The 144,179-nt window shown below is 39.5% G+C and overlaps 3 protein-coding genes and 1 pseudogene across 11 annotated transcripts; all 4 read right to left on the bottom strand.

Moving 5' to 3' along the window:
- Positions 1–2,882: 2,882 nt before the first annotated feature.
- On the bottom strand, positions 2,883–7,223 carry CD1E (CD1e molecule). Of its 6 annotated transcripts, none has more exons than XM_023554145.2 (6): positions 6,508–7,222; positions 5,913–6,209; positions 4,876–5,154; positions 4,492–4,635; positions 3,881–3,974; positions 2,883–3,778 (listed from the first exon to the last, which is right to left on the bottom strand). In XM_023554145.2, the coding sequence occupies exons 1-6, from the start codon at positions 6,566–6,568 to the stop codon at positions 3,634–3,636; spliced, it is 1,020 nt and encodes a 339-aa protein (XP_023409913.2). In that variant the 5' UTR covers positions 6,569–7,222; the 3' UTR covers positions 2,883–3,633. The 6 variants fall into 6 exon arrangements, with proteins under 6 accessions (XP_023409913.2, XP_023409912.2, XP_023409911.2 ...); XM_023554144.2 differs by having other exon boundaries at positions 2,887–3,747; positions 6,508–7,221; XM_023554143.2 differs by having other exon boundaries at positions 2,888–3,778; positions 4,357–4,635; positions 6,508–7,219.
- Positions 7,224–25,291: 18,068 nt separating this feature from the next.
- LOC100676438 (T-cell surface glycoprotein CD1b-like) lies at positions 25,292–28,641 on the bottom strand. 2 transcript variants are annotated; one of them, XM_023554142.2, is made up of 6 exons: positions 28,393–28,641; positions 27,869–28,149; positions 26,942–27,220; positions 26,446–26,724; positions 25,644–25,737; positions 25,292–25,436 (listed from the first exon to the last, which is right to left on the bottom strand). In XM_023554142.2, the coding sequence occupies exons 2-6, from the start codon at positions 28,038–28,040 to the stop codon at positions 25,415–25,417; spliced, it is 846 nt and encodes a 281-aa protein (XP_023409910.1). In that variant the 5' UTR covers positions 28,041–28,149; positions 28,393–28,641; the 3' UTR covers positions 25,292–25,414. The 2 variants fall into 2 exon arrangements, with proteins under 2 accessions (XP_023409910.1, XP_003415004.1); XM_003414956.3 differs by having other exon boundaries at positions 27,869–28,132.
- Positions 28,642–55,649: 27,008 nt separating this feature from the next.
- On the bottom strand, positions 55,650–61,448 carry LOC100670061 (T-cell surface glycoprotein CD1c-like). 3 transcript variants are annotated; one of them, XM_023554139.2, is made up of 6 exons: positions 60,842–61,448; positions 60,344–60,610; positions 58,624–58,719; positions 57,904–58,182; positions 57,451–57,541; positions 55,651–57,313 (listed from the first exon to the last, which is right to left on the bottom strand). In XM_023554139.2, exons 1-6 carry the CDS (start codon positions 60,900–60,902, stop codon positions 57,292–57,294), a joined length of 816 nt encoding a protein of 271 aa, XP_023409907.2. In that variant the 5' UTR covers positions 60,903–61,448; the 3' UTR covers positions 55,651–57,291. The 3 variants fall into 3 exon arrangements, with proteins under 3 accessions (XP_023409908.2, XP_023409907.2, XP_003415217.2); XM_003415169.3 differs by having other exon boundaries at positions 55,652–57,313; positions 58,624–58,902; XM_023554140.2 differs by lacking the exon at positions 58,624–58,719 and having other exon boundaries at positions 55,650–57,313; positions 60,842–61,447.
- A 6,824-nt stretch (positions 61,449–68,272) lies between these two features.
- Positions 68,273–133,244, bottom strand: LOC100676156 (T-cell surface glycoprotein CD1b-like; annotated as a pseudogene).
- Between the last annotated feature and the right edge of the window lie 10,935 nt (positions 133,245–144,179).

Below are 144,179 nucleotides of genomic sequence, written 5' to 3'. Positions count from 1 at the left end.
GAAGAGTGTCTGGCTTACAGTAGGATCTATTTAAATGTTTTATATTATTCAATTAGGAGCCTTGGGTGGCACAAACAGTGAAGCACTTGACTGCTAACCCAAAGTCTGGCAGTTCAAATCCACCAGAGGTGTCTGAGAAGAAAGGCCTGGCCATTTCATTCCAAAAGGTCACAGCCTTGAAAACCCTATGGAGTGTGGCTCTACTCTACAACACATGGGGTCACCATGAGTAGGAATTGGCTTGATGGCAACTGGTTTGGTTTTGGATTATTAAATCAGCTTTCACTTAAAATAGATTCTTCTGTTATTTGCTATAATAACTGAGCATCACATTGCTTTGTGTTACTTTTTTGGCAATGGCATTCACACTTGGACCAGGGTCATGGAAGTGTAAATGGGATGTAAGAGAACTTATAACAAAATATTTAGTGACTGGCTACTCAGGAAGAAATGATGAAGCAAGGAGAAATGAGATTTTAATCTTGAGAGGCTATGAAATGATGGGGTCATCATTTCATCATTCAGAAGAAAGTCAGAATGGGAGAATGGTTTAGAAGGAAAGATTATGAACTAGTTTTAATTCTTTAAGGGCAAAGTCTAAGTCCCAAAGACCTATAGAAACCTTCTTTGGTAGCCTGAAGAAGAAGCCCTGTGCCTTTCTTAAGATCTCTCCCCCTGAACACAGGCTCCAGAGTAAGGGCTATATAAACATCCTTTTTTATCTGCAGGATGGACTTGGGGACCTGAAATTTTGTTTTGGTTTATCTTGCACCCCTAAATCAGGTCTTTCACCTCTTCATCTTACTTCATTCATTAGATAGAAAATACCAGACAGACATACACTAAGGCCATGGTTTATCAAGAGCATATGCCTACTGTGCTGTTCTGAGCTTTGGTCCCAGCATATTCTGGTGCCAACAGTCCTAATGCAGTCTCCCTATAGCAATTAATACCATTTCTAGAGAAATGTAAACCAGCAACCAAGACTATCCCCTTCATCTCTTTCTCTAACCACATCTACTATCGTTTCTACTGTATCTGTGTTCACAACAGAAAACAGTAAGCTCCAGTTTTGTACTGTCAGCAAAGGAGATTTCCTTCCTTTTTTATACCAGGCAGGAATGGGAAGTATTACCCTTTATTTAAAATACCACCCTGTCCCTCTAGAGGAAACCCTGGTGGCATAGTGGTTAAGTGCTATGGCTGCTAACCAAGAGTTCAGCAGTTTGAATTCACCAGGTGCTCCTTGGAAACTCTATGGGGGTAGTTCTACTCTGTTCTATAAGGTCACTATGAGTCAGAATCGACTCAACAGCAGTGGGTTTGGTTTTGGTTTGGTCCCTCTAGAAGCAGTAAGTCCCACGTCCCAGGGTTGCAGTTTGTATAACATGGTTAGAAGTACTAGGTGAAACCTGTGTCCTGGGGCAGATTCAGTGACACACTTGGCTCTTAGGTATCAGATCCTGAGCCAGAAGCTCTGATGAAATTACCTAGTCCTAAGGTCTACACTAGGAGCCCTGATGGTGCTCAGCTGCTAACCAAAAGGTCAGCTGTTCAAACCCACCAGCTGCTCTGTGGGAGAAAGATGTGGCAGTCTGCTTCTGTGAAGATTACAGCCTTGGAAACCCTATGGGGCAGTTCTACTCTGCCCTATAGGTTCTCTATGAGTCAGAGGTGACTCAACAGCCATGAGTTTTTTCAACAGGTTTAAGGTCTACACTACAGCAATGACATAAAACGTTTCTGGCTATCTTGTGCTTCAATATTTAAAACTTCCTGAAATTCTGTTAAGCTGGTATTTCTAGCAACTTGATCATATTTCCTCAGGGCTTTTTTGGAGTCTCTATATGAAAATTGTATGAGAAGAGAACCAGTGCATGTGCAGGCAGCCCAGAGCCACTTCTCCCTGGGGACATGTGCCTCACTGAAATATATGCCCATATCTTAACTGTGGTACCTTATCAGTACTTTATTCTTATCAGGTACTTAAAACTATAATACCTTATACTACCTAAATAGAATTAGGATAGCATTAAGGTATTGTGTTTAGGAAGATATAATTTTCTAAAAATCACTGTAGACACGTGGAGTATGCTACTTTAGCTAAACCAGTCAGGAAAGTTATCTCTATAGAAGTGGCCCTCAAGCTAAGAGCTGAAAGGTGTCAAGAAATGAACCACGGGACATCTGTGGGTAGAGTTTCAGGCAGCAGGAAAGTAAACATAATGGTCCTGAGGTGGAAAGAAGCTTGGCAGAAGTCCAGTGCCAGAAAGCATAGTGTAGAGTGGGGAAAAGATTGGGAATGAGACCAGAGAAGTTAACTTGAACTCAGTTCAAGTTAAGAATTATGATGATCAAAAAAATAGAGCCATGGGGAAAAAATCCATTCAAAGGGGGAACATTGGAAATATACTTGTAATACACACCTGTGCCAGAAACTGAAAGAACCTTACTGAGGCCATATGGCCTTATCCATGTGATGGAACTTTGGCTTTCATCACTTATTGCTCCAAACAACCCCTTGAAATTCTCCCTTCCTCCCTGGACTCTAGTGTCATACCTCTAGATAGACCATCTGAACATGTCCTGCAGAAGGTAGTGGACTCTCAACAGTGAAAGGGTAAGGGTACAGTGGATAAGTGATCACAGGACCCCATCTATTAACTTGAAAATGCCTTATAAGGAGTTATAAATGTCCACTAAGAAATCTACACAATTGGCTTCATTACTCATCCTAGGGTGGTGTTGACAGGACATAGTATGAGCTCTGCAACTTACCAGCTCCCTGCTCTCTGATAGTACCAATCAAATGTACCTTAATTAAAGGAATTGGATAATTTAATAATCCATTAAAAAAAAAAAACTAAGAGGAAATCAAACATTATCATCATCCAAAATAACAGAAAAGTAAACACATAGTTTAGATGCTATCTGATCACTCGTGTCCTTCATTGTCTTTTCCTCCAACAAAACTCACCATCAACACCCATGTCCTCTTTCTAACTGCTCAAAATATGAATCCCTCCCCTGCTTATGCACATTCACAGGTACACGTGACTCACAGAATCTCAGGAAAACAAGAATGCCAGTCCAACCCCATCCTCACTTTGATAGGAAACATTTCACGTGATATTATTTTCTCTAGCTACCTCTAAAGATGACAAACACCTGAATCACTGTGGATCTGAGGTACCCACCTGCCTCCTTCACCTTTAGTGGGAGGCAAAGGGGAAGAAGAAGGGTTTTCATAAGAGCATAGTCAAACGATGCAGAAATGTCAAAGACAGAATGAATCAAAGCAACATCACTTTCCCTATTGACAAATTTATTTCAGCCAGGATTGATTAGGAAATATTGCATTAGGCAGAATCAGCAAAGTAATTTGTGGGACCAGGAAAAAGTGAAAATGAGGGGCCTCTTGTTTCGATACTATTGGGAATTTCAAGACAGCAACAGCAGAGCATTAAACCAAACAGGAGGTCCTTCTAATCAAGGGGCCCTGTGCTACTGCACAGGTCACATGCCCATGAAGCCAGCCCTGAATGGGTCATGGACATAGATGTAAATAGAAGAACAAACTAACATCACTAGAGTTGGCTCAGTCTTGTTTTCCACTTCTTCAAAAACCTGTATTTAGCCCATGATTCCAGGGCTGAGCAGAGTTGATGTCCTGAACCCCTGGCGTCCTGGGTGTTGGCTCCTATGGCAGGGTCGGGCACATGGCGAGAAAGGGAGTTGCAACTTGAGCTGTGGGAACAAAGGCGAAGAGGGCCTTAACCTAAAAGAAGGAAAATCAGAGAGAGTGAGAGAAGGAAAAAAAGAAGATAGAGGAGAGAATGAGTTAAGAAGTTGAAGAAGCAAAGAACAAAAAAAGTCTCACCTCTGCTTTTTAAACCAAAACTCAAGGACAATCAGCATGACCAGTATGACTGTGACAGTCAAACCGATCAGTATCAAGAGCCTGGAGTATCCATCTGGTTGGGGGAAAGTTGGAATGTCAATCTATAATACTTTCTATTTCTCTGCAGTTAATGCTTCTCATTTCACAGGAGTGGGAGCTTCCCAGCATTTTCATCTGTAGTTTCTGGAGCCCACATTTCAATTCCTCCTAAGTCTTTATCACTGATCCCCTTGTCAAACCTCTAGGTCCTTCTGCCTTCTTTCCTTAGTACTTCTAATCCCCTACTTTCATTTTCTTGAAATTTAGCTCACATCATTCTCCACCTTTAGTTATCTGGATTCTCCAACTCTTATTTTTCTTGTGCCTAACAGTCCTACTCATTTCCCTAACTCTTCACTCAAAAGCCTAAGGACTTTCTTCCATCCTGTCCCTGCTAGGCCCCAGTTCTTTCTCACCCCAGTGGATGATTATATCATGGCCTCCTAGACTGCTGTGCTTCACTCGGCAGTATAGACCAGCTGCTTCCCCAGTTGCCACGTCCAAGGTTACTTGGAGATACCAGGTCCCATCAGCATTGGGCAAGACATCACCTTGCCGAGTTCCCAGCTGCATCTGCTCCCCCCGCATCCACATCACCCCCACGGTCTTGGGATGGAAGCCAGAAACATGGCACACCAGCATCAGACGGCCAGGACCAGGAGTAGGACCTTTGGAAACCCAAGCTTCTGGCTTCACTGGAGAGAGATAGGGAGAAACGAAATTCAAGCAGGGACACCAGGCCATAGCTCAGGGACTCAGGGTGCCTTAGCAGTTTGTGTAATCACTTCTCTCCCTTGTCTAGGACCCAGTTCTAAACCCACATATCCCATCCTCTGGATTCTCATTATAAATTTTACAAGGATGATAAGGAATGGAAAAAACAAACAGAAGAGTTAAAGCACTAGGAATAGGAGGAAAGAGAGAGCTGGGCTCACCTTGTCTTTCCAGTTCTGCCTTTCCGGCTTCAGGGATGCTTGCCAGGAATCGAGGGCAAGTGCCACTGAGAAGGCCCTGCACTATTTCTTTAATATCTCTGTAACGATTGAGCACCCTGCAGACATTCTGGGCCCGACTCCCCGCTCCTGGAGATGGCTGCCAGGAATTCCCTTGGAAACTCAGGAAATCTGTTCCTTGATATGCCCCTTTTAAGAAGCCTTCCGAGGCCTCCCCATCACTCATTCTACACCCCGATGATATCTGAAGCTCGAAGGGATCTGGAGGGAAGGGAGGGAAGGGAGAACCAGTGTGGAAATAATTACAGGGAAGGGAGGTAAACAATCTAGAGAAGAAAGAGATCCAAGGGGAGGGAAATTTGCTGGGGAATCATAATTGGAGACTAGAGTTGGGGTGGAAATGGGGGAGGAAATTCGTGGGAAAATAATTTGAGGTTAAGAAAGGTATTTTGAGATAATTTATGGGAAAGGGGTAGATGGGAATGTTGTTAGGAAGATAGGAGACTGGTCTACAAGAGAACTCACTCAGGAGTGATTAGACCCAGGCCCAGTCCTGTGACCACTAGGGCAAGAGAGAACCAAAAAAAAACCAAACCGATTATGTCAATTCTAACTCATAGCAACCCTATATGACAGAGTAACATTGTTCCATACGGTTTTCAAGGAGGGCCTGGTGGTTTCAAACTGCCGATGTTTTGGTTAGCAACCGTAGCTCTTAACCACTACGCCACCAGGTTTTCCTGGGCGAGGGAGAAGGGGGGGTAGAAACCGGCCAAGAGTCTGAGGCCAGGAATAACCTTTCCAAGGAGCCTCATTTGAGAGTATGTTCAGGGATGTGAAATGATATGTGCACGTAGGCCCTTCCGTGTATATAGGGGGGGTGGAAAAAGACAGAGAGACACAGGTAACAGGGTATAAGATCAGGAAGATTGGGTGATAGTGTCCCTATACCATCTTTTCCCTCTGGAAGATGGTCAGGGCCTTCAGAAACAACAATGAACTGGGAACAATAAACTCACATTCAAACTGAAACTGGCTGGCAAAGGCTTGCACTTCATGGGTGAAACCATGAAAGTACAACTGGAATAACGCCTGGAGATTCTTCAGCTCCTCTTTGCTGAAGTTCCCCTGGGACCAAGGCCGCAGAAATCGGATGGCGCCCAAGACGCTGTCCCATCCATGCGTCTGCAGCTCACCCAGCCAGCCTGAGGCCTGGTTCTGCACCCAGCTGTGGTTGGCAAAGGAGGAGATCTGGAGCAGACGGAAGGTGAGGGGCTCTTCTGCTGCTAGATGAGGGGGTCCTAGGGCCTGGGGATCTAAGAGAGAAATGATAAATGGAGAGAGTATGAGTGGATGAGAGGAGATATGAGAGACAGAACTAGACAGGTTGAGGATATTCTAATACTCATTTCCGCCAGGCCAGCTTCTCCCCAAAATCAGAGAAAGAAACTGAGACTGGGATAAGGATTCATGTCTGGAACTAGCCTGAAATACAACTCCGAGGGCTTTCTGCAGAATATTGCTCCCTCCCCCACCACCCCAACCTCCCCAGAGCTTCCTCTCTGCCCACCTGTGCCCCAAGCACAGGTGTTTTTCCACCTGAGCTCTTCTTACCAGCTGTTCTTTCCTCAGGGCAGAGGAGTCCCTGGAAGAGCAGGAGCAGGACGAGCAGCATTGAGACTCTGTGAGGTGAAGGACACCTAGTAGGACAAGCTACCCTCACAACTCACATATCAGCTCCCCTCACCTCTCCCTCTCGCTCCCCCATCTGACTTCCCTTGCTGCAGAGACAACCTCTCCTGCCCACTTCCCTGTCAGAGAAACTCCACTACCACCCTCAGCCACAGGCCTCCCACAGCGTCTCTCATTTCCCCTCCAGCTCTCCTTTATGCTACCTGCCTGTCCCCACCCCCAACTATCTGGCTTCCAGATTTTCTCCCTGTGCTTGTGTGCACCCTCCTGATCTCCGCTATTGTACCTGCTGCTGTGGAAGGAGTCCTGGTTAAGAACTAAATCTGCAGCCTGTGGCCTGACTGGAAAAGTTAGTAGCTTTGGGCCTTAGAGAAATGAAGTCTACCCTTGGGTTTTCAATGTCTTCATCTGTGAACAGAAGTGATGGAAGGTACCCATTGGTACCCAGTGACCCTCCCAACAGTCTTCCCACTGCTTGTATCTCTGTGGTCTTCTCTTCTTCTTCCTTGATGTCCAACTTCCCTCTGTCCCTCTTCTTTGTCTTCCCTGCCTTTCTCTACTTACCCATTACTTCTGCCCCCAGAATCTGCTCTCGTTCTACTCTTCCATCCTTCCCATTCTCCCTGCGCCCTCACCCTCCTCTCTGTCTCTTCAGTCTGCTCTTCTCAAAATCATTTTCAGAAGACAGTAGGTATCCTTGGTATAGCTGTATAATCCACATGCCAATCTTCATTATTGTAGGAAAAAGTAACAGCAATGACAGCGCAGATGATCAGATAATCTAAAGAAAACACTGTATTTCTCATTTTCCCAGGTCCTACCAATGCCAGTGTTGGAAGGTCTATGAACAGGCTTAACCTGGAATTGGTGAGCTACCTGGCAGGTAGATTTTCATCTACATGGTATGGGTGGATGTGGAGTGAGTAGGCAGGGTCCTTGGACCTCCAACCCTGCCCCAGGTAAGATGTGTGTATCTAGAGGACTGAGGACAAGCTTCACCCTGGGGATGAGGAGAGGGCAGGGGCAGGTAGGGGACCTCCTGTCAAAATTGATGGCCTGGAAGCACTGACGCCCCCTCAATGGTGTCTGGTTAGAAAGCAGCTTCGTTGGAAGCAGGGAAGTGGTTCTAGGGGACTGGAGTGTTTACAGAAGAATTAATTACTGTGTTGAGCCTTTATTTTTGTTCCTTTTATGTTTGTCATTGCAGCCTGAGGGCAGTTAAAATGTCATTCCTTAGTTTGGTTTTTATGTAGTCATTCAACTGGCATTTACTCAGAGCCCAGCTGGCACCAAGAAATGTGCCAGGCATTAAGATTTCAGAGATAGAAGTCCTTTGGAGAAAACAAAACAAAATCCAAACCAAAACCTCCACTTTTCTGTGAAGAGGGCTCATAGAATACTGGTAAGAATTATTAAAGAAGGTCCAGGCTCAGTCCCATCTGGTGTTATTTCTGAATTCCAAAGGGAATTTTTTTTTTTTTAAGTTTCAAACAGAAAATCTTGGCCACTTATAAAGAAGGGATGCCTTCATCTTACAGATGTCTCATGGGCAAAACAGTGGGGAAATACTTCAGAATTTTGAAAGAAAGGCAGTGATCCTAGAATTCTTTATTCAGACATATTATAATTATCCTGGAAGGAAAAAATTAATCTATAGTTAACTCCTCAGGAATTTGAAGAATATACCACATGTTATGAGACAAATTACCTAAGCAAAACCAAAACTTAACCTAAACAAGGAAATGGTACAAGAGAAACTGGTATAAAACTGTTAAAAAAATTATAGTTAGCTCTGAATAATTGTTTAAAATGAACCTGTAAAATTTACCACACCTATTATTTTTTTTTATTATTATTTACTCCAGAAGGAGGAAAAAAAAGGTAAGAATGATCAAGAAATTAAATCCCATATGATTTCAACAAAACCTGAGGAGGGAGATGAGAGAGAAGGAAAGAAATAAGGCCTATATGAAATCATGTCTTTTTGGTCATAGGAGCACAATAGAAAATGGGGGCAGTTAGAAAAGTTGTTTAAATTATGATGTTTAAATAAGACTAAATCAAAATGGCAAAGAGCACAAACATTTTGCTCATATCTCCCGAATATTTAAAATGTGTATTTAAAAAAATGAATATCCATTATCATGCTGGAAAACAACGAAAAAAAATCCAACTGCTGAAGAGAAATTTTAAAGTAGTCCTTCAAAAAGGAAATCAGATGAGATGGATTTAAATCCACAGCCCAAAACATATTCAGAAGAAAAATAATAAAAAAGCAGTCTGAAAATACTGTACACTTGAAAAATGAATAAATATAAAACATGAGGGTAATTAATTAGGGAAATCTCTGGGTGCTTCAAATAGTTAACGTGCTTGGCTGCTAACTAAAGGGTTGGAGGTTCAAATCCACTCAAAGTCACCTTGGAAGAAAGGCCTGGCAATCTACTTCTGAAAAATCAGCCATTAAAAATCCTTTGGAGCTCAGTTCTACTCTGACACACTTGGGGATGCCACAAGTCAAAACTGAAGCAATGGCAACAAGGCTGATTAATTAATTAGAGAATTAATTGGTAACACTGGCTTTACTGAGTTTCAGTCTTCAAGAGCATTTGCGCCTATGATGGTAACCCAAATTTTCTTTATATTTGCCTGGGGAAAGGCTCCAGGCTGAAAACAGGCTCTATACTTAGAAGAGAAGCAGAGCAAGGACTAAGGAAACTAGACCCCTAACTTCAGCACCTCCTTTCTTCCTGCTAGAAATTAAAAGATAAATGCATAACTTGCACAAAAAGGTTAGAGGTTATTTTGAGTGGCAGCTTCCTATTGCTTCAGAAAGTTCAGGTATATTTAACAAATTTATTTTGAATTTTATCTAAAAAAATAAAATCAGAAGATGCTGTGTATTTTTGAAGTAGATGCTTCCCTTACCACATAGTAAAACATACTGGAAAGTTAATCTTAAAACAGGTGCAGGATTAGACCTATGAAGTAGCATTATAAAAATGTATTATACATGACACAAGCATGTGCTGGCACTTAGGGACCAAAGGAAAGAAATAGTCAAGAGAGGAGAATGATAATATGCCCTGATTATGAAGGGTTATGTGTGCCAAGCTGAGGAAGTGTCCTTTGTTTTTCAAGCAAGTAAATTTTAAGAATAAGAGTGATATGGTTAAATTGGCATTTAGGAAAAGTCCCCAAAAACCCATGGGATTCACCAGGGAATGTATCAGAGAATGAAGAGACCAAGAAGACAAATGAATTTCTCGGCCTGAACAAAGGCATGTGATAACCCTACAAACTTAGTCCAGGCAAGTCAGTAAACAAACAAATAGAGATCACCAACATCTCTGGGGGATATGAATCAATATATTATCTATAATTTCCACTTTTAAACAACAAAGACATAAGGCATGAAAAGAAACAGGAAAGTATGATGATACAGGAAAAAAGAGAAGTCAAAAGAAACAGCCCTTGACATTGCTTAAATGTTAGATTTAGCAGAAACAGGCTTCAAAAAAAAAAAAAAAAAAAAAAGCACCTATTAAATATGTTCAAAGAATTAAAGGAAAATATGACAACAGTGTCCCTGGGTGGTACAACGGTTAATGTGCACAACTGCTAACAGCAAGGTTTGGCAATCTACTTCCAAAAAATCACCCACTGAAAACGCTATGGAGCACAGTTCTACTCTGACACACGTGGAGCAGCCATGAGTCAGAACCAACTGGCAGCAACTGTTTTTTTATGACAACAATGAACCATCGAATACAGAATAGTGATAAAGAAATAGGATTTATATTTAAAAATAAAAACATCTATACAATAATTCTGGAGTTGAAAAGAGCAATAACTGAGATTAAAAATTCTGAGCAGTATAAAAGATTTGTTGTTGTTAGTTACCTTTAAGTCAGTTCTGACTCATGGTAAGCCCACAGGTGCAGAGTAAAACTGCTAAGTACACTTAGTCCTTACTTATGGACTATCTCATTATCTGACATTTCACATTTACAGCAATAATAAAAAATCTACTCTCCAACTATTTTACATATTAACAACATATATTCAGCAATAAGGAACGCTGGGGTGCAAGGCAAGGGGGACACTGGCTGTGATGGTTAAGGTCATATGTTAATATGGCTGGGCCATGATTCTCAGTGGTTTGGCAGTTGTGTAATGATGTAATTTGGCAGTTATGTAATGATATAGTCATCCTCCATTCTGTGATCTGATGTGGTCATCCTCCATTTTCACATAACACTGATTTTCACATAACGACCTGGTTTTTCACACTGAACCATGTCAGTAAGTAAGGAGTGGGTGTATACTGAAATCAATTATATTTCTGTATAAACCAAAAACCAAACCCATTACCACTGAGTTGATTCCAACTCATAGTGACCCTATAAAAAAAAAAATCCATAGGACAGTAAAACTGCATCAGAGTGTTTCCAAGGAGTGACTGGTGAATTCAAACTTCCAACCTTTTGGTTATCAGGCAAGCTCTCAACCACTGTGCCACCAGGTCACTATATTTCTATATACTAACAATAAATAATTCAAATATAAAATTAGGAAAACACTTCTATTCACAAAATCCTCAAATGAATAAAATATATAAGAACAAATTTAATTTAAAAAGTACAAGAGGTAGACACTGAAAACTGCAAAACATTGCTGAGAGAAATTAAAGGTCTAAATGAATGAGGAAACATTTTATGCATTCACAATAATATCAAAAAGAAAAATATGTAGGAATAAAAATGACAAAAGAGATGTAATGCTTGTATACATTTTACATATGTTATGAACAACTCAAGTTGTTTTTTTGCTGCCAATAAATGCCTTTTTGTTGTTTGGGGTTTTTTTGTTTGTTTGTTTTGGAGCTGATTATCATTTGGGTCAACTGAGGCTAATTGAGAATTCTTTGCTATGGTGTTTGTTGTAGACTGAATTGTGACCCCAAAAAAATGTGTGTCAACTTCGCTAGGCCACGATTTCCAGTACTGTGTGATTGTCCACCATTTTGTCATCTGTTGTGATTTTCCTATGTGTTATAAATCCTACTTCTATGATGTTAATGAGGCAGGATTAGAGGCAGTGTGTTGATCAGGCAGGACTCGATCTACAAGTTTAGGTTGTATCTTGAGTTAATTTCTTTTGCAATATAAAAGACAGAAGCAAACAGAGACACAGGGGAACTTCCTATGACCGAGAATGAAAAACCATGAGAGGGGTGTGTCCTTTGGACCCGGGGCCCCTACACTAAGAAGCTCCTAGACCAGGAGAAGGTTGATGACAATGACCTTCCCCCATAGCCAACAGAGAGAGAAAGCATTCCCCTGGAGTCAGCACCCTGAATTCAGACTTCTAGATTCCTAAATTTTGAGAGAATAAAATCTCTCTTTATTAAAGCTATCCACTTGTGGTATTTCAGTTATAGCAGCACTAGATAACCAAGACAGTGTTATATATTTATTTTATCATGTTGACTTTTTTATTCAGCTAAACTGCTAAATCCTTTTCTTTTTAAGTTAATTTCTCTATTGTTTAATTTTTCTGCATATATGGAAATCACATCATCTGAAAATGATATTTTCTTTCATCTTTAATAAACTTCAATTTTATTTACTAATTGGATTAGATGATACCACTTCAGTACCACTTTGAATAACAATGGCAGTATCAGACACCATTGTTCTGCTCCTAATCTTAATGTTAAATCATCTAAATTTTTGTAATTAAGTATGTTTACTATAGATTGATTGTAATTACAATAAGCCATATGAAGGCAGCCTCCTTTTATTCCAAGGTTGAAAAGTTTTTTTTTCATCAATGTATGTTTAATTTTATCAACAGTTTTATCATCATTTAGTGAACTTACCACATGGTTCATTTTTTTTTGTTGGTGTAATCTGTTAATATAGGCAATTACATTAATAGATTTTCTAAAGTTCAAATATTCTTACATCCCTGGTAAAAACACTACATGGTATACCTAGATTTGATTTATTTAAATTCACAAGTGAGATTGAGTGATATTTATTGAGCGTTTGGCTTATTTGCTTCGTTTTTATTTGCTTTGTTTATCTTTAAGTATTCATGTTGGGTTCTGAGTTTTTGTGTTTGGGTTTTCTGTGATAATTTTAGCCTTATAAAATGACTTCAACTGTTTTACATCTTTTTTAATATTCTGCAACACTATACATCCCGTAAGGATTTTCTGTTTCCTATATTCTAAGCCTAGGACATTTTGGGTTAGTTATAACTTTGATTTCAGGTTCAATTTTTGTGGTAATTAGAATATTTAGAATGTCTTCTTCCTTTGGGGCTTATTTTAGTCATTTATAATTTTCAATAAATTTTTCTATTTCATTTTGACTTAAAATCATCTGACATAAAGTTTTACATAATCTTCTTTTATGAATTTTAATCTTTACTGCATCCATAATCATCTACCTTCCAAATCCTAATGTTGTTTGTTTGTACACTGTATTAATTATCAATCCTTCTAGAGCTTACTTTTCTATTTTTTTAAATAGATTTTGATTCATTAGACAATTTCCATTATAAGGTTTGTTTTATTTTTTCTTTTGATAATATAGCCTTTATATTGATTTTCTTTTTTCTACATTTTTTTATTCATTCTATGGTTCTTTTACTTGCTTCCTGAATCAAATATGGCTTATTTTCAATGTTTCTTCTTTTACATAAATATACTTAACATTTTAAATTTCTATGTAAATTCACTGTGGTTTCATAATACTATTATGGACCTGTAGACAAGGATTATGTTCAAGAGAGTACATACTAATCTACAAAAAACATAGAACCCAGTAAGAAGATTGGAGAGATACATTTATTCCAAATAGAAATGCTGCAAGTAACTGTACTAATAAGAAAATTTTTAGAATAATTTACAAAATAAAAGCAGAAAAGAAAACTATCACTCCACAAGAAATTCTACTGTTAGTTGAGTGGAGATAACCACAATACAGTTTTAAATTTTGACACTACTAAATCCTCAGTCACCACAAAGAACTGAGCAAAGTAGAAACAAATAAGTTCTGATACCCATCCAACAAATCTTATTAACAAAATAGTTAATAAGTTTCCTTCTAAATGAACATCATCCAGTAATTAAATTCCAAGGAAAAAAGCATCTAACATTAATTCTGATTTTTTGGTACATGGTATGGCACGGTACAATTATTTCCTCCTTGTTTGACGAAATTCCACTAGTGCTTAACCTCCGTTTTGGCTAAAAATATTTATTGTTTGTGGCCAGGTCTCTATTAAGAATTCCCCCCTCCTATGCGTTTGCCTGGGGCAGTCCCATCACACTCATAGATCCTCTTTTATTACCCTTCTTGCCAAAACCGGAAAATTCACTGGATACATACTGCACCAGGTGGCTCTGTGCAAATCATTCTTCCTTTATTGTGAACAAGAAAACAATGGGGGTGGAGGTGGAGTGAGAGAATCACCTAAAATTGATTTCAAATAATATTTTCAGTACATTTGAACAAATGTAAGAATACATTCAACCTGCTACAATTGAAAACTACCTGTAATCATCTGATGAGGTTCCTGTATTTCTTGCAAAGTCTGATTGACAACTTTAATGATTTTAGAATAAACCACACCAATTTAATAACATGTTAATTTGTTGCCATCAAGTTGATTTTTGACTCATATTGGCCCCACGTGACAGAGTATAACTGCCCCATAAGGTTTTCCTTGGCTGTAATCTTTATAGAAGCAGGTAGCCAGGTCTTTCTCCCATAGAACCAATGGGTGGGTTCAAACCACCCACTTTTTGGTTAGTAGCCAAGCACTTAACAACTGAGCCACCAAAAAAAACAAACAAACAAACCCACTGCCGTCAAGTCAATTCCGACTCATAGAGGCCCTATAGGACAGAGTAGAACTGCACCATAGAGTTTCCAAGGAGTGCGTGGCAGATTTGAACTTCCAACCTCTTGGTTAGCAGCCATAGCGCTTAACCACTATGCCACCAGGGTTTCCATTGTGCCACCGGAGCTGCTAAAATGTTAATAGCAGGTATAAAATAACATCTACTCCTATCATATCTACAAACATTGAATAGTCAACCAAAATTTTATATAATAAAATCTTGTCTTTCAAATCGGACCTGTTACTTTTTCATAAGTGGAAGGAAAAGGTGAAGGGGGTGGAAGCCCAGCCTGTCCTATACGATCACACAACAGAGCCTTTTCTGAACCTCATTCATTCACTCAGCAGTTCTTCTGTCTTATAATTCTGCCAGCACAGCCATCTCCTTCCTGTGGTTAATTTCCAGGTTTATATATTGGAGCCCTTTTACTTCCAAGTCCAATTTTAAAACTCACTGAAATTTTCTCTCTGAGGTCTCATTCGGTTTTTGAGGAGATTTCTCTTAAGATAAAAAATGTCATTCCGTGAATTTATGAAGTCAATGTCATCCCAGTGAACGGGTACAAAGAAGTCTCCTTAGCAGCATCAATTGATCCACATTGCTCTAATTGTTGCCCTCACCTGGTGTTGCCTTACCTCCAGGTCTCCCAAAGCCTTAAATGGTTATTTCCAGGAGCCCTTATGAGTCGGAATCTTTTTTTTTTTTTTGTCCTATTTTGTCCACAAACTCACTAATGAGTGCTTTTAGCTCCGTCTCGAAAACCTGTGAGCAAGTTCTTCTGCCCTGTTTCCCATGCTTTCAGTCACCTTCCGTCATACACCAGTATTACAGGAAAAAAGTTGCAGTCAAATTGATTCTGACTCATGGCGACTCTATGTGTATCAGAGCAGAACTGTGCTCCACAGGGCTTTCTACAGCTGATTTTTCAGAGGCAGATCACCGGGCCTTTTTCCCAAGGTGCTTCTGGGTGTTTTAGTTATCTAGTGCTGCTAGAACAGAAATACCACAAGTGGACTGCTCTAACAAAACAAATTTCCTCTCACATTTTACTATAAGTGGCAAGGAGGAACCATGCAACCCCTTTAAGATCTTGCTTAGAAATCTCATCAGATATCCAAGTTCATCACTTACAAGTTCTCCCTTCCACCAGACATTTGAACATAATTCAGACAAGTTCTTTGCCACTACATAAAAAGCATCACCCTTCCTCCATTGTCTAATCACGTGTTCTTCATTTCTTTTTAAAGCCTCGCCAGAAGCACATTTAATGTCCACATTTCTAGCAACATCTTCTTGCTGATGCCATATATGTTTTCTTAAGATGACAGAGACTTTCTCTACAGCTCTCCTCACTTCCTTCTGTGCCCTCATCAGAATCACCTTTGACATCCATAATTCTACCAACAGTTTCTTCAAGGCAATCTAGGCTTTTACTATTAGGCACCTTGAAACTCTTTCAGCCTCTACCCATTACCCAATTCCAAAGCCACGTCCACATTTTAGGTGTTTGTTAGAGCAGCATCCCACTCTGTCAGTACCAAATTCTGTCTTACTGATCTAGTGCTGCTATGACACAAATACCACAAGTGGATGGCTTTAACAAACAGAAATTTATTTTCTCATAGTTGAGGAGGCTAGAAGACAGAATTCAGGGTGCTGGCTCTAGGGGAAGCCTTTCTGTCTGTGTCAGCTCTGGAGCGCGGTCCTTGTCTCTTCTGAGCTTCTGCTCCTGGGCAATCTTCCTGTGGCTTGGCATCTCTCTTCCCCATCTCGCTTCTTTGCTTGCTTGTTTAATCTCTTTTATTTCTCAAAAGAGATTGACTCAAGACACGCCCTACACTTATCCTGTCTCATTGACATAACAAAGATAATCCATTCCCAAATGGGATTATAACCACAGGCACAGAGGTTAGGATTTACAACACATATTTGGGGGAGGGGGGCACAATTCAGTCCATAACACAGTCTTTTGGTTAGTAGCAGAACATATAACCAGTTGTACCACTTGGGGCCTCCTACACTAGTATAATCATGGCTATTGACATGAACTGAGTCCCCATGCTCCAAAGTAGCATAGTATGCTCTAAGGCCCTCAAAATGCTAAACCCAAATCGAAATCCCGATCTTTCTCCTCATTTTGAATTATATATTTGTTACATGGTCAAAGGAGATTTAGGGAAAAGAAATGGCAATCTGCTTCTGTAAAGATTACAGCCTAGGAAACCCTGTGGGCTTTTCTACTCTGTCCTACAAGGCTGCTATGAGTCAGAAATGACTTGTTGGCAACACAAAAACAATAATTATCTTGAGTAGTACTGTCCAGCAGTACTATCTACAATAGTGGAAATATTCTTCTCTGTGCGGTCTAATGTAACACTTTAATTAATTTTAATTGAAAGTTATAAAATGAAAACAGGGTTTAAACTGGAAATAATAACTTCCAGTTTTTATTGACATCCTTATGACTTTCTATGATTTGTACGTGTCCAGCTCAAAAGTATGCCAGATCTTTTACTATTATCAGAATCCTGGAGACAGACACTGCTAAGACCAAGTGGGAACACCTGGTAGACTTGTCTGGTGACTGCAGTGTTTCATTCAGGGAGTCTGGAGAGGACAAGCATCATCATAAGAGCCTACCCTTTTCCACCCACACTACCCAGTCCATTATATTTTATATTCTCTGGATTCAGATTTTTATTCCTTTATTTCTAGCACTATTAACAAAATATAGCAGAGGTTGGGGTGACCGTTGCATAAAGCTGGTTTTTTATTACCATGGGTGCCTCTTTTCTGATCTAAATAGGTTCATGAAGATTCCCAATGCCAAAATATTTGAATGACAGGTTTAGTGCTGAATTTCAGTCTCAATTTTTTTTATTCCTAATAACAGAACATTATTCATCTCCTTCTAATTTAAATCTTTCTTTCCACTGCTCCCTACTTTGGAAAAAAAAAATTTGAGAAGTTCTTAGTTTATATCACAGGATTCGTGCCCTCAGAGTAAGTCTGATTTCACTTGGCACATATTTGTATAGATCTTCTTATCAGCTGATATACTTTGGTAACTCTGGAACTCCTTTGGGTTTTGTTAGATTTTACTAGGAATTTTTTTTAATTAACTTTTTATTTCGGAATAATTTGACATTTACAGAAAAGGTGCAAAGATGGTACAGAGGATTTCCATATATCTTTTACCCAGTTTCACTTATTGATAACATCTTATGTAATCCTGGTACTTTTGTCAAAACTAAGAAAATGACATTTGTACACTAGTATTAACTAAAGTGTAGACTTTATTTGTATTTCACCAGTTTTCCACTAATGTCCTTTTTCCATTCAGTATTCAATCCAGAACACCACAATACATTTAGTTTTGTCTCCTTAGTCTGCTCTGGTCTGAGACGGTCTCTCAATCTTTTGTTTTCTTGACTTGGACAGTTTTTAAGAGTGCTGATCAGGTATTTTGTACAATATCTTTCGATTTGGTTTGACTGATATTTTTTCTCATAACTAGATGGGGCCTATGTGTTTTGGGTAAGAAGACCACAGAGGCAACATTGTCTTCACATCATATCATATTACAAACACATGATATCAACATGACTTATTACTGGAAATGTTAATCTTGATCACTTTGTTAAGGCTGTGCCTACCAGGTTTCTTCACTATAAAATTCCTATTTTTCTTTTCCTTACTCTAGTCTTTGGAAGTAACCCACCCTCAAGGGGAGGGGAATTAAGCTCCATCTCCTGAAAAGAGAAGTATCTACATATTTTATTAAGAATTCTTCTTGTGTAGGTATAGACGGGTGACATGAAACTTGTCTTCAAAAACAGAAGGTGCCGAGAGACCAAAGAGAGGGTTAGGCAGCTCCAGAGTGGTGGCAAAAGAGTTTATTAGGGAGACTTATAGACAAGGCCAAGTCCTGGAAGGCAGCAGGACCAAGGAAGATCTCTGCACCTCAAAGGGGAGGGCAGAGATTTTATAGTGGTGGTGAACAATAGTGGCTATGAGTCAGGGGCTTACATAAGAACGACTCAGCAAATGGTGGTGAACTAGAAGACCACACTAGGGCACTCATGTTTGGCCTTGCAAAGCCTGTCCACCCCTGGAGGCTAGCTCTTACAATCTGGCATGTCTCTCCTCTTGTGCCATAGCTGGAGAGACCCCATTTCCTCCCTTCTAGGAACAGATATAGAAGTGGGGTTAGCCAGATGCCATATGGTGCCCACACATGTGCAAAAGACAGAGACTGTTACTGTGTGCCCAGAACAGGGGGAAGACTTCTCTGATAAGGAGAAGGAACTGGGAGAAAGAAGGCAACCCAATTCCCAGACTCCTTATCAGAGAATGTTCTAGGCCCAAGGCCTTTACTTAGGCAGCCTAGATGGGAGGCATAGAGGTAGACCATTCCCCCCAACACTTCTGTAAGAACGAATTGTTCCTCTTCCATCATTTGTAGATTTATTCAACCATTTATTTACATTAATGTGGATGCAAGTATATTTACTTTATGTTTTGGATTTTGCTAGAATTTTTAAGATCTTCTATCACCTCCTCTTCCAGACATGTTAGTGAGCACTCTTGCCCTGCTTACCCATGTCTCTAGCTTTTATTTGTAAACTGGCATCCCAAGTTGAGGCCCACATTCAGGTTCTAAAGGCATCCCTCTCCCTGCTTTATATAGGGATAGAGATGAAAAATATTATAAGTTCTTTTTTTTCCCTCCAAAAATAACTGAAAAGACATAAGCTGAATCAAGAATGTTTATTGGGCTAGCTTGTTGTGTGAGGATATATCTTTTTTTTTTTTAATTTTTATTGTGCTTTAAGTGAAAGTTTACAAATAAGTTGGACTCTCATACAAAAATTTATAAACGCCTTGCTATATACTCCTAATTGCTCTCCCCCTAGTGAGACAACACACTCCTTCCCTCCTCTATTTCTTTTCAAGTCCATTCAGCCAGCTTCTGACCCTCTCTACCCTCTCATTTTTCTTCAGACAGGAGATGCCAACATAGTCTCATGTGTCTACTTGAATGAGGATATATCTTGAATTAAGTTCACAATTCTATAAATCATTGCTCTCATATTTATGAAACGTGAACAATTATATTATCTCTCATGGGGTTATTGTGAAGATTAAATGAGAAAATGTTTAAAAAAGCACATTAGAAAATATATTGAACTGACTAAGGTAATACAGCAATTAAGGCAATATAGCATATCAAACTTTGGGATATGCAGCTAATCCTTAAAGTAAATTTTTACCCTTAAAAGCAAAAAAAGGCATATATGGGAAAATAATGGGTTAAAGTAAATTGATTAAGCATCCACATCAAGAAATGAGAAATATAACAATTAAACCCAAAGAAAGTAGGAGGAAGGAAATAATAAAGAAAATGATATGATCATAACCCAAAACAAAACCAAACCCACTGCCGTCAAGTCAATTCCAACTCATAGCAACCCTATAGGACAGAGTAGAACTGCCCCATAGAGCTTCCAAGGAGCATCTGGTGGATTCAAACTGCTGACCTATTGGTTAGCAACCATAACACTTAACCACTAAGCCACCAGGGTTTCTCATATAATCATAGAACCAATAAAATCAAAAGTTCTTTGGAAAACTTATAAAATTGTTAAGCCCTGTCAAGATGAAAGGGAGAAAAAAAACAAATGAGAGATAACACATTTCCAAGAAGAGTTAGAAGTGTGCATAACTACAAATACTACAGACAATAATATAATAAGAAGATATTATAAAAAAAAAAACAAAACACTGGCAATAACTTGGACAATTTGGATAACTTGGACAAAATCCTTGAAAAGTAAAACTTACCAAAGTATACTCAAAAGGAAATAGACAACATGAATAGAATTATATATTTTTTTAAAGTTAGCTGTGAAATGTAAAACTGTCCCGCTCCCCCCAAAACAATTTTCAAACACTTCCTTAGGCTTCATTTGTGATTTCTACCATATATTTAAGGAGAAAAATAATAAACCCACTCTGAGAATAGAACCAGAGGAAACATTTCTCAGCTCCTTTTGTGAGTCCAACAAAACATTAATACCAATTCCTGACAAGGTTATTACAAGAATAAGATAAATGTAAATGCAAACCACTAAATAAAACATACATACATTATGGACAAGACAAATAAATTGCAGGAATACAACTTTGTTTTAACATTTAAAAATCAGTAAGTGTGATTCACGACGTTAATGGAATAAAAGATACAAAACACTTTATCTCAAGATATACAGAATAAGCACATGATAAGATACAACAGCTGTCCATAATAATAATAAAAAAAATTAGCACATGAAAACAAGTTCTTAATCTGATAAAAGGTATCCACAAACATCTACAGTAAATGTCATAACTAATGTCAACTCCTAAAAATTCTTATATATAAGTAACAAGATAAAAATACTAGCTATGAATCATGGTTATACTAGAAGTCCTAGCCAGTGCAATTGGGTAAGAAAAAGCAATAAAAGGTTGGAAAGAAACAAATGGAAATTTCATACTTGGAGATACCATGAGTGTACATACAAATCCAAAATCATCTACAGATAAAATATCAAGCTTAATAAGTTAGTTTAACATGAATACTGGAAGCAGAGCCAAAGTATTTTTCTATATTTTGGCAAAAACACACAAACATACACACATGCACATATAATCTGACACAAAAATAGTTGCAAAGCCCTTATATTTTGAGGCTGAAGGTGTATTTCTGAAAGTCACTCATTCAGAGGTCATAGTTACAGTACGGGTAATTTCAGGTTTTACAAGGTAAGCTCACTTAGACGAAAAAGCATAAGCTCAAGAAACTAGCTGTGAGGAATGATGATTTTGGAGGGAGGAGAAAATAAGAGAAGGAGTAGAAGAAAGCTGTAAGAATGATATGAAAAAACTGGTGCAAGACATCAGAGATCACAGTAATATGAGAATTTTCAAGCAACTAAAAATTTAAACTCAATTAGTTTAAAAGAAAAAGTGAAAAGAATTGGGTTCACACAGCCAAAGTGCTCAGAGGTAGGTCAAGTTTCAGGTATAGTTTGATCTGGTTTCTGATCCTCCTATCCCATCTGCAGGGCGATGGTTTCTCATATATATGGCCTTTCTGGCCTTGGGTATATAATTTTGCCAAAAATGGTTGGGCCACAGCCTACCCTGTAATTGACCTATTTTATGTACCTTGCAGAGATTGAACAGTTCATTATACAAATTGCAAATAAGGTAGGTAAAACCCCTGCAGAGGTTGGTCAATTGTTATGCAAATTAAGTGACTGTAACCTACCAAGGGGATTGGTCAGCTCATGGTCCTGGTAGGAGGAGTAGATTTATAAAGGGGCTAATTCCGCAGAGGTTAAAGGGAACCTCACTACCATCAAGAAGAACCTAGAGAAGAGTGTTTCATTTGGACCTGGGGACCTGCTAGACACAGGAAAGAAAAAGCTGTAATGCTGAAGACAGTAAAGATGCATGAGATGGCCGCAGCAGTGGCGCAAGCAGGAGGAAACAGTAGACCAGCACAAAGTGACTACAGTGGGTCACAGGCTTGCTGGCAGAGAGGGGTGACTCTGGGCACTTGTCAGTGGACCTAAAGAGGTATAACATTTCTCCAAACAGGGCAGAAACCAGGCCTATCAGAATCCAATAGCAGAAGGCCTGAGAGAGGGGCCTGCCTTCGAGCTAGGTCCAGAAGAAGCTGGGAGTTTTCTTGGTTGGGAGCTGTCCTGGTTGAAGAACTGTAGCCTGTCTCCTGAGCTGTATCCTGTTACTTCCAAGGTGATCCTGATCCTGAGTTGTAGCCCATTTCTCCCCTAATGAACCACATAACTGTGAGTAGGGTCTGTGAGTTCTGTGTGGCCATTGCAATGAATTATCAAACCCAGCAGAGAAGTAGTGAGTGCCGTGGGGAGAGAGAATGGCTGGTGTCAGAATTAGTAGAAATGTTGGAGAGTGGAGGTATGCCTGACCTCTGTCTCATTAAAAAAAAAAATCCTTTGCTTTCAAGTTGATTCCGACTCATAATGACCCTATAAGACAGAGTAGAACTGCTCCATAGGGTTTCCAAGAAGCAGCTGGTGGATTTGAACTGCCTTTTTTTTTCTTTTCTTTGTACTGTAGATGAAGGTTTACAGAACCAACTAGCCTCTTATTAAACAGTTAGTACACGTATTGTTTTGTGACGTTGGTTAACAACCCCACAACATGTCAACACTCTCCCTTCTCGACCTTGGGTTTCCTATTACCAGTTTTCCTGTCCCCTCCTGCCTTCTAGTCCTTGCTCTAGGGCTGGTGTGCCCCTTTAGTCCCATTTTATGGGCTTGTCTAATCTTTGGCTGAAGGCTGAACCTCAAGGTGACTTCATTTCTGAGATAAAAGAGTGTCAGGCGCCATGCTCTCGGGGTTTCTCCAGTCTCTGACAGGCCAGTAAATCTGGTCCTTTTTTGTGAGTTAGAATTTTCTTCTACAATTTTCTCCAGCTCTGCCTGGGATCCTCTATTGTGATCTGTGTCAGAGCAGTCAGTGGTGGTAGCTGAGCACCATCTCGTTGTACTGGACTCTGTCTGGTGCAGGCCGTGGTAGTTGTGGTCCATTAGTCCTTTGGACTAATATTTCCCTTGTATCTTTAGTTTTCTTCATTCTCTCTTGCCCCTGAAGGGGTGAGACCAGTGGAGTATCCTAAATGGCCGCTCACAGGCTTTTAAGACCCCAGACTCTACTCACCTAAGTAGAATGTAGAACATTTTCCTTATTAACTATGTTACACCAATTGAGCTAGATGTTCCCCAAGACCACGGTCCCCACAGCTCTCAGCTCAGCAATTCAGTACCTCAGGGAATTTGGATGTGTCTATGGAGCTTCCATGACCTTGCCTTTTACAAGCTGTGCTGGCTGCCCCGGTATTATGTACTGTTCTACCCTCCACCAAAGTTACCACTTATCTATTGTCTATTTAGTACTTTTCCATCCCCACCCTTCCCTTCCCTCATAACCATCAAAGATTGTTTCTTTTTGTGTGTAAACCTTTTCATGAATTTTTGTAGTAGTGGTCTTACACGATATTTGTCCTTTTGTGATTATTTCACTAAGCATGATGCCCTCCAGATTCATCCATGTTCTGAGATGCTTCCCAGATTCACCAGTGTTCTTTAGCATTGCATAGTAAGCCATTGTGTGTATGTACCCTGGCTTGTTTATCCATTCATCTGTTGACGGGCATCTAGGCTATTTCCACCTTTTTGCTATTGTGAACAACGCCGCAGTGAACATGAGTGTGCATACCTCTATCCTTGTGACAAATCTTATTTCTCTGGGATATATTCCTAGGAGTGGGATTACTGGATCATATGGTATTTCTATTTCTAGCTTTCTAATTAAGCACCACATTGTTTTCCAAAATGGGTGTATCACTTTGCATTCCCACCAGCATGATCTGCTGACCTTTTTGGCTAGCGGCCATTTCTTAACTACTGTGCCACCAGGGCTCCAGCTAGGAATCAAGATGAGGTAGTTGGATACATCCTAGAGAAGCAGCCAGTAATGCTAACAAAGAGGAGAGAAAGCCGTATTTTCCATCATTTCCTACTCTTTTCAAGTGTTTTGCCTTTTCTTCAGAAACCCTGATACACCATATTAAAATTTCCCAGGTTGGAGAATTGCTTCCCCTGACTTATCCAAAACTTATGTGTTCCCTATCCCCCCCTTTGTAAGCCATCTACGAAAGTAAACTCAAATTCCCCCCAACACACCATCTTAATCAAAGTGAATCTGAATTTTTTTTTAATGAGGCTTTTTGGAAAGCTATGAAATACATGAAAAAAAAATGCATAAAAATAAAGTTGAATTGGACAGCATAGATCTCAAGGTCCCTGAGGACAAGAACAAACTTCTTGATTCTTTTTCTCGAACAGTTAACACCACTTGCAATTTACTCTTTACACACACTGTCTCTCACTTATTCTGACTGGAAAATGAGGAAAGGGAGTCCCAATATAGTGATTCTTTGTAGGTAGACTACAGTTGTGGTCAGGGCAAAGATTGTTTTCTCCAGAGGGCTCCAGTGCAGAAATAAGGAAATCAGGAAAGCATAGGGTTTTTTGACTAAGTGCGAAATATTTTAGTAAGAATAGGAAGATCTATAGTGTCAACTGATGAGGAAAAGAGAAGGAAGGAGGAGACTTAAAAAAAAAAAAAAAAAGACCATTAACTTAGCAGTTATATCAACTTAGTTGATTTTTACAGAGTAAATACACATGTAGGTAAGAGAGCTTGCCAGGGATCCACATATGGAGAACATTGCCCTCAGGAACTTACAAAGTAGAAGGGGAAGAAAAACAAAAATAACTGCAATGCCATGGATACAGAGTAAAGTGGTTCTCTCCAGACCAGACAGGGTTGCTACCACTGTGGCACTAGGGAAGGCTTCTTGGAGGAAGGATCATCTCGGTTGGGCCTTGAGGGTTACAAGGTCATCCAGAAACAGAAAAATTACATTTGAAAAGCTCAGCATCTCTGCAAATACAATTATTCCTGCACAATTATATTTAGCCTATTTTTTGACCAATGACACTTAAGCAGCAGAAGAAGAAAAAAATTTTTTAAACAAGAAGACAAAGAGATGTTAAGTTGTATATATCACATTTCATTTATTCTGATAAGCAGTCTTTCTCACATTTTAACATCTGTAAAATTTGGGTGGATCTTACCGTCAATACTATCTTATAATAAATTCCGTTTTACAATTATTGTTCTCCTGTTATATAGATTATGATTCATCATACAAGCGGATGGAACTCTGATTTAATGAAATATGATAACACATTTTGACCCTGGCCGACATCTTGAGCTCTTTTTTTCTAATGGAAGAGGAGACGTGATGAGTGCTCACTGGATATTCTGATATGACCTGTTGAGTAAAAACACACACACACAAAAATAAGGAGATGGGAGTTCAGCAGAACTGTTGAACTATTTTGCTGAACTCCATTAAGGAGTTTGGAGTTCAGCACAAAGTAGAAAGGGTATGATGGGAAGACTAAGGTTAAATAGAAGTAAATAGATTTTAAAAATAGTGAGAAGGGTGGACAGAAAAATTAGATTAAAAAAAACTCACCAGCGCCTCATAAACCATAATGCAAGCCCTATCAAAAGGATCAAGAAGGGCACTATTACTGCCAAACAGATCCAGCCATTGGAGATGGGGTGTCCTGGTAATTGAGAGAGGACACAGAGATGTCACTTCAAATCCCGTTCTGATTTTCCAGGCCTTTCTTCGCCCACCTGAGTGTCAGCAGCACCATCTACCTGCTTCCAATGTATGGTGACATTCCAACTCCCTCACTTATATCCATGACACCTCATATCTGTCCCTTTTCTCTCCTTCAGTCCCATCCTACCCAATATACAGGTCCTTCATTCTTACGTATTCTGTAGTTTGGATTACCTGTTTTATTCCAGTTGAAATTCCAAAAAAAAAAAAAAAAAAAAGCCAAATCTGCTGTCAATGAGTCAATTCTGACTCATTGTGATTTTATAGAGACCCTATAGGACACAGTAGAACTGCCCCATAGGATTTCCAAGGCTGTAATCTTTACAGGCACAGGCTGCCACATCTTTCTCCCATGGTGCAGATGGTGGGTTCAAACCACCAACCTTTCCCTTAGAAGCTTAACCACTGCTCCTTCTGTGCTCCTTCTGTTGGGATTAGGGCATGAAAAATCCATCAATCAGTCATTCTCCCTCTCTCTGTCTGTCTCCCTCCCTCCCTCTCTCTCTCGTCTCTCTCTGTGTATTTGTGTGTCCCTTTTCCTCTGAACTATCAAGCCCCAGCCACCCTTTGCCCAGCCCATCCCTTTATGTTTGAGGAACAGGTCCTTCCATCTTTGGTGGGCACCAGTTCTTTCTCACTTTCTCACCCCAGTAGAGGATGATGTCCTGGCCACCTAGACTGCTGTGCTTCACTCGGCAAGACAGGCCAGGCACCTCCCCAGCTGCCACATCCAGGGTGACTCGGAGATACCATGTCCCATCAGCATTGGGCAGGACATCACCTCGCTGAGTGCCGTGCTGCTCCTGCTCCCCCTGCATCCACATTGTCCACACAGATTTTGGGTAAAATCCTGAAACATGGCACACCAGCAGCAGACGGCCAGGACCAGGAGAGGGGCCGCTGGACAGCCAGGCCTCAGGTTTCTCTGGGGCAGGGAGAGTATTCAGATTAGGACTCCAGTCCAGAGCATAGAGACTTGGACCCCTATAAGTTTGGACAGTGAACCCCTTCTACTCCTCTGGGAACTAAAACTAAATATATTATTCATTAGGCCCCTTTCCCTCTGTTTATCTTCCTATGCTTAAGTTTAAGGACATTGGTGGAAGTGCATAGAAAAGTCTTGGGGACAGAGTGGAACTAACCTTGCCTCTGCAGATCTGCCTTCCCTGCACTGAGAACACTCAAGAGAAATCGAGGGCAGGATTCTAAGAGGAGCTTCTCCACAGTATCATAGATCCCTTGGTACTGGCTGAGTAGTGCACAGAACCTCTCTGCTCTGCTGCCACCCTCTGGGGCAGGTACACATGAGTAATTCTTGACGCTCAGGAAATCCAGTCCTCCTAAAGCTCCCCTCAGGAAGCTTACAGTGATCTCCCCAGAACGCAGCTCACAGCCTGCTATGCCCTGGATCTCAAAAGGGTCTGGGTAGAGGGGAAACACAGAAAAACTTATTAAACAGTAAACAAAAAAGTAAGAAATTGGAAATGACCAAGTATTTTCGGTGAGTAGAAAGTTCTGGAATATGAAATGATGAACCCAAAACCAATTAGAGCATTTAGAGAGTTTCAGAGGGTAGAGCACTGGTAGGGGTGTACATCTAATGAATGAGGAGGGGTTATAAAGACATATGGTTTGTAACAGGTCAGAGAGGGAGAGTAGGATTCCAGGATTCCAAGGTGAATGGGGAGATGATATTGAGAGGTGGGCTGGGAAGGAGACGCTTGAGGAGATGGATTGGAGGAGGAGGTCACCCTTTAGGTCACTCAGGCACAGGGTAGGAAAAATGAGCATTTCTTGCTTTATGTCTGAGAGAGGATCAAGTGTCACAGAAGACAAACCAATGAATGGTTACAAAAAGTGAGATTCCATAAATCAGAGAGGAGGACAGGAGGCCATGAGACTCTTGAATAGTTTGTGGAAGTGTGGACTCAGAGCAGGAAACTACTCTAATAAAGTGTATTCATGTAATTGGATATAATAGGGAGGAGAGAATGATCAGAAGGAGTAGCAGCTCAAACCAAGAGAGAGAAAAAAAGTCAATGAGAATCCCCCTAAGTCAGGGAACTCACATTCCATCTGGAAATCACTGGCTCGGGCCTGTACTTCCCGAGTAAATCCAATGAGGTAGACTCGAAATATCTCCTGCAGCTCTGTTACTTCCTCATCGCTGAAGTTACCCTTGGACCAGGGCTTCAGGAAAATAGCCATACCGGAGTCACTATCCCAGCCATGAATCTGCATATCATCCAACCAGCCTGAGCCTCGATTTTGTGCCCAGGTGCTGTTGGCAAAGGACGAGATCTGGATGAGGTAGAAGGTTGGTCCCTGGGAACCTGTGGGTGATGGAAGGCTAAAAATAATGAGCAGAAAGGGAGAAGAAGGAGGGAATGAGAGAGAATGGAAATGGAAACAGGCAAAAGAGAATGAACCCGGAATTTGAAGAACACAGGGGCCTGAGACATTTGCCTACATCAAAGTCTTAGGCTCCAGTCTCAACCTCCAGGATGGTCTCCAAATGCACTAGGGCCACTGCAGCATGCTTTTACCCAGACCCTCTCACACCCTTGCTGAGAGCTGTCAGAATTACTCTTACCGTCCTCATTATCACCACCTGGAAAGAGAACTACCAGCAATAGAACTGGCAGAAGCAGCATTTCACTGGAGACAGAATTTCTGACTCAGTCTAGGTGTTTGATCTCCAATTTCAGCAAACCTGAATTCCTGTCTTCCAACTGACAATCTCTCCCTCAGAGAATTTATATCAGAGAAAAGTTGTGCTTCCCAAAGCACTGGTCCTCCCACTCAGCTTTTCATTTCCCCTCCAGCCCTCACTTCTTTCTGCTTTCTCTACCTTTCTGGCTTCCAACTGTTGTCCTGGTCACCAGCCTCCTTACTACCCAGGAAAATTCCCCATATGATTCTGAAAAGGTCACTTCACCTGCCCAAGCCTGTATTTTCACATCTGTAAAATAATTGCCCAGCTTCGACTGGCTTTAATCTACAATCGGTTTATCCACTCAACTCTGCCTTCTCCCACTGCCCTCTTCGCTCTGGAACTCTACCATTACCCTTCCCAGTGTTCTCAGTGTCTCCTCTTCCTTATCTCACCCCTTTGACTGGTCTCCCTAATACGGCATTCTCATTTCTGTCTTTACACTGATGCATTTCTGAAATGTTGAGTTCTACTTTATCAAACTATTCTAGAATTTCTCATTTAACAATTTAATGTCAGCCAATTTACCAGTATCCTTTTTGGGGGGGAAGAAACAGCTGCTATCATGCAGACAAGTGGGCCAGACAGTTGAAAATATGAAGAACAATGTCTCTGCTATATGGCTTTACTTTATTTACCCACCAAACAGAATATAGAGCAATTAACAGTGCAATCACTTAACTCAAGTAGTTTTTAGTTCAGCAAAATAAACAGATGCTAAAATCACCCATTACAATACAATCAGATGAAGGTATGGTTTTTGTTTGCTTTATCTTTGTAAGGCTGAGCAATTCAGTGGTTGGGTAGATTCTTTTCACTATATATCCATTTTGATATATCCTCAACACATAGACCATTGCTTGGCAAGTAGATAATGCACAATAAACATTTGAGTAAGGAGAGAATGAAGAAAGAAAGAGAGTGAAAACGAAAGACTCAAGGGAGTAATTAGTTCAAAGGACTAATTGTAATTAATTAGTATTAATTAATTAATTAGTTAATTAGTAATTAAAAGTAATTCGTTCAAATGGACCACATGAACCACAGACTACATGACCCTGAGACCAGAAGAACTAGATGGTGCCTGGCCACCACTACCGACTGCTCTGACTGGGATCACAACAGAGAGTCCTGGACAGAGCAGGAGAAAAATTGTAGAACAAAAAATCAAATTCATAAAAAAGAGTCAGACTTACTGGTCTGACAGAGACTGGAAGAACCCCCAAGACTATGTCCCTAAGACCTTTTGAACTGGCACTGAAGCCATTCCCGAAGACCGCCCTTCAGCCAAACCATAGACAGGCCCATAAAATAAATAACACCCGAGAGGAACATGTTCCTTAGAACAATCAAAAGGGCTACATTTGCCCAAAAGCAAAGATGAGAAATCAGGAAAGGGTACAGAATCAGGATGAAACGTAACAAAGAAACTAGGATAGAAATGAGGAGAGTGCTGACATATTGTGGGGAATGAAAACAATGTTGTGAAATACTTATGTACATACTATTGAATGGGAAAATAATTTACTCTGTAAACTTCCACCTAATGCACAATAAAAAAAATTTTTTTTTAAAAGAAAGAGAATAACGGAAGGAGGAGGGATAGAAGGGAGAAATAAAATAATTCAGCCCAGCTTTCAGGCTATAACTAATATATGAAGGAGATTTGTAATTTAGAACTTTTTGAAAACATCAGAGAGTATTACCTGGTAGGAAAAGAGAATCATATACATCTATTTATATTAATAAGCATAAAGAAATACATCTGAAAAGGATACATAGAGGGTTCTTATATAAACTCCTTATGCCTACTTATAATGAAACTAGGGAGACCTTGGCTCATATGAGTAAATGCTACTAGAATATTGTATTTTTAAACAAATAACATGCCCATTGTGTTTTTATTTTTGCTAACCATGCAACTCCCTTGTGCATTATTTTCCTTGGCACACTATGCGTGCTGTATGTGTAAGCACGTTATTTACATGGGTGCGTTATCAGCAAAAAAATTGGTACCTTGTCCTTATCTGCACTAGATCCTGTCTTCTTCCAGATTCTCTTTGTATATTCCTGTCTCAAGCCAATCTCTGCTAGACAAGCCCTCATTCTATTTTCAGACCACTTATGTATAGAAAACTTCCATTAGCTTTTATGTATTTGATCCAAGTGTCATTTATGTAAAAGTTTTGTAATTGTCTTGTTCCCTGTTTGATAGTTGCAAGCTGATTAAAGAGGAATGAAAGAGGAATGCATTGCATTGGATTAGACTGGATTGGATTGGATTGGATTGGATTGGATTGGATTGGATTGGATTGGATTGGGTTGGGTTGGGTTGGGTTGGGTTGGGTTGGGTTGGGTTGGGTTGGGTTAGATTGGATTGGACTGGACTGGACTGGACTGGACTGGACTGGATTGCATTGCATTGCGTTGGGTTGCATTGCTTTCAGTTGCTTTGCGTTGCTTTGCATTGGATTGGATTGGATTGGATTGGACTGGACTGGACTGGACTGGACTGGACTGGACTGGACTGGACTGGACTGGACTGGACTGGACTGGATTGGACTGGACTGGACTGGACTGGACTGGACTGGACTGGACTGGATTGGATTGGATTGGATTGGATTGGATTGGATTGGATTGGATTGGATTGGATTGGATTGGATTGGATTGGATTGGATTGGATTGGATTGGATTGGATTGGATTGGATTGGATTGGGTGGCGTGGGGTGGGGTTGGGTTGGGTGGGGTTGGGTTGGGTTGGGTTGGGTTGGATTGCATTGGATTGGGTTGGGTTGGCTTGGGTTGGCTTGGGTTGGGTTGGGTTGGGTTGGACTGGACTGGATTGGGCTGTGTTGGACTGGATTGGGCTGAGTTGGACTGGGTTGGGCTGGGTTGGACTGGGTTGGGCTGGGTTGGATTGGGTTGGATTGGACTGCCCTGGAGAGATACGGGGTTATTTAAGGGACATTTTCCCCAGAGATCAGTAGATTCTCCCTCATGCCAAGAGCCAAATTGCGGAAGAGGTTCATTTCACCATCGAGAAAAGAGGTGAGAACTCTAAGGAACAGATATAAAACCCAAGGTTTTTTGCAAAAAAATTCATTGATTTCTACTTATTATAACGCTAAGGAACAGTAAATATTCCCCGTGCTGGTTTACCAGTCCTCTATTGGTAAGTCTGAGCAGAGATTAAAGGACTGTGCATGAGTTAACATAAATTCTAGGGCCTTACTGACTAATCCCAATACAATCACTATGGGGCTGCTATGAGACCTTCAAAATGAAGCCCAGAAAGAGTTGTTAAGTGACAAATATACCTACAGCAATAATCATAGCAACATAACAAGTTTTTATATTTCAGTCAATGTTTTCAGTATCTACAGAAATGAAAGCCAAGTCTAAATTGTTTCTGGTCACTTACTCATAGAGTAGTTCAGACATGTGATAAAATCACTCCTCTTTTTGCCAGAAAGCACGAGGAGATGGGGAAGTTGCTGTTGGCTGCTGGTCAGGCAGCCAAGAGAGTTTGAGCTTGAGTTTGTGGCTTTCAAAGTTATTAACATCTTGCTAAAGGAAACTAAGGGATTATTGGGGCTTAGTGGGTGAAACCGTAGGCAAGAAAAAGATTGTGTAAGAGGCTGCAACATGTTCTTGTTCTTCATTTTGCTAAAGCATCACCTCAATACATCCTTGGTCTCATAATGAAAGTTGCTCCCAAATTAACAATAGCTTATTTACTAACAGAGCCAGGTCCCTAGGTAGTGTGAGTGGCTTGTAAGAGGCTGCAAACATAAAGATTGGCAGTTTGAACCCACCCAGTAGAACCGAGGAAGAAAGGACTGGTGATCTGCTTCCAAAAAGATTATAGCCAAGAAAACCCTGTGGAGAAGTTCTACTCTGTAACACAGGAATAGGAATAGACTCGATGGTAATGGGTTTTTTACTAATAGAGGGCAACGGTCACGGTGGATATATCATTTCCAAATTCCATGGTGTGTCTGCAAGTGACTGAGAGAAAGACAGAGAGAGAGAGGGAAGGAGAGATGATATTCACCTGCCTGAATGCCCAACATTTAAAATGTCTTCTGTACTATATAGCACTACAGCCCCAAACCCAGAATCAAATATGATAAATGCTGAAGATTATAATCAAAGCCAAATTATTTTACATTACAACTTTTTTAGGGGAAAAAACAGCATTTGCCACTGGTACCACAACCTTCTTTTCAGGAGGTCTTGACCTTTGGAATGCTGAGTAACAAATAAACACGGGACAAGCAGGACTGTCAAACATAACATTTTAAATGGAGAAGTTTACATAAGCCACAGAACCCTGTTCTCCTTTTTCAAAAATACAGAGAAGGACATTTGGACTTAGAAAATCCTAGGACACACTTGGCTTCTTTGAGGAATTATGAACAATGTGACACTGACTTGTAGCACTGACTATTGCTGTGGAGAGGACTGATACCTCCCTGGGGTTTTCCCTTAGAAGCAACTTAATATTTTTGCATTGACACTCCAAAGATCTTTCTTTATATTTTAAGCCCAATTAGTCTAATGGTATATGTATTGAGGAAACCCTGGTGGCATAGTGGTAAAGTGCTACGGCTGCTAATCGAAGGGTCTGCAATTCGAATCCACCAGGCACTCCTTGGAAACTCTATGGGGCAGTTCTACTCTGTCCCGTAGGTTCGCTAAGAGTCAGAATTTACTCAACGGCACTGGGTTTGGTTTTTTGGTTTTGGATATGTATTGATGTTTACTCTTATATACCAGCCTATTATTTAATATATCTTATTTCTCCTGTGCCTTTTCTTAAGATTTCTAACCCCTAAAGGCACAAAGGAAACCTTGGCAGAATAGTGATTAAGTGCTAGGGCTGCTAACCAAAAGGTCAGCAGTTGGAACCCACAAGGCACTCCTTGGAAACTCTATGGGGCAGTTCTACTCTGTCCTACAGGGTCACTATGAGTCAGAATCGAAGCGACAGCAACAGGTTTAATGGGTTTAAAGGCACAAAAGTATTTGTGTCTTTACATACAAAAATTTTATTCTTGAAATTCACCCAGTATTCCCCTGCATTAAAAAATTTACCTTCATTTAGTATAAAATCTCTAATTTTTCCCTGAAATATAAGGTCGTGCCCAGAGTCTGTAATTTCCAAGTAGAAAGCCAGTTGGAGACCACATGGTGGGGAGTGACTAATTTTTCAACTTTTTAAATGAAAAAATTTTACATACACAAAAAGAGGGAGAACACTATAAAGAACCACCATCTGCCAACTACATGAATGCAAAAAAATTATCAACTTATGGCCAATCTTTGTCATCTACACCCTTATCTTCACTGCTTCCCCCAGATTATTTTCAGATAAATTTCAGGCAACATTTTATTTCATCCATGAATGTTCCAGCATGTATCTCTAAAATAAAAGAATTATTTTCTTAAATACAACACAGTCACATTACTGCATCTAAAAGTTAACAATTCCTTAATATCATTAAATATCTACTTGACATTCAAACTTCCTAAACTGTCTCAGGAATTGTTTTATAGTTTATTAATCAAATCAGAATAAAAATAAGGTCCATGCATTGAAATTAGTAGATAATTCTCATGAATCTCTTTTAATCTATAAATTACTCCTTCTCACCTTTTTATCCTCTGATTTTTTCAACAACTGGGTCATTTATCTTATAAAATTGCCCAGAGTCTGGATTTTGCTGATTACATAGCCATGAAGTCATTTAACATGCCCTTTTGTGCCCATATTTACTGTACATTGGATAGTTAGATTTAGATTTATGATCAGATTCAGGTCTGATTATACTGTATAAATCCCTCAAGCATGTCTGGTGGTCTCATGCATTGCCTATATCCACAGCTCCAAACATTTTGGTCTCAAAATCACTTTATAGAGGCGGGGCCAAGATGGCGGACTAGGTAGATGCTACCTCGGATCCCTCTTGCAACAAAGACTCAGAAAACCAAGTGAATCGATCACATACATAACAATCTACAAACCCTGAACAACAAACACAGATTTAGAGGCGGAGAATGAACAAATACAGGGAAGCAGCGACTGTTTTCGGAGCCTGGAGCCAGCGTCCCAGTCAGGTAATCTTGGTGCCGGCCTTAGGTCTGGGCCCAGGGGAGCTGAACTCAAAAGTCTTGTGACAGCACAAACAAGGGGAACAGCTCTACCCCCCTGAACTCACCCCGGGAGGGGGCCCAGCCAGTCCACGCAGGCAGCGTGGCGACGCAGCTGGTGGGAAAAGTCCCCGGGAGGCAGTGGCTGATTTTGGAGCTGGGAGTGCAGCGTCCCAGCCGGAGAACCTTGGCACTGATCATTGGACTCGGCACTGTCACGGCACAAGCACAGGGTGCAGCTCTACTCCCCTGAACTAACCCCGGGAGGGGGCCCAGCTGGTCCGCAGGGACGGCGCGACCATGCGGCTGGCAGGACGAGAAGTCCCCGGGAGGCAGCAACTGATTTTGGAGCCGGGAGTGCAGCGTCCCAGCAGGGGAACATTGACGCTGGGCTTTGGACTGGCAGCAGAGGATCTGACCGTGGCTTCAGCGGGCCAGACCCTCGGGGGCAATCTCCACACAGCCAGCACACATAGGAGACACGCCCCTCAGGAATCTCAGATAAAATAGTCATTCCAAGCAAGACAAGCAACTGTGGCTATATTCCGAGGTGCTACTCTCCTATTTCTCTGAACCCTTCCCCAACCTCCCCAGGCAGCTTCATTAACATTGGAATTTCCTGAGCCAGAGGGAGAACGGCTCCGGCTCTGCGGCGGCTTTGCTTTTCCCTTTTTTTTTTTTTTTTTTTTTGGTCTTTTCCTAACCCATTCTTCTGGCCTGAGAGAAGGAACCACAAAAAACCCAGGGACCAAAAATCCATCCCTAATTGGACTAAAAACACAGAACCAGCTACAGCCAAGCATATATGATCCAAATCTCGGACATTCATCCTTACAGGGAACTAGATGGCAGTTATAATCCAAAGGCAGTTCTGATAGGGATCTGACTGCATTTTTTTCTAGCGGATTTTCTGGAAAAACAAGTTTCCCAGGTCTGATATCTCTGCTTATTCAACAGAGCCCTCACTGACCCACAACAGGGAACTCAGCGCTGAAGCTCCCCCCAGACCACCTAGCCTCTTGCCTTAGGGGTCTAAGGAGGGTGACATCTACAAATCAGTAGAGGTACTTACATTGGGGGCCTAAGGTACAGCTGCAGTGCCCTCCCACCAAGGTGCTATAGGAATAGATACACACCTACCTCACTGACACTTGGGGAAAGCCTGTCAACATCCTGCCCTCCCTGGAGTGTGAACCCCAGCTGCTAATAGAATCTGGTGCACACAGCTATCACCACTACTTCTCAAGGTGGATAGGTGTTAGGGTGCAGCACACACTTGATGACCCAAAATCAGATTCTACTCAAGAATAGTGAATAGACTCAGGCATATATATCTGGCAACAGACCAAACCAGCTGGTAATAGGTCATAAGTAAGTCAAGGGCTACAATAAACAAGACAGCACAATCTAGTAGCCCATCCACGTATATTGAAAGAAAACAATACAAGATAAGACTCAGTGAGCAATTATAGAATAAACCACTACTGTATCTTAGTGATGGCTCAGAGACAGCAGTCGATACCAAACCACATAAAGAAGCAGACCATGACAGCTTCAACAACCCCCCAAACAAAAGAATCAAAATCTTTCCCAAATGAAGATACAATCCTGGAATTATCAGATACAGAATATAAAAAACTAATTTACAGAATGCTTAAAGACATCAGAAACGAAATAAGGCAAACTGCAGAAAAAGCCAAGGAACACACTGATAAAACAGTTAAAACTCAGAAAGATTATTCAAGAACATAGTGGAAAAATTAGTAAGTTGCAAGAATTCATAGACAGAAAGCATTCAGAAATCCAAAAGATTAACAATAAAATTACAGAATTAGACAATGCAATAGGAAGTCAGAGGAGCAGACTCGAGCAATTAGAATGCAGACCGGGAAATCTGGAGGACCAGGGAATTAACACCAACATAGCTGAAAAAGAATCAGATAAAAGAATTAAAAAAAATGAAGAAACCCTAAGAATCATGTGGGACTCGATCAAGAAGGATAACTTGCGTGTGATTGGAGTTCCAGAACAGGGAGGGGGGACAGAAAACACAGAGAAAATAGTTGAAGATCTGCTGACAGAAAACTTCCCTGACATCATGAAAGACGAAAGGATATCTATCCAAGATGCTCATCGAACCCCATTTAAGATTGATCCAAAAAGAAAAACACCAAGACATATTCTCATCAAACTTGCCAAAACCAAAGATAAACAGAAAATTTTAAAAGCAGCCAGGGAGAAAAGAAAGGTCTCCTTCAAGGGAGAATCAATAAGTTCAGATTACTCAGCAGAAACCATGCAGACAAGAAGGCAATGGGATAACACATACAGAGCACTGAAGGAGAAAAACTGCCAGCCAAGGATCATATATCCAGCAAAACTCTCTCTGAAATATGAAGGCGAAATTAAGATATTTACAGATAAACACAAGCTTACAGAATTTGCAAAAACCAAACCAAAGCTACAAGAAATACTAAAGGATATTGTTGGGTCAGAAAACCAATAATATCAGATACCAGCACAATACAAGGTCACAAAACAGAACATCCTGATATCAACTCAAATAGGGAAATCACAAAAACAAATTAAGATTAATTTAAAAAAAATGCTCATAACAGGGAATCATTGAAGTCAATATGTAAAAGATCACAATAATCAAAAAGAGGGACTAAATACAGGTGGCATAGAACTGCCATATGGAGAGTGATACAAGGCGATATATAACAATACAAGTTAGGTTTTTACTTAGAAAAATAGGGGTAAATATTAAGGTAACCACAAAGAGGTATAACAACTTCAAAACTCAAGATAAAAACCAAGAAAAATGTAACGACTCGGCAAACATAAAGTCAAATACTACGAAAATGAGGAACACAGGATTTACAAAGAAAAACGTCTTAGCACAAAAAAGTAAGTGGAAAAATGAAATTGTCAACAACACACATAAAAAGGCATCAAAATGACAACACTAAACACATACTTATCTATAATTACACTGAATGTAAATGGACTAAATGCACCAATAAAGAGACAGTCTCAGACTGGATAAAGAAACACGATCCGTCTATATGCTGCCTACAAGAGACACACCTTAGACTTAGAGACACAAACAAACTAAAACTCAAAGAATGGAAAAAAATAAGCAAACAATAAGCAAAAAAGAAGAGGAGTAGCAATATTAATTTCTGACAAAATAGACTTTAGACTTAAATTCTCCACAAAGGATAAAGAAGGACACTACATAATGATAAAAGGGACAATTGATCAGGAAGACATAACCATATTAAATATTTATGCACCCAATGACAGGGCTGCAAGACACATAAATCAAATTTTAACAGAACTGAAAAGTGAGACAGACACCTCCACAATTATAGTAGGAGACTTCAACACACCACTTTCGGAGAAGGACAGGACATCCAGTAAGAAGCTCAATAGAGACACGGAAGACCTAATTACAACAATCAACCAACTTGACCTCATTGACTTATACAGAACTCTCCACCCAACTGCTGCAAAGTATACTTTTTTTCCTAGCGTACATGGAACAGTCTCTAGAATAGACCACATATTAGGTCATAAAACAAACTTTTGCAGAATCCAAAACATCAAAATATTACAAAGAATCTTCTCAGACCACAAGGCAATAAAACTAGAAATCAATAACAGAAAAACTAGGGAAAAGAAATCAAATACTTGGAAACTGAACAATACCCTCCTGAAAAAAGACTGGGTTATAGAAGACATCAAGGAGGGAATAAGGAAATTCTTAGAAAGCAACGAGAATGAAAATACTTCCTATCAAAACCTCTGGGACACAGCAAAAGCAGTGCTCAGAGGCCAATTTATATCGATAAATGCACACATACAAAAAGAAGAAAGAGCCAAAACCAGAGAACTATCCCTACAACTTGAACAAATAGAAAGTGAGCAACAAAAGAATCCATCAGGCACCCGAAGAAAACAAATAATAAAAATTAGAGCTGAACTAAATGAATTAGAGAACAGAAAAACAATTGAAAGAACTAACAAAGCCAAAAGCTGGTTCTTTGAAAAAATTAACAAAATTGATAAACCATTGGCTAGACTGACTAAAGAAATACAGGAAAGGAAACAAATAACCCGAATAAGAAACAAGAAGGGCCACATCACAACAGACCCAACTGAAATTAAAAGAATCATATCAGATTATTAGGAAAAATTGTACTCTAACAAATTTGCAAACCTAGAAGAAATGGATGAATTCCTGGAAAAACACTACCTACCTAAACTAACACAATCAGAAGTAGAACAAGTAAATAGACCCATAACAAAAAAAGAGATTGAAACGGTAATCAAAAAACTCCCAACAGCCGGGGCCAAGATGGCGGACTAGGTGGACGCTACCGCGGATCCCTCTTGCAACAAAGACTCGGAAAAACAAGGGAATCGATCACATACATAACAATCTACGAACTCTGAACAACAAGCACAGACTCAGAGACGGAAAACGAACAAATACGCGCAGACAGCGACTGTTTTCAGAACTAGGAGCCAGCGCACCAGGCAGGTGACCTTTGGAGCTCGATCTGGGGCAGAGCCCAGGGGGACAGACGGCACAGAAAGGGGGCCCACCCCTTCCCCCCCGAACCCATCCCGGGAGGAAGTCTAGCAGGTTGACGTGGGCGGCGTAGGGGCGCAGCCGGAGGGAGAAGCACCCGGGAGGCAGTGACTGATCTGGGAGGGGGAAGAACAGCGTCCCAGCTGGGGTGCTGTCCCGCCGGGAGTTAGGCGAGAAGCCGAAGGGGCGCGAGCGGGGGGGGGGTCAACTATATTTCCCTAAAGTGACCCCAGGGCGGGGCCCACACGTTCGTGCGGGAGGACGCACACCCAGTCTGCGCGTGTGGCGCGGCACACCGGAGGGAGAAATCCCCGGAAGTGTCTGGTCTCAAAGCAGGGAAAGCAGCATCCCAGACAGGGAGCCATTCCGCTGGGCTCTGGGCGCGCGCGCGCGCATGGGCGGGGCATGAGCGCGGGGTCCATTTTTATTACCCTGAATTGACCCAGGGGGCGGGACCACCTGGTCGTGCGAGTGACGCCCTCCCAGTTTGCGCGAGAGGTGTGGCACACCGGAAGGAGAAGTCCCCGGGAGGAAGTGACTGGTTCCGGAACGGGGAAAGCAGCGTCTCAACCCGGAAGTCATCCCGCTGGGATTTGGGCGCACGCACGGGCGGGGCGTGAGTGCGGGGTCCATTTTTATTACCCTGAATTGACCCAGGGGGCGGGCCCACCTGGCCGTGCAGGTGACGCCAACCCAGTTCGCGCGAGAGTTGTGGCGCTCCGGAAGGAGAAGTCCCCGGGAGGAAGTGACTGGTTCTGGAAAGGGGAAAGCAGCGTCTCAACCCGGAAGTCATCCCGCTGGGATTTGGGCGCGCGCACAGGCGGGGCGTGACCGCGGGACCCAATTTTAATCGCCTGAATAGACCCTGGGGGCGGGCCCACCCGTTCGTGCGGGAAATGCCCACCCAGTGCCCACAAGCGGTGCCGCGCACCGGAGGAAGTCCCCAGGAGGAAGTGACTGGTTTCCGAGCAAGGAAAGCAGTGTCCTAGCCAGAGACCCGTCCAGCCCGGATTTTGGCGAATGGGGGCAGAGCGTGAAAGTGGTGTTCAGCTCTATATTCTGTGGTGCTACACTCCTAGCTCTCAGATCCCTCCCCCACCCTCCCCAGGCGACCCCATTAACATCCGAATACCCGGAGCCAGAGAGAGAATTCAGATAGGGATCTGACTGCATTTTTTTTTTAGCTGACTACTTGGAAAATCTAGTTTCCCAGTGATGGCTCGGAGACAGCAGTCCATATCAAACCACATAAAGAAACAGACCATGACAGCTTCTCCAACCCCCCAAACAAAAGAATCAAAATCTTTCCCAAATGAAGATACAATCCTGGAATTATCAGATACAGAATATAAAAAACTAATTTACAGAATGCTTAAAGATATCACAAATGAAATTAGGATAAATGCAGAAAAAGCCAAGGAACACACTGATAAAACTGTTGAAGAACTCAAAAAGATTATTCAAGAACATAGTGGAAAAATTAATAAGTTGCAAGAATCCATAGAGAGACAGCATGTAGAAATCCAAAAGATTAACAATAAAATTACAGAATTTGACAACGCAATAGAAAGTCAGAGGAGCAGACTCGAGCAATTAGAATGTAGACTGGGACTTCTGGAGGACCAGGGAAACAACACCAACATAGCTGAAAAAAAATCAGATAAAAGAATTTAAAAAAATGAAGAAACCCTAAGAATCATGTGGGACTCTATCAAGAAGGATAACTTGCGAGTGATTGGAGCCCCAGAACAGGGAGGGGGGACAGAAAACACAGAGAAAATAGTTGAAGAACTCCTGACACAAAACTTCCCTGACATCATGAAAGACGAAAGGATATCTATCCAAGATGCTCATCGAACCCCATTTAAGATTGATCCAAAAAGAAAAACACCAAGACATATCATCATCAAACTTGCCAAAACCAAAGACAAACAGAAAATTTTAAAAGCAGCCAGGGAGAAAAGAAAGGTTTCCTTCAAGGGAGAATCAATAAGAATAAGTTCAGACTACTCAGCAGAAACCATGCAGGCAAGAAGGGAATGGGACGACATATACAGAGCACTGAACGAGAAAAACTGCCAACCAAGGATCATATATCCAGCAAAACTCTCTCTGAAATATGAAGGAGAAATTAAGATATTTACAGATAAACACAAGTTTAGAGAATTTGCAAAAACTAAACCAAGACTGCAAGAAATGCTAAAGGAGATTGTTTGGCCGGATGACCAATAATATCAGGTACCAGCACAATACAAGGTCACAAAACAGAACGTCCTGATATCAACGCAACTCAAACAGGGAAAGCACAAAAACAAACAAATTAAGACTAATTCTAAAAAATAAATAAATAAACAAAATCATACACACAACAGGAAATCATGGAAATCAATAGATAAACGATCAAAATAATCAAAAAGAGGGACTAAATATAGGAGGCATTGAACTGCCAGATGGAGAGTGATACAAGGCGAAATAGAAGGATACAAGTTAGGTTTTTACTTAGAAAAATAGGGGTAAACAAAAAGGTAACCACAAAAAGGAACATCAATTCCATAACTCAAGAAAAAAGCCAAGAAAAACGTAACGACTCAATAAACACAACGTTAAACGTTATGAAAATGAGGATCTCACAAGTTACTAAGAAAAACGTCTCAGCACAAAAAAGCATGTGGAAAAATGAAATGGCCAACAAGACACATGAAAAGGCATCAAAATGACAGCACTAAAAACTTATTTATCTATAATTACGCTGAATGTAAATGGACTAAATGCACCAATAAAGAGACAGAGAGTCACGGACTGGATAAAAAAACACGATCCATCTATATGCTGCCTACAAGAGACACACCTTAGACTTAGAGACACAAACAAACTAAAACTCAAAGGATGGAAAAAAATATATCAAGCAAACAATAAGCAAAAAAGAAGAGGAGTAGCAATATTAATTTCTGACAAAATAGACTTTAGACTTAAATTCTCCACAAAGGATAAAGAAGGACACTATATAATGATAAAAGGGACAATTGATCAGGAAGACATAAACATATTAAATATTTACACACCTAATGACAGGGCTGCAAGATACATAAATCAAATTTTAACAGAATTGAAAAGTGAGATAGACACCTCCACATATATAGCAGGAGACTTCAACACACCACTTTCGGAGAAGGACAGGACATCCAGTAAGAAGCTCAATAGAGACACGGAAGACCTAATTACAACAATCAACCAACTTGACCTCATTGACTTATACAGAACTCTCCACCCAACTGCTGCAAAATATACTTTTTTTTTCTAGCGCACATGGAACATTCTCTAGAATAGACCACATATTAGGGCATAAAACAAATCTTTCCAGAATCCAAAACATCGAAATATTACAAAGCATCTTCTCAGACCACAAGGCAATGAAGCTAGAAATCAATAACAGAAAAACTAGGGAAAAGAAATCAAATACTTGGAAAATGAACAATACCCTCCTGAAAAAAGACTGGGTAATAGAAGACATCAAGGAGGGAATAAGGAAATTCTTAGAAAGCAACGAGAATGAAAATACTTCCTATCAAAACCTCTGGGACACAGCAAAAGCAGTGCTCAGAGGCCAATTTATATCGATAAATGCACACATACAAAAAGAAGAAAGAGCCAAAATCAGAGAACTGTCCCTACAACTTGAACAAATAGAAAGTGAGCAACAAAAGAATCCATCAGGCACCCGAAGAAAACAAATAATAAAAATTAGAGCTGAACTAAATGAATTAGAGAACAGAAAAACAATTGAAAGAATTAACAAAGCCAAAAGCTGGTTCTTTGAAAAAATTAACAAAATTGATAAACCATTGGCTAGACTGACTAAAGAAAAACAGGAAAGGAAACTAATAACCCGAATAAGAAACGAGAAGAACCACATCACAACAGAACCAAATGAAATCAAAAGAATCATATCAGATTACTGCATAAAATTGTACTCTAACAAATTTGAAAACCTAGAAGAAATGGATAAATTCTTGGAACAATACTACTTACCTAAACTAACACATTCAGAAGTAGAACAACTAAATAGACCCATAACAAAAAAAGAGATTGAAACGGTAATCAAAAAACTCCCAACAAAAAAAAGTCCTGGCCCAGATGGCTTCACTGCAGAGTTCTACCAAACCTTCAGAGAAGACTTAACACCATTACTATTGAAGGTATTTCAAAGTATAGAAAAAGACGGAATACTACCCAACTCATTCTATGATGCTACCATCTCCCTGATACCAAAACCAGGTAAAGACATTACAAAAAAAGAAAATTTTAGACCTATATCCCTCATGAACATAGATGCAAAAATCCTTAACAAAATTCTAGCCAATAGAATCCAACAACACATCAAAAAAATAATACACCCTGATCAAGTGGGATTTATACCAGGTATGCAAGGCTGGTTTAATATCAGAAAAACCATTAATGTAATCCATCACATAAATAAAACAAAAGATAAAAACCACATGATCTTATCAATAGATGCAGAAAAGGCATTTGACAAAGTTCAACACCCATTTATGATAAAAACTCTAACCAAAATAGGAATTGAAGGAAAATTCGTCAGCATAATAAAGGGCATATATGCAAAGCCAACGGCCAATATCACTCTAAATGGAGAGAACCTGAAAGCATTTCCCTTGAGAACGGGAACCAGACAAGGATGCCCTTTATCACCGCTCTTATTCAACATCGTACTTGAAGTCCTAGCCAGGGCAATTAGGCTAGACAAAGAAATAAAGGGTATCCAGATTGGTAAGGAGGAAGTAAAGCTATCACTATTTGCAGATGACATGATCGTATACATGGAAAACCCTAAGAAATCCTCCAGAAAACTACTGAAACTAATAGAAGAGTTTGGAAGAGTCTCAGGATATAAAATAAACATACAAAAATCACTTTGATTCCTCTACATCAACAAAAAGAACACCGAAGAGGAAATAACCAAATCAATACCATTCACAGTAGCCCCCAAGAAGATAAAATACGTAGGAATAAATCTTACCAAGGATGTAAAAGACCTATACAAAGAAAACTATAAAACTCTGCTACAAGAAATTCAAAAGGACACACTTAAATGGAAAAACATACCCTGCTCATGGATAGGAAGACTTAACATAGTAAAAATGTCTATTCTACCAAAAGCCATTTATACATACAATGCACTTCCAATCCAAATACCAATGTCATACTTTAAGGGAATAGAGAAACAAATCACTAATTTCATATGGAAAGGAAAGAACCCCCGGATAAGCAAAATATTACTGAAAAAGAAGAAGAAAGTGGGAGGCCTCACCCTACCTGATTTCAGAACCTATTATATAGCTACACTAGTCAAAACAGCCTGGTACTGGTACAACAACAGGCACATAGACCAATGGAACAGAATTCAGAATCCAGATATAAATCCATCCATTTATGAGCAGCTGATATTTGACAAAGGACCAGTGTCAGTCAATTGGGGAAATAATAGTCTTTTTAACAAATGGTGCTGGCATACCTGGATATCCATTTGCAAAAGAATGAATCAGGACCCATACCTCACACCATGCACAAAAACTAACTCCAAGTGGATCAAAGACCTAAACATAAAGACTAAAACGATAAAAATCATGGAAGAAAAAATAGGATCTACCCTAGGAGCCCTAATACAGGGCATAAACAGAATACAAAACATTACCAAAAATGATGAAGAGAAACCAGATAACTGGGAGCTCCTAAAAATCAAACACCTATGCTCATCTAAAGACTTCACCAAAAGAGTAAAAAGACCACCTACAGACTGGGAAAGAATATTCAGCTATGACATCTCAGACCAGCGCCTGATCTCTAAAATCTACATGACTCTGTCAAAACTCAACCACAAAAAGACAAACAACCCAATCAAGAAGTGGGCAAAGGACATGAACACACATTTCACTAAGGAAGATATTCAGGCAGCCAACAGATACATGAGAAAATGCTCTCGATCATTAGCCATTAGAGAAATGCAAATCAAAACTACGATGAGATTCCATCTGACACCAACTAGACTGGCATTAATTCAAAAAACACAAAATAATAAATGTTGGAGAGGCTGCGGAGAGACTGGAACTCTCATACACTGCTGGTGGGAATGTAAAATGGTACAACCACTTTGGAAATCCATCTGGCGTTATCTTAAACAGTTAGAAATAGAACTACCATACAACCCAGAAATCCCACTCCTCGGAATATACCCTAAAGATACAAGACCCTTCACACAAACAGATATATGCACACCCATGTTTATTGCAGCTCTGTTTACAATAGCAAAAAGCTGGAAGCAACCAAGATGTCCATCAACGGACGAATGGGTAAATAAATTGTGGTATATTCACACAATGGAATACTACGCATCGATAAAGAACAGTGACGAATCTCTGAAACATTTCATAACATGGAGGAATCTGGAAGGCATTATGCTGAGCGAAATGAGTCAGTTGCAAAAGGACAAATATTGTATAAGACCACTATTATAAGATCTTGAGAAATAGAAAAAACGGAAAAGAACACATACTTTTGTGGTTACAAAGGGGGGAGGGAGGGAGAGAGGGAGAGGGCTTTTTATTGATCAGTCTGTAGATGGGAACTGCTTTGGGTGAAGGGAAAGACAACACTCAAAACAAGGAAGGTCAGCCTAATTGGACTGGATTAAAAGTAAAGAGGTTTCCGAGATAAAATGAAAGCTTCAAAGGTTAGCGAAGCAGGGGCTGGGGTCTGGGGAACTTGGTTTGAGGGGACTTCTAAGTCAATGGGCAAAACAATTCTATTATGAAAACACTCTGCATCCCACTTTGAATAGTGGCACCTGGGGTCCTAAATGCCAACAAGCAGCCATCTAAAATACATTAATTGGTCTCAACCCACCGGGAGCAAAGGCAAAGGAAGAACACCAAGGTCACACGACAACTAAGAACCCAAGAGACAGAAAGGGCCACTTGAACCAGAGACCTACATTATCCTGAGACCAGAAGAACTAGTTGGTGCCCGGCCACAATCGATGTCTGCCCTGTCAGGGAACACAACAGACAACTCCTGAGGGAGCAGGAGACCAATGGGATGCAGACCCCAAATTCTCATTAAAAGACCACACCTAATGGTATGATTGCGACTAGAGGAATCCCAGAGACAATGCTCCCCAGAACTTCTGATGGCACAGGACAGGAACCATCCCCGAAGACAAATCATCAGGCATGAAAAGGACTGGTCAGTGGGGGGGAGAGAGATACTGATGAAGAGTGAGCTAATTAAATCAGGTGGACACAGGAGAGTGTGTTGGCAACTCTTGACTGGAGGGGGGATGGGAAGATAGAGAGAGAGGGAAGATGGTAAAATTGGCACGAAACGAGAGACTGTAAGGGCTGACTCAATAGGGGGAGAGCAAGTGGGAGAAGGGAGTAAGATGTATGTAAACGTACATGTGACAGACTGATTGGAATGGTAAATGTTCACTTGAAGCTTAATAAAAATTTAAAAAAAAAAAAAAAAGATGAAAAAAGCAAATAGTAACAACAATAAAACTTGCCTGATCAAAGATTCTATAGAAGAGTCCTGATTAAAACGGAGAAGATACAGAACAGAATTTTGAATTCTCATGGAATCCAGGAATTTCTGGAGCCATGGAGGCTGGATAAACCCTGGAAACTATTATCCTGGGATAATCTTTCAATCTTAAACCTTAAACCAAAATATTCTCTGAAGTCTTAAAACCAAACAGTATTTAGCTTAACTAGTGAGCACTGCCTGCCTTAAGCATTGTGCTCTTTTAAAATCTATCTATATGGAATCAAATTGACAACAGCAACTAGAAAGATTGATAGGAAACTTAGAAGATAGTGAGTTTATGTTAACGGGGGAGGAACAACTCAGAAAATGAGGGAGAATGGTTGCACAACTTGAAAAATATAATCGATGTCACTGAATTGTACATGTAAAAATTGTTGTACTGATGTATGCTGTGCTGTGTATATTCTCAATAACTAAAACAAATCGTTAAAAAAAAAAAAAAAAAAAACTCCCAACAAAAAAAAAACCCTGGCCCGGACGGCTTCACTGCAGAGTTCTACCAAACTTTCAGAGAAGAGTTAACACCACTACTACTAAAGGTATGTCAAAGCATAGAAAATGATGGAATACTACCCAACTCATTTTATGAAGCCACCATCTCCTGGATACCAAAACCAGGTAAAGACATTACAAAAAAAGAAAATTACAGACCTATATCCCTCATGAACATAGATGCAAAAATCCTCAACAAAATTCTAGCCAATAGCATGCAACAACATATTAAAAAAATAATTCACCCCGAACAAGTGGGATTTATACCAGCTATGCAAGGCTGGTTTAATATTAGAAAAACTGTTAATGTAATCCACCACATAAATAAAACAAAAGACAAAAACCACATGATCTTATCAATTGATGCAGAAAAGGCATTTGACAAAGTCCAACACCCATTTATGATAAAAACTCTCACCAAAATAGGAATTGAAGGAAAATTCCTCAACATAATGAAGGGCATCTACGCAAAGCCAACAGCTAACATCACTCTAAATGGAGAGAACCTGAAAGCATTTCCCTTGAGAACGGGAACCAGACAAGGATGCCCTTTATCACTGCTCTTATTCAACATTGTGCTAGAGGTCCTAGCCAGAGCAATTAGGCTAGACAAAGAAATAAAGGGCATCCGGATTGGCAAGGAGGAAGTAAAATTATCTCTATTTGCAGATGACATGATCTTATACACAGAAAACCCTAAGGAATCCTCCAGAAAACTACTGAAACTAATAGAAGAGTTTGGCAGAGTCTCAGGTTATAAGATAAACATACAAAAATCAGTTGGATTCCTCTACATCAACAAAAAGAACATCGAAGAGGAAATCACCAGATCAATACCATTCACAGTAGCCCCCAAGAAGATAAAATACGTAGGAATAAATCTTACCAAGGATGTAAAAGACCTATACAAAGAAAACTACAAAGCTCTACTACAAGAAATTCAAAAGGACATACTCAAATGGAAAAACATACCTTGCTCATGGATAGGAAGACTTAACATAGTAAAAATGTCTATCCTACCAAAAGCCATCTATACATACAATGCACTTCCGATCCAAATTCCAATGTTATTTTTTAAGGTGATAGAGAAACAAATCACCAACCTCATATGGAAGGGAAAGAAGCCTCGGATAAGCAAAGCATTACTGAAAAAGAAGAAGAAAGTGGAAGGTCTCACTCTACCTGATTTCAGAACCTATTATACAGCCACAGTAGTCAAAACAGCCTGGTATTGGTACAACAACAGGCACATAGACCAGTGGAACAGAATTGAGAACCCAGATATAAATCCATCCACATATGAGCAGCTGATATTTGACAAAGGCCCAGTGTCAGTTAATTGGGGAAAAGATAGTCTTTTTAACAAATGGTGCTGGCATAACTGGATATCCATTTGCAAAAAAATGAAACAGGACCCATACCTCACACCAAGCACGAAAACTAACTCCAAGTGGATCAAAGACCTAAACATAAAGACTAAAACGATAAAGATCATGGAAGAAAAAATAGGGACAACCTTAGGAGCCCTGATACAAGGCATAAACAGAATACAAAACATTACCAAAAATGATGAAGAGAAACCCAATAACTGGGAGCTCCTAAAAATCAAACACCTATGCTCATCTAAAGACTTCACCAAAAGAGTAAAAAGACCACCTACAGATTGGGAAAGAATTTTCAGCTATGACATCTCAGACCAGCACCTGATCTCTAAAATCTACATGATTCTGTCAAAACTCAACCACAAAAAGACAAACAACCCAATCAAGAAGTGGGCAAAGGATATGAACACACACTTCACTAAAGAAGATATTCAGGCAGCTAACAGATACATGAGAAAATGCTCTCGATCACTAGCCATTAGAGAAATGCAAATTAAAACCACGATGAGATTCCATCTCACTCCAACAAGGCTGGCATTAATACAAAAAACACAAAATAATAAATGTTGGAGAGGCTGCGGAGAGATTGGAACTCTTATACACTGCTGGTGGGAATGTAAAATGGTACAACCACTTTGGAAATCTATCTGGCGTTATCTTAAACAGTTAGAAATAGAACTACCATACAACCCAGAAATCCCACTCCTAGGAATATACCCTAGAGAAACAAGAGCCTTCACACAAACAGATATATGCACACCCATGTTTATTGCAGCTCTGTTTACAATAGCAAAAAGCTGGAAGCAACCATGGTGTCCATCAATAGATGAATGGTTAAATAAATTGTGGTATATTAACACAATGGAATACTATGCATCGATAAAGAACAGTGACGAATCTGTGAAACATTTCATAACATGGAGGAACCTGGAAGGCATTATGCTGAGTGAAATTAGTCAGAGGCAAAAGGACAAATATTGTATAAGACCACTCTTATAAGATCTTGAGAAATAGTATAAACTGAGAAGAACGCAGACTGTTGTGGTTATGAGGGGGGAAGGAGGGAGGGAGGGAGGGGAGAGGGTTTTTTACTGATTAATTAGTAGATAAGAACTGCTTTAGGTGAAGGGAAGGACAACACTCAACACATGGAAGGTCAGCTCAATTGGACTGGACCAAAATCAAAGAAGTTTCCGGGATAAAATGAATGCTTCAAAGGTCATTGGAGCAAGGGCGGGGGTTTGGGGACCATGGTTTAAGGGGACTTCTAAGTCAATTGGCAAAATAATTCTATTATGAAAACATTCTGCATCCCACTTTGAAATGTGGCGTCTGGGGTCTTAAATGCTAACAAGTGGCCATCTAAGATGCATCAAATGGTCTCAACCCACCTGGACCAAAGGCAAATGAAGAACACCAAGGTCACACGACAACTAAGAGCCCAAGAGACAGAAAGGGCCACATGAACCAGAGACCTACATCATCCTGAGACCAGAAGAACTAGTTGGTGCCCGGCCACAATCGATGACTGCCCTGACAGGGAGCACAACAGAGAACCCCTGGGAGAGCAGGAGATCAGTGGGATGCAGATCCCAAATTCTCACACAAAGACCATACTTAATGGTCTGACTGAGACTAGAGGAATCCCGGCGGTCATGGTCCCCAAACCTTCTGTTGACACAGGACAGGAACCATCCCCGAAGACAACTCATCAGACATGAAAGGGACTGGACAGTGCGTAGGAGAGAGATGCTGATGAAGAGTGAGCTAATTATATCAAGTGGTCACTTGAGACTGTGTTGGCATCTCCTGTCTGGAGAGGGGATGGGAGGATAGAGAGAGTTGGAAGCTGGCAAAATTGTCACTAAAGAAGAGACTGGAAGGGCTGACTCATTAGGGGGAGAGCAAGTGGGAGTACGGAGTAAGGTGTATATAAACTTATATGTGACAGTCTGACTTGATTTGTAAACGTTCACTTGAAGCTCAATAAAAGTTAATAAAAAAAAAAATAAAAGATTGTACAGGAAGAAAAAAAAAATACCTCCTCTAGTGCCTGTTATGCTGAATGTATTTTAAAATGCTTTCCAGGCTTGGAGTCTTCTAAAATAATACAAACCCAGAGGAGATGTTTGCATCTCTGGTGGCATGGGGCCTAAGATAGATGTCTTAGGGAGCACCAAAAAGAATAGACAGAAGCTAAAAGGAAACAAGCAACATGACCAAGACATCAAACTTCACTTAATAAGGGATGTTGTTGTGAACTGGGAGTCCCTGGGTGGTGCAAATGGTTAACATTTTACAATGGGCTGCTAATCAAATGGTTGGAGGTTGGAGTCCAACCAGAGGCACCTCAGGAGAAAGGCCTGCCAATCCAGGTCTGAAAAATCAGCCATTGGAAACCCCATGGAGCACAGTTGTTCTCGGCACACGAGGGGTCTCTATGAGTCGGAATCAATGCCACAGTAACTGGTAAGGTTGTGAACTGCCTTAGTTTCTCTTAGCAGCCATCCCAGAAACCCCCTTAAACCCATCACTTCATCTCTCCTTTTAGTTTCAGAGGAATAGATGTCCAGGAACCCTCTGGCTCCTGAAAATTCTTGGTCCTGTGAATTTGTCTATCCTTTCAGAAATTTATGTTGCTTTCCTCATCAGCAAATTTCTCTTTGCCATAAATATGCTCAAATATCATGAGATCTCTCTGGTGCATTTTTTTCCACCTGTGCATAAATGGCCACACGGATTACCCTCCCTGTTGTTCAAGCCTTGGGACGTTCCTTCCCATACTGACTATGGGGTTGGCCATAATGCTTGCTTTGCTCAATGAGATAATATCAAAGATGACCAAAACAGAGACTTGAAAATACATGTGACACTGAGGTTTGCCTTCTCTTACTTTTCTTGCGATACCTTGTGACCAACACCATGTGAACAAACCCAGGCTAGCCTGCTGGATGCCGAGAGCTAAATGGCCTAGATACCTCCTTTGCCCCTGCCAACAGAAAGACAGCCACGCAAGCAAGAGATATATGAGTGAGGCCATGGACCATCAGCTGACCACAAACTCAGGAGTGACCCCAGACAATACTACATGGTGCAGAGATGTGCCATTCCAACTGAAACCACAGACTCATGAACAAATAAATGGCTGTTGTTTTGAGCCACTAAAAAAAAAAAAAAAATCACTTTATATTTATAAAAATTGTTAAGAATGCCAAAAACTATTTATTCCTGTGGGTAATGAGAGATAGATAGATTAGATAGATAGACAGACAGACAGATGATAGATAGATAGACAGATAGACAGACAGACCGATAGACCGATAGATTAGATGATAGATGATAGATAGATGATAGATAGATAGATAGATAGATGATAGATAGATAGATAGATAGATAGATAGATAGATAGATAGATGATAGATAGATAGATAGATAGATAGATAGATAGATAGATAGATAGATAGATAGATAGATAGATAGATGATAGACAGATGATAGATAGATGATAGGCAGATGATAGATGATAGGTGGATAGATGATAGATAGATAGATAGATGATAGATAGATAGATAGATAGATAGATAGATAGATAGATAGATAGATAGATAGATAGATAGATGATAGACAGATGATAGATAGATAGATGATAGACAGATGATAGATAGATGATAGGTGGATAGATGATAGATAGATAAACAGACAGATAGATGATAGATAGATGATAGGTGGATAGATGATAGATAGATCGATGATAGATAGATCGATGATAGAAAGATCGATGATAGATAGATGATGATGGATGGATGGATGGATGGATGGATGGATGGATGGATGGATGGATGGATGGATGGGTAGATAGGTAGATAGATTGATGATAGATAGATACATACATACATAGATGATAGATAGATAGATGATAGATAGACAGACAGATAGATGATAGATAGATAGATAGATGATAGATAGATAGATAAATAGATAGATGATAGATAGATAGATAGATAGATAGATAGATAGATAGATAGATAGATAGATAGATGATAGATAGATAGATAGATAGATAGATAGATAGATAGATAGATGATAGATAGATAGATAGATAGATAGATAGATAGATAGATAGATAGATAGATAGACAGATAGATAGATAGATTGGAAATAGATAGATGATAGATTGATTGATAGATGATAGATAGACAGATGGACGGACGGACAAACAGACAGATATACAGACAGATAGATACTATATTAGAAGTGCAGGGGGTAGTGGAGTTTCAGTGGTAGAATTCTTGCCTTCAATGCAGGAGACCTGAGTTCAATTCCCAATCAATACACTTCATGCATAACAGCAAACACCTGTCTATCAGTGGAGGCTTGCATGTTGCCGTGATGCTGAACAGGTTTAAGCAGAGCTTCCAAACTAAAATGGACTGGGAAGAAAGGCCTGGTGATCTATTTTCAATACTTAATCAGTAAAAACCCTGTGGGTCACAGTAGTGAGATCCCTAACTTACTGTGGGGATGGCACAGGATCAGGGAGCATTTTTTTCCCTTGTGCATGGGGTCACCGTGAGTCAGGGCTGACATCCTGGCAGCTAAAAATAACAACATTAGAAGTAAAAATTAATAAATTACTTATTTATTTAAAAATATTATAACTTTAAAGTTCACTTAGAATAATAATACATTGACTACATGTTAACAAAAATAGTATATTTTTTAATTTTTTCCAAAATTATAGGGTGGTTTTGTAGCTTTTTGAAAATCTATTTACATTTTCATAATTCTCTTTAAGTCTGACTTAATAGAAGTCAGTTTGATTTTCAAATCTGCTTCTGCATTTAATCTGACACAATATCACATGTCATGTAACTTCTGGAGAACAATGGGCCCTCATGAGAGGATAAGAATGAGAAAGTTAAGTAACATCTTGGTGTTGTTGTAGAACAATCTTGAACTTGTGAACCCTCTGAAAGTGTTTTGGCAATGCCCAGTTAGCCCAGGACCTCACTCATAATAGCAGGCTTAGATTCGATATATCTTTAGGGGTAAGAAAAAGTTGTACTTTCTTTATTTATTAGTTAGAATATTTCTAAAAAGAGACATTCTTATGAAATCACTATTTCTTTGCCCTAAGGTCATCAAAGACAGAATAAATACTTGATTATTTTTCTTCTATCAGTTTTCAAAAGAATGGACTGTTGATATAGCAGCCTTCAAGGGTGGTCAATGATTTTTTTTTTGCATAATTGCATTATCGTGAATTTCAACATGAAATACTTCTATCACGTTCATTATTTGTATTGATACTTAAGTTGTCTCATCTTTAGCTGGTGGAATTCTTTTCCATTTAACTGCTTCTGAATTATTTCAACATGCTTTTGTCACTATTGAAACGCCCCATTACTTTCTGGCAATTTTACTCCTAGCCTTTGCAGAAATTTCCTGCCCCAAACTAGAAGTTAGCCATTCACCAAAGAACTTTGGTTCTTTTCACTGAAAAATACTATTTGGAAATCATAAACTGGGTGCTAGATTAATCTTGGTTTCTAGGCCTTGTAAGTAGGCAAAACTAAAAATGACCTCTGTTTTTTTATGGATCAATATCATCACAAGTTCATATTTATACTTTCAATTCAAATTCAGAAGTACAGGGTTTTACTGGTCTAACATACATCTACTTCTCTTCCACACTGAAAATTCTACTTCCCGTGAACCAACATAATTATCTATTTATCTAATCCCACAGTAGACACATGACAGTCTCAGATAATACAAATGTTACCATCAACAATAAGCTTACTGAAAACAATTTAAAATTTGGCTTTTTTTTTTTTTTTTTTTTTACATTAGAGTATATCACCCTCGGAAAGTACAGTCAAATGATTGTGCTTTAAAGTCACTTGAAATTGTCCCACTCTGTGCGGTGACGCCACCAACCTGATAAATAATTATGCTCATTTTTACATTTTGCTTTCACTTTTTAGAAATTAATATTTTTCTTTGATTAATTTTTGAGTTTACAAAAGGTCTACATGGAGTGGGGCTTCTGGAATGGTAGAGTAAGGAGCCTACCAAGTCCTCTCTCCAAAAATTGATAATACTAGACAAAGTTTCAAAATAAACCATTTTAGAATTCTGTAAAATGATCAAATAAATACCACAAATTGAGAAGCGTTTATTTAAGAGTAACTACCTGAACCTCGGTAAGATCACCAGGGGTCTGTGGGATTTTAATACTGGCTACTCTCATCCTTCCTACAGCTTGGTGGTACAGTAGGCTGAGGACCAGCAGCCTTGCTATCACCAAAAGAGTAGACCTTATTTGTAGCTCCACGGACAAGCCCCATGCACAGGGACAAAGTAAAAAAACAATAGCAATTGGTGTTACAAATTGAAGGACTATATTTCAGCTGCCTGAAGCTGCAGTATTGATTTAGACAAGCAACAGAACCGCTGAAAATTAAACAAGGACATCTGGGAGTCACAGTGGGCTTTGATAAACTCCTACATATTGCTGGAGGTTTGGAAGGCTTCAGGCATGTGCAGGGCTGTGTGCATGATCAGAAGAGGCCAGAAAAGCCAAGGTTATCTAATCATCCCTGCCTAGACACGAGACCCTGCACAAAGAGAAAGTAGAAGCCAGGGCAGATTGTGAACTGCTTGAAAGTTGACTGTGTGCTCCAACCAACCCACAGATCCCTTCACCAAAGGGTGGGCAGTCTTACTGGCTTAAGGTGTACAGGAACAATTTCTGACACAATATTGGCTTACCACTAACCTATGCTACCCAGATATGACTCCTAGGAACCCAGGCTTAAAATGAAAAAAAAAAAAAAACTGAGCAAAGACATGATTGGCTACAAACTTATAGGGGAAGAAGCTGGGCAGATTCTACAGAATTAGTTCAGGCAGTTCACTAAAGAAACAAACACAACACAAACACCAAAATGACATCAATGATTTTATTTATAAGAAATTCAAACTAGAAACAAAGAGCAGATGGACAAAAATAACAATGACTATATATCCTTTCATGGAATTCTATTCAGCAATAAAAAGGAACAGACTACTGATACACTCAACAACATGGATGACTTATAACCATATACTAAGGGGAAAAAAACAGCCAGACACAAAGAATAAGGGGAGAAAAATAGCCAGTCACAAAGAATACATACAGTTTATTTCAATTCTCTTAAAACTATGAGAAAGACAAATCTAAGTTTAAGAGGTACAAAGCAGATCAGTAATTGCAAGGATACTAAGTTGGTTGTGGCATTGACTACAAATGGGCACAAGGGGCCATGGGGTGATGGAAATGTTCTATATCTTGTCTGTGGTAATGCTTACATAGGTATACATATTTATCAAAATGCATTTAACTGAACGCTTAAAATGGGTGAGTTTATTGTATGTAAATTAAACATCAATAAAGTTTATTAAAAATTGTTTAAAAGGAACAAAAAAAAGCTATAAAAAAGGCAAACAGATTAAACAAACATTGCAATTTCCGGAGGGTGGGCATGATATCTGTTTTTCACCCACTGACATATACGCTATTACGTGCTTGCCTCATAAACTGTACTTAAAAAAATTAGTTGAGTTAGTGAATGAATGCTAAAGTAACTAAAGTTTAACCAAGACTAACTCAAATAGCACCACTCTTTAGAGTATTTGTTATCCATATATATCCTTTGCCTTGATCCCACCCCAATTCTGAGGACCAGCTCTCTTTCTTCTTTTTTTCGAACATTCAGTGACATATCTGCCCCACCACTCTTCATTCGTAATTGTTTCTCTCACTTTCTCTTTCTGTCTCTCTATCTTGTTCTCTTATTGTGTTTCCAATACGTGTGCATATCTGTGTGTGTGTGCATATGAAAGAATTGGCTGTCTGTATTTTTCCTTAAAGGTTCAAGGTAGAAATGAAGGAACTAATAGAGTGTGGAATTTCTTGGCCAACTAAGAAGCATTTAAAGAAAAAGGAAAAAAATCAATGTTTCAAAAGAATGAGAAAATACTACCAACCTGACAGTTAATTTACTTTGAATATGTGGGTTTTGTTTTGTTTGTTTTTTGATGAGCACATATTATATGCAGCTAAGACACTTCTCAAGATCCTTTCCCTCAAGGGGCTTAAACTTTAGAAGGGAGAAAGAGGCCTAAATCATTTCAATGCTGGACAGGGAGAAAGGATTAAATGCGGCAGAGTACAGTTAAAGTACTGTGGGAACTCAGAAGAGAGAGAGAGAGAGACTGCTTCTGACTTGTGAATCACTGAACACCTGTGAAAGAAGTGACATCAGAAATGGGCTTTGAAGGCTGAATACAGTTGAAAAAATAGATATTTATACAAAGTCATTGCATGCAGAGTTACAGATACGGAACTCATTTTTATTTAACAAATGATCATTAAGCAGAAACATAAAAACACATTTAATTGGAGGTTAGAAAGTATTTGGCATCAGTATTTTTGCTGATCTCCTGGACTGTTGTACTCCTGTTCCGTTGGAGGAGGCATGGTAAAGAGGCTCACAGGATGTCCTGATAAGAACTGTGAAAGAACAGAGATGTTGAAAGTGGAGAATAAAGAAAAGAGAGGAAGATGGTAAAGACTAAAGTGCTGAAAGAAGAAAACAGAAAAGATGGAATAAAAAATTGGGAATAGATGAGGAAATACAAAGAACTCACCAGCGCTTCTTAAACCATAATGCAAGGCCTATCAGAAGCGTCAGGGGCACTACCACTGCCAGCGGGGTCAAGTTCATTGAGATGTGGTGTCCTATGGGTTTGAAAGACAAAGGTCATTTCAAATTTATTTTCAATTTTACTCCATCCATTGATTCCCCTACCTTAGTATGTGCATTGGATATCACTCGCATCCATCATCCACCTTCCATTTCAGTCACATTTTGTCCATCCCTATTCAGGGAAGGACTCCTTACCTCCTCCCAAATCTCCTACATCCGACAGACACTCACTTTCAACCCTCTGTTCCTTGAATCGCCCATATTTATTCCTTCTTGAATTCCTTCCTCTCCTCCCCACCCCTACACCTAGTCCTAATATCTTCAAACTTTCCTCTGTCCTACACTCTAGCTCAAGGACTATCTTCGCACACTGTCAGCCTCCATTTTTACTTACCCCAGGAGATGATGATGTCCTCACTGCCCAGACTGCTGTGCCTCACCCAGCAAGACAGGTCAGCCACATCCTCAGCCTTCACATTCAGGATGACCCAAAGATACCATGTCCCATCAGCATTGGGAAGGATACCTCCTTGTTTAGTGCCCGGTAGCTCCTGCTCACCCCGCATCCACATCACCCAAACAGGCTTTGGGTAGAAGCCAGAGACATGACAAACCAGCAACAGCCAGTCAGGACTAAGGGTGGGGCTACTGGAAAGCCAGGCCTGTGGCCTCACTGCAGAGGGAACAAAGGTATTCAGATGAGAACTCTAATACACAGCTTAACCAAAAAACCCATTGCCAGCGAGTAGACTCCGACTCATAGTAACCCTACAGGACAGAGGAGAACTGGCCCATAGGGTTTCCAAGGCTGTAAATCTTTATGGAAGGACAGACTGCCACATCTTTCTCCTGTGGAGTGGCTGGTGGATTCGAATCACTGACCTTTTGGTTAGCAGCCTATTTCTTAACCACTGTACCACCAGGGCTCCTCACACACAGCTTAGGGGGTCAGATGTTACATTAATAGGCATAGCTATCTTTTCCCCGCTTTTAGAAAACTGTTACCCAGTAACCCTTCTCCCTCTCCTCGTCTTTCTCATCCCAAGTTTTAAGGTGATAATGGGAAGGATCAAGACTTGAATAGAAAAATCTTGGAAGAAGGGAATGAACTGACCTTGCCTCTGGAGATACATCCTCCCTGCGTCCAGGAGACCCAAGACAAATCGGGGGCAGGTGTTCCTGATGAGCCCGTGCACCGTCTCCTGGATGCCTTGGTACTGATTGATTAGATTGCACACATTCTGGGCCCTACTCCCTCCCTCTGGAGATGGCACCCAGGACATGTTCTGGAAGCTCAGGAAATCTGACCCTTGATAAGCTACATGGAAGAAGCTTTTTGGGGTCTCCCTGGAATGCAGCTCACAGCCAAGAGACACCTGTAGCGTGAAGGGGTCTAGAGGTGGTGCATTGGAGGAAGAAAGGAAAGAAAGAGACCAAATGAAAAATTTAAAGGAAGAATATAAGGACCTGGGCCTTCTAAGGAAGGGGAGCAGGAGGAAGTTTTGATATGTGTGTGAGAGTGGGCTAAAATATGTATTTGATCAGGAAGAAGAGAAAGAAGAATTGGTGAAAATGGGGCAGGGGTGAGGATGAGAGATAAATGCATGATGTGAGAGGAGATTGATTTGAAGAAGGTTTGCAGAACTAGTAAGTGAGACATATGATTATAGATCAGAGGATGAGACGAACTTCTGTCAGGGAGGTGAGAGTACAGCATTCTAGGGTGAAAGAAATGGGTCATAATGGTTGTTGGTCTGTAAACATATCACTGACAAAATGGGATGAGGAAAGAGATGATATTTTAAGGGAGTCGAGCACAGAGTAGGTGAATTGTATGCCTCTAGATTTTAAGGCATGGGAGGGAGACCACTGGGAAAGACAAAAAAGCACGAGAAAAGAGGATTCTATAAGGATGATGGCTGAACAACCTGATGAACATAATTTATTATCACCGAACTGTACATGTGAAGAATGTGGAAATGGAAAGTTTTTTGTTACATATATATCTACCACACAAAAAAAAGAAAGAAACAAGATCCCAGAAACTAGACTACAGAACTAATAGCACATATGAACCACAGCCTAATCTATCCTGAGACCAGAAGAACTAGATGGTGCCTGGCTACCATCAACAACAATTCTAACAGGGACACAATAGTTGGTCCCAGATAGAATGGGAGAAATATGTAGAACAAACCTCAAATTCCTAAAAAAGTCAGACTTATTGGACTGGTAGAGACTAGAGGATCCCCCGAGACTACCACCCTGAAATACCTTATAGTGTTAAACCCACTCCTGGGAGTCCTCTTTCAGCCGAATGATAGACTGGCACATAAAATAAACAATATCACCTGTGAGTACCGTGCTCTTTTAAATAATCGTCTATATGATAACAGTTAATATTTACCATAAAGCCACGATGAGAAGGTAAGGGGTAGGGGGCAGAGAAGCTAGATTAATGGAAACAGAACAGCCAGAATGGAAATGATGAGAATGGTAACATATTGTGAAAACTGTAACCAATGTCACTGAATGATATGTATAGAAATTGTTAAATGGGAACCTAATTTGCTGTGTAAACCTTCACCAAAAATACAATTTAAAAAATACTAAGCATAAAACATTAAAAAAATAAAAACAGAATCCCAGAGGTAACAAGAGACTAGGAAATTTTAAGGAGGCTGTGTTTGGAACATGCCCCAAAAGGTTTATGTATGCAGATATTTATGGTGGGGTAGAGATAATGGGAAATGGTCCAGAAAGGAGTAGAAGCTGTTCCCCAGAAATAGAAAAGCCTTCTGAAGAATTCCCTTAGCTGACTGCATTGCACTTACATTCCAACTTCAATGCACTGGCATGGTCTTGAACCTCCCGAATAAAACCAGTGAAATAGACACGGAAGAGCAGCTCCAGATCCATCAGCTCTTCATCGCTGAAGTTGCCCTTGGACCAGGTGTGCAGGAAAATTATACTGCCTAATTCACTCTCCCAGCTGTGAGTCTGCAACTCATCCAGCCAACCTGAGCCCTGATTTTGTGCCCAGGTTTGATTAGCAAAGGATGAGATCTGGATGAGTTGGAATGAGATGGGTTTCTGGATAGCTGTGGGTAATAAAAGATCAAGTAAGAGGGTGGATGGGATTAGCTATGACATTTGTTTAATACAGGGCCCCATGATCTGTGGCCAGCATCTGAAAGAATAAAGCAGACCATGAGACAGGAATGCTCAGATTCTAAGTACTCTGGTATCCTTAGTGGCCAGACACATCTTGGGAAAGTCCGCCACATTTCTACCCAGTTCCACATTCTGAGAATTGACAGAGCAATGCTTACCTTCCTCATTGTTGCCACCTGGAAGGAACACAGCTAGCAATGGAAGTTGCAGAAACAGCATTTCATTTGCAGGTGTTTCTTTCTCTCAGCAAAGATGGTCTTTGATTTCTGTTCTCAGCAAATCGTCCCCTCAGTATCTCTATTGTAACTTCCTTCCACTACCAACAGACAATCCTCCCTTTCAGCTACTGCCTATAACAATGAAAATCTACTGTTTCCCATGACCCTGAGCCTCCTACTACTCAATCTCTCATTTTTCCTCCAGCTCTGTCTTAACATTACCCTCTCATCTCTGGATTTTAGCTCTTAAAAAAAAAAAAAATTTTTTTTTCTATCACTACCCCCCATCCTGTCTACTTCACTTACAAAACTACTGTGGACAAAGTTGCATGTGACATTTAAGGGCCACTTCACGTCTCTTGGGAAACCCTGGTGGTGTAGCGGTTAAGAGTTACAGTTGTTAACCAAAAGGTTGGTAGTTCAAATCCACCAGGAGCTCCTTGGAAACTCTGTGGGCAAGTTCTACTCTGTCCTACAGGGTCAATATGAGTCAGAATCGACTTGATGGCAATGGGTTTTTGGTTGGGTCACCTCTCTTGAATTTCATGTCTCATCTAAACAATAAAAAGTAGGAACTAACTGGTTTCCATGATTCCTGCTTGTTTTATCAGACCACAATTCTTCCAGCTTACCCATTCAAGTCTGCTGCTAGACTCTCATGTCATCTCTTCTTTGTCACTCCATCTTATGCTTCTTCTTTTTTAATGTCCTCTAAGTATTCTTTTTTCCATTTGTCCTTTTATTTCACCACCATTCTCATCTCTTAATTTTCGTTGGCTCATTTATAAATTTGAGAATTTGCTTTCATGGAATATCCTATGTTTTCCACATGCATCTGTATAAACTGTACGTAACTCTCCAATGTCCTTAGAGATGAAACTCCAGCCATTCCAGAGTGCACAGGAGCATGAAACATATAAAGAATAAAACCTTCTATTGATCTTCATTCATATATTCACTCACCTAAAAATCACTCAACGTGTACTTGGCACCAGGTATCTTACTAGGCATATATGAACATATGGAGAAAGTAATTGCTGCAATCAAGGAGCTTTTAAACTACAGAAAAAGAAACACATTTAAACCAAAACGTAAAATGCATTGTGATCAATGCCATTTCAATGTATAAAACCCCAGATACGAGCCTGTTCAGAACGATGTTCTCTAGAGAAGCATTTTGACTGCCAAAGTCCTGGCATGTCCATAAACTGAGGTTCAGAAAGTGCATTTCAACCTGGTGGCTGAACTCTGTGTTGTATGGTGGTAGTTGGAAAATGCAGCTTTCAAAGAGAATATATACATGGGGAGTCCATAAAAATGCATGTTGGAGTTAAATGTTGTGATCTGAAAAAAAATGCATTGCCAAAGAAGGACAACATCTGTTATTGCTCAAATTTACTTACATTGTTTATTTGAAAGTTGGTTGGTGATTTACAAATAACCCTGAGTTGTTAATACATGTGAAAACATGTCCACAAAATCTTGGTGAGATGCAGGCAATGCATTTACGTTGTTGTTGCTGTTGTTGTGTGCTGTGGTGCTGATTCCACTCATAGCAACTCTGTAGGATAGAACAGAACTGACTCATACGGTTTTCTTGGCTGTACTCTTTTTTTTTTCACTCTTTACCGGAGCACATCACAGGGTCTTCTCTTCTGTGGACCCACTGGTGGGTAAGAATTGCCAATCTTTCACTTAGCAGTTGAATGCTTAACCATTGTGTCACCAGGGCTCCTGTTCATATTATAAAAACCAAAAAACCAAACTCATTGCCACTGAGTCAATTTCAGCTTATTATAGTAGTGTCCTTAAATAATTTGAAATAATTCACTGAATGTAAGAAGTCACTTAAAACCCAATATGTAATATCATTTTTTGCTCAGATTTCTCAATGTTAATAATGAGACTGGAAACCACACTCACTGAGCTCTCTTTGTTAGGGCTTTAGATATTTGGAAATTTCTATGAACTACAATTGCCAAATATCTAATACCTTAACAAAGAAACTCAGGCTGGATTCAGAAGAGGACGTGGAACCAGAGGTATCACTGCTGATGTCAGATGGATCCTTGCTGAAAGCAAGGAATACCAGAAGAGTGTTTACCTGTGTTTTATTGACTGTGCAAAGGCATTCGACTATGTGGATCACTACAATTTATGGAGAACATTACGAAGAATGGGAATTCCAGAACACTTAATTGTGCTCATGAGGAACCTTTACGTAGATCAAGAGGCGGTTGTTCGGGCAGAACAAGGGGATACGGAGTGGTTTAAAGTCAGGAAAAGTGTGTGTCACGGTTGTATCCTTTCACCATACCTATTAAATCTGTATGCTGAGCAAATACGAGCTGAACTTTCTGAAGAAGAATGGGGCATCAGGATTGGAGGAAGACTCATTAACAACCTGCATTGTGCAGATGACACAACCTTGCTTGCTGAACGTGAAGAGGACTTGAAGCACTTATTAATGAAGATCAAAGACCACAGCCTTCAGTATAGATTACACCTCCACATAAAGAAAACAAAAACCCTCACAATTGGACCAATAAGCAACATCCTGATAAATGGAGAAAAGATTGAAGTTGTCAAGGATTTCATTTTACTTGGATCCACAATCTACACCCATGGAAGCAGCAGGCAAGAAATCAAAAGAGACATTGCTTTGGGCAAATCTGCTTCAAAGGGCCTCTTTAAAGTGTTGAAAAGCAAAGATATCACCCTGATGACTACAGTGTACCTGACCCAAACCATGGTATTTTCAATCACATCATATGCATGTGAAAGCTGGACAATGAATAAGGAAGACCAAAGAAGAATTGACACCTTTCAACTGTGATGTTGGAGAAGAATATTGGATATACCACAGATTGCCAAAAGAATGAACAAATCTGTCTTGGAAGAAGTACAACCAGAATGCTCCTTAGAAGCAAGGACGGCAAGACTGTGTCTTACGTATTTTGGACATGTTGTCAGGAGGGATCAGTCCCTGGAGAAGGATATCACGCTTGGCAGAGTACAGGGTCAGCGGAAAAGAGCAAGACGCTTAATGAGATGGATTGACACGGTGGCTGCAACAATAGGCTCAAGCATAACAACTATTGTAAGGATGGCGCAGGACCAGGCAGTGTTTCACTCTGTTGTGCATAGGGTTGCTATGAGTCAGAACCAACTCCATGGCACCTAACAACAACAACGACATGAACTACAAACACATCTAAGAACAAGCCCCATCTAAGCCATTCATAAACATAAAACTTCATCTTTTTTTTTTTCTTACTTGTACTTCAGATGAAGGTTTACAGAACAAACTAGTTTCTCATCAAACAGTTAGTACATACATTGTTCTATGACATTGGTTAACAACACCAAGACAGGTCAACATTCTCCCTTCTCAACTCTGGGTTCCCTGTTACCAGCTTTCCTGTTCCTTCTTGCCTTCCAGTCCCTGCCCCAGGGCTGGTGCACCCCTTTAGTCTGGTTTTGTTCCATGGGCCTGTTCAATCTTGGGCTGAAGGGTGAACCTCAGGAGTGACCTCATTACTGAGCTGAAAGGGTATCCGAGGGTCATACTCTCTGGGTTTCTCCAGTCTCTTTCAGGCCAGCAAGTCTGGTCTTTATTTTTGAGTTAGAATTTTGTTCTACATTTTTCTGCAGCTCTATCTGGAGCCCTCTATTGTGATCCCTGTCAGAGCAGTCAGTGGTGGTGACCCAGCACCATCTCATTGTACTGGATTCAGTCTGGTGGAGGCCATGATAGATGTGGTCCTTAAGTCCTTTGGACTAATCTTTCCCTTGTGTCTGTAATTTTCTTCATTTTTCCTTGCTCTCACTGAAGGGGTGAGACCAGTGGAATATTCTAGATGGCCACTCACAGGCTTTTAAGATCACAGATGCTACTCACCAAAGCAGAATGTAGAACATATTGTTTATAAACTATGTTATGCCAAAAGAGCTAGATATTCCCCCAAGATCATGGTCCCCACAGCCCTCAGCCCAGCAATCAGTCCCTCAGGCAGTTTGGATGTGTCTATGGAGCTACCATGACCTTTCCTTGGACAGGTTGTGCTGGCTTCCTCAGTATTGTGTACTGACAAGACTTCATCTTTGCTCACACTTTTATCTTATTGTCAGTGGCAAACCCTACAGGGCAGTTCTACCATGTCATGTGAGATCACTAGGAGCTGAAATGGACTTGTTGGCACCTAATAACAGCAACAACAACTGCAGCAGATACATAACAGTTACCGCAATTTCGCGAGTTAGAGCCACCTGCCGCAAATAGCCAATTCTTGAGACAGGGGTGAGGTGGGTAGCAAGAGCTTTATTAGATATACGGTATATGGAGACAGAGGGGAATGATCTCCTTCTAAAGTCGTCTGTCTCACCAGACTACCGATGGGTTCGGGTTTTTAAGGGAAAAGGGGTCATAAGTTTTAGGGACTTGTGGAATGTGCGCTCTCTTTCTTCTGTTTGGTTTTGGTGGTCGTATCTCAAACATGTTGATCTTTCCTGCCATTATCCCATCAGCTCAGGGGGTAGCTGGCGCCATCCTTCCTCTTATTTGACAGGCTTAGATCAATATCACTTGTTTTCCACAGTCTTAGAGGAAACATTGGCTAACACTTAACCATTTGGGGAGCTCACATCAGGATCTTACTTGGAGGCAGGGATGGGCTAGGGGAGGGAAAGGAGAGAAAGAAGAAAGAAGAAGGAAAAAAAATTGGCTCAGGGACTGTTCAAGACATGGCTGAGCAGCCTGTTTCATGACCACCACCGGTCAGTCAGTTTGTTGTACTATGGTGTCTTGCATATTGCTCTGGTGCTAGAAACTAAACCACCAGTGTTTCAAATATTGGCAGGATCACCCATGGCAGACAGGTTTCAGCAGGGCTTTCAGACTAAGATGGACGAGGAAGAAAGATCTGGTGATATACTTCCAAAAATTAGCCAATAAAAACCTCATGGATAGTAACAGATTATCTGACGTGCTTCGGACGTGTCATCAGAAAGGATCAATCACTGGAAGAGGACATCATGTTTGGTGGAGTAGAGGGCCAAGGAGGGCACAGGAGACGTTTGGTGTGACATATTGGCACAGTAACCACAACGATGGACTTGAACATGCCAGTAATAGTGAGGATGGTGCAGGAAAGGAAACATTTCGCTTCATTGTACGTAAGATTGCCTTGAGTTGGAATAGACTTGACAGTGGCTAACAAGAACAAGCATTTAGTGCATTTTTTTCTACATAGGTCAACAGGAAAAACTTTTTTCCTGCTCCCTTGCAATTAGATTGGGGTGATATGACTAAGTTCTGGCCAACGGACTGTGTGCTGGAGATGTAAGCCACTTCCAGGCTGGGCTTTTGAAACATCACATGTGATCATCTTGCCTTGCAGAACCAGCTTGGAGGTAACCTGTTCCAGATAGCAGAACTATGAGACAGAGAAGGGCAGCAGAACCTACAGGAGCTAGCCTGCATGAGAAATAAACTGTCTTATGCTAAACCTCTATATTCCAAATTTTGTTTATACCTACAAGACATCCTAGCTACCCTGGTTAATGTAGAACCCAATAAGTAACATCCTTTTCCCCCTCCAGAATTCAAAGCAGATGAGATATAGATAGACAGCATGGGAGAAAGGGGTCCATTTGTCTACTTTATTTCTAATAGAGCTGATAGGGAAATTGCTGCTGGGGCTGTTGCTGGTTAGTGATCCACAATCAGAGAACCACAGAATAATCAGAGACAAGGTCTGTGGCTGAGAGTGCAGCCAAACATACAATACTGGCTGATCTACAAGGTGGGGTAGAGTTGGACATATCCTAAAAAAGCAACCAACTATGCTAACACAGAGAAAGAAAGCTGTTTTCAGCCATGTCCTACCCTTTTCAAGTCTTTTCCCTTTTTTTCCCAACTCCTGATACAACAGGTCGCCTTTAAATATTCAGATGAGAAAACTGTTTCTAGAAAACCCTGGCTTCTTCAGAACTTCTGCTTGTCCTGATTTCCCTTCCAAAGCTCTCTATAAAAAGTAAACTCAGATTCTTCCCTCATCTGTGTTTTAATAAAAAGGAGTTTGGATATTTTTAAAAGGCAAGTTCTAGAAAACTATGGAGTGAGCAAGGAAATGTATAAACATAAACCACAAATCAAAGACAGGACTGAACTTCTACAGCGTAGATGCTCAAGGTCCCTGAAGGCAAGAACCAACTTCCTGATTCTTTAATTGAAAAGTTAACACCACCTACTTTATTAGTCCTCACACACACTGTCTCTCCCTCATTCTCACTGGAAAATGAGGAGCAGGAGTCCCAAACCTAGTGATTCTGTGTAGCTAGGCTATAACTGTCATCATGGCAAAGATCACTTTCTCCAGAGGGGCTCTGAGCAGAAACAAGGAAAGCAGAGGAGCATAGTGACTTTTGACTAAGTGAGAAGTATTTTAATAAGAAGATCTAGAGTGTCAACTGGTGGGGCAAAGGGAAGGAAAGAGAGAACAAGAAAAAAAAACTATTAACTTGGTAATTATATCAACTCAGATCATTTTTACTGAGAAAATGAAGATGCAGATAAGAGAACTTTCCAGGGCCCCACATACACCAAACACTGCCCTCAAGAACTTACAAAACAGAAGAGGAAGAAAAAACAAAATAACTACAATGCCATGAGTACAGAGAAAAGTGGTTTTCTACGTGACTCCAGACAAGGCAGGGTTGCTTCCATCTGTGGCACTAAGGAAGGCTTCCTGGAAGAAGTAGCATCTCAGCTGGGCCTAGAGGGTTAGACAGCCATCCAGGCAGATACAGAGAAATTACATTACAAAGGCTCAGCATCTCTGTAAATACAATTATTCCTGCACAATTATATTTAGCCTTCTTTGACAAGTGATACTTAAGCAGAAGCAGAAAGAAAGCTTTAAAATAGGAAGGTAAATGAATACCACCATTAAGTTGTGTATAGTGTATTTCGTTTATTCTGAGAACATTCTTTCTCACACTTGAACATCTTACTATTGGTACTGGCTAATAATAAATTTACAATTTTTAAGTTATTTTTTCTGCTGATAGATAAATTCTCTTTTGACCCTGGCCAAAAGCTTCAGCCTCTAGGCTTCTGGGCTCTTTTCCTAATGCGGGAGGAAACGTGACAAGGGCCTGTGGAATATCATGATATGACCTTTTAAGAACACAAATAAAAATTAGCTCAGACAAAAGGACATGGGAGTTGCGGAGAAAGGGGAAACGGCCTAGTGGAAAGACTGAGGCTAAAATAAGCAGCGAAAAAGAATGAGAGGGGTGAAAAAGAATAGATTAAAAAAATTAGAACTCACCAGTGCTTACTAAACCGTAATGCAAGCCCTGTCAGAAGGATTGCCACACAGATCACGCTGACAGAGATGGGATGTTCTGGTAATTAATTGGGAGAGGACATAAGGATGTCACTTCAAATTCCATTCTCTGATTTTCCAGGGCTTACTTTGCCCACCCAAGTGCCAGCACCACCATCCACCTGCTTCAATATATGGTGACATTCCAACTCCCTTTCTCGTAATCCAGGATATTACATATCTATCCTTTGTCTCTCTCTTACTCTCCCCACCCAATCTACAGGTCCTTCATATTCTATATCTTAGATCACCTGTTTTTATACCTGCTTGGCCCAGAGATCAATGGAGCTCTCAATCTCTCCTTCTCCCTCTCTTCCTCTCTCTCTCTCTGTGTCCTTGTGTGTGTGTGTGTCTACATTTGTGTATCTGTGTCTCTCTCTGCCCCTCTCTGTCAGTTCCTGTCCCTCTCATCTGTCAAGCACCACTTCTTCCCAGCTTCTCCCTCTATGTTTGAGGAACATCTCCCATCTTTGGTGGACACCAGTTCTTTCTCACTTTCTCACCCAAATAGAGGACAATATCCTGGCCACCTAGACTGCTGTTTTTCACTTGGCAAGATAGGCCAGCTGCCTCACCAGCTGCCACATCCAGGGTTACTCGGAGATACCAGGTCCCATCAGCATTGGGTGGGACATCATCTCGCCAAGTGCCTGGCTGTTCCTGCTCTGCCAACATCCACATCATCCACACGGGCTTCGGGTAGAATCCTGAGACATGGCACACCAGCAGCAGACGGCCAGGACCAAGGAGAGGGGCCATTGGACAGCCAAGCCTCGGGCTTCTCTGGGGTGGGAGAGTGTTCAAATTAGGATTCCAGTCCAGAGCATAGAGACTCAGACACCCACAGCTTTGGACAGTGACCCCTTTCTACTCCTCTGGGAACTACAATTATATGCATAATTCTTTAGGCCTCTTTCCCTCTGGGTATCTTCCTATTCCTAAGTTTAAGGACTTTGTGGAAAGTGGCATAGAAAATCTTGGGGAGAGAGTGGCACAAACCTTGCCTCTGCTGATCCGCCTTTTCTGCATCAAGAACACTCAAGAGAAATCAGGGGCAGTCTTTGTAGAGGAGATTCTCCATGGTATCACTGATTCCTTGGTACTGACTGCATAGTGTACAAAATTGCTTTGCCCTCCTGCCGCCCACTGGGGCCAGTGCACATGAATGATTCTGGGTGCTCAGGAAATCCAGTCCTCCTAAAGCTCCCTTCAGATAACTTACTGGGGCCTCCCCAGGACTCGCTCACAACCTGCTCTGCCCTGGATCTCAAATGGATCTGCATAATAGGAGAACAGAAAGTTATTCAACAGCAAATACAAAAGGAAGGGATAAGGAATAGACCTAGGATTTTTGGTGGGGAGAAATATCTGGGATGTTAAATGATCAGCCAAATATCACTTACAGCATTTAGAGAGATAAGAGCATTGGGGAGCAGTTTGTACATCATCATGGGGAGGCAGGGCTTGCTGTATAAGTATATGGTGGTTAGCACAGGTGCAGAGTGGAAGGATTGGTGTGGTGGTTAGCACAGGTGCAGAGTGGGAAGGACTGGGGTGAGGCAGTCAGGATGAATGAAAGGATTATATTGAGAGGAGGGGCAGGGGAGGAGAGAGTAGAAGAGACATATCGGAGGAGGAGGTCACACTGACAGTCAGGCACAGGTTAGGGAATGTGAGGTTTGAGAGTTGAGAGAAGTGGGCTTCACACTAGGCAAAGCAGGAGATGGTTAGAAAGGAAGAGACTTCATCTAGCATAGAAGAGACCTGGAGGTGACAAGAATCTGAAATACTGCGTGGAGTTGTGGAGCCAGGGCAGGAGACTACTCTAGAGAAGTGTGCATGCAGTTGGATGTAGTGGGGAGGAGAGAAAGATAACAGGAGTGGCAGCCCAAACAAAGAGACAGAAAAAAGTCATTGAGAATCCCACCATGACTCACATTCCAACTAGAATTGACTGGCAAAGTCCCGTATTTCCCAAATAAATCCAATGAAGTAGACTCGAAATAGCCCCTCCAGATCTGACATCTCCTCATGGCTGAAGTTGTCCTTGGACCAGGGCTTCAGGAAAATAACGGGGCCTGAGTCACTAATCCAGCCGTGAATCTGTAAGTCATTCAACAAAGCTGAGGCTTGATTTCACATCCAGGTACTGTTGGCAAAGGACGAGATCTGGATGAGGTAGAAGGAGATCGGCCCCTGGAAGCCTGTACATCATAGAAGAATAAGAATAATGAGAAGGGGAGAAGCAGGAGGGAGTGAGAAAGAATGCACATGGAAAAAAAAAATCAGAGTCTGAAAAGCACATGAAGCCTGAGATATTTGCCTGCCCCAGGGTCTCAGGCTCCAGCCCCAACCTCCAGAACAAGGTTGAAGAGCTGGAGACAGGAGTACCCAAGACGCTTAGGTATCAAAATGCACTTGGGTCAGTGCAGCATGCTTTTACCCAGACCCCATCACACCCTTGCCGGGAGCTGCCAGAATTATCCTTACCATCCTCCACGTGTCTGTCAGTTTGTTGTACTGTGGGGGCTTGTGTGATGCTGTGATGCTGGAAGCTATGTCACCGGTATTCAGACACCAGCAGGGTCACCCACGGAGGACAGGTTTCAGCTGAGCTTCCACACTAAGACAGACTAGGAAGAAGGACCCGGCAGTCTACTTCTGAAAAGCATTAGCCAGTGAAAACCTTATGAATGGCAGCGGAACATTGTCTGATACAGTGCTAGAAGATGAGCCCCCCAGATTGGAAGGCACTCAAAAGATGACTGGGGAAGAGCTGCCTCCTCAAAGTAGAGGCGACCTTAATGATGTAGATGGAGTAAAGCTTTCGGGACCTTCATTTGCTGATGTGGCAGGACTCAAAATGAGAATAAACAGCTGCAAACATCCATTAATAATTGGAACCTAGAATGTACGAAGTATGAATCTAGGAAAATTGGAAATCATTGAAAATGAAATGAAACGCATAAACATCAATATCCTAGGCATTAAAAAAAAATTAGTGAGCTGAAATGGACTGGTATTGGCTATTTTGTATCAGACAATCCTGTAGTCTACTATGCTGGGAATGACAACTCAAAGAGGAACAGTGTTGCATTTCATTGTCAAAAAGAACATTTCCAGATCTATCCTGAAGTACCATGCTGTCAGTGATAGGATAATATCCATATGGCTACAAGGAAGACCAGTTAATAGGACTATTATTCAAATTTATGCACCAGCCACTAGGGCCAAAGATGAAGTAATAGAAGATTTTTATCAGCTGCTACGGTCTGAAATTGATCGAACATGCAATCAAGATGTGTTGATAATTACTGGTGATTGGATGCGAAAATTGGAAACAAAGAAGAGGGACCAGTAGTTGGAAAATATGGCCTTGGTGATAGAAACAATAATGGAGATTGAATGATAGAATTTCGCAAGATCAACGGCTTCTTCGTTGCAAATACCTTCTTTCACCAACATAAACGGCGACTATACACATGGACCTCACCAGATGGAACACATGGAAATCAAATCGACTACATCTGTGGAAAGAGCAGATGGAAAAGCTCAATATCATCAGTCAGAACAAGGCCAGGGGCCGACTGTGGAACAGACCATCAATTGCTCCTATGCAAGTTCAAGCTGAAACTGAAGAAAATCAGAGCAAGTCCACAAGAGCCAAAATATGACCTTGAGTATATCCCACCTGAATTTAGAGAACATCTCAAGAATAGATTTGACGCATTGAACACTAGTGACTGAAGACCAGATGAACTGTGGAATGATATCAAGGACATCATCCATGAAGAACGCAAGAGGTCATTGAAAAGAAAGAAAAGACTAAGATGGATGTCAGGGGAGACTCTGAAACTTGCTCTTGAGCGTCGAGCAGCTAAAGCAAAAGGAAGAATTGATGAAGTAAAAGAACTGAACAGAAGATTTCAAAGGGCCTCTCAAGAAGACAATGTAAAGTATTATAATGACATGTACAAAGAGCTGGAGATGGGAAACCAAAAGGGAAGAACACGCTCGGCATTTCTCAAGTTGAAGGAACTGAAGAAAAAACTCAAGCCTCGAGTTGCAATACTGAAGGATTCCATGGGGAAAATATTAAACGATGCAGGAAATATCAAAAGAAGATGGAAGGAATACACAGAGTCATTATGCCAAAAAGAATTAGTCGATAGTCAACCATTTCGAGAGGTGGCATATGATCAGGACCCGATGGTACTGAAGGAAGAAGTCCAAGCTGCTCGGAAGGCACTGGCGAAAAACAAGGCTCCAGGAATTGATGGAATATCAATTGAGATGTTTCAACAAACAGATGCAGCACTGGACGTGCTTACTCATCTATGCCAAGAAATATGGAAGACAACTTCCTCACCAACTGACTGGAAGAGATCCATATTTATGCCTATTCCCAAGAAAAGTGATCCAACTGAATGTGAAAATTATAGAACAACATCATTAATATCACACGCAAGCAAAACTCTGCTGAAGATCATTCAAAAACGGCTGCAGCAGTATATTGACAGGGAACTGCCAGAAATTCAGGCTGGTTTCAGGAGAGGACGTGGAACCAGGGATATCACTGCTGATGTCAGATGGATCCTGGCTGAAAGCAGAGAATACCAGAAGGATGTTTACCTGTGTTTTATTGACTATGCAAAGGCATTCAACTGTGTGGATCATAACAAACTATGGATAACACTGCGAAAAATGGGAATTCCAGAACACTTAATTGTGTTCATGAGGAACCTTTACATAGATCAAGAGGCAGTTGTTTGGACAGAACAAGGTGATACTGATTGGTTTAAAGTCAGGAAAGGTGTGCGTCAGGATGTATTCTTTCACCATACCTATTTAATCTGTATGCTGGACAAATAATAAGAGGAGTTGGACTATATGAAGAAGAACGGGGCATCAGGATTGGAGGAAGACTGATTAGCAACCTGCGTTATGCAGATGACACAAGCTTGCTTGCTGAAAGTGAAGAGGACTTGAAGCACTTATTGATAAAGACCACGGTCTTCAGTATGGATTACACCTCAGCATAAAGAAAACAAAAATCCTCACAACTGGACCAATAAGCAACATCATGATAAATGGAGAAAAGATTGAAATTGTCAAAGATTTCATTTTACTTGGATCCACAATCAACAGCGGTCAAGAAATCAAAAGATGCATTGCACTGGGTAAATCTGCTGCAAAGGACCTCTTCAAAGTGTTGAAGAGCAAAGATGTCACCTTGAAGACTAAGGTGCGCCTGACCCAAGCCATGGTATTTTCAATCACATTATATGCATGTGAAAGCTGGACAATGAATAAGGAAGACCGAAGAAGGGTTGATGCCTTTGAATTGTGGTGTTGGCAAAGAATATTGAATATACCATGGACTGCCAAAAGAACGAACAAATCTGTCTTGGAGGAAGTGCAGCCAGAGTGCTCCTTAGAGGCCAGGATGGCGAGACTGCATCTTACATACTTTGGACATGTTTTCAGGAGGGATCAGTCCCTGGAGAAGGACATCGTACTTGGCAGAGTACAGGGTCGGCGGAAGAGAGGAAGACCCTCAACGAGGTGGATTGATGCAATGGCTGCAACAATGAGCTCAAGCATAACAACGATTTTAAGGATGGCTCAGGACCAGGCAGTGTTTCGTTCTGTTGTGCATAGGGTCGCTATGAGTCGGAACCAACTCGACGGCACCTAACAACAACAGCATTCTCATTGTCACCACCTGGGAGGAAAACAGCCAGCAATAGAAGTGACCAAAGCAGCATTTCACTGGGAGATGGAATTGCAACTCTCAGACCTGGTGCTCGATCTGTGATTTCAGCGAGCTCTCTTCCAACTGACAATCTCTCAGCAACATTCCGTATCAGAGAAAAACTGTGCCTCCCACAGCCTCCCACTCAGCCTCTCATTTCCCCCAAAAGTTGTGACTTTTTTCTAGGCTTGCTCTTACTTCCCTGGCTTTGAGCTACTCTCCCAGTCCCATTTCAAAAAACCAGTATATGATTCTGAAACACACCCAAGTCTTTATTTTCACAGCTGTAAAAGGAGAGGGTAATACTAAACAATGGTCTTTGTTGAGTTTATTGATTTTAATCTACAATCAGTGTAGCCACTCAACTCTGCCTTCCCCCTACTCTTCTCCCTCCTGGCACACCATCATTACCCTTCCAGGTATTCTTAATATCTTTCTTATCTCATCCCTCTTTTCTGATGTCCCTAACACCACATTTCTGGTTTTGCATTAGTTCCTTTCTTAAACCTTGTGTTCTACTTTATCAAATTCTTCTACAAGGTCCCATTGTAGCTATGTAAACTTCAACCAATTTTCTAGTTAGATTGCTTTGAGTAGTGTCGACTTTTTAACAACATTAAGTCTTCCAATTCATGAACACGAAATGTCTTTACATTTATTTAGGTCTTCGTTAATTCCTTTCAGCAAAGTTTTGTAGTTTTCAGTGCACAGCTCTTTGACTTCCTTGGTTAAATTTATCCCTAGTTATTTATCATTTTGCATGCTGTTGTAAACAGAATTGTTTTCTTCATTTCCTTTTCAGATTGTTGATTGCTGGTGTATAAAAATACAACTGATTTTATGTATTGATAGTGTATCCTGTAACTTTGATAATTCATTTATTAACTCAAGTTATTTTTTGATGGAGTCTTTAGGATTTTCCATATGTAGCATTACATCATCTGCAAATAGAGACAGTTTTATTTCTTCTTTTCCGATTTGGATACTTATCTTATTCTTGACTAATTTCTCTGTAGAATTTCCAGTACAATGTTGAATAGATGTGGTGAAAGTGGGCATCCTTGTCTTGTTCCTGATCTTAGAGGGAAAGCTTTCAGTCTTTCACCATTGAGTATAAAGTTAACTGTAGATTTTTCGTAAATTCCCTTTATCATGTCAAGGAAATTTTCTTCTATTCCACTGGTTTTCTGAGTGTTTTTATCATGAAAGTGTGTTGAATTTTGACGAATAATTTTCTGTATCAATCATGAAGATCATGTGGGTTTTTTGTTTTTTTTGTTTGTTTGTTTCTTTCTTTCTCCTTCATTCTATTAATAGGGTATGTTACATTGCTGACTTTTTGTCTGGTGTACTACCATTGAATTCCTGGGATAAATTTTGCATGAACGCGGTGTATAATCTTTCAATATTCTATTGAATTCAGTTTGTAAAACTATGTTGAGGATTTTTACATCTATATTCATAAGAGATGTTGGTCTGTAGTTTTCTTGTGATGTCTTTGTCTGGCTTTGATATCAGGATAATGCTGGCCTCACAGAATGAGTTAGGAAGTGTTCCTTCTTCAATTTTTTGGACAAGTCTGAGAAGAACTGGTATGTATTATTCTTTAAATGATTCATAGAAATCACCAGTGAAGCCATCTGTTCCTGGGATTTTCTTCGCTAGGAGCTTTTTGATTACTGATTTCATCTCTTCATTTCTTATACGTCTGTTCAGATTTTCTGTTTCTTGAATCAATTGTGTAATCTCTGTGTTTCTAGGAATTTGTCCGTTTCATCTAGGTTATATAATTTGCTGGCATAAAATTGTTCATAGTATTGTCTTACAATCCGTTTTATTTTTGTAAGGTCCATAGCAATGTCCCCACTTTTATTTTTTATTTTAGCAATTTGAGTCTTCTTTCTTTTTTCTTAGTCAATGTAGCTAAAGGATTGTCAATTTTGTTGATCTTTAAAAAAATAATAATAAACTTTTTGTTCCGTTGATTCTATTTATTTATTTATTTTCTCTAGTCTATTTCCACTCTAATCTTTATTATTTCCTTCTTTCTGTTACCTTTGGGTTTATTTTGGTATTCTTTTTCTAGGTCCTTAAGATGTAAAGTTAGGCTATGAATTTAAGATCTTTTTCTTTTTAACGTAGACATTTACAGCTATAAATCTCCCTCCAAACACTTTTGCTGAAGTCCATAATTTTTGTTATGTTGTGTTTTTATTTTTATTTGCTCCAAAGCATTTTCTAATTTACCTTTTTATTTCTTCTTTGATCCATTGGTTGTTTAAGAGTGTGTTGTTAAATTCACACATATTCATGAATTTTCAAGTTTTCCTTCTGATTTTGATTTCTACTTTCATTCCATTGTAGTCAGAGAAGATAGTTTGCATGATTTCCTTCTTTTTAAATGTATGGAGACTCTTTCTGTGGCTGAACATATGGTCTATCCATAGAATGTTCCATGTCCACTTGAGAAGAATATGTATTCCATTGATGTTGGGCAGAGTGTTCTGTAGATGTCTATTAGGTCTACTTGATTGATAATATGCAAGTCCTCTATTTTCTTATCTATCTTCTAGGTTGTTGTTTTATCCATTATTGAAAGTGGGTATTGAAGTCTCCAGCTATCATTACAGAACTGTTTTTCACCCCCCTGTTCTGTCGATTTTGAGTTCACATATCTTGGGGCTCTATTCTTGGGTGTGTATGTGCTTACAATTTTTATATCTTCTTGATGGATTGACCCTTTTATCAATATATAATGTCCTTCTTGGCTCTCTTGTAATAGTTTTTTACTTAAAGTTTATTTTGTCCTGTAGTAATATAGCCACCTCAGCTCTCATTTGATCGCTATTTGCATGGAACTGCTTTTCCCATCCTTTCAATTTCAATATTTTTGTATCTTTTAATTTAAAATAAGTGTCTTAGGGACAGTATATAGTTGAATCATGTTATTTTTATGCATTCTGATGATCTCTGCGTTTTCGTTGGAGAGTTTGATCAATTTACATTAAAAATAATTGCTGAAAAGGACTTATTTCTGTCATTTCACTTTTTTCTGTATATTTTACACCTTTCATGCTATCATTTCCTCTATTACTACCTTCTTTTGTCTTTAATTGTGTTGTTTTGTTTTGATTTGAGAGTGTATCGATTTGATTCCTTTCTCTTTTTTTTCCATATATTTTTTAGTTTTTTTTTATTGGTTATTCTGGAACTTACAATTAACCTCTTATTTATAACAATTGATTTTGAATTAATACCACCTTAGCTTAAAAAAAATTTTTTTTTTTTTAGCTTCCATGGTATACAATAATTTTCCTTCTGTACAGCTTTTTATTTTGTTTTTGTCACAAATTGTATATTTGTCTTTGTACATTGTGTGTCCATTACCATAGATTTATTATTAATATTATTGTATACATTAATCTTTTAAATCATATAGAAAAAAATAGATGTTACAAACCAAAAATACCATAATAGTGACTTTTGTAGTTACCTGTGTGACCTTAAACAGTATTTCTTTGTAGGACTTAAGTTGCTATCTACTGTTATTTCATTTCTGCCTAAAGGGCTCCCTTCAGCATTTTTTGTGTGGCAGGTCTAATGGTAGCAAACTAACTCAGTTTTTGTTTATGTGGAAATGTCTTAATTTCTCCTTCAATTTGAAACATATTTTTGCTGAATATAGAATTCTTGGTTGACAGGTTTTTTTGGTTTTGTTTTTCTTTCAGGACTTGCTGTTGTTGTTGTGCCAGGCATATGTTTATTAAAATTTGAATAAAGGGCTCTTATGCAAGATAATTTTTCATTTGCAGTACAAGCACCTTTCTCCACATACACTCTAAGTTTCAGTGACAAAGAAGGCAGAAAAAAAAGTCTCCATAGCATTGATTATAAAGGTCTATACTCTGTAATAATAATACAAAATTCCTTCCCTTTGAGTTTTAGTCATTTCTAAAGGACTCCATTGCTTATGTGACTAACATACCAATGGAAACTTGTAATATTATGACAAACTACAAAGTATTTAGAGTCTAATAAATGCATCCCTAAAATTTTCATGTCTAAAAGAAAAAAAAGGTGAAGCAGAGAATAGTAAATGAAATATGAAGTTACTGAATCTGTCTAGCTTGAGCTGCTAGTGAGAAAGGGGACAGAGCCACAATGGATTCCTCATGACTCACTCACTGGCAGCTGTGTTTCTTCAAAAATCATATTCCAAAAGTCCCATAATCTCCTTTAAGCCATTGTTTTTACAAACCAGGGGATTAACATTTCCTTAGAAGAGTACATAAACAGCTTCTGTCTCTGAATGGGGGATTTTTAAAACTCTAGAACCCACAAAACTGAGAACTTCCTCAGAAAGATATTTTTCAGCTGAAAGAATAGACAGTTATAATTTTCTCTGAGCGTTCACAGAGTTTTGTTAATGTTGCTCTTGTTTTTAATCAAAGCAAAGGTAAAGTCCCTTCTTTGAGTTCTCTAGGTCACCTTTGCTTTTTCCATCTATTTCAGGTAGAACAATTATTAGAAATGTTTAAGCTATACTTTCTGAGCCTTTCTTAATTTTCTTGATGAAGACCTTACATTGGAAGCATGAGATACTTGTTATCTGATTAGATATGCAGAAGTGCGGAAGAGATACAAAGGTCTGTCCCTCACCTCAATGCATTATCTGCCACTTGCATCTGAAGGATCAGTAAACTAAGGAATTCTGCTAGATTACCAGGGAATTTAAACATCAAAGACAATTATATGCAAAATACACAGGCAACCCTGGTGGAATATTTTCAAATCCAGATGTATTTTAATACCATCAAATCTACCTCAATAACTGAAGTACAGAGTGAAGAAACATCAAAATAAAGTTGACAAATAAAAAGGCAGACTCTAAAAGTTCAAGAGTAGAAATAATAGAATAGTTTCTTTTTGTTTTGTTTTGCTTTTAATGTAGTAGAAAGGGAGACAGACGTACTACAATTATTTAGTGAAAATTTCTGTCATTCAAAGTAGATGTTGCATTGACTTCTCTCCCATGCCAAGAGAGCAGTCTTTGATTTCTTTGGATCCTGAGAAGGAACTTAGTATTCTGCTGTGTAGACTTAGTATTCTGCATGAGACACATGCTTAAAATCTTTGAATTACTTTCATGAAAAAACTATCCAAGTTTCTTTGTATGAAAATTTCGTACACAAAACTTCATACAAAAAAAAAAAATTTTTTTTAAGGCAATGTATAAAAATCATGGTGGAGACAGACTTCCTTATCTAAGTTCACAAGAGAGAGGGAGAGAATCAAGAACATCGTCAGCCCAAAGCTGATTCCTATGAGGTGGAGGTCAGGCATACCTCCTCTCTCCAAACTTTTTACCAATACTGACACCAATGGCCCCTCTCACGGCACTCTCTACTTCTCTACTGAATTTGATAACTCATTGCAATGGCCACACAGAACTCACAGACCATACTTGTAGTTATGGGGTTTATTAGGGAAGTAACAGTTTACAATTCAGGATTAGGAAAAACTCAGGATACAGTTCTTCAGTCAGGACAGCTTCTCGACCATGCCCTCAGGCAGATGTCTCTCCCAGCCCTTAAACCCTAAGCCCCTCAACGCTCGGCCCAGCCTCTGCCCTGCTCCACCAACCGTTACCAAGCTCTTTAGCTCCACCAGTAAGTGCCCAGGGGCACCCCACTCCACCAACAAGCCTCCTCTGAAGGCACTTGGCTCTCTTGCTCCATAGGTCAGCTTGCCTGGAGGCAGCCCACTCTGCCAGCAAGACTTTTGCCTGAAGGCACTCAGCTCTCTTGCTCTGTGGGTCTGCACACCGCTGTAGCTATCTTGCTCTGTGGGCCAGGAAGCCCACTGCACCATCTTGTTTCAGTCTCCTTGTTCTGCTACTGCCATTTCTCTACCTCTGTCTCTGGATCCAGGAGGTTCTTAGTACAGAGACCTGGGGTCCAAAGGATGAGCTCTACTTCTGGCTCTCTTTCTTGATGGTAGTGAGGTCCCCTTCCTAGCCTCTTGAATTGGCTTATTTTAAGCCTAGTGGGATGGCAAAACTGACCAATCCCCATGTTAGTGTTCCATACACCTTATTTGCATGGTCCCACCCTACAAGGATTTCATGCGCCTTAATATTTGCATTATTAGTAGGCTTTCCAAACCACTTGGTGGGCCACAAGCACCTTATTTGCACAGTGCCATCCAATCATTTTGTGGGAGTCACTAGATCATAGCTAGAAGGGCCGTATTAAGTAATTCACTGCACCACACAGTGTGAAAGGGGAAAGTGACAGAGTATTTGTACATGTGAATACTTATAAATATTGATTTAAGAATCCAAAATTTATATAAAATGCAATAGGGAGAGAAGGAGATGTTCATTTAGGCTCCCTGGACACACAATTCCATTAAGAATATCTAAGGTGGGTAGGACATCCTGTGATTAGAAATTAACCTGAGTAGAGGCCCCCAGCTATCCTAGAGGACCCCAGCTTTCTCCTTCTGTCACCAGGACTTCTCAGGGCTCTTCTTTCATGCCCATTGATGCTAAGGCCACAGGTGTTTCATGTTCACCTTTGCCTGGGCTCTTATCTGGCCCTCACTTGACTCTACTTCGGCCAGTCACTTTTGCTCCACTAGAGAGAGAGCTCTCCTCAGAACTTCAATGTCATACCCCCACTCCACACACTCTCACATTCTGATCTGCCATCCTAGTCTTCATGAACAGAAACCCCACCCTCTGCCATTTCCCTTTTAGAGAAATCCCACTGCTTCCCACAGTCACGTGTATTTTACTGAGCCTCACACTTCCCCACTAGCTCTGCATCAAGTGACTCTCTCCCCTTTCTGGTTTCCAGAAGCCCCTGCCCCTAGCCTGTGCCCTTCTCCCTTTCATATTCTATCTACAACAGTGAATAGAATCCTGGCCTAAGAGTCAGGAAAAACTTCTGAATGGATCACTTGCTAGATGCATCAATATCTCTCTGGTCCTCAGTCTCCTCCACTGTAAATGACTGGATTGAGAGAACTTGATATTCTCTAATTATTCCATTTCAGATTTACCATTCTTTGACCTAGTCTTTGTCCTTTCATGTCTGTTTACATTGTCTTTTCTTTCTATTCTCTGATCCTTTGTCCTCATTTCTTATTTTTCCATGACTTTCTTGTTATTTTCTATTTATCCTTTACCTGACTTCCCAGGATCTTCTATCTTCTCATTCAAAATAAAAAATAAAAAACCAAACTCGTTGCCTTCAAGTTAATTCTGACTCATAGCAACCCTACAAGACAGAGTAGAACTGCCCATAGGGTTTCCAAGGAACGGCCAGTGGATTTGAACTGCTAACCTTTTGGTTAGCAGCTAAACACCTAACCACAGCACCACCAAGGCTCCATCTTCTCCTTACTCCTACCTAAACTCACTCCCTACTCATGCATTCTATCCAATGCTCACCACTCTAGCTAAATTTTCAAACCTAAGACATTACTTTATCATTTGACCCTTATATATCGATGTGTTAATATATGAACCGCATGCAAAACAACTGTAGTACAATATAGACAACAAATAAATAAACTATAAAAAACTGCTAAAAAAAAAAACAGGTAGAAATTCTGGATAAAGTAGAGTTTTAGAAATTGTTTTTATATGCATACACTGTAATCACAAGATGGTAAGGAAATCACCAAGAAACAAAGCAAATAAATTGAAAACTAGAAAGGAAAATGGAAGCTGAACCTTGGCCTTAGAACACTGTTGAGTGTAGGTTCCAGGGACTTTGGCTACAGTAGCCACATAGGCCAGAAGGAAAGACCTCGAAACCCCTCGATAAAGGTGAAAGTTGGAAATGAGACTTTCTACTGCACGCTCAGTGGCTGGCGGACTAAAAAAAATCCGTCCTGGAGAACAGAAGAATAATAAGGAATCATAGGCACTGGGTAGAATCGTTTTTCAATTATCCTTACGAGAATTCTTAATCGTAGGTTTGCCTTCACATGAGTTTAGAGTTCAAATGTATTCTATTTTTGTAGTCTTGGGATATCCAATCCAAGTAACTAGCATTAAAAAAGTGTTCTAAGCTTATAACCCCACTATGTTACTAAGCAGAAGCAAACACATAATTGATCACTAGGGATCCACAGTCAATGCAGTCTTCTTTTTTAATATAAGCAGTCGCTGTTTTGCATGGTCCAGATATGCACAAATTTTAGTTACCACAGTGTAGTTAAATAACACTAATCCCTCAAGACATGGCTCACTTTGTAGTTACTACAGTCTCATGGATTGAATTGTATCCTCCAAAAATATGTGTATCAACTTGGCTAGGTCATGATTTCCAGTATTCTATGATTGTCTACCATTTTGTCATCTGATATGATTTCCCTGTTGTTGCTGTTACATGCCGGCAAGTCAGTTCTGACTCATAGCGACCCTATGCACAACAGAACAAAACACTGCCTGGTCCTGAGCCATCCTTAAAATCGTTGTTATGCTTGAGCTCATTGTTGCAGCCACTGCATTAATCCACCTCATTGAGGGTCTTCCTCTTTTCCACTGACCCTGTATACTGCCAAGCATGATGTCCTTCTCTAGGGACTGATCCCTTCTGACAACATGTCCAAATTATGTAAGAGGCAGTCTCACCATCCTTGCCTCTAAGGAGCATTCTGGCTATACATCTTCCAAGACAGATTTGTTCGTTCTTTTGGCAGTCCACGGTATATTCAATATTCTTCGCCAGCACCACACTTCAAAGCTGTCAATTCTTCTTCGGTCTTCCTTGTTCATTGTCCAACTTTCACATGCATATGATGCGATTGAAAACACCATGGATTGGGTCAGGCGTACCTTAGTCTTCAAGGTGACATCTTTGCTCTTCAACACTTTAAAGAGGTGCTTTGCAGCAGATTTACCCAATGCAATGCATCTTTTGATTTCTTGACTGCTGCTTCCATGGCTGTTGATTGTGGATCCAAGTAAAATGAAATCCTTGACAACTTCAATCTTTTCTCCGTTTATCATGATGTTGCTTATTGGTCCAGTTGTAAGGATTTTTGTTTTCCTTATGTTGAGGTGCGGTCCAAACTGAAGACTGTGGTCTTTGATCTTAATTAGTAAGTGCTTCAAGTCCTCTTCACTTTCAGCAAGCAAGGTTGTGTCATCTGCATAACACAGGTTGTTAACGAGTCTTCCTCCAATCCTGATGACCCATTCTTCTTCATGTAGTCCAGCTTCTCGGATTATTTGCTCAGCGTACAGATTGAATAGGTATGGTGAAAGAACACAACCCTGATGCACACCTTTCCTGACTTTAAACCAATCAGTATCCCCTTGTTGTGTCTGAAAATCTGCCTCTTGATCCATGTAAAAGTTCCTCATGAGCACAATTAAGTGTTCTGGAATTCCCATTCTTCGCAATGTTATCCCTAATTTGTTATGATCCACACAGTCGAACGCCTTTGCATAGTCAATAAAACACAGGTAAACAGACATCCTTCTGGTATTCTCTGCTTTCATCCAGGATCAATCTGACATCAGCAATGATATCCCTGGTTCCACGTCCTCTTCTGAAACCGGCTTGAATTTCTGGCAGTTCCCTGTCGATATACTGCTGCAGCCGTTTTTGAATGATCTTCAGCAAAATTTTGCTTGCATGTAATATTGTTCTATAATTTCCACATTCGGTTGGATCACCTTTCTTGGGAATAGGCATAAATATGGATCTCTTCCAGTCAGTTGGCCAGGAAGCTGTCTTCCATAATCTTGGCATAGACGAGTGAGCAGGTCCAGTGCTGCATCTGTTTGTTGAAACATCTCAATTGATATTCCATCAATTCCTGGAGCCTTGTTTTTCACCAATGTCTTCAGAGCAGCTTGGACTTCTTCCTTTAGTACCATCGGTTCCTGATCCTATGCCACCTCTCGAAATGGTTGATTATTGACTAATTCTTTTTGGTATAATGACTTTGTGTATTCCTTCCATCTTCTTTTGATGCTTCTTGTGTCTTTTAACATTTTCGCCACAGACTCCTTCACTATCGCAACTCGAGACCTGAATTTTTTCTTCAGTTCTTTCAGCTTGAGAAACGCCAAGCATGTTCTTCCCTTTTGGTTTTCCATCTCCAGTTCTTTGTACCTGTCATTATAATACTTTACTTTGTCTTCTCGAGCTACCCTTTGAAATCTTCTGTTCAGTTCTTTTACTTCATCAATTCTGCCTTTTCCTTTAGCTACTCGACATTCAAGAGCAAGTTTCAGAGTCTCCCCTGACATCCATCTTAGTTTTTCTTTCTTTTTTTCAATGACTTCTTGTGCTCCTCATGGATGATGTCCTTGATATCATTCCACAGTTCATCTGGTCTTCAGTCACTAGTGTTCAATGCGTCAAATCTATTCTTGAGATGGTCTCTAAATTCAGGTGGGATATACTCAAGGTCATATTTTGGCTCTCGTGGACTTGCTCTGATTTTCTTCAGTTTCAGCTTGAACTTGCATAGGAGCAATTGATGGTCTGTTCCACAGTCGGCCCCTGGCCTTGTTCTGACTGATGATATTCAGCTTTTCCATCATCACTTTGTGCAGATGTAGTCAATTTGATTTCTATGTGTTCCATCTGGTGAGGTCCATGTGTATAGTCGCCGTCTATGTTGGTGAAAGAAGGTATTTGCAATGAAGAAGTCGTTGGTCTTGCAAAATTCTATCTTTGGCTCTCCAGCATTGTTTCTATCACCAAGGCTGTATTTTCCAGCTACTGATCCTTCTTCGTTTCCAACTTTCACATTCCAATTACCAGTAATTATCAATGCATCTTGATTGCGTGTTTGATCAATTTCAGACTGCAGCAGCTGATAAAAATCTTCTATTTCTTCATCTTTGGCCCTAGTGGTTGGTGCATAAATTTGAATAATAGTCCTATTAACTGGTCTTCCTTGTAGGCATATGGATATTACCCTATCACTGACAGTGTTGTACTTCAGGATAGATCTTGAAATGCTCTTTTTGACGATGAATGAAACACCACTCCTCCTCAAGTTGTCATTCCCAGCATAGTAGACTATATGATTGTCCAATTCAAAATGGCCAATACAGTCCATTTCAGCTCACTTCAGCTCACTATGTGTTGTAAATCCTGTCACTATGATGTAATGGAATGGATTAGTGGCAGTTATATTGATGAGATCTACAAGATTAGGTAGTGTCTTAAGCCAATCTTTTTTGAGATATAAAAGAAAGAAGCGAGCATAGAGATGTGGGGGGCCTCCTACCACCAAGAAAGCAGTGCCAGGAGCAGAGCGCATCCTTTGGACCTAAGGTTCCTGTGTTGAGATACTCCCAGACCAAGGGAAGACTGATTCATCACAAGGACCTTCCTCCAGAGCCAACAGAAAGATAAAGCCTTCCCTTGGAGCCTGCACCCTTAATTTGGACTTCTAGCCTACTGTACTGTGAGAGAATAAACTTATCCTTGTTAAAGCCAACCACTTGTAATATTTCTGTTATAGCAGCACTAGATGACCAAAACACACAGTATATTAACTGTGAGCAATCACATAAAGTACAAAGTTCATTATTAACTCTTCAGACCACAAATCACTATGTAAATGGCAGATGTGCATCATAATCAGTGACCAATCACATAATTTTTTTCAAAGTATGTCATGATTGTCATTCAGTTTTCACACAGACAGCCAAGCTCATAGTTGGGTTGTCTTCTTGTATCCCAGTAATAAACCCGTGTGACATTTTACAAAAATGGACAATAGGCAGAGAGGGAATTGGCCAACAGTGATGAAAGTCTAGAAAAGAAAAGAAATGTAATTTAAATTGAATGTAAATGGAATTATAGAAGAAATACCTGACTATGGGAATGTTGATCCTACTACTGTTGGAGAGACTGTAGATATGAAGACAGAGGAACTTAGCGAAGACTCATCAGCATACATGAGGAAAGCGATTGTGATGAAAAGGATGAAGATGTCTCAGAGGAAGTGACACCAACAGAAAACTTCACATTACATAAACTCTCAGCAACATTCAAAAAAAACCACAGAGATCTTATCAAAGAATAAAATGTTGGAAACTAAGCCAGACTTAGAAGTACAAGGAGTACAAAAATATGTGAATGCATAGAAAAGATATTCCAGATTGTTAAATTATATAAAAAGAAGGCAAAAACTGTTCAAGCCACTCTTGATAAGCTTTTAGAAAGAAAGAAAATAATTCCATGTTTCTGAAGTGTTAAATTACACTGTACAAAATAAAAGTTTTTCAATTTTCACATTTCCCTATAAACTTATAACTAACAGTAAGAGAGCTTTTTAGTGTTTTGACAAAAATTTTAAAGGTCACTAAGATAGTAATTTTTCCCATTGTTTATTAAGAGCACTTTGCAGGTTCAGTTTGCATAGGCCTTCTTCCGGTCCGACACTACTACGCAAACTGAAGACTTCCTGTATTTTATATGCCATAGGATTTGGAGTCAAAGTCAAAAAACTTGAATGTGTTTAGCATCAGTGGTACCTTCTGATGGACATGATCACGTCATTTTTCTTTGAGAATTTCTTAATCCTTTGAAGCTTGCAAGGAATTATGAATTTTAAATTGGGATTCTAGTATCATTCTGCTTATGGAATTAGCTTTACTTAAATGTCATTCCAAAGTAGTTGTAATCACATCAGTTTTAGAAGTAGATATTTTTGGAAGTATATATTTGGCTTGTTTTCTGTATTCCATAATTTTATAAATATCTTCAAATATTAATAAATATCTTTAATTTTTCTAAAAAATATTCTTAAAAATTATTTCTAAAGAGAAGAAATATTACAGACTGCCACAAATTCAATTCATAGGCACTTGATGGCATCATTTCAACTTCTTTGTCACATATTTGGTAATGGTGAGTCTTCATCTTGCTTACTTTGGGCACATCATCAGGAAAGACCAATTGCTAGAAAAGGACATCATGTTTGGTAAAGCAGAGGGTCAGCAAAAACGAGGGAAACCCTCAGTAAGGTGGATTGACACTATAGCCTCAACAATGGACTCCAACATACCAATGATGGTGCACATTTTCTAAGGTTTGCTTTGCCTTGTGGTCTGTGTTTTTAGCACTGTGTTTACAAAGCCTGTGTAAAGCCATTACTTCCATAGGAATACACCCAAGTTGTCTATATATAAGATCATTTTTTATCTGTGTATCTTCTCAAACAGGAGAGAAAATACAAGCATGCATGGGCTGTAATGGATAGTATGTCCAGCCACCAATACACACCTTTCAGTACAATATATTCTCATTTCCTCAGCTTCAGGGAGTGTTGGCTGCTGACCTCTCAAGAGGCTGTGTTCCTCTCCAGCAATCACCCCCAGCAGAACCGAGCTACGTTGCCAAAAGTGCATTCTCTCCCTGAGAACACCCTACATCAAATTTCATAGTATAAAGATTTGGTCTCCTTACCTCATTTTAGGAAATCTCTGAAGGGCCATCCCAGTACCAGAGCTCCGTATGAGATTTTCTGAAGTCTCTGTTACAACTGCAACACAGTTCAATTTCTTTCTCTGCCCAGTCCTGCTTCCCTCTCCCTGAACACTCCCCAGTAACCATTTTCCATGCAGAATCTGTGTCCTCATAAAATCACCAAAGACATTCATCAGTATAAAAACAGCCACTTGTCCTTGGACAAAGCCATCCTGAGCAGTAGCCACTTCCCATGGTAAAAACTTCAAATGGACATAAGACGCAAAGTCTTAAAACTGCCTGACCAAGCCACAACAATAAAAGCCAGCTGCAGAGGGTATAAAAACCAGTCACATTAAACCGTATAGAACGCTGCACACCAAGAAGTAAAAGATTAATATGGTCATGCCCTAATTCCCAAAGCCAAAGGGCATTTGCATAAACTCCACCAAAATATTATTCACAAATTATTTTATTCTATGTTTCCACAATATTTTATTTTCCATCATCTTCTGTTTCTTAAGGTTCATGCTACACGTTGCCTTTGTTAATTCTCCCCTCAATGAAACTTATTCTCCTATTCTGCAGATATCCATCTTTCACCATGCTCAAAAGCAGTGGAAATGTATGCTAAAATTTTATTTAAACTTTTGTTTAAAGGTATAGCTGTTTCCTAGATTCAGTGTAGATGAAGTTTCCTTTTCTACTTTGGATTTAATTCAGTAGGTAAGTTATGAAATATTTCAAGCTACTATTTCCCCAGAAATTCACTCTGATTTCTAACACATTTCATTTAAATTTTGGCTGCATTTTCTCCCTTGTTTGAGAAAACATACAAATAAAAAAAATGATCTTATACACAAAAAACTTGGGTGTTACTGTCAAAAATTAGATTTTTCCTTAGCAAAAAAATAAGGTCTATATAAATGATTACAATGAAAAATAAAGAGCTGTAAATAAACATTTCATACCCCTATCATCATTTAATTGATATTCAGCTAACATCTTGGATTATTTAGGATTAAGTGACTAAAAATCCAAACTACACATGTCTTTTAACAGATGTACTTTTATTTCTCTCTTGTAAAAGGACTGAAAGTAGGCAGTACAGGGCTGTTATGACAATCCACGGTGTCAAGGATTTGGTTCCCAGTTTCCTTTTTTGTTTTAGGGTTATTTGATTTTGGGGATTTTTTTTTTTTTTTGGTTTTGCTTTGTTTGGTTTGATTTTGTTTTGCTCTTTTTCACGCTTGATCCTCATTCCAAAGGTCATCCCACACTTTGGGATCCTTACCAAAGGCCCATTCCTCAAGCCCGCATTCTAGACAGCAATAAGGAGGAAAGGAAGGCATGAACATATCCAGCCCCCATTACTTCAGATACTCTTTCCAGAAGTTATACACATCTCTGGTCACAGTGTAGTCATGAGACCACAACCAGTTGAAAAGGTGGCTAAGAAATAAAGTTTTCATTCTGCTCAGATAATAATTGGGGGTGTCTTTTTTTAGGCTAGGTTCTATAGAGGAGCAAAACCAGTGAATACATACATATTGTCCTCGATTAAATTGTGTCCATCAAAAATATGTCAACTTGTTTAGGCCATGATTCCCAGTATTGTGTGGTTTTTCTCCATTTTGTGATTGTAATTTTATGTTAAAGAGGATTAAGGTGGGATTGTAACACCCTCACCCAGGTCATCCCTGATCTAATGTAAAGCGAGTTCCCCTGGGGTGTGGCCTGCACCACCTTTTGTCTCTCAAGAGATAAAAAGGAAAGAGAAGTAAGCAGAGAGGGGGGACCTCTTACCACCAAGAAAGCAGTGCTGGAAGCAGAGTGCATCCTTTGGGCCTGGGGTCCCTGTGCAGAGAAGCTCCTAGTCTGGGGGAAGATTGATGAGAAGGCTGACAGAAAGAAAGCCTTCCCCTGGAGCTGACACCCTGAATTTGGACTTTAAGCCTACTTTACTGTGAAGAAATAAATTTCTCTTTGTTAAAGCCATCCACTTGTGGTATTTCTGTTATAGCAGCACTAGATGACTAAAACATATATATATATATATATATATATATATATACACAGAGAGACAGAAATTTATCTCAAGGAAATGGCTCATGCAGTAGTGAAGGCAAGCAAGTGCCAAATCCATGGGTCAGGCATCAGGCCGGAGGCTTCTGCTGATTCATGTGGTTGCAGGGGCTAATGAATCCAAAATCGGCTAGTCAGGCAGAAGCCTGCTGGCTCACAGGGTTGTGGGAACTGGCAAATTCCAAGATCTTCAGGTCAGGCAACAGGCTGCTGAATCATGTCCTAAGAGCCAGACATCAGAGGATGACGAGTTGGATGCAAGATTGAGCGGGGGCAAGTTTTGCCAAAACATCCGTATATATTAGATGTAAGTCACACCTCCAAGGAAACTCCGGTTTTGGTAACATGCAAACATCTTACAAGAATTCTACTGTCATTGATACTTCTTCCTTACTAGGACCATTCAGAACAATGTCATCATTGTAATGGATCAGTGTGACATCTTGTGGAAGGGAAAGACAATCAAGGATCCCCCATTATGACATTAAAAAAAAAAAAAAAAAAACTGTTGCCATTGTGTGGATCCTGACTCCTAGTGACCAAATAGGACAGAGTAGAACTGCCCTACAGGGTTTCCAAGGAGTGGCTGGTGGATTGGAACCACTGATCTTTTGGTTAGCAGCCAAGTTCTTAACCACTGCACCACCAAGTTTTCAAATTATGACACAGGGCTGGAGAATTGATATACCACTGGGATAGGACAGTGGAGGTATATTGCTGGCCTTGCCAGTTGAAGGTAAATTGCTTCTCGTGACCCTTTGAAACAGGAATTGAGAAAAAGGCATCAGATCAACAGCTGCATACCAGTACCAGGAGATGTATTAATTTGCTAAATCCATGAAACCTTATCTGGAACATCAAATGCAATTTAAACCACCACCTGGTTAAGTTACAATAATCCACTCTCATTCTCCAAGATTCATCTGTTTTTTTCTACTGCCTAAATTGGTGAGTTGAATGGGGATGTGGTAGGAATCACCACCCCTGTATCCTTTATATTCTTAATGGTGACAGTAATCTCTGCAATCTCTCCTGGAATGCGGTATTGCTTTTGATTTACTGTTTCCTAGACAGGAGCAGTTCTAATGGCTTCTTGGCCTTTCCTACCATAATAGCCCTTACTACAAATGTCAGGGATCCAATGTGGAAGTTCTGCCAGTTGGTGAGTATATATATCTATTCCAATTATGCATTCTGGAACTGGGAAAATCACTACAGGATGGGTTTGAAGACCCACTGGACCCTCTGTGAGACAGACCTGGGCTAAGACTTCATTAATAATCTGACCTCCATACGTCCCTCCACTCTGACCCATAGGCCATAGTGATGGTTTTGGTCTTCTGGAATTCGTGTCAGTTCAGAACCAGTGCCAGTAATCCCCGAAAAGCCTGATCATTTCCTTTTTCCCAATAAACAGTCACCCTTGTAAAAGGCTAAGATCTCTTTGCCGAAGGCTGGGAGAAAGGTTAACAGTACAAAATTTTGGTAGCACAGTGGGGACCTTCTTCAAAGGGACCAAGCCTCACCTTCATTCAGGAGGTTGTGGATCAGTAACTGACTCAAGTCTGGCAATTGATTGAGGGGCCATGGCTCTCTATTCTGGCAATTTGAGTTAGGCTGCTATTTACTTGACCTTGAATTCCTCTGCTTGTATAGATCAAGCAAACATTTAGTAGATTTCCCATCTATTTCACTCCTAGGAAGATCATGACTAGGTAGCCAACATCATAAGTCCATACAAGTCAGACTATTCTGATTATTGTTTTGACTCTGCTGTCCATTACAGTAACCATGCCCACCTTGTCTTCAACAATTAAGTGCTACATCTTGGCCCCTATCACCATGGGGTCTAATCAGCCCCATTGTAATTAGGTGTCTTAATTCAATTAGGGCAGTTTCCACTGTTAAGCCTGACTTACATAAAATAGCAATCAGGAAGTAGTCTTCAAGGATGCTGGAGCACCCTTCATAATTTTGTTCCTCACCATTGTGGTGAAAGTTGTGTCCTCTTGGCACTCCATGGGTGGGTTTATGGGTTCAGTCTGACAAATCCACTCTAACCTGCCAATATCCCTAAAACTTTGGGTACCTTGTCCTACAGTATGCCAAGGCAATTCTGGCATTTCAACTTGATTTAGGGTAGGCCACTGTGTAATCTATACTTCAGTGAACCAACAAAATAAAATATAACATCCCTTTCCTAAGCTCTCAAACTGAGTCATTGAATGAAGAACTTAGGGGGCCCATGTCAATAAACTCAGACTGATCCAACTTAATGTTCTTTTCACCATTATTCTACACCTTTAATAGCCATTCTCACACATATTTCCCCAGATGTCTGTTTGTATATATTAGAAAATCAAGCAGTTCTTTTGGAGTGTAGCATACCTCCTTATGAGTCACAATTTTTACCTCACTTCTTTGGGCTTACTGGAACTTTATTCAGTGATAGGTCTAGAAGCAAAAATAGGTGGTGGAGGTGGGTCCTGGGAACATTCAGCAATGTCTTGTAAGGTATCTGCCTCAGGCAATTTCCTGGCAATGCCACAGGCAGCACCTCATGTGATATCTCAAAGACTTTTTGGACACAGCTGGGCTAATCTCATCAAATGGGAATTGAAGGGACTATGGTTTTCCTGGAGAGGGTGGCTTAGCAGACAAAGATGGAGTAATCTTTTCAGATGGGAGTAAGAGGGCTGGTTCTGTTGGCAGGAGTGATTCAGTGGAATTTAGGAGCTCAATGTCTCCAGCTTCCTGATTATCTGCCCATATGTGTATAACTTCTGGAAAGTGTATCTGAAGTAATGGGGGCTGGATATGCTCATTCCTTCCTTTCCTCCTTATTGCTGTCTAGAATGTGGGCTTGAGGAATGGGCCTTTGGTAAGGATCTCAGAGTGTGGGATGGCCTTTGGAATGAGGATCAAGCCTGAAAAAGCCTCCCTAGAGTTCTCAGTTTGGCAGAAATGTTGAAAGGCATCAAATACACAATCACCGAGAGCCTTGTTTCTCACAAATATTTGATCCGATGGTAATGATATTTTATGTATTTCTACTGCCACCTCGTGCCATGGATCAGCAGTGCCCTCTTCCTTCCTGGAATTAGAGCTGTCAGTTTATTTAAGTATAGCCAGAGTTGAAAACCATTTCAGAAAACTCATCCTCAAGATTTTGTTCCTCACAGGTGGAGCTAACATGGTACCCCAGACACACCAGGCCATCCCTTTCCAGCAAAGACCTGAAAAATTAAACAAAACAGATATAGATGTTAAATCTGGAACCCTAAGTATCATTTGGAAACCCTTGTGGAGTAGTGGTTAAGTGCTATGGCTGCTAACCTAAATGTTGGCAGTTCAAATCCGCCACGCACTCCTTGGAAACTCTATGAGACAGTTCTACTCTGTCCTATAGGGTCATTAATGGGTTAAGAATCATATGAAGTAATGAAGAACTAGACCAAACATCAAATGGAAGAAGAAATTGATGGAAAACAGAGAACAAAGAGAGATATGAAGTGGAAGTCCCCTACTAACTAACAGCACAGCATCGTCATCTTGGAATATAGCCAGCAATAGCCCTGGACAGGCAGTACAGGAAGGTAAATTCACAGAGCTCCCAGGAGACAGAGCACTCGGTAATCAGAGAAACATGCTTTCCACTCTTCACCCTTCTGGTGATTTGAAGCAAGAATCCTCCCATCCCAGTAGCTCCACCACTGGGGTCCACAATACAAGCCCCCCCACACACAACACAACTCACCCCCTTCTGCTGCACAGCCTTTTTTTTCCTCTTTCTTCCTTCTCTTTCTCCCTTTCACCTAACCCCATACATTACCTCCCCAGTGACCTGTCAGCCCTTGCTAGGCTGCCACTACTAGAGAGCCATAGGCCCACTGCCACCCCAGGTCCACCTTGCCTACACCTGCCAGCTCCTGCCATGCCATTTTTTTCTCTTCCTCTTCTGCCTTTTCTTTCTCCTTCCCACCTAGCCCTATATGTCACATCCTCTCCCTTCCCACTGGCCCACATGTTAGCTCCTATTTCCCAGCCCCCACTGTACTACCGATTTTTTTCTTTTTAACTGTTTCTTTTCTCTGTCTTGTAGTTCCTTTCTTTATTTTCTTTCTCCCTCCCACCTGGCTACATATACCACATCTCCCTCTTCCTGTTGGTTCCACCATGCCACCACAGCTAGAGAGTTACCAGCCCACCACTGCCACCAGTCTGCCTCACTCCTACCCACTGGTTCCTATCACACCACCATTTTTTCCCCTTTTCTCTCTTCTTTTTCTTTCTCTCTCCCACCTAGCCCAGTATGTCAATTCCATCCTTCCTGCCAGTTCCCACTGTGCTACTGCAGCTAGAGAGCCACCAGAGCACTGGCCTTTCCTGCCTTGGGCCTGCCCCACCCTCACTCTCTGGCTGCTGTTGTGCGGTCATCTTTGTTCTTTCTTTTTGTTCTCCCTCCTACCTAGTGCCCATCACCTTTTCTACCTTCACTCCAGCCTCTGGATCTGCCTCACCCCCACTGACTAGCCTGCACTTTGCTTTTTTTTTTTCTTTTTTACTTTTTTCTTTTTCTTCCTTTTCTTTCTCCCTCCCACCTAGCCGCTTATGCCACCTCTCCCCAACCAGCAGGCTTCCCAAAAACACCAAAAGAAAGGAAATGATAAATTTAGAACAGAAATAAATGAAATGCAGAACAACAACAACAAAAAACACATACACAATAGAAAGAACCAACGAGATCAAAAGTTTGTTCTTGGAAAAGATCAACAAAATCACAAACCACTGGCCAAAGTGATAAAAGAAAAACAGGAGAGAAAATGAATAACTCAAAAACAAAATGAGATTAGGAACATTACAAAAGACCTAACCAAAATAAAAGGGATCATAACAGAGTACTATAAAAAATTGTATTCCAACAAATCTGTGAACCTAGAGGAAATGGACAAATTTCTAGAAACACACTATCTACCAAAACTAACACCAGCTGAGGCAGAAAATCTGAGCAGACCCATAACAACAGAATGGATTAAAGAGGTGATTAAAAAAAAAAAAACTCCCAGCACCAAAAAAAAAAAAACCTCGCTGAGATAGCTTCACTGGAGAATTCTATCAAACATTCGGAGAAGAGCTCCCAACAGACTACTCAAATTACTTCAGAGCATAGAAAAGGAAGGCATACTTTCGAATTAATTCTATGAAGCCAGCATAACTCTAATTCCAAAGCCAGGCAAAGACACCACAAAAAAAAAGCAAACTACAGACCAGTATCTCTCATGAATATAGATACAAAAATTCTAGCCAAGGAAACTCAGCACCATGAGAAATGTTAATACTAATACACCGTGACCAAATGGGATTCATACCAGATATGCAAGAATAGTTCAACATTAGAAAATCAACCCATGTAAACCAACATATAAACAGAACAAAAGAAAAGAATCACATGATCATCTCAGACAATGCAGAAAATGCATTGGGTAAAGTCCAACACCAATTCCTGATAAAAACTCTCAGTAAAGTAGGAATAGAAGGGAAATTATTCAGCATATTAAAAGACATCTATACAAAACAAACAGCCAGCATCATTCTCAAAGGAGAGAGGATGAAAACATTCCCTCTGAGAACAGGAACAAGACAAGGATGACCTTTATCACCACTCCTATTAAACATTGTGCTGAAAGTCCTAACTAGAGCAATAAGATAAGAAAAAGAAATAAAGGGCAGCCAAATTGCAAAACAGAAGTAAAAGTATCCCTATTCGGGCGGAGCCAAGATGGCGGACTAGGCAGACGTTACCTCGGATCCCTCTTACAACAAAGACACGGAAAAACAAGTGAATCGATCACATACATAACAATCTACGAACCCTGAACAACAAACACGGATTTAGAGACGGAGAACGAACTAATACGGGGAAGCAGCGATAGTTTCCAGAGCCTGGAGCCAGCGTACCAGTCAGGTACGGCACAAGCACAGAGACCTGCTCCACCCCCCTGAACTAACCCCGGGAGGGGGACCAGCCGGTTCCACGGGCGGCGTGGGACGCAGCCGGTAGGAGAAGTCCCCGGGAGGCAGTGACTGATCTTGGAGCAGAAAGAGCAGCATCCGAGCCGGGGAACCGTCCCGCAGGGATTTGGACTGCTCGCAGGTACGCCATAAACACGGAGAGTTGCTCCACCCCCTGAACTAACCCCGGGAAGGGAACCAGCCGGGTCGCGCGGGCGGCGTGGGACGCAGCCGGTAAGAGAAGTCCCCGGGAGGCAGCGACTGGTATTGGAGTGGGGAGAACAGCGTTCCAGCCGGGACACTTGGTCGCGTCACAAGCACGGGGAGCTACTCCACCCATCTGAACTAACCCCGGGAGGGGGCCCACCTGGTTCACGGGGGCGGCATGGCCACGCGGCTGGAGAGACGAGAAGTCCCCGGGAGGCAGCGACTGATTTTGGAGTTGAGAGTGCACCGTCCCAGTAGGGGAGCCTTGACGCTGGGCGTGGGGCTGGAAGCGGAGGATCTGACCGTGACTCCAGCGGGCCAGACCCCCTGGGGGCAATCTCCACACAGCCAGCACACATAGGCGACGCGCCCGCGGGAATCTCAGATATAACAGTCATTCCAAGCAAGACAAGCAACTCTGGCTATATTCTGAGGTGCTACTCTCCTATCTCTCTGTTCCCTCCCCCACCCTCCCCAGGCGGCTTCATTAACATCTGAATAGCCTGAGCCAGAGGGAGAACTCTGATAGGGATCTGACTGCAGTTTTTTTTTAGCGGATTTTCTGGAAAAACTAGTTTCCCAGTGATGGCTCGGAGACAACAATCCATATCAAACCACTTAAAGAAGCAGACCATGACAGCTTCTCCAACCCCCCAAACAAAAGAATCAAAATCTTTCCCAAATGAAGATACAATTTTGGAATTATCAGATACAGAATATAAAAAACTAATTTACAGAATGCTTAATGATATCACAAATGAAATTAGGATATCTGCAGAAAAAGCCAAGGAACACACTGATAAAACTGTTGAAGAACTCAAAAAGATTATTCAAGAACATACTGGAAAAATTAATAAGTTGCAAGAATCCATAGAGAGACAACATGTAGAAATCCAAAAGATTAACAATAAAATAACAGAATTAGACAACACACTAGGAAGTCAGAGGAGCAGACTCGAGCAATTAGAATGCAGACTGGGACATCTGGAGGACCAGGGAATCAACACCAACATAGCTGAAAAAAAATCAGATAAAAGAATTAAAAAAAATGAAGAAACCCTAAGAATTATGTGGGACTCTATCAAGAAGGATAACCTGCGGGTGATTGGAGTCCCAGAACAGGGAGGGGGGACAGAAAACACAGAGAAAATAGTTGAAGAACTCCTGACACAAAACTTCCCTGACATCATGAAAGACGAAAGGATATCTATCCAAGATGCTCATCGAACCCCATTTAAGATTGATACAAAAAGAAAAACACCAAGACATATTATCATCAAACTCACCAAAACCAAAGATAAACAGAAAATTTTAAAAGCAGCCAGGAGAAAAGAAAGGTTTCCTTCAAGGGAGAATCAATAAGAATATGTTCTGACTACTCAGCAGAAACCATGCAGGCAAGAAGGGAATGGGACGACATATACAGAACACTGAAGGAGAAAAACTGCCAACCAAGGATCATATATCCAGCAAAACTCTCTCTGAAATATGAAGGCGAAATTAAGATATTTACAGACAAACACAAGTTTAGAGAATTTGCAAAAACCAAACCAAAGCTACAAGAAATACTAAAGGATATTGTTTGGTCACAGAACCAATAATATCAGATATCAGCACAACACAAGGTCACAAAACAGAACGTCCTGATATCAACTCAAATAGGGAAATCACAAAAACAAACAAATTAAGATTAATTAAAAAAAAAAAATACACATAACAGGGAATTATGGAAGTCAATAGGTAAAAGATCACAATAATCAAAAAGAGGGACTAAATACAGGAGGCATTGAACTGCCCTGTGGAGAGTGATACAAGGCGATATAGAACAATACAAGTTAGGTTTTTACTTAGAAAAATAGGGGTATATAACGAGGTAACCACAAAAAGGCATAACAACTCTATAACTCAAGACAAAAACCAAGAAAAACGTAACGACTCAACTAACATAAAGTCAAGCACTATGAAAATGAGGATCTCACAATTTACTAAGAAAAACGCCTCAGCACAAAAAAGTGTGTGGAAAAATGAAATTGTCAACAACACACATAAAAAGGCATCAAAATGACAGCACTAAAAACTTATTTATCTATAATTACCCTGAATGTAAATGGACTAAATGCACCAATAAAGAGACAGAGAGTCACAGACTGGATAAAGAAACACGATCCATCTATATGCTGCCTACAAGAGACACACCTTAGACTTAGAGACACAAACAAACTAAAACTCAAAGGATGGAAAAAAGTATATCAAGCAAACAATAAGCAAAAAAGAAGAGGAGTAGCAATATTAATTTCTGACAAAATAGACTTTAGACTTAAATCCACCACAAAGGATAAAGAAGGACACTATATAATGATAAAAGGGACAATTGATCAGGAAGACATAACCATATTAAATATTTACGCACCCAATGACAGGGCTGCAAGATACATAAATCAAATCTTAACAGAACTGAAAAGCGAGATAGATTCCTCCACAATTATAGTAGGAGACTTCAACACACCACTTTCGGAGAAGGACAGGACATCCAGTAAAAAGCTAAACAGAGACACGGAAGATCTAATTACAACAATCAACCAACTTGACCTCATTGACTTATACAGAACTCTCCACCCAACTGCTGCAAAGTATACTTTTTTTTCTAGTGCACATGGAACATTCTCTAGAATAGACCACATATTAGGTCATAAAACAAACCTTTGCAGAGTCCAAAACATCGAAATATTACAAAGCATCTTCTCAGACCACAAGGCAATAAAACTAGAGATCAATAACAGAAAAACGAGGGAAAAGAAATCAAATACTTGGAAAATGAACAATACCCTCCTGAAAAAAGACTGGGTTATAGAAGACATCAAGGAGGGAATAAGGAAATTCATAGGAAGCAACGAGAATGAAAATACTTCCTATCAAAACCTCTGGGACACAGCAAAAGCAGTGCTCAGAGGCCAATTTATATCAATAAATGCACACATACAAAAAGAAGAAAGAGCCAAAATCAGAGAACTGTCCCTACAACTTGAACAAATAGAAAGTGAGCAACAAAAGAATCCATCAGGCTCCAGAAGAAAACAAATAATAAAAATTAGAGCTGAACTAAATGAATTAGAGAACAGAAAAACAATCGAAAGAATTAACAAAGCCAAAAGCTGGTTCTTTGAAAAAATTAACAAAATTGATAAACCATTGGCTAGACTGACTAAAGAAATACAGGAAAGGAAACAAATAACCCGAATAAGAAATGAGAAGGACCACATCACAACAGAACCAAATGAAATTAAAAGAATCATTTCAGATTATTATGAAAAATTGTACTCTAACAAATTTGAAAACCTAGAAGAAATGGATGAATTCCTGGAAAAACACTACCTACCTAAACTAACACATTCAGAAGTAGAACAACTAAATAGACCCATAACAAAAAAAGAGATTGAAACGGTAATCAAAAAACTCCCAACAAAAAAAAGCCCTGGCCCGGACGGCTTCACTGCAGAGTTCTACCAAATTTTCAGAGAAGACTTAACACCACTACTACTAAAGGTATTCCAAAGCATAGAAAATGACGGAATACTACCCAACTCATTCTATGAAGCCACCATCTCCCTGATACCAAAACCAGGTAAAGACATTACAAAAAAAGAAAATTATAGACCTATATCCCTCATGAACATTGATGCAAAAATCCTCAACAAAATTCTAGCCAATAGAATCCAACGACACATCAAAAAAATAATTCACCCTGATCAAGTGGGATTTATACCAGGTATGCAAGGCTGGTTTAATATCAGAAAAACCATTAATGTAATCCATCACATAAATAAAACAAAAGACAAAAACCACATGATCTTATCAATTGATGCAGAAAAGGCATTTGACAAAGTCCAACACCCATTCATGATAAAAACTCTTACCAAAATAGGAATTGAAGGAAAATTCCTCAACATAATAAAGGGCATCTATGCAAAGCCAACAGCCAATATCACTCTAAATGGAGAGAACCTGAAAGCATTTCCCTTGAGAACGGGAACCAGACAAGGATGCCCTTTATCACCACTCTTATTCAACATCGTGTTGGAAGTCTTAGCCAGGGCAATCAGGCTAGGCAAAGAAATAAAAGGTATCTGGATTGGCAAGGAAGAAGTAAAGTTATCACTATTTGCAGATGACATGATCTTATACACAGAAAACCCTAAGGAATCCTCCAGAAAACTACTGAAACTAATAGAAGAGTTTGGCAGAGTCTCAGGTTATAAAATAAACATACAAAAATCACTTGGATTCCTCTACATCAACAAAAAGAACACCGAAGAGGAAATCACCAAATCAATACCATTCACAGTAGCCCCCAAGAAGATAAGATACTTAGGAATAAATCTTACCAAGGATGTAAAAGACCTATACAAAGAAAACTACAAAGCTCTACTACAAGAAATTCAAAAGGACATACTTAAGTGGAAAAACATACCTTGCTCATGGATAGGAAGACTTAACATAGTAAAAATGTCTATTCTACCAAAAGCCATCTATACATTTAACGCACTTCCGATCCAAATTCCAATGTGATATTTTAAGGGGATAGAGAAACAAATCACCAATTTCATATGGAAGGGAAAGAAGCCCCGGATAAGCAAAGCACTACTGAAAAAGAAGAAGAAAGTGGGAGGCCTCACCTTACCTGACTTCAGAACCTATTATACAGCCACAGTAGTCAAAACAGCCTGGTATTGGTACAACAACAGACACATAGACCAATGGAACAGAATTGAGAACGCAGACATAGATCCATCCACGTATGAGCAGCTGATATTTGACAAAGGACCTGTGTCAATTAACTGGGGAAAAGACAGCCTTTTTAACAAATGGTGCTGGCATAACTGGATATTCATTTGCAAAAAAATGAAACAGGACCCATACCTCAGACCATGCACAAAAACTAACTCCAAGTGGATCAAAGACCTAAACATAAAGACTAAAACGATAAAGATCATGGAAGAAAAAATTGGGACAACCCTAGGAGCCCTAATACAAGGTATAAACAGAATACAAAACATTACCAAAAATGATGAAGAGAAACCCGATAACTGGGAGCTCCTAAAAATCAAACACCTATGCTCATCTAAAGACTTCACCAAAAGAGTAAAAAGACCACCTACAGATTGGGAAAGAATTTTCAGCTATGACATCTCCGACCAGCGCCTGATCTCTAAAATCTACATGATTCTGTCAAAACTCAACCACAAAAAGACAAACAACCCAATCAAGAAGTGGGCAAAGGATATGAACACACATTTCTCTAAAGAAGATATTCAGGCAGCCAACAGATACATGAGAAAATGCTCTCGATCATTAGCCATTAGAGAAATGCAAATTAAAACTACGATGAGATTCCATCTCACACCAGCAAGGCTGGCATTAGTCCAAAAAACACAAAATAATAAATGTTGGAGAGGCTGCGGAGAGATTGGAACTCTCATACACTGCTGGTGGGAATGTAAAATGGTCCAACCACTTTGGAAATCTATCTGGCGTTATCTTAAACAGTTAGAAATAGAACTACCATACAACCCAGAAATCCCACTCCTAGGAATATACCCTAGAGATACAAGAGCCTTCATACAAACAGATATATGCACACCCATGTTTATTGCAGCTCTGTTTACAATAGCAAAAAGTTGGAAGCAACCAAGGTGTCCATCAACGGATGAATGGTTAAATAAATTGTGGTATATTCACACAATGGAATACTAAGCATCGATAAAGAACAGTGACGAGTCTCTGAAACATTTCATAACATGGAGGAACCTGGAAGGCATTATGCTGAGCGAAATTAGTCAGAGGCAAAAGGACAAATATTGTATAAGACCACTATTATAAGATCTTGAGAAACAGTAAACCTGAGAAGAACACATACTTTTGTGGTTACGAGGGGGGGAGGGAGGGAGGGTGGGAGAGGGTTTTTTTATTGATTAATCAGTAGATAAGAACTGCTTTAGGTGAAGGGAAAGACAACACTCAATACATGGAAGGTCAGCTCAATTGGACTGGACCAAAAGCAAAGAAGTTTCCGGGATAAAATGAATGCTTCAAAGGTCAGCGGAGCAAGCGCGGGGGTCTGGGGAGCATGGTTTGTGGGGACTTCTAAGTCAATTGGCAAAATAATTCTATTATGAAATCATTCTGCATCCCACTTTGAAATGTGGCGTCTGGGGTCTTAAATGCTAACAAGCAGCCATCTAAGATGCAGCAATTGGTCTCAACCCACCTGGAGCAAAGAAAAATGAAGAACACCAAGCCCACATGACAACTAAGAGCCCAAGAGACAGAAAGGGCCGCATGATCCAGAGACCTACATCATCCTGAGACCAGAAGAACTAGTTGGTGCCCGGCCACAATTGATGACTGCCCTGACAGGGAGCTCAGCAGAGGACCCCTGAGGGAGCAGGAGATCAGTGGGATGCAGACCCCAAATTCTCATAAGAAGACCAAACTTAATGGTCTGACTGAGACTGGAGGAATCCCGGCGGCCATGCTCCCCAGACCTTCAGTTGACACAGGACAGGAACCATCCCCGAAGACAACTCATCAGAAATGAAAGGGACTGGTCAGCGGGTGGGAGAGAGATGCTGATGAAGAGTGAGCTAATTATATCAGGTGGACACTTGAGATTGTGTTGGCAACTCTTGTCTGGAGGGGGGATGGGAGGATAGAGAGAGAGGGAAGCCGGCAAAATTGTCAAGAAAGGAGAGACTGAAAGGGCTGACTCAAGACGGGGAGAGTAAGTGGGAGTAGGGAGTGAGATGTATGTAAACTTATATGTGACAGACTGATTGGATTTGTAAACGTTCACTTGAAGCTTAATAAAAGTTATTATAAAAAAAAATAAATAAAAAAAAAGTATCCCTATTCACAAATTATATGATCAATACATAGAGAATCCCAAAGGTTCCACAAAAAAAACTACCAGAAGTAATAGATTCAGCAGAGTAATAGGTTACAAGATCAACATACAAAAATCAGTTGGATTCCTATACACCAACAAAGAGAACTTCAAAAAGGAAATCAAGAAAACAGTACTATTCATAATATTGTTGTCATTATTAGGTGCCATGGAGTTGGTTCTGAGTCACAGATACTACATACTACAGAACAAAACACTGCCCTTTTTCGTTCTGCTCACAATCCTACCATGCTCAAAATCATTGTTGCAGCCACTGTGTCAATCCATCTCATTGAGGATCTTCCTCTTTTTCACTGATCCTCTACTTTACCAAGCATAATGTCCTTCTCCAGTGACTCATCCCTCCTAATAACATGCCCAAAGTATGTAAGACATAGTCTTGCTCTCCTTGCTTCTAAGGAGCATTCTGGTTGTACTTCTTCCAAGACAGATTTGTTTGTTCTTTTGGCAGTCCATGGTATATTCAATATTCTTCACCAGCACCACAATTCAAAGGTGTCGATTCTTCTTCAGTCTTCCTTATTTGTTGACCAGCTTTCACATGCATATAATGTGATTGAAAATACCATGGCTTGGATCAGGTGCATCTTAGTCTTCAGGTTGACATCTTTGCTTTTCAACACTTTAAGGAGGTCCTTTGCAGCAGATTTGCCCATTGCAATGCATCTTTTGATTTCTTCCCTGCTGCTTGCATGGGTGTTGATTGTGGATCCAAGTAAAATGAAATCCTCAAAGCTTTCTCTATTTATTTGTTCAGTTTTGAGGATTTTTGTTTTCTTTATGTTGAGGTGAAATCCATACTGAAGACTGTGGTCTTTGATCTCCATTAGTAAGAGCTTCAAGTCTTCTTCACTTTCAGCAAGCGAGGTTGTGACATCTACATAAGGCAGGTTGTTAATGAGTCTTCCTCCAATCCTGATGCAGTGTTCTTCATATAGTCAAGCGTCTCAGGTAATTTGCTCAGCATAAAGATAGCCCTAAAAAAGATAAAATACTTAGGAATAAAGTACCTAACCAGGGACGAAATAGGCCTATACAAGGAAAACTATAAAACGTTGTTGCAAGAAACCAAAAGAGACCTACATAAATGCAAAAACATACCATGCTCATGGATAGGAAGACTCAACATTGTGAAAATGTTAATTCTACTCAAAGCAATCTACAGGTATAATGCAATTCAGATCCAAATACCAACAGCATTCTTTAACAAGATGGAAAAATTAATCACCAACTTTATATGTAAGGGAAAGAGACCCAGATAAGCAAAGTATTACTGAAGAAAAAGAACAAAGTAAAAGACCTCACACTACCTGATCTCAGAACCTACTATACAGCTGAGGTAGTCAAAACAGCCTGGTACTGGTATAATGACAGAAACATAGCACAATGGAACAGAATCAAAAACTCAGACATAAATCCATCCACTTATGGTCAGCTGGTCTTTGACAAAAGACCAAAGTTCATTAAATGGGGAAAAGACAGTCTTTTTAACAAATGGTGCTGGCAAAATGGATTTCCATCCATTACAAAAAAAATGAAACAAGATCAATATATCACACTATACTAACTAACTCAAAATGGATCAAAGACTTAAATATAAATGCTAAAAATATAAAGATCATGGAAGAAAAAATAGGAACAATGCTAGAGGTCCTAATACATGGCATAAATAGTATATAAATCATAACTAGCAATGCACACACACACCAGATAATAAACTAGGTAACTGGGAGTTCCTAAAAATTAAACACTGATTATGCTCATCAAAAGACTTCACCAAAAGAGTAAAAAGAGAATCTGCAGACTGGGGAAAAAAAAATTTGGCTATGACACATCCAACAAGGATCTAATATCTATAGAATATTTCAACATCTCAACAAGAAAAAGACAAATAATCCAATTAAAAATGGGCAAAGGCTACGAATAAACACTTCACCAAGGAAGACATTTAGGCAGCTAATAGACACAGGAGGAAATGCTTGAGATCACTAGCACTTAGAAAAATGCAAATCAAAACTACAGTGAGATACCATCTCACCCCGATATTACCGGCACTAAACACAACATAACAAATGTTGGAGAGGTTGCAAGGAGATTGAAATTCTTACGCACTGCTGGTGGGAATGTATAATGGTACAACCACTATGGAAAATGATGTGGCGCCTCCTTAAAAAGCTAGAAATAGAAATACCATATGATCCAGCAATCCCACCCCTAGGAATATATCCTAGAGAAATAAGAGGCATCACATGAATAGACATGTGCATACCCATGTTCATTGCAGTATTACTCACAATAGCAAAAAGATAGGACCTAAATGCCCATCAACAAATGAATGGATAAATAAGTTATGGCACATACACACAACAGAATACTATACAACAATAGAGAGCAACATGAAACCACAAAATATCTCACAACATGGATGAATCTTGAGGGCATTATGCTGAGTGAAATAAGTCAATCACATAAGAACAAATACTGTATGAGACTACTATTATAAAAACCTAAGAAAATGTTTACACACACAAGAAAACAATCTTTGGTGGTTACAATGGAGGGGAGGGGTACAGAAAGGAATCACTAACTAGATAGTAGACGAGTGTTAACCGTGGTAAAGGGAAAGACAACACACGATATAGGGGGAGTCAGTGCAACTTTTCGAAGGCAAAGTCTTAGAAACTTCCCAGACACGTCCAAACACCTTGAAGGACCAAGTTACTGGAGTTGAGGGCTGGGGACCATGGTCTCAGAGAATATCTAGGTCAATCGACATAACATAATTCATATAGAAAATGTTCTACATCACACTTTGGTTAGTAGCATCTGGGGTCTTAAAAGCTGACAAGCAACCATTTAAGATACATCTATTGGTCCCATCCCATTGGAAGCAAAGGAGAATGAAGAAAACAAAAGACACAAGGAAAATATTAGCCCAAAGGACTAATGAACCGCATGAACCGCAGCCTCCATCAGCCTGATCCCAGAAGAACTAGATGGTGTCCAACTACCACCACAATTGCTCTCACAGGAATCACTTAACAGGGATCAAAAAAGAAGGTCCCAGACAGAAAGGCAGAAAAATGTTAGAAGAAAATTCCAGTTGACAAAAAAAGACCAGACTTACTGGTCTAACAGAGAGTGGAGGGACCCCTGAGACTATGGCCCTGGACACCCTGCTAACTCAGAACAAAAGCTCTCCCAAATTCTACCTTTCAGCAAAAAATTCAACAGACATATAAAGCAAACAATAACACAAGTGAGTGTTCAATACAAGACCAAATGGGCAACATCTGCCCCAAAACAAAGATGAGAGGACAGAAAGGAACAGGAAAACTGGATAATTGGACATGGGGAACCTAGGTAGAAAGGGAAAGAGAAAGAGTATTGACACAATGTGGGGACTGTAACCAATGTCACGAAAAAACTTGTGGATAAATTTTTGAATTAGAAACTAATTTGTGCTGTAAATTTTTACCTAAAGAGCAAAATATTAAAAAAAGAAAAGAAAAGAAAGCACTAAGTAGGACTCAGCTCCACATAAAATAGAATTTTTCAAAAGATGTTATGGAGGCCAAGATGGCTGACTAGGTAGCCGCTACCTCAGATCCCTCTTGCAACAAAGACTCGGAAAAACAAGTGAATCGATCACATACATGACAATCTATGAACCCTGACCAACAAACACAGATTTAAAGACTTGACCTGAGTGACAGAGACCGTGAATGAACAACTACGGGGAAGCAGCCTGATATCAACTCAAATAGGGAAATCACAAAAACAAATTAAGATTAATTAAAAAAAAAATGCTCAAAACAGGATCATTGAATTCAATATGTAAAAGATCACAATAATCAAAAAGAGGGACTAAATACAGGTGGCATAGAACTGCCATATGGAGAGGGATACAAGACAATATAGGATAATACAAGATAGGTTTTTACTTGGGAAAATATTAAGGTGACCACAAAGAGGTATAAAAAGTCCATAACTCAAAATAAAAACCAAGAAAAATGTAACGACTCGGCAAACATAAAGTCAAATACTACGAAAATGAGGAACACATGATTTACAAAGAAAAACGTCTCAGCACGAAAAAGTAAGTGGAAAAATGAAATTGTCAACAACACACATAAAAAGGCATTAAAATGACAACACTAAACACATACTTATCTATAATTATGCTGAATGTAAATGGACTAAATGCACCAATAAAGAAACAGAGCGTCTCAGACTGGATAAAGAAACACGATCCGTCTATATGCTGCCTACAAGAGACACACCTTAGACTTAGAGACACAAACAAACTAAAACTCAAAGGATGGAAAAAGTATATCAAGCAAACAATAAGCAAAAAAGGAGTAGCAATATTAATTTCTGACAAAATAGACTTCAAAGTTAAATCCACCACAAAGGATAAAGAAAGACACTACATAATGATAAAAGGGACAATTGACCAGGAAGATATAACCATATTAAATATTTATGCCCCAATGACAGGGCTGCAAGATATACAAATCAAGTTTTAACAGAACTGAAAAGTGAGATAGACACCTCCACAATTATAGTAGGAGACTTCAACACGCCACTTTCGGAGAAGGACAGGACATCCAGTAAGAAGCTCAATAGAGACACGGAAGGCCTAATCACAACAATCAACCAACTTGACCTCATTGACTTATACAAAACTCTCCACCCAACTGCTGCAAAGTATACTTTTTTTTCTAGTGCACATGGAACATTCTCTAGAATAGACCACATATTAGGTCATAAAACAAATCTTTGCAGAATCCAAAACATTGAAATATTACAAAGCATCTTCTCAGACCACAAGGCCATAAAAGTGGAAATCAATAACAGAAAAATTAAGGAAAAGAAATCAAATACTTGGAAACTGAACAATATCCTCCTGAAAAAAGACTGGGTTATAGAAGACATTAAGGAGGGAATAAGGAAATTCATAGAATGCAACAAGAATGAAAATACTTCCTATCAAAACCTCTGGGACACAGCAAAAGCAGTGCTCAGAGGCCAATTTATATCGATAAATGCACACATACAAAAAGAAGAAAGGGCCAAAATCAGAGAACTGTCCCTACAACCTGAACAAATAGAAAGTGAGCAACAAAAGAATCCATCAGGCTCCAGAAGAAAACAAATAATAAAAATTAGAGCTGAACTAAATGAATTAAAAAAAAAAAAATTAGAGAACAGAAAATCAATTGAAAGAATTAACAAAGCCAAAAGCTGGTTCTTTGAAAAAATTAACAAAATTGATAAAACATTGGCCAGACTGACTAAAGAAATACAGGAAAGGAAACAAATAACCCAAATAAGAGACAAGATGGGCCACATCACAACAGACCCAACTGAAATTAAAAGAATCATATCAGATTATTACGAAAAATTATACTCTAACAAATTTGCAAACCTAGAAGAAATGGATGAATTCCTAGGAAAACACTACCTACCTAAACTAACACAATCAGAAGTAGAACAACTAAATAGACCCATAACAAAAAAAGACATTGAAACGGTAATCAAAAAACTCCCAACAAAAAAAAAGCCCTGGCCCGGATGGCTTTACTGCAGAGTTCTACCAAACTTTCAGAGAAGAGTTAACACCACTACTACTAAAGCTATTTCAAAGCATAGAAATTGACAGAGTACTACCTAACTCATTCTATGAAGCCACCATTTCCCTGATACCAAAACCGTGTAAAGACACCAAAAAAAAGAAAATTACAGACCTATATCCCTCATGAACATAGATGCAAAAATCCTCAACAAAATTCTAGCCAATAGAATTCAATAACATATCAAAAAATTAATCCACCATGACCAAGTGGAATTTATACCAGGTATGCATGCAAGGCTGGTTTAATATTAGAAAAACCATTAATGTAACCCACCATATAAATAAAACAAAAGACAAAAACCACATGATCTTATCAATTGATGCAGAAAAGGCATTTGACAAAGTCCAACACCCATTTATGATAAAAACTCTCACCAAAATAGGAATTGAAGGAAAATACCTCAACATAATAAAGGGCATTTTTATACAAAGCCAACAGCCAACATCACTCTAAATGGAGAGAGCCTGAAAGTATTTCCCTTGAGAATGGGAACCAGACAAGGATGCCCTTTATCACCACTCTTATTCAACATTGTGCTAGAGGTCCTAGCCAGAGCAATTAGGCTAGACAAAGAAATAAAGGGCATCCGGATTGGCAAGGAGGAAGTAAAATGATTTCTATTTGCAGATGACCTGATCTTATACACAGAAAACGCTAAGGAATCCTCCAGAAAACTACTGAAACTAATAGAAGAGTTTGGCAGAGTCTCAGGTTATAAGATAAACATACAAAAATCACTTGGATTCCTCTACATCAACAAAAAGAACATCGAAGAGGAAATCACCAAATCAATACCATTCACAGTAGCCCCCAAGAAGATAATATATTTAGGAATAAACCTTACCAAAGATGTAAAAGACCTATACAAAGAAAACTACAAAGTACTACTACAAGAAACTAAAAAGGACCTACTTAAGTGGAAAAACATACCTTGCTCATGGATAGGAAGACTTAACATAGTAAAAATGTCTATTCTACCAAAAGCCATCTATACATACAATGCACTTCCGATCCAAATTCCAATGTCATTTTTTAATGTGTTGGAGAAACAAATCACCAACTTCATATGGAAGGGAAAGAAGCCTCAGATAAGTAAAGCATTACTGAAGAAGAAGAAGAAAGTGGGAGGCCTCACTCTACCTAATTTCAGAACCTATTATACAGCCACAGTAGTCAAAACAGCCTGGTACTGGTACAACAGGCACATAGACCAATGGAACAGAAGTGAGAACCCAGATATAAATCCATCCACATATGAGCAGCTGATATTTGACAAAGGCCCAGTGTCAGTTAATTGGGGAAAAGATAGTCTTTTTAACAAATGGTGCTGGCATAACTGGATATCCATTTGCAAACAAACGAAACAGGACCCATACTTCACACCATGCACAAAAACTAACTCCAAGTGGATCAAAGACCTAAACATAAAGACTAAAACGATAAAGATCATGGAAGAAAAAATAGGGACAATATGAGGAGCCCTAATACAAGGCATAAACAGAACACAAAACATTACCAAAAATGACGAAGAGAAACCAGATAACTGGGAGCTCCTAAAAACCAAACACCTATGCTCATCAAAGACTTCACCAAAAGAGTAAAAAGACCACCTACAGACTGGGAAAGAATTTTCAGCTATGACATCTCCGACCAATGCCTGATTTCTAAAATCTATATGATTCTGTCAAAACTCAACCACAAAAAGACAAACAACCCAATGAAAAAGTGGGCAAAGGATATAAACACGCACTTCACTAAAGAAGATATTCAGGCAGCTAACAGATATATGAGAAAATGCTCTCGATCATTAGCCATTAGAGAAATGCAAATTAAAACTACGATGAGATTCCATCTCACACCAACAAGGCTGGCATTAATCCAAAAAACATAAAAGAATAAATGTTGGGGAGGCTGCGGAGAGATTGGAACTCTTATACACTGCTGGTGGGAATGTAAAATGGTACAACCACTTTGGAAATCTATCTGGCGTTTCCTTAAACAGTTAGAAATAGAACTACCATACAACCCAGAAATCCCACTCCTCGGAATATACCCTAGAGAAATAAGAGCCTTCACACAGACAGATATATGCACACCCATGTTTATTGCAGATCTGTTTACAATAGCAAAAAGCTGGAAGAACCAAAGTGTCCATCAATGGATGAATGGATAAATTGTGGTATATTCACACAATGGGATATTACGCATCGATAAAGAACAGTGAAGAATCTGTGAAACATTTCATAACATGGAGGAACCTGGAAGGCATTATGCTGAGGGAAATTAGTCAGAGGCAAAAGGACAAATATTGTATAAGACCAGTATTATAAGATCTTGAGAAATAGTATAAATGGAGAAGAACACATACTTTTGTGGTTACGAGCGGGGGAGGGAGGGAGGGTGGGAGAGGGTTTTTTACTGATTAATTAGTAGATAAGAACTGCTTTAGGTGAAGGGAAGGACAATACTCAATACATGGAAGGTCAGCTCAACTGGACTGGACCGAAAGCAAAGAAGTTTCCGGGATAAACTGAATGCTTCAAAGGTCAGCGGAGCAAGGGCGGGGATTTGGGGACCATGGTTTGAGGGGACTTCTAAGTCAATTGGCAAAATAATTCTATTATGAAAACATTCTTCATCCCACTTTGAAATGTGGCGTCTGGGGTCTTAAATGCTAACAAGTGGCCATCTAGGATGCATCAATTGGTCTCAATCCACCTGGATCAAAGGAGAATGAAGAACACCAAGGTCACATGATAGCTAAGAGCCCAAGAGACAGAAAGGGCCACATGACCCAGAGACCTACATCATCCTGAGACCAGAAGAACTAGTTGGTGCCCAGCCACAACCGATGGCTGCCCTGACAGGGAGCACAACAAGAACCCCTGAGGGAGCAGAAGATCAGTGGGATGCAGACCCCAAATTCTCACAAAAAGACCATACTTAATGGTCTGACTGAGACTAGAGGAATCCCAGCGGTCATGGTCCCCAAACCTTCTGTTGGCCCAGGACAGGAACCAAATCCGAAGACAACTCATCAGACATGGAAGGGACTGGACCGTGGGTAGGAGAGAGATGCTGACGAAGAGTGAGCTATTTGTATCAGGTGGACACTTGAGACTGTGTTGGCATCTCCTGTCTGGAGGGGGGATGGGAGGGTAGAGAGGGTTAGAAACTGGCAAAATTGTCACGAAAGGAGAGACTGGAAGGGCTGACTCATTAGGGGGAGAGCAAGTGGGAGTACGGAGTAAGGTGTATATAAACTTATATGTGACAGTCTGACTTGATTTGTAAACATTCACTTGAAGCTCAATAAAAGTTAATAAAAAAAAAAGATGTTATATTTCCCTATTTATAGACTTTTTAAGCCTATGAAAGAATAACTGCTTTTGTATAGACTGATTTTTCAGTTACGCTAATCAAAACGTGCAAAGACCTGGAGATAGAAAACCAAAAGGGAAGAACACGCTCGGCATTTCTCAAGTGGAAAGAACCAAAGAAAAAATTCCAGCCTCAAGTTGCAGTATCAGAAGACTCTATGGGAAAAATATTAAACGACCCAGTAAACATCAAAAGAAGATGGAAGGGATACATTCAATCATTTCAGGAGGCAGCACATGATCAAGAACTGATGGTACCGGCAAAAAACAAGACTCCAGGAATTAACGGAATACAAATTGAGATGTTTCAACAAAAGGATGCAGCTCTGGAAGCACTGACTTGTTTATGCCAAGAAATTTAGAAGACAGCTACCTGGCCAACTGACTGGAAGAAATCCTTATTTGTAGCCATTCCAAAGGAAGGTGATCCAACAGAATTCCAAATTTATCCAACAATATCGTTAATATCATAAAAAAAGAATCAATCATTAATATCATACACATGTAAAATTTTGCTGAAGATCATTCAAAAGCAGTTACAGCAGAACATCGACAGGGAAGTGCCAGAAATTCAAGCTGGATTCGGAAAAGGACATGGAACAAAAGGTATCCTTGCTGATGTCAGATGGATCATGCCTGAAAGCAGAAACTAACAGAAAGGTGTTTACCTATGTTTTATTTACTATGTAAAGGCATTCCACTGTGTGGATCATAATAAATTATGGATATCATTACCAAGAATGGGAATTACAGGACAACTTTGCTCATGAGGAACCTGCACTTACACTAAGAGGCAGTTGTTTGAACAGAACAAAGGGATACCGCACAGTTTAAAGTCAGGAAAGGTGTGTGTCGGGGTTGTATTCTTTCACCATACTTATTCAATCTGTAAGCTGAGCAAATAATCTGAGAAGCTGGATTATATGAAGAATGCAGCATCAGGATTGGAGGAAGTCTCATAAACAACCTGTGATATGCAGATGATACAACTATGTTGAAAGTAAAGGACTTGAAGCACTTACTGATGAAGATCAAGACCACAGCCTTGAGTATGGATTGCACCTCAATGTAAAATAAAAATCCTCACAACTGTACCAGTGAGCAACATCGTGATAAAAAGGGAAAGACTGAAGTTGTCAAGAGTTTCGTTTTACTTGGATCCACAATCAATGTCAGTGAAAGCAGTAGTCAAGAAATCAAAAGATGCATTGCATTGGGCATATCTGCTGCAAAAGAATTCTTTAAAGTGCTAAAAAGCAAAGATGTCACTTTAAGGACTAAGGTGAGCCTGACTGAGGCCATGGTGTTTTCAATCACCTCATACGCATGTGAAAACTGGACAATGAAAAATAAGACCAAAGAAAAATTGATGCCTTGGAATTACTATGTTGGCAGAGAATATTGTATACACCATGGACTGCCAGAAGAACAAACAAATCTGTCTTGGAAGAAGTACAGCCAGAATGCTCCTTAGAAGTGAGGATAGCTCATCTCACATATTTGGACATGTTATCAGGAGGAACCAATTCTTGGAGAAGGACATCATGCTTGGTAAAGTAGAGGGGAAGACCCTCAACGAAATGGAGTGACACGGTGGCTGCAATGGGCTCGACCATAGCAATGATTGTGAGGGTGGTGCAAGACCAGGCAGCATTTCACTGTGTAGTACATACAGTACTATAAGTTGGAACCAACTCGGTGCCACCTGACAACAACAATCGATGTGGACTTGTTGAAAATATTTCCGATAACCAAACTTGAAATTCATGTTTAACTTTTCCTGTTAAGTCTTTCATTCATTAAACATGTCTTTCTAATATTATCCTAAAAAAATAAAATTTTGTTCCTCTAGAACCACTCTTGGTACCAAATGTTTTAGGCTGGGGTCTCTAGATGAGCAAAACTTGTGAAGCGCAGAGAGAGAGAGATTTATTTCAAGGAAATGGCTCAAGCACTGGTAGAAGCTGGCAAGTCTCAAACCCATGATTCAGACATCAGGTTTCTCCTGACTCACATGGTTGCAGGGGCTGAGGAACACAGAATCGGAAGGTCAGATGGAAGGCTGCTGGCTCACAGGGTTGTGGGAGTTGGCTAATTCCAAGTTCTGCAGAGCAGATGACAGGCTGCTGGCTCACCTCTGAAGAACCTGAGGTGAGAGTATGACAAGTCAGATGCGGGATCAAGTAGGGGAGAGCTTTGCTAAAACATCCATATATATTGGATACAGACCACAACCCCAATGAAACTCCTCTTATATCAATCACAAAAGGATAATTACACAATACGGAGAATCATGCCTAGCCAAGTTGACACATAGCCTTAACCATCACAGGGAGGTTGACTTATTCTAGAGGAAGCGGAAAATAGATTCTGGGAGACAACCAACAGTCTCTGTCATATAACCCCAAGTCATCTATCCATTTATGTATTAAGCTTTGCATTGGGCAAACTGCTGCAACAGATTTCTTTAAAGTGTTAAAAAGCAAAGGTATCGCTTTAGTTTGTAACCATTTTCACTGGGATGGGTAACTTGAAAATAAATTTATTCAAAACTCAAAGATCCATAAGGGCTTTTCTCAGGACCCTTTATACCAAAATTTGGGTTCATACTTGTTTTAAATGTTTTCCTGTCTAAAAGGATATCTGGGAATCTCTGAAAGAGAATTGGTTGTGCGTTGGGTATGGAGAGAATGGTGGTTAAGTCAACCAGCGTCTCTGTATTAAAACAGAGCCAGAGCTACTTATCAAGAAGAATCTTGTTGCTCCGTATGGGACCTATCAGGCTGCTGGAAGCAGACTTGAGGTTCAAGCAACAGTCCTTGGGTAGATACCCAAGAGTCACAAGAAATTTATAATTACCAACTCTACCCACAGCTATAGGGTCGCTATGAGTAGGAATCGACTCGACGGCACTGGGTTTTGGGTTTACCCACAGCTCAAGTGATTATTAAAGTTATTGCTCTGCACTTAACATGATATCACATCATTGTACACAAGACATATTTTACAGTATATAATCTAAAAGCCCCTGCTCCTCAATAATAATAAAAATTGTTGTTGTTGTTAGGTGCCATCGACTCTGTTCTGACTCATTTAGACCCCATGCACAACAGATCGAAACAGTGCCCAGCCCTGTGCCATCCTCACAATCATTGCTGTGCTTGAGCCCATTGATCCAGCCACTGGGTCAATCCATCTCATTAAGGGTCTTCCTCTTCTTCACTGACCCTCCACTTTACCAAGCATGATGTCCTTCTCCAGGAACTGGTCCCTCCTGATAGCATGTCCAAAGTACGTGAGACAAAGTCTCGCCATCCTTGCTTCTAAGGAGCATTCTGGCTACGCTGCTTCCAAGATAGATTTATTCAGTCTTCTGATGGCCCATGGTATAGTCAATATTCTTTGCCAACACCATAATTCGAAGGCATCAGTTCTTCTTCTGTCTTCCTTATTCATTGACCAGCTTTTGCATGCATATGAGGCGATTGAAAATACCATGGCTTGGGTCAGGCACACCTTAGTCCTCTTATTGACATCTTTGCTTTTCAGCACTTTAAAAGGTCTTTTGCAGCAAACTTAAAATTAGTTTGATATAAACAATATTTCTGAAAAACTTGAGGTTTCTCTGTTCCTATAGAGACCATAAGAATCTATCCTTGAGTTTTTCAGAACATCAGATACCACCTGAACCATGTCCCGTTGTGTTCTGTAGGGCCCTTTTCTTCATTTTTACTTTAGGCTGATATAATCACCTTACCTTAAGATACTTGTTAACAAACAGGGCTAAGAACCTTGTAAAATTTACTGAAAGAGCTTTCCTGGGAACATTGTTCACTGCACCAAACAGTTGACAGACTTGTGAGAGCTTTCCTTGTGGCCCCAGGACTCCCATCCCCAGTGCCGTCGAGTAGATTTCAAGTCATAGTGACCGTATAGGCCAGAGAAGAACTGCCCCATAGAGTTTCCAAGGAGCACCTGGCAGATTTGAACTGCTGACCCTTTGGTTAGCAGCAGTAGCACTTAACCACTACGCCGCCCGGGTTTCTGGCCCTAGGACTAGGAATAGCTCTACATCTCAACAACTAATTGTCTGTATCTTTCGGACACCAAATATGTAATTGATCCTGTCTTTATCATGTTATAAGTCCTCTAAAACTCTGTGTCCCCTGTGAAGTCAGTACATAGAGTATCATGGCACTTTTTTTAATTTATTTCATTCATCTCATTTCACTAGCCATACATTTCTTTAGACTCTTTTCCTATACTTACAGTAAAAACCTGAGAAAGACAGAAACCGTGTAAAGCAGAAGCCTATCAGAGAAGGAAAACTCAAGTATTTTCCACTAAAACAAGTGATAGAAAAGTGGTCAGACTGTCTACCCTGTCAGAGATGGATAGCTTGTGAGACCCTGAAAAACAATGCAGTCCCATCAAGTTCCGGCTCTCACAGGTTTCACGGTAATACATTTTTAATATTACATGTGTGATTTGTAAGTAGTTTTGAATTATTCCTTAAATTAACTAACAAGTTATTGTGAATTTAAGCACAAATTTGCAAACCGCTTGATGATTTCGGGGGCCTAAGACCTCAAATTTTTGAGTAGCAAAAAGGATACTGCAACTTCATTTTAATCTCTACTGCCACCCAGTGGTAAAATAAAGAAATTTGTCCCCATCTACGTTATTTGGGAAACTTTATGGGGGCAGTTCTACTCTGTCCTATAGGGTCGCTATGAGTCGGACTCGACTCGTCGGCAATGGATCTACGTTATTTGCTTTGGAGTTGGCTGAGACTCATAGCGACTTTTATGTATAACAGAACCAAACATTGCCTGGTCCCCTCTGCCACCTTCTAGCACTCTATCAGAAAATGTTCTGTTATGATCAATCCATAAGGTTTTCATTGGCTGATTGTCAGAAGTATATTGCCAGGCCTTTCTTCCTAGTCTTTTTTAGTCTGGAAGCTTCAGTGGGACCTGTCCACAGTGGATGACCTTGTTGGTACAAGTGGCATAGCTTCCAGAATCGTAACAATATGCAAACCACCATAATATGACAAACAGACAGGTGGTGGATCTCCACTGTAGGCTTCGGTAATGATAATAAATACCCTGACATTTTTAACCAGGAGGTTTTAATGTCACAAATATTTTGATTCTGTGCTTAGGAATATAAGTATTTTATATAGAATTACAGTATGCGGATGATTTTTTTTTCCCCTGAAAAAGTGCTACCCATGGTGCGATGCATTATTCCAATTCAGTCTCTTTATTCTACAGAGCATAAGTAAATATTTTCCAATTCTGTTTTGTTTTGCTCTGTTGCGTTTTGTCTTTGGAATCCTAGGTGCAGCTTGTTGAGTTAATCGTTCTCCGTTTGTGGCTTGTGTTTATCATTTGGTCTGAGCAGGCTTCCTCTGTTAACTATTTGATGCATTTATTTATCCATTATTTTCCCCATTTCCTTCCCTTCCTCACATTCAAGTATGTTCATGTGTATTTCTCTTGTTCTTGTAAAACATAGTGTGGTTTGATGTGTACAACTTTAATTTCAACAAAAGGTAGCATACTATATGCTGAATTTATGAATGTACCCTATTTCATTCAGCACTCTTTTAAAGACTTTCTATTGTTCTGTTTACATCTAGTCTGTTGTTTCTCCCTGGGCATCTACTACGTTTTACTTACGTGTTCCCATGGGGTGAACATCTAGTATGCTCCCATCCCCTCCCTACCACAAAAAAATTCTGTGATAAATTTCTTTATGTATGTTCCCTCATGGAACTGTGTGAACATTTTATATCACGTATGTTCAGAAGTGGGATTGTCAGGTCAATATATAGGGAATTTGACAAGATACTGCCAGGAGCCTCTCCAGAATACCTTCACCAAGCTACAACCCTCCAACAGGTCACGGGTCTTCCCACAGAACCCACAGGCCTGCAAACACAGGGCCTCACCAGCTTTCTGATTTTGCTGACCTGGTGGCGTAATATGATATTTTAATTTTCATCTCTCTAATTTCAGTGACTTTGATTATCACCTCACAAAGTTATTATCCTTTTAAATTTTCTTCTATAAACAGCTTCTTCATGTATTGTCTTAGTCATCTAGTGCTGCTACAACAGAAATACCACAAGTGGATGGCTTTAACAAAGAGAAGTTTATTTCTCTCTGTCAGCCCTGGAGGCAGGTTCTTGTCCTCAATGTTCCCCTGGTCAAGGAGCTTCTCGGGCACAGGGACCCTTGCAAAGTGCAAAGGATGCACTCTGCTTTTGGTGCTCCTTTCTTGGTAGTATGAGATCCCCAACTCTCTGCTTGCTTCCCTTTCCTTTTATCTATTGAGAGATAAAAGGTGGTGAAGAGCACACCCCAGGGAAATGCCCTTTATGTTGGATCAGGGAGGTGACCTGAGTAAGGGTGGTGTTGCAATCCCACCCTAATCCTCTCAACATAAGATTGTAATCACAAAATGGAGGACAACTACACAATACTGGGAAGCATGGCCTAACCAAGTTGGTACACACATTTTTTAGGGGACATAATTCAACACATGACATATGCTTTGCCCACTTTGTGATTTTTTTTCCCTTTTCCTTGTAAATTTAGAAACACTGATTTTATGTGTATATACATACTTTTTTAATTTTTAGAATTTCAAACACTTTTCTCAATTTGCCACCCATTAATTTTGCTCAAAAAAAAAAAAGAGAAGTTGGAAGGAATACATAGAGTCACTATACCAAAAAAAAATGTTCAATCATTTCAGGAGGTGGTATATGATCAAGAACAGACGATGCTGAAGGAAGAAGTCCAAGCTTCATTAAAGACATTGGTGAAAAACAAGGCTCCAGGCATTGATGGAATATCAACTGAGATATTTCAATACATGGATGTAGAGCTAAAAATGCTCACTCTGTTATGCCAAGAAATTTGGAAAACAGCTACCTGGCCAACTGACTGGAAGAGATCCATATTTGTGCCTATTCCAAAGAAAGGTGAGCCAACAGAATGCAGAAATTATCGAACAATATCATTAATATTACACACAAATAAAATTTTGCTGAAGATCATTCAAAAGTGGTTGCAGCAGCACATCGATAGGGAACCGCAAGAAATTCAAGCCGGATTCAGAAGAGGATGTGGAACCGGGGATATCATTCCTGATGTCAGATGAATCCTGGCTGAAAGCAAAGAATACCAGAAAAATGTTTTTTAAAATCTTTATTAAATGTTTAATAAAAAGTGTTTTATTGACTATGCTAAGGCATTCGACTGTGTGGATCATAACACGTTATGGATAACGTTGCAAAGAATGGGAATTCCAGAACTCTTAATTGCACTTATGAGGAACCTGCACTTATACCAAGAGGTAGTTGTTCAGACAGAACAAGGGGATACTGCATGGTTTAAAGTCAGAAAAGGTGTGTGTCAGGGTTGTATCCTTTCACCATGCTTATTCAATCTGAGAAGCTGGACTATATGAAGAAGAACAGGACATCAGGATTGGGGGAAGACTCATTAACAACCTGCATTATGCAGATGACACAACTTTGCTTGCTGAAAGTGAAGAGGACTTGAGGCACTTATTGATGAAGATCAAAGACCACAGCCTTCAGTATGCATTACACCTCAACCTAAAGAAAACAAAAATCCTCACAACTGGATCATAAGTAACATCGTGATAAACGGAGAAAAGATTGAAGTTGTCAAGGATTTCATTTTACTTGGATCCACAGTCAATGTCCATGGAAGCAGAAGTCAAGAAATCAAATGAAACACTTGTCCAAGGCAAGGTCATGGAAGCTCCATAGATACATCCAAGCTCCCTAAAGGGCCGAATTACTGGGCTGAGGGCTGTGGGGACCATGGTCTCAGGGAACATCTAGCTCAATTAGCATAACATAGTTTATAAAGAAAATGTTCTACATGCTACTTTGGTAGGTAGTGCCTGGAGTCTTAAAAGCTTGTGAGCAGCCATCTAAAATACTCTGATGGTCCCATCCCATCTGGAGCAAAGGAGAATGAAGAAAACCAAAGACACAAGGGAAAGATTAGTCCAAAGTACTAAAGGACCACAACAACCACAGCCTCCACCAGACTGAGTCCAGCACAACTAGATGATGCCCAGCTACCACCACTGACTGCTCTGACAGGGATCACAGACAGAGCTGGAGAAAAATGTAGAAAACAATTCTAACTCACAAAAAAAGACCAGGCTTACTGGCCTGACAGGGACTTGGGAAAACCCAAGAGTATGAACCTGGATACCCTTTTAGCTCAGTACTGAAGTCATTCCTAAGGCTTATTCTTCAGTCAAAGATTAGACAGGCCAGTAAAACAAAACAAGACTAAAGGGGCACAACAGCCAAGGACCAAGGACTAGAAGACAGGAGGGGACAGGAAAGCTGGTAAAAGGGAACCCAAGGTCTAGAAGTGAGGATGTTGACATGTCATGAGGTTGGTAACCAATGTCACAAAACAATATGTGCACTAATTTTTAAATGAGAAGCTAGTTCGTTCTGTAAGCCTTCATCTAAAGTATAATTATAAAAAAAAGAAATCAAACAAATGCGTTACATGTGGCAAATCTGCTGCAAAAGTCCTCTTTAAAGTGTGAAAAAGCAAAGATGTCACTTTAAGGACTAAGGTGCACCTGACCCAAGCCGTAGTGTTTTCAATTGCTTCATATGTATGTGAAAGCTGGACAATGAATGAATAAGGAAGACTGAAGAAAAACTGATGCCTCTGAATTATGGTGTTGGTGAAGAATGTTGACTATACCAGGAACTACCAAAAGAATGAACAAATATGTTTTGGAAGAAATACAGCCAGAACGCTCTCAGAATCAAGAATGGCAAGACATAGTCTCACATACTTTGTACATGTTATCAGGAGGGATGAATCCCTGGAGAAGAGCATCATGGTTGGTAAGGTAGAGCGTCATCAAAGAAAAAGGAAGAGCCCCAACGACATGGATTGACACAATGTCTGCAACAATGGGCTCAGCATAACAACAATTATGATGATGGTGCAGAACCAGGCAGTGTTTTTTTCTGTTGTACATAGAGCCCCTGTGAGTTGGAACTGACTAGACAACACCTAACAACACAGTTTTGTTCATCGTGTGTACTCTGTTGAAGAGAAATGTTTAATTTTATAAGGTGTAAATTAATAAGTTTTAACTTAGAATTTGTGATTTGAGGGTTTGGTTTAAGAAGTAATTACTCATTGATAGGTCACAAAAGATGTTCTGTTAATTGTATGCTATTAACTTTGAAATATCCCTTTTGTATCTAGGACTTTATTCCATTTGGTTCAGTCTTTGCTCTTTCCTTTCAAAAATGGTTTAGATATTTGTAGTCATTTACTCTTCCACATAATATAAAAATAAGTTTACTGAATACCTCCAAAAATTCAGCTGGAATTTTAATTAGGAATTTACTGGAGTTAAGGAATAATTTAGAAAGACACAATTTTTTATAATATTATATCATTCTATACAACTGTAATTTTCATAAATACTTTTATGATGTTTAACAGTATTTAGACTTTCTCTGTAGAACTCTTGTATATTCTTTCTTTAGTTAATTTCTAGGTATTTTATAGATTTTGTTGTTATTGTAGACAGTATTTTATTTTATTATGTTTTGTTTGGCTGTTTCTGCTATAAAACGGGCTGTTAATTTTTTATATCTGTTTTGTGTTTAAATGTCTTGTTAAATTTTCTTGTTACTTCTCGTAGTTTGGGATTTATTCTAGTCATTGTCTAGGCAGAAAATCATACCATCTGGGAAAAAAAACTATTACCTTGAAATCCTTACACTTCTTATTTATAGGTTAATTTTCTATCTGGATAAGTTGCTGTACTCTCTTTTGATTCATAGTTTTTTTAGTTTTCTTTGTATATAATAATATCATCGGCAAATAATGATAATTTTGTCATTAATTTCAATTTTCATGCCTCTTTATTTTTCTTGACTTACTGGATTTTTAGTATTCTGTTAATAGTAATGGTAGTAGACAGACATACCACATTCTTGAGTTTCATGTGAATGCATCTAAAGTTTCAAAATTAAATATATTTCATGTAGGCTGTTTGTAGCTACATTTGACCATACAGTAGAAGTTCCCTTCTAATCTGAGTTGCTAATGTTTTATAGGAATGGACATTTACATATAATCAAATGCTTTTTCTGTAATTCTGTAGATAACTACATGTTCTTTCTTCATTATTCTATTAAAGTAAATAATTCTGTTAATAGATTTCTGTGCTGTTAAACAGGAGCGCTGGTGGCGAAGTAGTTAAGGGCTACAGTGAGCTACAACTGTTAACCAAAATATGGTTGGCACTTCGAATCTACCAGTCACTCCTTGGAAACCCTATAGGGCAGTTCTCTGTCCTATAGGGTCACTATGAGTCAGAACCAACTCAACGGCGCCTAACAACAACAACTGTTAAACTACACCTGCATTGGGTAAATGGATAAATCCCACTTCCTTTGGTGCTTGTTTGTTTGCAAATATTTTAATTGAAATTCTTTAGTATATATACATAAATGGAATCTCTGGTGGTGTAGTGGTCAAGGGCTACGGCTGCTAACCGAAAGGTCAACAGTTCAAATCCACCAGGTACTCCTTGGAAATTCCATGGAGCAGTTCTACTTTGTCCTATAGGGTTGCTATGAGTCAGAATCAACTCAATGGCAAGGGGTTTGGTTTTGGGTTTTGGTATATACATAAATGAGATTGGCTGATAATATTTTGTGAGTTTTTTTTTTGCTTGTTTGTTTGCTTTTAACATTTGTTTTGGGTTTTCTCTGGAGAAATTCTTGCTGACTTTGGTCACATGAAAATTAAAGCCTCATAAAATTACCTCAGTTTTTTCCCCCCATCTTTTTCTTTATCAGGAACTCGGTATATGAAATATAATTATTTGCTCTGAACTAGGCTTACAGGGTTAGTGAGAACTTTGACTACTGGTTCACTTTCCTTTACTCATTTACAAGTATTTATACATTTAGGTTTTATCCCTTTCCTGCGATTTTTTTAAATAAAATTTTTAGTTTTATCTATGGCAAATGCATTGCTATAAAATCACTGTCTTGGTTATCTAGAGCTGCTATAACAGAAATACCATGCTTTATCAATGCTTTATCAAACAGAATTTTATTATCTCATAGTTTAGGAGACTAAAAGTCTAAAATCAGGGCACCATCTCCAGGGGAAGGCATTCTGTCTGTCTCCTCTGGGGTAAGGTCCTTGTCATTAATCTTCCCCTGGTCTAGGAGCTTCTCAGTGCAGGGACCCCAGGTTCAAAGATGTGCTCTGCTCCTGGGTCTTCTTTCTTGGTGGCACGAGGTCCCTATTTCTCTGCTCACTTCTCTCTCCTTTTATCTGTTGTAAGATAAAAGGTGATGCAGACCACACCCCAGGGAAACTCCCTTCACATTGGATCTGGGATGTGACCTGAGTAAGGGTGTTATATCCCACCCTAGTCCTCTTTAACATAATCTAATCTTGCCTCATTAACCACAAGCAGAGATTAGGATTTACGATACTCAGGAAAACTACTTCAAATCACTAAATGGTGGACAACCACACAATACTGGGAATCATGGCCCAGCCGAGTTGACACACATTTCTGGAGGGACAAAATTCAGTCCATAACAATCACATATAGCATTCTTTTAATCTGTGTATTAATCTGTCTGTAATGATGACGATTTTTCTAATATTCTTTTGTTGTTGTTGTTATCAGTTCCAACAGAGGTTTTCATATTTATTATCTTTTTCAAAAAGCAAGCTTTGAGTATTGTCAGTCATCTTTATCAATTTTTTGTTTTGCTTTTCCTTTTAACAATTAGTGCCTTAAATTAACTTTCAGCTTCTAATATGTTTAGTGATTTTGCTGTTCTTTTTCTAGTTTCCTCCATTAAAATCTTAGCTCAAAAGTTTTTAGTCTACCTTGAGCCCAAATAAATGCTTTTAGAACTATAAATTCCCCTAAACATGCCACTTCAGATTCATTTTATGAACCAGAAAGAGTATGTGTTCACTTTGGTAAAAAAATAACACACAGCTATAAGATTACAAGGAACTGTGATAAGCAGTAGTGCAAAAAGTAATCCTTACTAGCAGTTATTTTTAAAAAATCTCAGAATATTTAAAATTTAAAAACAAAAACAGAAATACATGGACAGAGATATGCACTTTGTTCACACCCATTTTCTGCATTTCCAGTTTTAAATACTGAGGTAACCGAATTTAAAAATCACTACAGAGAACTGCACAAAGTATAGGTAAATTATTTCTGAAGCTTATAGGCCACAGTAATTATCAAATTCACCAATGAATATTTCTAGCCACCAAATTAAAGTCACACAGAAAATGAATTTCAAAGTAAGGATGGTTAAAACTAATTTTCTTGATACGTAACAGAGATTGGTTATTCCTCCAATCTTGTGAAAATCCCTCCTTATTTCTTGCTCCTGCCTGTGATGAAGCAAACATTTTTGTGTGGATGTGGCCAGGTCACTTTTAAGAAGAAACTTCCCTTGCCTTGTTTTTCTCTAGAACTACCCACCCCCACACTTTCAGGTTCTCTTTTATTCCTTCTTTCTAGAACTGAGAAATTCTCTGTAAACCTTCAGCTTCTGTGGACTTGGCCAGTTGAACTTCCTTTTGCGTGTGAATAAGAAAAGATTTTTTTTTTTAAAGATCACCAAGAACTAATTAAAATAATGAACAACTTATTTTTAAATATTTATAAATAAGCGTATGCACTGATGTGTTAAATATTCTCCCATATAATATAACCATCAGGCCATACGTATTTCTTTTAAATAAAATTACACACCATTAAAAAGTTCAGAACAAAATTAAAACCTAATTAAGAAATAAATTAGAATAAACAAGAAACTAGAATTAGAGAAAAACAAATACTAAATAATTCTAGATAAAATTAAATACTATCTAACTCTATGAACTTTTAATATTCAACACAATTTTGGATTTTAAAAATCTCAGCTTTCAACTTGATCAATTTACTTTTTTAGCAAACAGTCGGAAGATGTGCCACAATACGGGTGAGATGGGGCACGATACCCAGCCCTTTCCCTGTGTTACAAATGAAGCTACTTTTCACCATTTTTCACTTACCCACTCTAGGGTCTGCCAAGTATCTGACAATATAACCTCTCATTCCAATCACTAAATCTCACAAAGTTTATATGTCATTGGATGCTCTACTGCCAGTTGCAAACCTGGCTCACATTTTATAGCTATGATCTCATTTCTTCCTTAAGGTGATTTGCCTTCAAAGAAAACTTCTGTTCCCTCAACAGTAGTAACCCAGTATGATGAAGAATGAGTGTTAATTAGGAAAACGGCAGGAATGTAGGGAAGAAGAGAAGGAAGCTCTTACCCTACACTGAGGTTGGGAAGGACCAGCAATTTCAGAGATTGTACGGAGAATGATTTGGTAGATAGAAAGGCTGGGAGACAAAGCCCACAAAGACTTCTGACGTTTGACCCTGTTTTGATTAAATACAGGCATCAAAGAAGAAAGCAGCTTAGAGGAAGATATATTAATTATTTAAACACTTGGAGCCACAACTGCTTCTCATACATTTTGGAATCCCTCCCAGTGAATATGTTTGCCATACAAATAGTAAAAGTTGAGTATGTGTTGAATGAATGATCAAATGATGGAATGAACAAACAAATGTATCGTGCCAGGAGGAAATCCACGGGAAAATGTCTTGCATTTTGATTATTTAACTGTCATTGCCATTACATTTTTTGGTCTATTAAAAAGTGTTAGATTACCTTTTTATGCTCATATAAACCCTGGGCGTACATACTTTTGCTCCCATTTGCCTGAAGAGAAGAATGAAAATCAAGGAGCCATTCCAAAGTCACTCACTTACCCAGTAGCAGAGCCGACGCTTTGATTCCTAGTCAGTGGTTTATCAGAAATATAGGAAAAGAGTCTAGGAGAGAAATTGACTCAGATGCCCTAGTTACACACAAGACAGTGTAAAAGGTTTTTCAAGATAAGTACATTTATAAGAAAAAGGCAAAATGACAAGAAACCAATTTTAGGGACTGGGCCAATCTCAAAAAGCGAGGAGGAAAGGGGAAGAAAAGAAGAATGTTGTACATATGAATGAAAATTATCTGAGGGTTTCCTGGTAACAAACAAGCCAAAACCCAATTTGATTGGCTGAAACAATGAAGGGAATTTATTGATTGACATAACTGAGAAGTCCAGGGGTTGCTCAGGCTTTAGGTAAAGTTCAATCTGGCCTCTTCTGTGATTCTGTTGTGTCCTCTGTCTTACATATATGAGTGCATCCCCAATCTTGCTTCTTTTTTGGTGAAAAAAAATGGCTTCAGTTGTTTCAAGCTTGATACTCCACAATACATCATCTAGAACAAGAGACAGTGTCGCTGTCTGTGGAAATAGTCTGATGGTTTCTCAAAAAACTGGACATAGAATTAGCATTATTGTTTTTAGTTGCCATTGAGTTTACTCCAACTCGGTGACTCCATGTGTGCAGAGTGGAACTTCTCCATAGGATTTTAAAAACTGTGACCTTTTGGAAGTAGACCTCCAAGCCTGTCTTCTGAGGTGCTCTGGGTGAGTTTGAACCACCAACCAACAGATGGTAGTTGAGTGTTTAATAATTTGTGCTACCCAGGGGTTAGAATTACCATTACAATCCAGTAATTTCACTTGCATTATACATTCAAAAGAATTGAAAGCAAGGACACAAACAGATACATGTAGACCAAAGTCCATTGCAGCATTACTCACAATAGCCAAAAGATGGAAGCAACTTAAATGTCCATCAATGAATGAACAGATAAGCAAAATGCAGTATATACATGCAGTGAAATATTACTCAGTTATAAAGACAAATGAAGTCCTGGTACACACTACAATGTGGATGAACCTTGAAAACATCATGCTGAGTGAAATAAGCCAGTCACGAAAGGATAAATATTGTATGATTCCACTTATATGAAATATCTGGAATATGCAAGTGTATATAGGTCTAAGAATATTAGTGGTTACCAGAAGTGGGCAGGAAGGAGGGGGAAAAGGGAAATTCATTGCTTAGAGGACACTGAGTTTCTGTTAATGGTGATGGAAATTTTTGGAAACATAATGGACATAATTAATGTCACTGAATTGTACATGTGAAGAATGCTGAAATGCAAATGTTTTGTTAGTATATATTTGCCACAATTAAAAAAAATGGATAATTAAAAGGAAAAAATTGAAGAATAAAAACAACCAGAAGTTAGGCTTCATTTAAACTGAGTCACCAGAATGATCCCTCTGAGCAAGGGTGGTGGGATAGATGTGATGATTGGCTTAGATGATAAGTTACCTCTCCATCCTTTAGTCATCAAGAAAGATGGTGTTCTTGTGTTTGCCTTAGGCCAATTACAGTCCAGAACTACACCTGAGGGTGGAGTCAACCAACCAAAACCACCTGCCTGCTATGCAAAGGTGGTGAGGTGAATTGGAACCTAGAGAAGCAACCAGTCATGCCTAATCCCGTAGGAAGACTGGAGGGGTCCCACTGTTTCCTGTCTCTCACTCCACATTTTCCATCTCCCCCCCCGCACCTCCATTTCATTTTCTAAAATTTTCCAGATGTCCAATAGCTGCCATCTGTACCTGTCCTCTCTGGATGTTTTCCTTTCCCTGTGTCCCTTTCTTAGCCCCTAAAAAATTGGAGGTAAATCTGTCTTTCCCTAGTTCAACCCAAATAAATTGCTATATTAGCAAACTAAGAAACAAACACAACAATGGAAAGTGTACCCTGCAGAATCAAATTACCCAGACCCAGTGCCATAGCAAAATTTTTAAGCTCAGAAGACAATGATGATCTATGTTTTTTAATACTATTTTATATTCATACATTCCTGCTACATAGTAAGTCCTTCAGAAATATTTGTTGAATTGATGAATGAATTCTAAAATGTCTAAGTCTAGCCATGGACTCATACTACCGTTTGGGGTCATTAGTTATATATGTAGATTACTCAACTTGATCCTACTTCAATAACACTCTTATTTTCTTATCTTGATTATTTTCTTTTCTCCTGAGCACTATACTTACCCTACTACCTCTCAGGCATCACCTTTATGAGTGCTTCTCAATTTTTAACGCACCTTTAGGGTTGCTATGAGTCAGAATCAACTTGACAGCACTGGGTTTGGTTTTTTTGGTTTATGAATCCCTTGGTGATTTTTGGTAAAATGTAAATTTGATTCAGTCAGTCTGAGGTGAGGCCCCAGATTTTACATTTCTAACAAGCTCTTAGGTGATAACTCTGCTGCTTGTCCCTGAACCACCCTGAAGAGCAAGGACCTACATCCTGCCTTGCTCTTTTTGTTCGGAATAGTTGGAGCAAGAGTTGCATTCTAATGGTTCTCTACAACGAAATAATAAGCACGATAAGAGGAAAATTTGTTTCTTCTCTGGAGCTGCTGTGCAATGAAATACTTAATATGACCCTTCTGGTCATGGTCTTTGTGACTCACACTCAAATTGATTGAGTGGGAATATGTGAATAAGGTATATGGAACCCATGATGGTTGGGGTTATATGTCAACTTGGCTAGGCCATGATCCCAGCATTGTGTGGTTGTCCTCCATATTATGTGATGTGGATCTTGACCCCTACATGTTGATAAAACAGCATTGGTCTAAGATGTGTCTTGGGTCACAGCCTTGAAGGAGGGCATGACTCAAGCCCCACTCTTAACTAAAGTTACACCCTTTCCTGGGTGTGGCCTGCATCTAAGATATACATGTGTATCCTGGGGACACTTTATCTCTCTGCATCTGGATCCTGCATCTAGTTCATGATCTATTGACCTCCCCAAAGGCCTGCCATCTGACCTGCTGATTTTGGGATTTGCAGACCTGCACAGCCCCCTGGGCCAGTAGCCTATTGTATGACACGATTCTCCAGCTTCAACAGCCTTGTGAGCCAGCAGCCTATGGTCTGGTCTGCCAGTTTGCGCTCATCAGCTCCTGCAGCCACGTGGGTTGGGAGAAGCCTACGTCTGACTCATGAATTTGGGACTTGCCAGCCTCCACAACCACATAAGCAATTTCCTTTATATAGTCAGTGAGTTCTGTGAGGCATTGCAGCGAGCTAGGGAGAGTACTGAGGGGAGAGGAGGTAGTTGATGTTAGAGATGTTGGAGTGGCACAGCAGCTTGGAAAAGCTGGACATTTGGGATATCTTTAACTTCTGCCTCATAAGAACCAGCTTTGTGCTAATCCTTGTCAAAGAAATTATTCATCTAGGGGCTCAAAGAAGAAACCAGGGGACTAGGCAAGTGTGAAGTCTCTTGCGCAAGTCAGAAGAGTTTTAACAAGAAGAGCATCAAATGTCTCAAATTTGACAAAAATATCAGAAAGGAAAAAAATGATACTATGAATTTGGTTTAAATTCAAGATAGAGTTCTATTGAGACTATATTACACGCAGGTAAGACATAGATTAAGTAGAGAAACATATATTAAGAAGACATAGACTTTGCTCTCAAAAAGTTTAAAAATTAGAAGGGGAAAAAGGGCTCAACTGCAACAAAGGATTGGAAGGGAAGAATACATTTAGCAAAATACAATTAAAGTTCAGTGGAATGCCAAGGATGGAGACCCTGCTTCCCACGCATCAATCAGGGAAGGTCTCTCATAAAAGTGACTTCTGAAATAGGCCTGGTAATTGGTTAATACTGGAATTTATGGAGATTTCTAGGACCCGATTTTATTCCATTAAAACTTAAATTGTAAAGCCCAAGAACACAGGCCAGTAAAACAAATCCTGCAAAATTACATTTATCTTATGCTGATAACCGATCATTAAGCAGAAATAAACAAATAAAAAGTTTTACAAGGAAAATTGAAAGAATGTCATCACCACGCTGTGTTTAGGTGTATCCTGAGCTCCTGAGATGCTGGCTTCTTGTTCCAAATGAAGAAGAGTGATGAGAAGGCTCACAGTAGGTACCCATATGACCTGTATAAGAACAGAGATAGAAGCCACTCTGCATAGGTGGAGGTGAGAAGTGAGGGAAAAGAGAGGACACTGGGAGGAGAAGAACTGAGGATAGAGAAACAACTTTGAGGGAGAAGCAAGAAAGATGGATACAAAAAACTCACCAGCGCTTCCTAAACCAAAACATAAATCCAATCAGAAGCACCACAGGCACTGCCACTGCCAAGAAGATCAAGGCCACAGAGTTGTGATGTTCTGTGTTTTTGGGTGCACACAAAGGTGTCATTTCAAATCCACCTCATTTAACCCCTGTTTAACCACTTTTCCCTAGCCTTCCTTTGTCCATTTGAGTGCCTGCCTCAACAACCTCCTTTTTTCCTGTTTCTTCTCTCCTCCCACTTCTGGGAAAAATGTTCACTCTAATCCTCAACATATTCCTTCATCTACGGGCTCCTCATTTTCAACTCTTCTATTCCATGGATTAACTATTTTTATCCCTTTTGGGCCCAGAATCCCTAAGAAAACAAATATTTTATCTTGTTCTTACACTCTACTTGAAGACCACCTACTTCCATTCCCACCCTTGGGCACAGTTCTTTCTTACCCCAGTAGAGGATGATATCCTGGTCACCTAGACTGCTGTCTCTCACCTGGCAAGACAGGCCAGATGCCTCCATGACTGTCACATTCAAGAACACGGGAAGATACCAGGTCCCATCAACATTGGGCAGGACATCACCTCGTTGAGTGCCTGGCTGCTCCTGCTCCCCCCGCATCCACATCACCCACGTAGGCTTCAGGTAGAAGCCAAAGACATGACAAACCAGAAGCACGTGGCCAGGACCAGGAGTGGTGCCACTGGACAGCCTGGCTTCAGGCTTCGCTGGAGAAAACAAGAAAGATATTCAAGTAAGGACTCTAACACAAAATTTAGAGGTTCGGATGTCAACATCAGTTTAGACAGATATGTCTTTCCCACCTCTGGAAATCTGTCACCCATTATCCCCTCTTCCTGCCTCTTTTCTATGCTGAATTTGAAGGAGATGGTGGGAAGACGTGATTTTAAAATAGAAAATTCTTTGACAGAAGATGCAGAACCAGTGGCTCAGTAGGGTTGGTGTCACCCCCGGCCCATGGACCTCCTCCCATACCAGAACATACAGACTCCTTAGTAATGTTTATTATCAGTTTTAATTATAAAATAATATGTGATAAATGTAGTTGTAAATTGCTTAAATGTAATATTTCTTAGATTATACGAATACTAACAAACCTGTTTTGTAAAATCTTCCTGCACTGAATTAGAACACTATTAGTTACATTATCAGTAAATGAGGAGAAGCCTTTTTTTTTCTCCTTTTCCTTTAATTACTATTTCATTATCAAAAAAGTGATCTATATAGGTTCATAAATACTAATCATCACAATATTGTAGCTAAAACAGAAAATGTGACAAAATCAGAGACTCTAAAAACAACAGCACGTGTTCATAGCGTGTGCAGTCGAAACCACGTGATTCAAAGCATCACTGTAATGGCTAATAATGACAGCTCTGACCAAGTACGTTAGAAGGTCCAAAAAGTAAATTAGCATAGGCTTTTAACCTTGTAGGTATATTGATAGGTGTAAGCTGGGCTTACGAAAAATGTTTTTGTTGTTTAACTACAAGGATATATTTATAAAAAATAATAAGTTTCTCCTGAAACACTGCACAGGAATTTTATAGACAGTTATTTTGGTGTCATCTCCTCTGACAGAGTCACCCAGTGTGGTCCACGCCGCCCGCATCTCCCTAGTGACGCCATTGTGCAAGACTGACCTTCTCTCTGGAGATAGGCCTTCCCTGCCTCCCGGAGACCCAAGATGAAACGTGGGCAGGTGTCACTGATGAGCCCGTGCACTACTTCCTTGATGTCTTGGTACTGATTAATATGCAGACATTCTGAGCCTTACTTCCACCTTCTGGAGATGGGACCCACGATGTGTTGTGGAAGCTCAGGAAGTCTGATCCTTTATAAGCTGCCCATAGAAATCCTGTTGGGGTTTCCCCAGAGTGCAGCTCACAGCCTGCTGCTAACTGTATTTCAAAGGAATCTGGGGAAGGGGGTTGTGAATTGGAGGGGGAAAAAAAAAAACTTAAAAAGTAAATACAATGAGTGTATGAAAAAGTAATAGAAGCAGAAGGGAGATGTTTGGGCAATGTGAGAGGGTGGAACAAAGTTTGGTTTAGCTGGAGATTCAGAGAGAGGGGAATTGGTGGAAGTTGGAGGTGGAAGAAAAGATGAACGATATGAGAAAGGGGGCATATTGTCTGAAGAAGGTGAGGTGAATGATGTGGGCAAGAGAGTAAGGGAAGGATTAGAGGGAGAGACTTTGGGATTATAGCAATCTAAATAGAATGTAATGGATTACAATGAAAGTATAGACAGAGACTGCAGAAGAGATTGAATGGGGAAGAAAATCACACTTTAAGGAGTCGATCAAAGAGTGAGCAAGTTGAGAGTATCTGTTTGGACACCAGGGAAGAGAGTGGTCACAGGAGATCACTAAAGGAAGTTAATAAAGTGCAAGCCTGGGATCAATGAAAGAGGAACTCGTAAGTAGAAGACTTGAAGCTTTTGGAAAGCCAGGATCTCCCTCCCCCGTCCCTGACCAAAGGTGTGTAACTGTAGTTATATCGTGGAGGGAGTGAAGAAAGATTTTCAGTGGTGAGTGGAGGCTGTTTTCTAAAAGAATAAAAGACACATTGGGACACGTACCCCCTCCCTTACCCAGGTTCCTCAGAGGTAACTTAACTCACATTCAAGCTGAAATTGACTGTTATAGTTGTGAACTTCCCGAGTCGATCCAACGAAGCACATGCAGAATACCATTTCCAATTCTACCAACTCCTTGTTGCTGAAGCTGCCCTTCGACCAGGGCCATAGGAAAATGATGGTGCCAGAGTTACCCTCCCAACTATGAATATGCAACTCATCCAACCAACCAGAGCCCAGATTTTGTTCCCAGAAATGGTTGTAATAAGATGATATCTGGATGATGTGGTAGGAGACAGGCTCCTGGAAGGCTGTGGGTGGCAAAAGTACAGATAGGGTGAAGAGAAGAAAGGCACTGGGAAGAAGACAAAATGGAGAAAGAAAGGTGCCAGAGAGGGAGAACTCAAAATCTGGAGGAAGAGAAAGTCATATTTATCTCTTCAGACATTTGCCTGCCCCGGGGATCTGGAAACAAGGATACTCAGAATGGAACTGGCTTGGCACTCTTACTCTCCATGTATATCTTGCACCCAGGCATATCATACAAACACCCACACACACATTCTCAAACCCTCTTGCATGCAACTAGGAAACTTTCGGAGTTCTTACCTTCTTCACTGTCACCACCTGGGAGGAGCACAGCTAGCAATGGGAGTTGCAGAAACAGCATTTCATTTGCAGGTGTTATTTCTTTCTGTCAGAAAAGCTGGTCTTTGATCTTTGTTTTCCACAAACCTATCCCACAATATCTCCTTTCTAACTTCCTTCTCTCTCCAACAGACACACCTTGCCTTTAGCCACTGTCTGCAACAAAGAAAACCTGCAAAATTCAATTCAGCGTCTCGTTTCCTCTCCAGCTCTGGCTTCCAGTTTCTCTGCTTGTCATCAGCATCCATCCTATTCACTTCTATTAATTCAACTGCTACAGAACAAGTCTTATGTAGCACTGAAAAGTCACTTTACCTCTAGGGTCATTGCTTCTCATTTATATGCTAAGAGGGTGAAAGTCAATGGTTCTCCAGAACTCTACCTAATACTTGTATCGTCCTGCTCTTTTCTGTTACTCTGTCCTTCTCTTCTGCTTTTGCATGTTTCCTAAATACTCTCTTCTCCTATATGGTCCCCCACCCACCACATTCATATCTCTGTCTTTTCAGTGGTTCCTTTATTTGTTTTTTTTCTTTTTCAGAATCTTCTATTATTGCCCTGTGAAACAGTATAAACTACCATGAATTCTCCATTATTTAGTAGAGAAGAACCAGCAGCCATCACAAGGACCACAGGAACATTGAAACATAGAAAGAAAAATCCCCTCTGTTTGATTTTTATTGATTTATATTAACTCACCAAACAGTCACTTAGCACCACCTGAAACCTAGCATCTTTCTATGCTTGTGAATACACAGTGGTTGACAAGAAAAACACTTAGACCAGTAACTGCGGATTGTGGTGTTCTGAGTTTTATTATAACAAACTGAATCTCTGAACAAAACAAGCCTGATTAAAACAACTGTTTCTAAAGTGGTTACCCTTGACTGTTTTTTGTCTACTCAGAATTTTTACTTCAGTGGTTGGCTCAGAACGTTAGATCTATAACTATTGTACCTTATTCCTAACATCTAATACACCTACTCCTCACTTATCGACTATCTTGTTATCCAACATTTTGCATTTATGACAATAATAAAATATCTACTATCCAACTATTTTGCACGTTAATGACATATGTCTGGCAGTAAAAAACACTGAGGTGTGAGGCAAGAATAAGGCTGGCTGTAATGGTTAAGGTTATGTGTCCACTTAGCTAAGCCATGATTCTCAGAGGTTTAGCAGTTATATAATGATGTAATTTTGCCATTATGTAATGATGTAGTCATTCTCCATTTTGTGATCTGGTGTGGCCACCCTTCATTTTCACATAATGCCAATTTTTGCATAATGACCTGGTCTTTGGAGCATAACCATATCAATAAGTGAGGAGTGAGTATACAGTATCTGGCAAATGGTTGGTGAATATCAATGGATATTTGTTGAATATATGGATTATTCTAATTATTTACAATATTATGGAAGATATCTTCAACATAAAGCTTTTTTAAGACATCAGAAAGTGTTACTGGTAACTCAACATGGTGAAATGAAAATCATATACAGGTTTATTTAGGTAAAAAGCACATGTTATTAAAAACAAAGTTTAAACAGAAGACCCTGCTGTAGAATTTTGATTGCTTATAATAAAAAAAACTAGTAAGAACTTGTGGGAGGTGAAGTTAATAATGTGTCCTGGAATCATCTACTCAGGATTCCCTTCTTCTTGTCCCACTTGGATGCTTTATGCTTGTCTTATCACAAGCTGCTCTCTGGTGGACAGGTTTATACTTTTCTTTCATAGTGCTATGACTGTAAAAGATGTGAAATATTTGCTTGTGCTTTTTGAAGTATCATCTGCATAAAGATGTCTTGGTAATTTATTTTGTTGTTTCTTGATTTACAAGTGAAACAAATTATTGCAGGCTAACTTAAAAAAGAAAATAATTTTTTGAAAAGTTAAGGTTAGAATGCAGAAAGAGGAAGCCACAAGTACCCTATCTTACATTTATTAATTCCACAAATATTTATTGAATAACTATTATGTGCCCAGATCTGCTCAAAGACATAAATTTATAGATTCAAGAACCTAAGAAAACTCTAAGCACTATTAATGCAAAGAAAACCATACCTAGGTACATGAACATCAAACTGCTAAAAGCAAAGATATAGAGAATATCTTCAAAGTATCCACACAATTGTATACACAAAGAACTTCTAATTATCACCAACTTCCAGTCCCAAACAAGAGAGGCCAAAAGATGGTGCAACATCTTGAAAGTGCTGGGGATAAAAAAAAAAGAATCACAAGTAGTAAAAATATTCTTGAAGAATAAAGGTAAAAATAAAAACACTTCAGGTTTCAAAAATTAAGATAATTTTTCTCATGCATACTTAGACCTCAAAAAATGCTATAGAAAATTTTTCAGGCTAAAGGGAAATGAAACTATATGGAAACTTTAACTTTCAGAAAGAAATAAAGAGCTCCAAAAATGTTAAATATGTTAAAATACACATATGATTATTTAAATATAAGGTTTACGACACGTTAGATGTAATTTATATCAAAAATATAAGAATTAAATAGACATATAAGGTTACAAAATTTCTACATTTTTTGATGAAGTAGCACAATATTGAGTCTAAGTAAACTATAAAAAGCTAAGGATATATTTTTTTAATCCCTAGAGGAGCCACTAAAAATGAAAAGAGGCTTAACGAAAAAGCCAGTAGAAATATTAAAATTGAATTCTAAAAAACATTCAATTATTTCAAAAGAAGACAGGAAGAAGGAACAGGGGAACAAAAACAGAAAAGCCCTCTGTATTTTTCTATATTTTCTCGAGCTTTTTAACAAACCTAAATCTAACTTATCTATAATTATCTTAAGTGTTAATGGATTAAACACTAATTAAAAGGAAGAGATTATCAGAACAGATATAAATATTAGATACGTCTATATGCTTTTTACAAAAAACCTACATTAAATTCAAAACCACAGGTAGTTCGAGGGTAAGCGATTGCCACTGAGTTGATTCCAACTCATAGCAACCCTATAAGACCAAAGGGTTTCAAAGGTTTCAAAGGCTACAATCTTTATGGAAGCAGATTGCCACATCTTTCTCCTGCAAAGCAGCTGTTGGGTTTAGACCACCACACTTTAAGTTAGCAGCTGAGCACTTAACCGCTGTACCACCAGTGCTCCTTATTTGAAGGTAGGTAAAAAAAAAAAAAAAATTTTTTTTTTTTTTTAGTGGGTTAGATGGCAAAAACATACATGATGCGAACATTAAGCATTAAAAAGCTGAGGTGGCTTTATTAGATCAGATAAAGTAGACTTTAGGACAAAGAGCATTGCTAGAGATAAAGAAGGATATTTCATGACAAATGGATCAATTCGTCTGAAAGACTAATAACCATGAATGTGTGTGGACTTAATATAAATATTCAAAATGTTTGCTGTAAAAATTGACTAAATTAAATGGAGAAATAGAATATTATACAATCCTAAAGAATTTAACACACCCCTCTATATCATTAAAAACATAGAAGATCTGAAAAACACAAACAATCATCTGGACCTAATCAACATAAAAAAAAAAACCTCTGCAGAAAATATATTCTTTTCAAGTGCACATAGTATAATCACCAAAATAAGCCATAGGCTAGGCCATAAAAAAAAACTAAATAAATTTAAAAGAATTGAAACTGTACAAGAGTATGTTCTCTGATCACAACAAAATGAAATTATTAATAAATAATAACAACATATTTTTAAACACAAATATTTGGAAATTAAATAATCCACAAACTAAGAAAAAATCACAGCAAAAATTAGGAAATACTTCTGTCCAAATGAAAATTAAAATGCAATATATTAAAATTTATAAGATGCAGATAAAGTAATATTTGGAGGATATTTATAACTTTAAATGGCTACATTAGAAAAGAATAAAATTTTAAAATCAATGACAAAGAAGCTTTTTTTTTTTAAAGCAAATTCAAAGTAAAAGGAAGGAAACAATTTACATAAGAGCATAAATCAGGGAAATTGAAAAGATGAACAATAAATATTAACAAAGTCAAAAACTCGGTCTTCTCGAGAAGACCAATATAATTAACACACCCTAGCCTGACAAAAAGATAAAAGTTATAAATAATTTTGTTTATTTCAGAAATTTCCTCATATATTCCCATAAATGAACATCAAACTGTTCAGCCCTTAATAGATATTGCTATGGGTTGAATTGTGTCTACCAAAAAAGATATGTTGAAGTCCTAACCCCCAGTAACTGTGAATGTGATCTTGTTTGGAAATAACATCTTTGTAGATGTTATTAGTTGGCATGAAATCATACTGGAGTAAGTTGGGCCCTAATCCAAATATAACTGCCATCCCTATTAAAAGAGGAGAGGAGAAAGAAAAATAAATATGCAATAAAACACAGAGGGATGACAGTGACACGAAGATGAGGCAGAGACTGGAGTTATACTGCCCTGCAAGCCTGGGACCACCAGAAGCTAGAAGAGGCCAGAAATAATCCTTCCCCAGAGCTAGAGCCTTCTGAGAAAGCATGACCTTGAGGACAACCTTGATCTTGGACTTCAGCTTCCAAAACTGTGAGAGAATAGATGTCTGTTGTTTTAAGCCACCCCTTTTTTTTTTTTTTATAGCCACAGAAAACTAATACAGATTTCATTAAGTGACTGTTTACTCTTCGAAATTCATCTCAAAATCCTTGTCTTGCTGTGCCCAACAATCCTAAACTACTATATTGTGGTTCTTATCCAATCTAAATCAAGCCTCTGCATTGAAAGACCCACATTAAAACCAACTCCAAAACTTGATAAATATCCCGAATTTGTTCTCCCCTCTCCAAGACTCTCTCAAGATAGGGTTCTCCCTTACTGCAGTAACAATAAACATACAAGAACATGGAGGAATCTCAAAATTATTATACTGGATGAAAAAAGCCAGAAAAAAAGAGTACATATTATATGATTATATCTATATAAAATTCTGTAAAACCCAAACTAATCTATACTGACGGAATGCAGATCAGAGGATGGTGGAAGGGGAGAAGAAGGGTCAGAGAGGAGGTTTACAAGGGAGCACCAGGAATTTGGGGATGATTGATGTGTTCGGTATCTTGATTTTGGTGACGATTTCACGGGTGTACTCATATGTCAAAATTTATTAAATTATATATCTTAAACTGCGTGCAGTTTATTCTATGTCAGTTATACTTTAATCCATCTGAAAAATACAACTTTAAAGAAAATATTTCTGTTTGTGAAGGCTTCTTTTATCAACCAACCTTTAATCAAAACAACAAACCATTCTAGAATCTATATTATACTTATTTCTGATAAGGATAAGGTGTGACATTAGAAAGAGTTGTGTAAGCCTATTTTGAGAGCTCTTGAGTCATAGGTATATTATAGAATTGGATGGCTGGTGAGATGACAATTTTCATGTAACGCCTTCCCCCAATTATTACCAAAGAATGCATTGGCCTTAGGGAAGAGTCCTTTGGGCAAAAGCTAAAACAGCATCAGTGGGAAATAGTAAAAGCACTGGAGCTTTTTTTCACCCAGGCAACAAATTCCTGTTTGTACCAATCTGCCACAAAGCCCACCCTCTCTGACAAAGACTGTTACACCTTCTATTACCTATATTATAATAGTATGTACTATTATACACACAGGAGCCCTGGTGGGCCAGTGGTTAAGAGCTATGGCTGTTAACCAAAAGGTAGGCAGTTCAGATCCACCAGCTGCTCCTTGGAAATGCTATGGGGCAGGTCTACTTTGTCCTACAGGGTCGCTATGAGTTGGGATTAACTTGACAGCAACAGGTATTATACCACAATACAAGTGATACATGTACTTCACTCCTAGTATCCCAACACTCTGGGAGTTACTCACTATCAGCAAATCTATAGACCCTTTAGATAAACGTCTAAGGAAGTGATCTTCAAAAGTTTTGTTTGCAAGCCCCCCAAAAAGCAAGATAACCTCATCACATATTTCTAAATTGACATCTGAAAATTTCCTTATAACTTTGAGTAGTTCCAAAGAAAAAAATTTTGAGTGTGTTACAGAGAATGACACTTCAAAATAAAATTGTTATGTCACTCTTTTCAACATATCCAATGGAGTCTAAATATGATCATTTAATATTCACCATCATCCATTTAAAAATTATAGCAATAAACACTTTTTAAATAAGAAATTTTACATCATTCATTTTTTATCTTAAACTCATATTTCTATTTCACTTCCGTCACATAATTTTACCAAAATTTATTATATTTCATGCTTGAAAGTCTTTTATTAATCACCTTATCATACTTCAAGAAAAATCTCATATAAATTGAAACTTAAAAAAAATTAATGTCCTGTAACTCTAAGTTTAATATGTTAAAAGCTTTTTTCTAGATTGAGTTATCATTGCAGTTATTATTATTGATACAGGGTTAATCAAAATATCAAAGGTGTATTATAAAATTTAATGTTATTATTAAACGTAAAAGTAAAATTTTTTGGAAATATATATATCTTAATGAGGTGGATTGGTTGCGATTATTTTCAGTTAGTTCATGTATTTATAGATATTACTTATTGCTAGATGAAAGCTTGGTTCAGCACCAATTCTTTTCTAACTTTTTAAAATTTATAAAGACGAATGCAAAGAGATACTGTGTTCACATAATATATAGGAATGAAAGGATTTTAAAGAGCAGCGTTACACAATTCCTTGAACTCCAGCTGAGTCATATCCCAAAAGTCACACAATAAGGTATCATCAAGAATTAATTTTAATGACCTCCCAGCTGAAAACTGTTATATCTTGCTTTGATTTTGTTAAAATTTAAGAAGTGGGAACCAATTAATTTGCAAAAGGACTTGAATGCCAATAGGGGCATTCACTTTCACATACCCATCAGAAACACTTGAAATTATCCTTTTGTTTAGAACCCCAGAAGTTTAGCATATCATGGTAATGAACCAGAATAAGATTTTGGATGGATAAGAGACACGTCTTTCTTCATGGAAAACCAATTATGAAAATGGGCATGGGAAGTTAGGAACATCAAGAAAGTTACCTGTATACATTAACTTTTGGGAAGAATACATGTAAAATTTGGAAAGTGAACCCCTTAAAACTATCTATGCTTATACATCCCTTGGAAATTCTTGGTGTACCCACAGGGTATATATTGTAGACAGGTGCTCTGGGATATACTCTAGCAGATCAAGGATTTGTGTTATCAGTTAGAATCAGTGAAGAGCCACAGAGAGAGATCATCTAAGAGGGAGAATCCACTGCATCTCGTCCACATATATAAACACATATGTATACACATACCTTTCTATTCTAGAAACTGAAACACCCTTCCTGAGTTATTCTAGATGATGGAGACTATGAGTCCTGGACTGTTTGGGCTTCAGTTGACTCTTTCCATGTGACTTCACCCTGCCTTTTATCACTTCATGCTCCAAGAGATCCACAAAGAGCCCACAAACCAGCCTGAACTCCAGTGAGCTTCTTGAAACCTGAATTGGCTTCCTTAATACTTCATGTAAGAGATTTTAGATTCCCACTTTTTCCATGAATGGTTAGAATAATTAATTCATGCACAAGAACTAAGTAATGCCTCTTAGGGAAGGGGCAAGATTCCCAACAGGAAATCTAGATTATCTTCCATTCATTCAAGGAATGGAAATTATCAAAATGACTTTCCATAAGGAACATATTGCTAGCCACCCATAAGTACAGTCCAAAATAAAATCCATTGAAATTTTGAGAATATTTAATAAAGAGATGCACAAAGAAACTAGAAAGAAAAAACCAAAAGAAAATAAACAATATAAAAATACATGAATTTACAAGGTCCTGATCTCAATTCTTAACGAAACATACACATAAGCTAGTACAACAGATTTCTCTTATCCATCCTTTTCCTCCATTGTGTCCAACAATTCCCGTCTGAAAAAAACAAAAATCAACTTTTTTTAACACAAAAGTTCTGAATTCTTCCACTGCACCATCTCTATCTGTCTTCCATCTTCTCCCCCTCCCTCCCACACACACATTCTAGTCTTCATCTATGATGAAGTAGCAGGTATCCTGTGTATAAGTGGCCATCGCTAGATAGTGATAAGCAACGCTTCATGTTTCTTTAGATGCGTGAGCACAGCAATCACTGAGTACACCAAAACCTCAACTGTATATTTCCACTTAACTGAGAAAACAAAATGTTTCTCCCTTCAAGACTCAAACTACAAGAGTTTAGTACTACATGGTGCAGAAAGAGGAGGATTTAAAAGCTACAGAAAGGATGAAAATTTAAGTGAGTTTTTTTTAAAGGAAAGCATTTTTCAGACAATAATTACTCACCTATAGTTTAAGTAGAATTTCATTTTCTGCCATGATGAAGTAACTAAGACTTGACTTCTTCGACCACTGTAAACAACTAGAAAACTTGACAAAATATATGAAACTGTTTTCAGATATTAGCCAAGAGTCAGTGTAGGGCTATGACGCCTTAGAAAAGGGAAACAAACAAAGTGAGCCCTAGTTCTGCTTCATCTTGCTGCCTAGAGGCATTTTCCAGATGGCTGAGTTGGAGAAAAGGAAAATTCAAACAGAACATGGAACACATGCTGAGTTGAACAGACAGAGTTGGAGTTTGGGGAGGCTATTTTTTATGATAGTTGTCTTTTTTTTTTTTATGATAGCTGTAACTGGTAAGAAAAAAATACCAGAAACAAGGTATCCATGTAGAGAAAGAGCTCTAGAAATTTACATAGGACTCCAATTAAGCCTGTTGCTGAAAACAATGCTGCCCATGCATACAACAAAACTTCACAAGTCAGGACAAAGATTGACCAGGATACAAGTCACTGTTCCACAAGTAACTCAACTTCATGGCATAGCAAAGTCCAAAACTTTGTGAAAGAATACAACTAAATCCAGAGCTCAACAACAGAAAATTCACGATGTTCAGTATCCAATCAAAAATCACTAGACACTAAACAGAGAAGAAAAACATGATTCCATAAACACGGGGAAAATAGTGAATTTACAGGCAGTCCCTGGATCACAAATGAGTTCCATTCGTAAGTCTGTCTTTAGGTCCAATTTGTATGTAAGTCAGAACAGTAAGGCATGGTTCATATCTAAAGTTAGTCAAATGCCTTAGTATATAGCATATAGTGTACTTTTCTATGCATAAAAAAATTATATCCAAATGTGAAAGATAAAATCATTAAGCTTCTAGAATATAACATAGGACAGTTGTTTTCAAAGTGTGATCCCCAGACCAGCAGCATCAGCACACAACAGGAAACTTGGTTGAAATGCAAATTCTTGGGCCACCTCCCTAACCTAAAGAACCAGGAGCTCTGGGGAAGGGCCCAAAAATCTGTGCTCGCTAAAGCCCTCCAGGTGATTTTGATGCCCACTCAAGTCTGAGAACCACTGATAAAGGAGACTATCTCATGACCATTTTCTTAAACATGAGTAAATAACATGAACCATAAAGAAAAAGATCAATAAACTGTATCCTATGAAGAAGACATCTTTTTTTAATTAAAAGACAGCCTTTAAAAGAGTTAGGTGAAAATATTTGCAATCCATATGTCCAACAAAGGACTAAACCAAACCCACTGCCATCAAGCCGATTTCAACTCATAGTGACCCTATAGGACAGAGCAGAACTGCCCCACAGGGTTTCAAGTGCTGTTAATCTTTACAGAAGCTGGTTGCCACATCTTTCTTCCAAGGGGCAACTGATGGGTTCAAACCACTGACCTTTCAGTTAGCAACTGAGTGCTTAACCACTGTACCACAAACCAAAACACCAAACCTGTTGCTGAAGAGTTGATTACAACTCATAGTGACCCTATAGGATGGAGCAGGAGTGCCCCCATAGGGTTTCCAAGGAGCAGCTGGTGGATTCAAACTGCCCACATTTTGGTTAGCAGTTGTGTTCTTAACCACTGTGCCACCAGGGTTTCTAGAAGAACACTGACACCAGCCCCCAATTAAAATATGGCCTTGGTGATAGAAACAATGCCGGAGATCGAATGATAGAATTTTGCAAGACCAACAACTTCTTCTTTGCAAATACCTTCTTTCACCAACATAAACGGCGACTATACAGATGGACCTCGCCAGATGGAACACAGAATTCAAATTGACTACATCTGTTTAAAGAGGCAATGGAAAAGCTCAATATCATCAGTCAGAACAAGGCCAGGGGCCAACTGTGGAACAGACCATCAGTTGCTTCTATGCAAGTTCAAGCTGAAACTGAAGAAAATCAGAGCAAGTCCACAAGAGCCAAAATATGAACTTGAGTATATTCCACCTGAATTTAGAGACCTTCTCAAGAATAGATTTGACGCATTGAACACTAGTGATGGAAGACCAGACGAGTTGTGGAATGACATGAAGGACATCATCCATGAAGAAAGCAAGAGGTCACTAAAAAGACAGGAAAGAAAGAAAAGACTAAGATGGATGTTGGGGAGACTCTGAGACTTGCTCTCGAATGCTGAGCAGCTAAAGCGAAAGGAAGAATTGATGAAGTAAAAGAACTGAACAGAAGATTTCAAAGGGCCTCTCAAGAAGACAATGTAAAGTATTATAATGACATGTGCAAACAGCTGGAGATGGAAAACCAAAAGGGAAGAACAAGCTCAGCATTTCTCAAGCTGAAAGAACTGAAGAAAAAATTCAAGCCTCGAGTTGCAATAGTGAAGGATTCCTTGGTGAAAATATTAAACGATGCAGGAAATATCAAAAGAAGGTGGAAGGAATACACAAAGTCATTATACCAAAAAGAATTAGTCAATATTCAACCATTTCAAGAGGCGGCATATGATCAAGAACCGATGGTGCTGAAGGAAGAAGTCCAAGCTGCTCCGAAGGCATTGGGGAAAAACAAGGCTTCAGGAATTGATGGAATATAAATTGAGATGTTTCAACAAACAGATGCAGCGCTGG

The sequence above is a fragment of the Loxodonta africana genome, chromosome 3 (assembly GCF_030014295.1).
Source record: "Loxodonta africana isolate mLoxAfr1 chromosome 3, mLoxAfr1.hap2, whole genome shotgun sequence".
NCBI lineage: Eukaryota > Metazoa > Chordata > Mammalia > Proboscidea > Elephantidae > Loxodonta > Loxodonta africana.
The sequence above is the reverse complement of the archived record's forward strand: the minus strand, read 5'-3'. Positions and strand labels throughout refer to the sequence as shown.

Bases quoted from the DNA above. Each gene is read 5' to 3' on its own strand.
- CD1E (XM_003414957.3), bottom strand. From the start codon at position 6,568: ATGCTGCTCGTCCTGCTCCTGCTCTTCCAGGGACTCCTCTGCCCTGAG. The intron at 5,155-5,912 runs GTGAGTTTATTG...CCTTCCCTCCAG, and splicing joins CAGCCAGTTTCAGTTTGAAT to ATCCCTTCGAGCTTCAGATA. The intron at 3,975-4,356 runs GTGAGAAAGAAC...TCCCCCAACCAG, and splicing joins TGATATAATCATCCACTGGG to ATGGATACTCCAGGCTCTTG.
- LOC100676438 (XM_003414956.3), bottom strand. From the start codon at position 28,453: ATGCTGCTTCTGCCAGTTCTATTGCTGGTAGTTCTCTTTCCAGGTGGT. The intron at 26,725-26,941 runs GTTAGTTCCACT...TCCCTGCCCCAG, and splicing joins GGCAGATCTGCAGAGGCAAG to AGAAACCTGAGGCCTGGCTG. The intron at 25,738-26,445 runs GTGAGAAAGTGA...CTCAATTACCAG, and splicing joins GGACATCATCCTCTACTGGG to GACACCCCATCTCCAATGGC.
- LOC100670061 (XM_003415169.3), bottom strand. From the start codon at position 60,902: ATGCTGTTTCTGCAACTTCCATTGCTAGCTGTGTTCCTTCCAGGTGGC. The intron at 58,183-58,623 runs GTCAGTTCATTC...TTCCCTCTGCAG, and splicing joins GATGTATCTCCAGAGGCAAG to TGAGGCCACAGGCCTGGCTT. The intron at 57,314-57,450 runs GTGAGTTCTTTG...GTTCTTTCACAG, and splicing joins TTATGGTTTAAGAAGCGCTG to TTCTTATCAGGACATCCTGT.